Genomic DNA, 144,179 nt, shown 5'->3' with positions numbered 1-144,179 from the left:
GAAAAAAAGGCCATCCTTATCTGCGATTTGTCCTCCGAATTAATCAGACCAAGGGATTATTGGAAATGCCCAGGAGGACTCAATTTCCTTTCTGCCTCATTCATTTAAAGGAGCAATGTAGAGCAGAATGTAATTCAACACGTTCACGAATCAAATGCTCTGAACTGCAATGTCATTCTTATGAACGAACATCTGATTTGCAATGAAAGTTTTAAAACGGGATACAATTGAGGTAACTAAAAATAAAAATAGAATTGGAATGTTCTCCAAGCTCAAAAAACATTTAAATTAGTTTCAAATAACCATGATTGAATAGGCTTAGCAAACCAATAAAGTATTCATGCGTATCTGCAATAGTCTTACTTTGTTTTGTTTATTGTATGGCCATGCTTTAATGCAGTGGTATAAAGTACTTAAGTCAAAATATTTAAGTCGTTTTTTAGGGTATCTGTACTTTACTAGTGATATTATCAATGGAAATAAAATTTATCAACCCATGGAGGTCTGGATTTGGAGTCACACTCAAAATTAAAGTGGAAAACCACACTACAGGCTGATCCAACTTTGATGTAATGTCCTTAAAACAAGTTCAAATGAGGCTCAGTAGTGTGTGTGGCCTCCACGTGCCTGTATGACCTCCCTACAACCCCTGGGCATGCTCCTGATGAGGTGGCGGATGGTCTCCTGAGGGATCTCCTCCCAGACCTGGACTAAAGCATCCGCCAACTCCTGGACAGTCTGTGGTGCAACGTGGCGTTGGTGGATGGAGCGAGACATGATGTCCCAGATGTGCTCAATTGGATTCAGGTCTGGGGAACGGGCGGGCCAGTCCATAGCATCAATGCCTTCCTCTTGCAGGAACTGCTGACACACTCCAGCCACATGAGGTCTAGCATTGTCTTGCATTAGGAGGAACCCAGGGCCAACCGCACCAGCATATGGTCTCACAAGGGGTCTGAGGATCTCATCTCGGTACCTAATGGCAGTCAGGCTACCTCTGGTGAGCACATGGAGGGCTGTGCAGCCCCCCAAAGAAATGCCACCCCACACCATGACTGACCCACCTCCAAACCGGTCATGCTGGAAGATGTTGCAGGCAGCAGAACGTTCTCCACGGCGTCTCCAGACTGTCACATCTGTCACATGTGCTCAGTGTGAACCTGCTTTCATATGTGAAGTGGCCAGTGGCGAATTTGCCAATCTTTGTGTTCTCTGGCAAATGCCAAACGTCCTGCACAGTGTTGGGCTGCAAGCACAACCCCCACCTTTGGACGTCGGGCCCTCATACCACCCTCATGGAGTCTGTTTCTGACCGTTTGAGCAGACACATGCACATTTGTGGCCTGCTGGAGGTCATTTTGCAAGGCTCTGGCAGTACTCCTCCTGCTCCTCCTTGCACAAAGGCGGAGGTAGCAGTCCTGCTGCTGGGTTGTTGCCCTCCTACGGCCTCCTCCACATCTCCTGATGTACTGGCCTCTCTCCTGGTAGTGCCTCCATGCTCTGGACACTACGCTGACAGACACAGCAAACCTTCTTGCCACAGCTCGCATTGATGTGCCATCCTGGATGAGCTGCACTACCTGAGCCACTTGTGTGGGTTGTAGACTCCGTCTCATGCTACCACTAGAGTGAAAGCACCGCTAGCATTCAAATGTGACCAAAACATCAGCCAGGAAGCATAGGAACTGAGAAGTGGTCTGTGGTCACCACCTGCAGAACCACTCCTTTATTGGGGGTGTCTTGCTAATTGCCTATAATTTCCACCTGTTGTCTATTCCATTTACACAACAGCATGTGCAATGCATTGTCAATCAGTGTTGCTTCCTAAGTGGACAATTTGATTTCACAGAAGTGTGATTGACTTGGAGTTACATTGTGTTGTTTAAGTGTTCCCTTCATTTTTTGGAGCAGTGTATATTTAAAACCAAATACTTTTGGATTTTTACTCAAGTAGTATTTTACTGGTTGACTTTCACTTTTATGTGAGTCATTTTACATCAAAGTATCTTTACTTTTACTCAAGTATGACAATTATGTACTTCTTCCACCACTGCTTTTATGTACCCATAGGCACATTCAGTCCTCATTTGCAATTTATGTGTGTGTGTGTGTTGTTCTCCTAGCAGCCAAACCATGCTGACGTCACCATGTTTCGTCTCGTGCAGTGAGCACGCCCATCATGGCCCAAATTGGTCAGACTCTGCCAATCGAATATACCGTTGCATTTCAGCATGAGATAAGAGGATCAAAGAGACACTTGAGTCTTCTGCGCTGGTGTGTTATTTTATTCTGTATCCCTTTGAGAGGAAGCTATCTTGGCCCTGGGGCCCTCTTAATATTTTATGACTATGCAATGTAGCTTTTGACACTAAAATATTCTATAAATTAAGCATGAGTGACTGCATAATCAAATGGTTTTTAATTAATGCAGAAGGGCATGCCTCTTTGGGCTTGCAGTTAATTAAAGCGGCAATCAGCAGTAGAAACAATTACAAAGCAACCTCCCCACCCCTGTTTTGGTAAGAGATAAGGGATGGAGCTGGAGAAATGTAACCATTCTAAAAAAAAAATAGACAGCTATAGATGCAAGGACTGACCATCCATGATATAAAAATGATAGTTTTAACAATGTTTATTTACATTTACTTTGTTTACAAACATTGGACTAAAACAAACTTAGATTTTGGGTTCTGATGGGGTAGGACAGTTGAACTACGCTCATTTATAAGTTATAATCTTCAAGAATCAATGGGTCCCTATAATAATTTTTAAGTAAAAAAAAAAGTATGTAGCAGCTGCTGATTTCCCCTTTAAAGAATAAACACAAGACTTGGGCATAGTTTAGTGTGAGATAGCTTTCCGGAGCGTAAAGTGGAGCCCTGGGACAGGTGACCCTCATGATTTCATCACCTTCATTTATTTATAGTCATTTTATTTACTTCAAACAAGTCGACCTCTCACTGAGGTATTAGAGAGCAATAAAAACGTTTTTGCCAATGTAATACACACAATGTTCAGAGCTTCAAGGCATTTCACAAGTGTTACCATATGCAGCGCCGTTAATAACTCCCAAAAGCCATTCATCTTTCCACACTTGTTCTAAAAAAATATATTTGCCGAATGCTTACATTTGTTGATGTCAATTAAACACACTAGCTACTGCATTTAAGGTGCAGCATTGGTTCCAACTTGTCAGCAATAGAGACTTAACCTGTGACATGTCTGAAGCCAGTTCTACAGTGTATGCAGCCGCCTGACACGGTATGAATAAGTGATCATACAAATGCCAAGGAGCAGTGACACATGGCATAGGGAACTCAAGTGTTCTTGAATGAGTGTATATTGTATATTGATGAATGCTGGATTTAAGTGCCTTTGAACGGGGTATGGTAGTAGGTGACTGGCGCACCAGGTTGTGTCAAGAACTGCTGGGATTTTCACACTCAACAGTTTCCTGTGTGTTTCAAGAATTGCCCACCACCCAAAGGACATCCAGCCAACTAGACACAACTGTGGGAAGCATTAGAGTCAACATGGGCCAGCATCCCTGTGGAACGCTGTCGACACCTTGTATAGTCCATACCCTGACGAATTGAGTCTGTTCTGAGGGCAAAAGAGGGTCTGCAACTCAATATTAGGAAGGTGTTCTTAATGTTTTGTGCACTAAGTGTATACGGTAGAATGACACATCACTCCGGATACTTCACAAGGGCTATGTTAATCGAATTTTCATTTGAAGATTGCATTTCAGGGCCTCATGTCTTTCCCTCGACATTTCAAGTAAGACCATCTCACAAAATGTTTTATTTCTCTTTCATCATCATCCTCATAATATGCTATTTCAACTTTGCCTTACATTTTTTGACAAGCTGTGTCACTTATATAACCAAAGAGGGCAATGAAATATCTTTCAGAGTGTCAGCATATCAAAACCAAGTGACTAGGACTTTTAGGTTATGGTAATTTGGTACTGTATGTGTCTGGTCTCTCATGATGATGCAATGCTGTTTTGTTCCTGTGTCCTTTCACCCATAAATAAAATAACAAGCAATTACTTTGAAATAATGTCAGCCAGTCAGGCAGGTTACGCAATCCAACGTTTTAGGCAGACATTCCCTGAGCAACAAGAGCAACAAGCCTTTGTAAATCCTCAAAAAGCAATCCCATACCTGAGAGAAGAGTTACATCTCATCTAGCCCTGTTATGCTTATTCAGGGCATCACTTAAATAAGTAAAAGAGGAAATTATGTAACATCCAGAATTTCCTTAGTCTAAGAATTGTTGCTGTCACGTCTGCTCCCCCTCTCTGGTGCTCGAGGTCGCCAGCCTGCTCATCATTACGCACACCTGTCACCATCGTTCCTCGCACCAGCACTTCATTGGACTCACCTCGACTCCTATCACGTCATAAATTGCCTCCCCTATATCTGTCACTTCCTCAGTTTCATTCCCGTGTCTGCATTGATGTTGTTTTGTTTCTCTTGTCCAGACGCTGTTCTTGTTTAGTTTCATGTCTATTTATGATCAAATCCTCACCCTGTACTTGCTTCCCGTCTCCCTGTGTCTGAATCGTTACAGTTGCATACGTTTCATAAAGGAATAACTCTGGGCCTTCCCATTACTTCATGGGGGCTTGTATGACAATTGCAGAACAGTTGGCATTAATTAATAATAACACTGAGGAATGACAAAGAAAGCTGAAATATTTACCTTAAGATGTGACTCTGCAGATGGTTACATACATAAACTGTGTCACATTGTTTTAGAGCTGCACTATATGATGGCCAGAGCAGAATGGTATGTTGTAGCAATCCCTCTGATAGTATAGAGGCACAGTATGATAGCAGGTTACCACCGGGTACTCCACCCTGCATCTTAAATATCGCTGCCTTATGTACATACAGTGCCTTCGGAAAGTATTCAGACCCCTTGACTTTTTCCACATTTTGTTACATTTCAGCATTATTCTGAAGTGGTACCAGGTTTCCTCCAGACGTGATGCTTGGCATTCAGGCCAAAGAGTTCAATCTTGGTTTCATCAGACCAGAGAATATTGTTTATCATGGTCTAGATTCTTCATGTGCCTTTTGGCAAACTCCAAGCGGGCTGTCATGTGCCTTTTACTGAGAAATGGATACCGTCGGGCCACTCTACCATAAAGGCCTGATTGGTGGAGTGCTGCAGAAATGGCTGTCCTTCTGGAAGGTTCTCCCATCTCCACAGAGGAACTCTAAAGCTCTGTCAGAGTGACCATCGGGTTCTTGGTCACCTCCCTGACCAAGGCCATTCTCTCATGATTGTTCAGTTTGGCCTGGCGCAAGCTCTGCAAAGAGTGTTGGTGGTTCCAAACTTCTTCCATTTAAGAACGATGGAGGCCACTGTGTTCTTGGGGATCTTCAATACTGCAGAAATTTTGGGGTACTCTTCCCAAGATCTGTGCCTCGACACACTCGACACTGTTTCGGATCTCTACGGAGAATTCCTTCGACCTCTTGACTTGGTTTTTGCTCTGACATGCCCTGTCTATTGTGAGACCCTAGGCAGTCAGCTGTGTGCCTTTCCAAATCTTGTCCAATCAATTGCATTTTCCACAGGTGGACTCCAATGAAGTTGTAGAAACATCTCAAGGATGATCAATGGAAACAGGATGCACCTGAGCTCACTTTCGAGTTTTCATAGCAAAGGGTCGGAATACTTATGTAAATAAGTTATTTCTGCTTTTTATCTTAATACATTTGCACAAAAAAAGTACTTTGTCGTTATGGGTTATTATGTGTAAATTGCAGAGAAACATGTTTTATTTGATCAATTTCAGAATAAGGCTGTAACGTAACAAAATTTGGAAAAAGTCTGGTCACTTTAATAATGTGCATACTGTTTTATCCACTTTATATGTATTTTCTGTATTCTAGTCATGGCTTATCCTATATAACTTCTGCAATACACACATTTTCTATTCACATACTGCCAATTCTGTCTATACACACCATTCATATACATATATATTATTTATATTCTGGACTCAGGTCCTGAAGCTAATATCCTGCAATTCTATCAATTTTGCTGTGAAGTTTTGTACTGTGTATTTACAGTATATATTGTAGTCTCTACATAGCTCATTCCAATATTTCTACTAGTGCACATTGCATTTAAGTTACTCTGTTTACACAGCACATATTTATTTATACTGTATAATTAATTCTTGACATAGCTCACTCATATCTACTGCTGTACATATCATTCTTAGTATATCTTGTGTAATTAATCTAGTTTAGATACGTATAGATTGCATTTGGATTACTGTTACAATGCTATTTGGGTTGTTAATTGGATTCATTCAGACATTTCATTATTTTTTGTTGTTCTTTCTGTTTATTTGTTTTTCAAATTGACTATTTGTGTACCTGTTCGACATTTTACTGCATTGTTAGGAGCTAGTAACAAGCATTTCACTGCACCCGCTATAACGTGCAAAACTTTGTAAGCGACCAATATACTTTGATTTTACACACAACTGCATGGCCACGCACGACTCCAAATCCATCATCAAGTTTGCTGACGATACAACAATGGTAGGCCTGATCACCGCAGTGATGAGACAGGCTACAGGGAGGAGGTAAGACACCTGGCAGTGTGGTGCCAAGACAACAATCTCTTCCTTAATGTCAGTAAGACCAAGGAGACAATTGTAGACTACTTACAGTGGTTCCTCCTTCAAAAGTTGCGTCATACTGTGGCACACCCTATGTGCTGCCGCAGCATTCTGTGGCACATCATTTAATTGTCAACCATTCTTTCTGTTACTTCAAGTTAGTGCTAGTTTGACCACCAGAGGGCATCTTTGAGAAGCATTTGATAGTCTTCTATATTGGCATTACCAGAGATGGCACCCAGGAGACGGGGGCTCAATCCCTTTACAGGGAGGAAGGAGTAGGCTGTCCTTGTAAATAAGAATTAGCTCTTAACTGATTCCATATGTGTTATTTCACAGTTGTGATGTCTTCACTATTATTCTACAATGTGGAAAATTGTAAAAATATATAAAAATCCTGGAATGAGTAGGTGTGTCCAAACTGTTGACTGGCACTTGCTTAATTAATTTGATTAATATTATGCTGTGTCTATTCCATGAAAAACAAAACAAAACCTCTGGGTTTCTGTTAGGATGGAACAGAAAAGATGGCGCTGTACAACGTGACGCTCATAAATTCAGGGCATTGTCAGTTTGTAAATGCAGATCGTTTCGCTCTCACGTTGGTGACTGTAAATGTACTGCTGCAATCAATATATTTATGCTTTTTTGTCAATGTTTACTGACACAGGTCATATTCAACAGGTGTTGAGCGGTCGTAAATTCATCATTCTGCACTCTGGTACTCTGACGAGAGTGCTCTGAAATCGTTGTAGATAGCCAGAGTGAAGTTACGAAAGCACCCGAATGTCCATTGAGAACGCACAACGATTATACCATTTAGGTAAGTTAAGAATGATGGGAATAATCAAGTCAATAAACATTGGGTAGCTAGATAGCCTATAGTTAATATACTGTCAAGTTTGATGTATAACTACTAACGTTAGGTAGATAGCTAACATACCGGTACATACTGCTGTAATGATATGCTATGTGGTTCGTAAGGAGAGCGTAGTTAACAAGATGATTATCTTTCATTTGCTAATTGTTAATGTGTGAAAGTTACATATTTAAAAAATATATTTTTGAATTTCGCACGCTGCCTTTTCAGCGGAATGTTCCTCTGACGGAACCCCTGCACTAGAAAGGTTAATACATTGTAAGGCTGCATGATGTGACTCTAATGATGATTTTAAAAAGTTGCTTGAAAGGCATGAGCTCTGCTTAGTTTTTTGTGCAGGCTGGACACTTCATCAGTCTCTCATTCACAACTTGACAAGCACTTGATAATGTCTAAAATTTCCTGGCGGCATCCCCTTTGTGTGGCTGTAATGCACCTCCCCCCAAAAACAATCCATGCCTTTTGCGGCTCGTGGCTGTTGTTCCCTTCTCCCTGCGTGCTGCATGCTCCCGATCACCTCTGACTCACATGGCTCACCATCATGTGATCGGGTCTTTCTCACAAGCTTCAAGTGAAGACAGACATTTTGGGGACGCAATTGGGCGCATCCTTATCCTATTCTGAGGTGCATATTGAAGCTATTGGAAGAACTGTCCACATTTACTTTTCGTCAGCCAACAAGATGAGTAGGCCTAATGAACAGCAAAAGCACTAGCCTATGTCAATCTACTATCCTCCATAGAACAAAAGTTGACCTATTCTATTCTGTGCGAGAAATAAATATTCCAAACATAGTCTGGGACAGTTGTGGGATGCGATAGATCCCAAATTAATACAACCACTAGCATCACACAACAGTGCTGATGCAACAGATCAAAATGTGTTAAAATATTAGGCTATTTCTTCACATTATAAGCGGAGCAATGTGCACATGGCAGTAGGCTATCTGCGCGAATGTTCCATTAGTGAGAAAACACCATTATCAAAAGTGACCAAAAATGTGATTATGCGTGTAATGCTTTTATTACAAAGGCGCATTTTTATGGTGAAAATGATCTCAATTTGACCCCAATTTTTCTAAATCACACTCTGCGTATGTATGCCAGTTGGGATCTACACCCCTTGTATGTGCTTAATGTGCTTAATTTAAAGAAGTTATTTGTCCACTTTAGTTGTGCTTCAAACCTTATCAAAAATATAGGCCTATGGGCTAGGCTACATGATGTGTGCAACTTTTAGAAATGGTTGCAAAAAAAGGCATAATTTCTTGCCTTGTGCTGGGCGTCATTCACAAGTGATAATGTATAATTCACAAGTGATAGGCTAATGTTGTCACCTATCAGACTATTTTTTATGTAATCTTGTCTTTACATGTACTAAATAGTATGTGTGAATTTTGTTTTGATTTTGAATGGACCGTTATCATGCACCTGTCTTGAAACAGGGGCAGGGGAAAAATACATGTCATCTATGCACTTAAATAGCGAATGGAGGACATTTTTCCCATTGTTCATTTTCATGCCAGCCAGGTAGGCTATACACCTGTTGTAAAGATAAGCAATGTGCTTAATATATGGCAAGTTGATACATAAATATGGTAGGCCTACCCTATAGAAAGCTGATAGAACCTCCTCTTTTTAGTAGAGGCCATCACTCCATTTTTTCACGCAATTGCATAGCCTATAGAAATGTTGTGCAACAGGAGCTCATGGGCTCTCATGAAGTGTTTGATTAGATTTTCAATTACATTTGCATTGATGTCAGAGTGATCACATGGACAATAGAGTGCTGAGTAACAGGCAGTTTGCACGTTTGGTAGGCTACTAATGACCATCAGCAGCATCAGAGCTTGTTTCTACAAGCCTAGTTACCGTGAGTAATGGTCACATGGAATTTGACTGCCTTCATGACTCGTGACTGCCGGTGTGGCGGTAATACGGTCACTGCAACAGCCCTACTTGCAGGTTCCTTCTGGGCAATGCAACAACAATAAGAAATAATACAAGATAAGAATACGGACATAAAGTAAATGGCAGTAGAACATATTTTTTTAGCACAAGTATAATACAAGAAGGTACCATTTAGTCCAATATTGGGGAAGTGGGGGAGGGGCGCAAGTGTATACATTTAGCAGTATAGTAAGAGTCTGGAAGTAGCAGTTGTGATGTGTGTAGCATGAATGTACATTATGTATACAACAGTATGTGGACCCCTTTCAAATGAGTGGATTCAGCTATTTCAGCCACACCAGTTGCTGACAAGTGTATAAAATCGAGCACACAGTCGTGCAATCTCCATAGACAAACATTGGCAGTAGAATGGCCTTACTGAAGAGCTCCCATCATAGGATGCTACCTTTCCAAAAGTTAGTTACAAAAATGTCTGCCCTGCTAGAGCTGCCCCGGTCAACTGTAAGTGCGGTTGTTGTGAAGTTGAAAGGTGTAGGAGCAAAACCGTCTCAGCCGCGAAGTGGTAGGCCACACAAGCTCACAGAAAGGGAGTGCCAAGTGCTGAAGCACGTAGAGCGTAAAAATCGTCTGTCCTCGGTTGCAACACTCACTACCGAGTTCCAAACTGCCTCTGGAAGCAACATCAGCACAAGAACTGTTCATCAGGAGATTCATGAAATGTGTTTCCATGGCCGAGCAGCCGACGCAAGCCTAAGATCACCATGAGCAATGCCAAGCATCAGCTAGAGTGGTGTAAAGCTCTCCACAATTGGACACGCGTTTTCTGGCGTGATGAATCACGCTTCACCATCTGGCAGTCCGAAATTGATAAATGAACATTTGGAGAGACCACAAATTCACACGGCTGTGGTATTGTCACTTGTATAGCTCTTTACCTGCTTTAAAGAGTGAAAATACTCAAGCCTTTATCCATAACCCTAACCCCTGAAAAAGTGATGTTGACTTCAATGGGACATCCAGGTAATTAAAGCTAAAACGTTTTGTGCACTCTCACTAGATAGAAGTGTGTGTTTCAGTGCAAGGTTTTCTGAAGAAAATAGACAAAGACAGCAATCAGCAAATCTCAATCAGATGAGACACATCTGGTCTCATTCATTTATAGGTGTTACTTAGATTGAGATTGATTTCCATATATGTTATTGCTCACGTGCTGTTGCTTTTAAACACACTGCAAACAAAAAGCGGTAAATACCTCATTCGAATTGAATGTTCATTCGTAAAATGTGGCCACTCGTTTTATTGTGTTGATATCTTTGTAAGAGTTATGCACACTTCACGTTAATATTGTCTTACCCTATGCCCTCCATTCCCGAACATGAAGCCGCCGGACTCTAGCAGGAAGGACTGGAGAAAAGTGTTGCCTTTTAAGGTATGATGTCATCGTATTGAATACAATTAAGATCACTCAAGTCCATATTTAGAGTGACTGACATAAATTGGAGCAGGAACAGGCTTAGTCTACACTCAGTTGGAACAACGGATATGTAATGCATTTGTCAACAACGGTTGTGCCAAGTAATGCGTATCACAATGGCCGAGAGGTGCGCACACACACGCAGTGTAACCAACATCCGTTGTTAAACTTGAGGAATGACTAAAGCCCTAGAGGTTTTTGTAACTTCACATGAACAAGTATGTCAACATAGATCTGAATGTTCGATATCCTTTTAACTGTACTCTGTTTGATAGTATGTTGATGCCAAAGCTAATCATTGAATGATCTACCACAAGGACTCTGTCAAGCTTGACAAACTTCTGTGTCATACTAACACGCACACACCAGGGATTGCCAGGGCGAGCTCATATTGTGCTTTTTGCGACTGAACGCAGCAAAAAAAGAAACCGCATGGCAACATGATCACACAGTTCACTCTCCACTTCTCAGTCACATGCTCGCTCGCTCGCTCGCTCGCTCGCTCACTCACGCACTCACTCACATAGTTTCGCTTTATGATTATTCTAATTTAAGGTAATTGGGCCTCTATTTCAGGAAAGGAACGACATGCATGACCTTCTGTCTCTCCTCTCTGCTGAAACAGATGTGGCCCCGGCAGCGCAGTCCCAGCTCTAACAGTGGTCCTCCCTATAGGCTGCTCTGCTCCTCTCTTCTTGGCACCAGCTCCTGCCACAACAAAAGAGGATTCCTCTGAAGAGCTCCTGCTGGATACAGGTAATTCAAATGACATCACACACACTTATGTGTGCAGGGACTAACTCCTTCTGTCTCACATACACACACACAAGCACACACTTGATTTAGGTTAGTGTATAGTAAAGGCTGTGTTGTAAAATAATATTGCCTCTCTTTCAGATCTGCCAAGCACACCTCTGCCAGCCATCCCACCACTGCCCTTGACAGCTTCTCCACTGGGCCCATCATGATATGAGGTTGCCGCTTCATCTTGGACCACGCTGATGGACAGAGCCCATTAGAGCTGCCAGTGATGTCCTACTGCCCAAGCACCACGGGGCGGAAGAGACCCTGAAGTGGTTGGATCTGCTTTTCTCTTAACACCAGCCCAGAGAAGCTCCTAAAGACTCACAGCTGTGGCATTATGTTACTGCAGAGAGTGAAACGGTCAGTGTCCCAGGCATGTTCCCTGGCATCTGCACTCACAGCAGAAAGCCTCACCAATTCAAGTATGCCATTTGAGGATTTTGCTGCCGCTGCCTTCTTTCAATGGGAGCTGGGGGCCTCGAAGCAGAGGGAGGTAGTGAGGAAGGAGCAAACTGAGGAAAGAGGAAATCTTCAGAGCAGCATCCCTCTGGCCGTCTGTACAGGTTCTGCCACCAGCCGCTGAAACGAGGCCCCAACAGCCCTCACACACATACCAGCTTTCCTTGAGCGGCAGAAATATCTACCGCCTAGCCAAAATGTTTTCCCCATACCTGGCACAGGGCATTGGCTGGAGCTTCAACAGTCTGCTTTTTATGAGACTGAAAAGTAGAGATGGATGGTGGAGAAGGGGGGGTTGACTCTACAGACACATACACACAGACAAAGAAATAAATAGGAGCTGAAAATCTATTTCCATTGATGCAAGTGGTTTGGACTCTTGTTCGATTTGTGTTTAATTTACAGGTACTTTCCATTATTTTCCATTAGTGTACTTTTTTAAATTTTTAATTAAAAATATTTTTTACCTTTATTTAACTAGGCAAGTCAGTTAAGACCAAATTCTTATTTTCAATGACGGCCTAGGAACAGTGGGTTAACTGCCTGTTCAGGGGTTGTACAGTGCTGTATATCACTGTATATATTATTGTTAATTGCTATTTTGTGTATCTGTTGCACAAAGAGCAACACGTTTTTCTAATCGCAGTGAATATGTCTTGTATTATTAACCAATTTCTTTAGTTAGTGTGTGAATAAGTTTGTTATACAAAGGATTGTGCTCCAACGCTATCATAAACATGACTGTGATTTAATTAAAGTCCACCACAAAGCAATCTTCTCAATGAGTTTTTTAATGTTGCCTTTATTTTTTTCGATTGTGCTCTAACACTCTTTCATTAAATTAATCCTCAACGTAAAGAAATCTTCTTTTGATTTTCTTGTATTGTCTTTATATGCATTACAATGGCAAATGCAACGTCCTCCAAATGCAAGACGTCCTCCAGCAATGTCTGAACTTTTACTTTTGAATATCAATATCCCAGGGACACACACCAAAGGGAACAAAATACATGTTTAACAAAATTGTGGTTTTAGACAACTTTTTAAGCATTCAAGGTGTTGGTCTGATGGGAATATTTGATGTATTCTTGCTTGAGGAACAATAGAGGAACAATTGAGAACAAAAGAGGAAAGCCCCCCACTTGTGCCATGTCGTGACTTAGCTGGACCAGCTATTGAGATGTGCCTCTTGTTAAGTAAATCTGGTGTTACATGAGGTGAAAAGGAGACGAGTGCCATGTTAAGAAAATAAAAAGCTATGTATTTACATTCACATATCAAACTGTTTACACTAAACAGACCTACAATAAATATCTATGTTTGTTGCATGAAGAAATGAAGAAATCGGTGTTGATCATGAAGCATGTAACTGCTGAGGTAGGATATTGAAAGTGGAACATTCCATTTTGTCACATTCTGACCCTAGTTATTGTGTTAATTGTTTGTTTTAGTTGGTCAGGACGTGAGTTGGGTGGGCATTCTATGTTTTGTGTGTCTAGGTTGTTTTTCTGTGTTCGGCCTAGTATGGTTCTCAATCAGAGGCAGGTGTCATTAGTTGTCTCTGATTGAGAATCATACTTAGGTAGCCTGGGTTTCACTGTTTGTTTGTGGGTGATTGTTTCCGTGTCTGTGTTTTACACCACACGGTACTGTTTTCGGTTTTGGTTATTCACGTTACGTTTATTCTTTTTGTATGGAGTGTTCAGTTTATGTGTTTAAATAAACAACCATGGACACTTACCACGCCGCATTTTGGTCCTCCGATCCTTCTCGCCTCTCCTCTTCAGACGAAGAGGAGGAAAGCCATTACACATTTTATGTGTTTATCTTCAGATGTTTTATTTTTTATCTCACAGGAAATAGATGCCTTGCTCTGAAGAGGCATTCAGTTAATCACAGTGCGTCCCCTCCACTTCTGTAAAAAAATTTGGTCTGAGGGAATAAACGTTATTATAATAAAGAATTGAAGATAAATTCTATAAATTGATTAAACTTTATTAAAACTTGCCATGCAATCATTGTTTTAAATACAGTGTACCAACTTCTGAGGGAATAAACTCATATGTTTATTTTAACAAACAGAGTACACTATTATCATATGATTCATGTTTTAAGTACAGTGTAACAAGTATTGTAAATAAGCATGTGTGCCAGCGTGGGATCGAACCATGGCAAATAAATTGGCAAATAAAGGTGTGGTTCAGGTATGAATCTCTGTGAGACATTCTTGTTCATTCATATACAATACCAGGTGTCATATACAGTACAATAGCAAACTCCATTCTTTGAGTGATACTGTGTCTGCATGTACATATTACAATTATACACTTCAACAGTGTTTACCACTCCTGCTCCTGGGACATCAATGATTGCACATTGTAACTATGCAGTAGACTAGAAACATGATTTAAGTAAAGGCTGATTTGTAATTCATATATACAGAAAAAAAACGATGCCGTATTTAACTCCCTTCATCTGCATTCTTCTGAGGACATAGGATAGTATTTCAATGATATACATAATTTCAACCAGTGGAGAATGTGAAACACTTTATTGAAAGAAGTTCATTATCCAGGTGATATACATACATAATACATGCATTATAATTATGATAATTGTAATATTATATTATAAATACAAGTTCAATCTGTACTTCAATGCACATATGGTGTGCATTATAAAACGAGGAAGAAAGACGAGGTGGGGAGAGAGGTGTAGAAGACAGAGAGGGAAAGAGGTAAGAGGCAGACAGAATATGATTAGTGAATTACAGTGCTACCCTAATATTCTTTCAGTTCATCACAATTACAGTGTCTCTAGCGGTGTCTCCTAACCAGCCTCGGGCCCTCAGTTGGCCCGAAGGTTATCTTAAGAATGGGTGAGGAGGCGATGACGGGACTGGCTTCCTCTCTCACATCAAAACATACCTGCAGACGAGAGACAGATGGATAGAGAGAGAGCATGATTAAGCCTTGTTTTTTTTATTCTAACAGTCAGTCATCATAATCATCTGGACGTGAAATGCAAAACTGACCTTGGATCATTAACTCTGGGACTACTACATCTCCATCTGTGTTTCAATGTAAAGCATCGCTTTAACCTCTCTAGGGGCTGTGAGACGCTACTGTCCCACCTGGCCAACATCCTGTGAAATTGCAGAGCGCCAAATTCAAAAACAGAAATACTCATTATAAAAATTTATGAAACATACAAGTGTTATACATCTTTTTAAAGTTGAACTTCTTGTTAATCCAACCACGGTATCAGATTTCAAAAAGACTTTACGGCGAAAGCAAACCATGCCTTTAGCTCAGAACAGCCCCCAGCAGACAAATCATTACAAACAGTAACCAGCCAAGTAGACGAGTAACAAAAATAGCGATAAAACGAATCACTTACCTTTGATGATCTTCATATGTTTACACTCACAAAACTCCCAGTTACCCAATAAATGTTTGTTTTGTTCGATCAAGTAACTCTTTATATCCAAAAACCTCTGTTTTGTTAGCGGGTTTTGTTCAGTAATCCACAAGCTCAAACGCAGCCCCCCAAAAAATCCAAATAGTATTTGTAAAGTTTGTAGAAACATGCCAAACGATGTTTATAATTAATCCTCAGGTTGTTTTTAGCCTAAATAATCGATAATATTTCAACCGGACAATAACGTCGTCAATATAAAAGGTAAACAAGAAAGGCGTGCTCTCGGTCGCGCGCATGAAAAACCTCTGGGACACTGTAGGGTCCACTCATTTAAACAATTTCTAAAGACTGTTGACATCTAGTGGAAGCCATAAGAAGTGCAATTTGAGTCCTAATTCAATGGATACTGTAATGGCATTCAACAAAAAAAATCCCACTTCCTGGATGGATTTTTCTCAGGTTTTTGCCTGCCAAATCAGTTCTGTTATACTCACAGACATTATTTTAACACTTTTGGAACCTTTTCTATCTATCTATCTATCTATCTATCTATCTATCTATCTATCTATCTATCTATCTATCTATCTATCTATCTATCTATCTATCTATCTATCTATCTATCTATCTATCTATCTATGTTTTCTATCTAAGTCGACCAATTATATGCATATCCTAGCTTCTGGGCCTGAGTAGCAGCCAGTTTACTTTGGGCACGCTTTTTATCCAGAGGTGAAAATAGTGCCCCCTACCCTAGTGATGTTAATAATACTTCCTGTTGACCTGAACAAGTGACCTCTCACCTATGACCATGCTGTGCCCTCTGTGTCAGCCAGCTGATATAACCTAGAGGATTTAGGGAGAAGGATGAAGTGAAGGAGAGAGACCGTTATGTGTGTGTGTGTGTGTGTGTGTGTGTGTGTGTGTGTGTGTGTGTGTGTGTGTGTGTGTGTGTGTGTGTGTGTGTGTGTGTGTGTGTGGTCTCACCTGGTGTCCACACTAAGTGGCTACAGAGTATGTTGAAAAACAGACACATGAGGACAACCAGTAGAATATAATGTCATTATTAGACATAAATACCACTTGAAGCTTGATGATGACTTGATAATTTGAATCAGCTGTGTAGTGCTAAGGCAAAAACAAAAATATGCACAGGTGTTTGGAGCATTCCGATACGCCACAGCTGGTGAGGTGTCAATATGTCCAACAAGACGGGCAGAGAGAAAGAGAGAAAAATAACATAGAACAGTTTAATTATCTCTGGTTATGGACACTTTTGCCAGCAATAAATCTTCCACGTCCTATTCCTCGGACATTGAACATCTGGCAATATCTACATTTTCGACCCCTTGATCTGCTCCCACTCTGAAAGTAAAGAAAATAGCTTATTTTTTGTAGATATGAAAACAATAACTGAGATATGACCGTTCAATCTAAAGCAGCAGATGTCATTTCAGGATACGTCAATACAGCACAGAACGCTTAACACCAGACTGGTATTGTGGTTGTTCATTAGGTGATGGGAAATATGCAATATGTATACAAAATAATATAGTTACCTGTTGTATCTTGACAAAAAGCATAAGTGAAATGTTTAACCTATTAACCTGCTTCATTATTTATGTGTTACCAGTTGATGAAGAACAACTCCAATGTCATACATCATTGAAAATGTGTCTACAAACAAGTAAGAATAAAAAAGTTAAAATAACTTGTTCGATTTGATGGAGACATTATACATCTTAGTATCAATTTATGATTTGTCTCAATGTGGATGAGAGACAGGGGAGCAGGAACAGAGTATTTTCGCCGAGCAATGCAATGAAGCTGGATCATTCTGGTAATGATACCTCCACCATCTACATGCTGGAAAGACTCCCTAAGTCTTCGCCATTGTACGCAATGGCCCAATGCTCTGAGACTTCCTTTGACCATTCTAAAGCCCACATGGGGCATCCTTGCCTTAATGGTGCTGACTTTCTGGTCTAACTCTTCATCTGACATATCAGAATAGCATTCCCTGACAGACATATTGTGTTCTTTCATCCTTCTGTAAAAAAGCTAACCGTTACACTGTCATTAAATATGAATATATTGACGATGAAACAAATAGGACATGGACTGCTTGTGAGTTGCCATTAAAGAAAGTTAGATTAATTCTACTGAAAATGGAGAGTACATGCGTTTGTAGCTAAATGCTTTTGGTTAGCTTGAGAATAATAATTGCATGATTTATCATTCTAAGGTATGCATGGGGGCTAATAGTTGAACAATAGACTATTCAACCTTTACTAAAGAATTGTCTAATAGCTGAGCTAGGTGTGAAAACCCTCCATCCTATCACAGACCAGATTTGCCCTAAAGACCAAGGGGGAGTTAGAGCACTGATTATGCTTTTGGGTCCCAATGCACTACTGTGTCTCTAACTGACAATGAATGGACAACATTCACAAAATAATAAACTGACAATTGTGCACAACTTTAAATTAAACAAGCAGGGACCAGGTTTCGAGGCAAGGATATGCATATTCTTGGTATCATTTGAATGGAAACATTCTGAAGTTTGTGGAAATTTTAATTGAATGTAGGAGAATATAACACAGTAGATCTGGTGGAAGAAAAGAGAAAGAAAGAGCATACATTTTCTGTTTTTATTGTTGTAGCATCATCTTTCACATTAACTAGAATAGCCACACAGTCAGATAGGATGCTGGAGATAATTTTGATGGATAACACAAGAGGGCAACTGTAGGTGTGCAAAGTTTCAGACTGATAACTTCAGGAATGGGTGAGTTGCCCAAATGTAGTTAAGGTTTTGCCTGCTACAAGATATGTTATACTCACACACATGATTCAAACAGTTTTAGAAACTTCAGAGTGTTTTCTATCCAACTATACTGATAATATGAATATCTTATATTCCTGGCATGAGTAGCAGGAAGTTGAAATTGGGCACGCTATTTATCCAAAAGTGAAAATGCTGCCCCCTATACCTTAAGAAGTTAATGCAACCGCTGTGTCAGATTTCATAAAAAACTTTACGGAAAAAGCTAAATCTGAGAATGGCGCTCAAAACCCAAAACAGCCAGAGGAATATCCGCCATTTTGGAATCAACAAAGTTAGAAACTACACCATAATTATTCACTTCCTTTGATGATCTTCATCAGAAGGCACTCCCAGGAATCCCAGTTTGACAATAAATGACTGATTTGTTCCATAAAGTTCCATCATTTATGTCCAAATAGCCACTTGTTGTTAGCGTGTTCAGCCCAGTAATCCATCTTCATGAAGCACAGGCACCTTATCCAGACAAAAACTCGAAAAGTTCTGTTACAGTCCTTTAGAAACATGTCAAACGATGTATGGAATCAATCATTAGGATATTTTTTACATAAAACATCAATAATGTTCCAACCGGAGAATTCCTTTGTCTTCAGAGAAGCACTGAAATGAGAGGTAAATCTGTCAGGAGCACGCATCAGGAGACCAAGGCTTTCTGCCAGACCACTGACTCAAAGAGGTCTCATGAGCCCCTCCTTTATAGTAGAATCCTCATTCAAGTTTCAAAAGACGGTCTAGTGGAAGCCCTAGGAAGTGCAACCTCATCCATATCTCAATGTGTATTCGGTAGGCCAAGCTTTGAAAAACTACAAACCTCAGATGTCCCACTTCCTGGTGGATCCTGGTCAGATTTTTGTCTGCCATATGAGTTCTGTTATACTCACAGACATCATTCAAACTTTTTTAGAAACTTCAGAGTGTTTTCTATCCAAAACTATTAATAATATGCATATATTAACATCTGGGACAGAGTAGGAGGCAGTTCACTCTGGGCATGCTATTCATCCAAAAGTGAAAATGCTGCCCCCTATCCCAAAAAGGTTAAAAATCAAAACATTTAGCCCAAAGTTTGTAGAACAATTAAAGTTAAGTTAATAACTCCAAATTAAGCATATAGGAGTACCTATTTCTTTGTTAACCGCTCATTACAGAATAGCTGTATGTGCGCACTCCCTCAGATTGTTTGGAGAAAATATCCTTTCTATTTTATTCCGCTTTGTTCAATTGTATTTTTCATACTTTAAAATAATGCAACGGAATTATAACTAAATATTGTCTGCTAAATTAACTAGTGTAGCCCACAGCCATATGGCATCGACAAATCAGAGTATGCTCTTCTGTTCTTCTGAAATAGACTACATTTTCTTCATATCATGTTTCTTTAGACCTGTCTAAAATAAATAATGGATTTATTGTGAAAGTGTAGGCAATATTTCATGGACTTACTAGACTTTTTAAAATGTAGATGTTCCAAAGGTCTGCAGCAGTGGCTTGTAGGCTGTGTGGATGCCAGGAGATGCTTAATGTGTTTATGTTAGTTAACGGTCAATTAACAGACTGCCAAAAAACTAGATTGGCTAGTGACAGACATACTCGGCCCTCTGATTGAACCAGCAAACTGTCAATTAACACTGGTCAGGTGAACTAGTGCAGTGAGAAGGTTTTGGGGGGTTGCCAGTGTGAAACTGAATGGGAAAAATATATGGTTTTCATACATATTTTAATAGGCCATATATAGCCTACCATTTGTATTTTATATGTATACCTTTCCTTATTCTGATTTACTAGGCCTATGGCATTGGACCAAATACTTGTTTGAAAAACATCAAATCTGCTTCAGAACCAAAAAAAGTTGCAATCTGCTCATTTTAACATTTTTGATAGGTCTAGTTTGGCTAAGTGATAATTATATACCTCAGTGGTGGTACTGGCTATATTCCTAAAGATAGCTGTAACATCGCACTACCTTCAATACTTATGGGATAAAGATGTAACATATTCTGGCAAATTAATAACATTTGTGAGGAAGAAAATGTCTACAGACAGATCATGCTTTCTTTCCATCCGACCCTGCAACCTCTGCTGCGTACAGGTAGGCCATATGATCCTGCTTGCTCTGGACTGCAGAGACATGACAATGTGACATGATATCATGACCCTAGTTAATATTGACTGCTAACATGAATGACTTTCTGCTCAAAATGCAGGTGTAAAATGTAGTTTATTTCTTGACGTGACTTGAGACTTGGACCTTGAGACTAGAGACTCGCTTGTAACTCGAATAAGGGTGACTTGGTGTCACCTCTGCTGTTTTACACCTGCTGTATTCTGTGATGTGACAAATAAATGTTGAAACTTGAAACTACATCCTCCCTCCCCAACATTGCAGCTTGGAAATTGGTTACACTAGTGATTCTAAACAGTACATGGCCAACTGGGTACATATCCTGCGGGGTGTGAAACTCTCCATATTAAAAATCTTAACACCAGGAACCGAGTAGTTACAGTACATTAAATATTGCAGATACTATGATGTTTGATTTAACGATCTGCAATTTGCAATATAAGCCTAATATTCAATTTTTATTTTTGTTAGAAATGGATCTTCATGTATATAATGTCAACATTTTCACAACACAGTGAATCAGAAACACTGTTACCACAGACAATGGTGACCTCCCACGTAAAAGTGAGCCAGGTAAGGCTATTTATCAGATAATATTGCCTCAGTGAGGGTCCCCTGGCTCCTCCCTAACATGGCATATTGGGTTTCCACCAGTGACAGAGAGTGGGGAGGCCTCCTAACTGATAGCACTATCCATCTTAGTGAGATCCCAATACTCTAATCTGCAGAGGACTTCTGAGCCATAATGAAAGCCTCACTTCTCACAGCACAGGATGCTGCCCAATGTATTTATCAGAGGTGATGCCACTACAGTCTTGGGAGAAAATGATGGATAGAACAATCTCTTTATAATGTAGCATTCTCATCCTGTACGTTTACCAGATCATCTTAACATCATGTACCATGGGTTTTGCGACTCTTGGACATGATGTTAGTATTTCAGAGTTACAGTAGATAATGCATGAATTATAACAATAGAGTGGGTGGGAAAATGTATAAAATGTCCCTGCACCTGGTTCTCTAAATATATTCTTCATTACCTAAAAACCCAAATGTGCACGGTTGCGGAACAGACTTTTAAGTACCTCAGTGTTAGGTCGACTCAATCTTAGTCACCGCTTAATTGGCACAGTCTGACGACGTGATGTTGGGACCCTGAGATCCTTATGTCAGCAGACATTGGATAGGTCCATTATGTGCAGGTTTTCCTTTCATCCAATGACTTCCATTAACCAGATGTCAATTACATTGTCACGACGTGACAATAGTACCAATGTTAACAGCCGGAGTGAAATGGATCCAACCCACTTCTACCAACATTCACTGGTGTCCATACCAGTATCCTACACTCAGTAGTGAACAGTTGTCAACCGGCACTACAATTGAACCAGAAAAGTTATGTTGCTAGAGTTTAAACTTTTTAAAAATCAAATCATATGTTATTGGTCACATACACATGTTTAGCAGATGTTAGCAGATGTTAGCAGATGTTAGCAGATGTTAAGTTATGTCTAGGGTTGGGGTGAATTTAGGTCACAGCGAAGGTGACATCACTGCAGGTAGCTGCGAACAAATGTACATCAACTACTCTACATATGCACAGTATGTCCCGAGATGTTGAAAAGGACTGCTACCACATGATTAATGTAGTGGGTAAACCCCTCACAATAATTAGTACGTTTTTCACGGTAAGGTGTTACATCTGTTGTATTTGGAGCATGTGACAAATAAAATATGATTTGATTTTGATAATTACAGAGTTTTATTCTAAAGACAGAGATTTTAGTTTGACCTTTAGTTTGGGTTTCAGATTACCTCTGACTTGCTCCAAAACTAAAGCATCCACAAGAGCATTTCTCCTTGGAGAGGTTACATGGCTAACTACAAAAGAGCTTCCACTAACGCTCCGTTACAGTCTCATTATCTCTTTTAATTGCTAAAATGGAATGGGAACTAAACTAAACCTTGGTTCTGAGATCACACCCTCTCAGTACCTTCTTTCGATGTGGTGTCCAAGCCTATTAGACAACAGTGACATAAAAACGAGGTCATATATTCACTATGGGAATTTCAAATCTGTGGGATTCCTTTGTTGGAGAGCGAGGGCAGAGAAGGGAATAGTCCTAGTCACAGTGACGATCATTAAAAAGCTCAACCAAAACCATGGCCTTTCTGCTCTTTGCTTCTTGACAAATGTTCTGAATAAATAGATCTGAAATTACTTTGCACTTTCAAAAGATAACACATCTTTACATACTTTAGGGCCATTTTGTGAATATAATGAGAAGTACAAGTGGCTCAAGTAGCTGCAAAGAAAATATAGTATCCTCTAGAGAGAAGACCGGTTTGACTTAGTTGCTTTAGGCGGTTTCCTCTCAGCCACTATACTGGAGGTTTGCTAGATGTTGCAGTTTGGTACCTACTGTAGTTGTATGGTTCGAGTGAAGTCCATTTTAACGAGAGCCTAGTCAGGTCTTACAGAAGAGGATCCAAAGATAAAAAGGTCACACCGCTCGTACTGTAGTACACAACGGAAACACTACATCATTGCAAGGATGCGTCATTGGATTGGAGAGGGGGAAAGATACTATTTTCTGCTTTGGAAACTTCTGTCTATTGTATAATATAATTCATTAAAATATATAATTTCAAAGGATTTTCTGAAACTTTGGGCATGCCCGCCAGTTTGTCTGTGGAAAAGTGAGGAGAGAAGGCCTACGGCTCACTTAACTTTATTTAGTCAGCCATGGAAAGGGAGGAACAGATTTGAAATGTAAAAAAGATTCTCACAAAAAGATTCATCGTAGTGCTTTGCCAACATATAATGATCAGTCTTTCCATTTTAAAAAGAAGGCCATGGTGTGATTGATATATTTTCAAAGCTGCCTGCTGCTGAGAGCAGATCTTGTCCATAGGGCTCTATGTTCATTGCCTTGTAGCACAACCATGAAGAGCACAAAACTTTACATCAGATGCCTATCTGTCATTTGAAAATTATACATTATTGTCTGACATTGAATATTTTTGAACAGTTAGTTCTGACCAATCGACCGTGGGCGAAATGAGTCCTTTTTTGTCAAATGCCTGGTATTCCTATTCCAGAGAAGTGGATTTGTATTAAGGGGCTCCAAACAATCCTGGAAGTTTAACAGCAACTGAATTCTTGAACTGCACTTGATTCCCCTCTGGAACCCTGGTGAAATGACTTTAATTAATCAGTAGTGTACTGAATGCACAGGTAAACCAAGCAGCCCCTGCATCCATCCAGAACCGACATTAAGTGGTCCAGAGAGAATCACAGCTTGGAGGTCCTGTAGGTAGGGTAATGTGGGGTAACTAGCCCCCTGGGTTAACTGCCACCCCGTGTAATTGTCACAGAAAGCACTATGTCACACATTTTTTCCCCAACACTTTTCCTGGCTGCCACTACCCTTGCTCTGCCACTAATAAACCCAGCATCATTGCAGTTCTTGACACAAACGCCTGGCACCTACTACCATACCCCGTTAAAAGGCACTTACCCCAGTACTTATGACAAACGCATCCATTAAATAACTGTCACAGGAAGGCTAAAAAGATCATCAAGGACAACAACCACCCGAGCCACTGCCTGTTCACCCCACTATCATCCAGAAGGCAAGGTCAGTACAGGTGCATCAAAACGGGGACCGAGAGACTGAAAAAACAGCTTCTATCTCAAGACTGTTAAATAGCCATCACTAGCTGGCTACCACACGGTTACTCAATACTGCACCTTAGAGGCTGCTGCCCTATATTCATAGATTTGAAATCACTGGCCACTTTAATAATGGAACACTAGTCATTTTTTCCATTACTCATCCCATATGTATGAACTGCATTCTATTCTACTGTATCTGACATTGCTCATCCAAATATTTCTACATTCTTAACTCCATTCCTTTACTTTAAATTGTGTGTATTTTTAGACATTACTTGTTAGATATTACTGCACTGTTGGAGCTAAAAACACAAGCATTTTGCTACACCCGCAATAACATCTGCTAAACATGTGTATGTGACCAATAACATATGATTTGATTTTTAAAAAGTTTAAACTCTAGCAATTCATTTCCCGTCATAGTTTTTGTTTGCCTAATCATGACCACATGTCACATTTTTACCAAACTTTGCTGTTTTGTGTCATCAACTGGACACTGTTCTAAAGGGGGGGCTAGTTACACCACATTATCCTACTGTGCAGTATAGGCAGTAAGCAACATCCATCAGATATACAATAAACAGCTTTGATAAGTGGTAACAAGCCAACAATCCGAGTATGAATGATCCAAGAGGACTCAGCGACACCACTTCTCAGAGGCAAATGAGAGGCACCTTCACTCTATCCCAGCAGCAGCACTGCACAGCGCAGGGCTTGGCTGGTGATGGAGTGATTGAGCATGCCAGTGTTAATGTTTCTGGTTGTTTACACTGCCTGGCCAAGCGTATCCAGCAAAGGCTCCCTCCCTCCTCATCGCCCTTCCCAGACATTGATAAGGCATTAAGCCATTGGAAAGTAACAGCACCGCCAAAGACATGACAGCCCCCTTGGGCACACTCATTGCGAGCAACCATAGAACTCAGTGTGACTTCAGATTACCAGGAATTGCATGTCTTTCTCAGAGACAGAGTCCCCCCCAACTTCCCCCTAAATCCCCCCACCCTCCTCTGATACCACCCCATCCGTGGCCTCCCATGAGACACTATCCAACGTTTTCTCATCAGCTCCTTAAGACCGCAGGCACAAAGGCAGAGTCAACCCTCTCCAAAGACTGCTGTGTCAACCTGGATGCTTTGTCTGAAATAATTAGGTTTCATTAGCATCCAGGAGCCCAGTGCCATACGTTACCTGCTTAGCTAGGGTTGCGGATAATTGGGGGATTGTAGCGTGAGAGTGCTTCAACTCCCCTGACACCGTCCCAGGATGTCGACATCTTAGAAGTCGTGTTTCCCAGGCCGTCTCGCTTACGCAAGCAACCTCCTTTTTCCTTTCCCACTCTCTCTCTCACTCTCAGTGCCATGTCAGTCACAACAAAGAGCCCTGATCCAGGTTCCATCTCACCGTAGTAGCGTAGTGGTACACAAAGTTTCCCTTTTACTCCCAGCACGATTCTGAGATGTTTCAACACCCTTTGCCTCGGTGTGGAAAAATAACTAGGTTTTTTACTTCTAATGTGGAACTCTACTAGACACTGACTCATTTTGCAGGTTTCATATGGGAGAATATACATTAAAGTATTAATTAAGTGATGCGTTGTTCATGCTCTTGGTTTAAATAATTTAGTCACAGAAATAGTGTAGTACAAAAGTGTAATACAAATTTGGATCACATCGTTGTAAGAGTGCATCTTGATTTTGTCTGTAACACAGAATTAGAAAAGTGTTGAATAATGTATAATTCATATGAAGTTCAAATGTTCAAGGAGCCTGGGAGTTTTCAGCTGTTAAACAAAATATAATTAAACTGGGTAGCTGGGTTATGTGGATCATACCCACACTGTGAGATTGAAGGTGTTAGAGAGTGTGAAAGGTGATGATGACTATCCGTTGGAACGTGGAGGGGAATTGATACCTAGCTAAATCAATGTATTAACGCCTTCTCTTCTCTCCATGATCCTTGTGTTCACTGAAGTGCAGTTGTCAGCCATTTTGTCTCCCATCAGATTAACATCTGTCTCTTCTCTCTACCCATTTTTAACCAGTCAACATGCCACCCAGCTGAGAAGACAGATGCATTTGTGTTTTTATCCTTTTGTGCATTACGTACATTATCTTGCATACAGGCAATGTGTTTATTCTCAAGTATGTAAAAAGTGACCATTATCAACTCATGAAAAGACAAACACCATACAACATGCATTGTGATCCACTCATGCCTGCCACTGTCATTGCTGCCATATTTTCCAAGTGTCATGCAGCTTACCACTACAGGAGGCTCTGTCATATATCAAAGCCTCTGTGATATACTCCTCTCCATTTCAAAAGGCACAATACATTTGCTTCCACATACACTACATGACCAAAAGTATGTGGACACCTGCTCATCGAATATTTCATTCATGGGCATTAATATGGCGTTGGTCCCCCCCTTTGCTGCTATAACAGCCTCCACTCTGCTGGGATGGCTTTCCACTAGAAGAAATGCTAGGTTGTTTACTTGACCCAACTGCTGGGTTGCAACTTAATTGTTTTCTTTAACAATTGCTGGGTTATTGATGCTGTGTTATTGAGATATGACCTAGTGGGTCAGATCAGAAGGCTGGAGGCGTAGTTAAGTAGGTGCGTGGCTATCAGATATTTGTATCCACCCATTAGGGTAAATGTCATTCCTGTTCATCTGTTCTGTTGTATAGTTCACATGTTGAAGTCGAACATTGACATTTTTGTCATTTCAATGAGGCTTACAGAAGTGGATGAGTTTCCTAAAAGCCTATGTAAATCCCATTGTTGGGCTACAATAAGGTGCTGTGCATTATTGTAGCATATAATAAATCATCTTTATATTATTGAAGAATGTGTCAAATGAAAAAATAAGCCCGCCACAGGAGTTGCTTGTGCGCGATGGGACAAGAACTTCCCTGCCGGCCAAACCCTCCCCTAACCCGGACGACGCTGAGCCAATTGTGCGCCGCCCCATGGGTCTCCCGGTCACGGCTGGCTGCGACAGAGCCTGGACTCTAATCAGGATAACTAGTGGCACAGCTAGCACTGCACCACTCGGGAAGACCAATTTGGTTATCTTGTCTTGCTTGTAAATTTCTGTTTTACTATCTCACAAAATAAATGCTATCTCTTTGACTAGACGTTTAGTCAGTGAATGAGGCCATCCAATGGTAACCAAATACTGTTTCTGCCGTACATGCCTTCAAGCTAGTCATAAAACACCAAAAGTATGCGTTACCTAAGGCAATATTTGAGGGGTTCTATGCAGTGCCCTTAAATATTCCCTTAGGTAAGGGCAAATTATTCCTTAAGGTAAACCCTTAGGAAACACTTAACCCTTTTATGCAAACGGGCTCTGGTCCAAGAGAGGGACACTTCATTGAGTAATATTAATCAATAAATTAAATGTATTTATGAAGCCCTTTTAACATTAGACGATGTCACAAAGTGCTATGCAGAAACCCAGCCTAAAACCCCAAACAGCAAGCAATGCAGATGTAGAAGCACTGATCTAATAGATCTAATAATAGATCTAGAGCACTGATCAAACAGTCATTCACGGTGGAAAACCTCTCAGTATGGGTGGCATGGAAGAGAGCAGCAGCTGCATACCACCATCACAGAGTGATAAAATAAACATTACAGGGACCTGTCACGTTTTATCAGTGGACATTTGAAGCTATCACACAGAATTCATAATCCACGCATGTCTCTGAACTATGAATCTTCATGTTTGAACATTCAGTGTTATTACATTCTCTACATGACCAAAAGTATGTGGACACCTGCTCGTCAAACATCTCATAAAAAAATCATGTGCATTAATATGGAGTTGGTTCCCCCTTTGCTGCAATAACAGCCTCCACTCTTCTGGGAAGACTTTCCTCTAGATGTTGGAACATTGCTGTGGGGACTTGCTCCCATTCAGTCACGAGCATTATTATCGGGCACTGATGGTGAATTGTCTAAAATGTCATTGCATGCTGTAACGTTAAGATTTCCCTTCACTGGAACTAAGGGGCCTAGCCCGAACCATGAAAAACAGCCCCAGACCATTATTCCCCCTACACCAAACTTTACAGTGGACACTATGCACTGGGGCAGGTAGCGTTCTCCTGTCTTCCGCCAAATCCAGATTTGTCCGTTGTATTGTCAGATGGTGAAGCGTGATTCATCTCTTGAAAAATGAAAGGTGGCATCCTATGATGGTGCCACGTTGAAAGTTACTGAGCCCTTCAGTAAGGCCATTCTACTGACAATGTTTGTCTATGGAGATTGCATGGCTGTATGCTCAATTTTATACACGTGTCAGCAACGGATGAAGGGGTGTCCACATATGTTTGTGTACATAGTGTAAGGATTCATTGACACCGAAATGGAATAATTTTTTGTCCTACTATGATTCAACCTATTTGCAGAGCTGTTTACGATTGGAATTTCAATTAGATATAGATATTCAGTTAGTCAAGTGCATGTTTGTTCATGATGTGCGTGCATGTTAGTTCAAAATGTGTATTTATGTTTATTTTGTGTGTGTGCGTGCGCGCATGTGTACTGCATATGTCCATATATAGACACTCCTTACCTTCCTTTGTTTATCAACAAGTGGTGATGCTTGGCAGTGGGCCAAGCTCAGGGCCGTTCGCCTGCATTTACTCACTGACGGACACTGATAGCTATTAAGCCCCCTCACAGACTAGTGCTTATTCCCCTGTGAGCAAATAGAGGGTGGTGATGGACAGCTTCCCATTAGACTTCCTCTACTCCTGCATGTTATTTGGCTGGGATGTGTTTGGATGGGAGTCAGAGTGCACTCTCTCTGGGAGGAATGAGATTCCTATAATTTTACAGACGCTTACAACGGATATGTTGTTGAGCATATTTACAGTCATGTTAGCATACTATAGTGTCCCATTCAGCACGGTTTACAGTCAGTGTGTACGCTAAGTGGGTTGAATATATGTACAGTAGGTGTCAAAAGTGAGTGTTCAAACTTGGTCAGCACATTCACAAAATCCCTTAATTGTCTCATATAATTTTTACTCCCCCGTGGAAATCAATTAAAAACATCCCCATCAAAATCTGTCCGTTTTAGCTAGAGATATGCATGGGCTGCTTCTCAATCCAACACAACCGCCGATATCGCCCTTCAACATCTGTGTTGAAAGCGATGTTTGTCAGACCATGAGGCATCCCGAAAATCGATCTTCTCACAAAAACGTCTGTAGCGTCCGAATGGCTTCTCGAAAGATGAGACTCTCACGAACACATGTTCTCCGTTTTGCTCTAGGACGACCACAGGCCTCACAAGACTCGTCTGAAGTCGGTACAGCCTCTTCTGCCAACTTCAGCGTCCGAACCGTTTGGGCTGCTCACTAATATGACACCTCTATGGAAAGCTGACTCCATTTCACTCTAGAACGCAAAACAAGACTTGTCTGAAGATCCCCGGGACCAGTTAAAAAATTAATGGAAGTATTCTGAAATATAAATGCATCAGGCAATAATTTATATTATTTCGTGAGTTACAATACACTTAAGGAAATCAGTCAATTGAAATAAATTCAATAGGCCCTAACTTATGGAGTTCAGAAAACTGGGCAGGGGAGCAGCCATGGGTGGGTCTAGGAGAACATAGTCCCAACCACTTGGGTGCCAGTCCCAGCCAATAAGATTATGTTTTTCTCCACAAAAGAGCTTTGTTACAGACAGAAACATTCCACACTTCCATCAGCTGTCCGGGTGGCTGGACTCAGACGATCCTGCAGGTGAAGAAGCTGGATGTGGAGGTTCTGGGCTGGCGTGGTTACATGTGGTCTGTGTTTGTGAGGCCGATTGTATGTACTGCCAAATTCTCTAAAACGACGTTGGAAGTGGCTTATGGTAGAGAAAATTATGTTAATTTATCTGGGAACAGCTCTGGTGGACATTCCTACAGTCACCATGCCAATTGCACTCTCCCTCAAAACTTGAGACATCTGTGGCATTGTGTTGTGTGACAAAACTGCACATTTTAGAGTGGACTTTTATTGTCCCCAGTAACAGGGGATACCTGTGTAATGATCATGCAGTTTAATCAGCTTCTTGATATGCCACACCTGTCAGGTGGATGGATTATCTTGGCAAATGAGAAATGCTCACTAATAGGGTTGTAAACAAATGTGTGCACTCAATTTGAGAGAAATAAGCTTTTTGTGTGTATGAAAGATTTCTGGATCTTTTATTTCAGCTCATGAAACGTGGGACCAACACTTTACATGTTGCATTCATATTTTTGTTCAGTATATATACGGAGATAGTTTAGTGCTGTCATACCCTGATCTGTGTCACCTGTCTTTGTGATTGTCTCCACTCCCCTCCAGGTGTCGCCCATCTTCCCCATTATCCCATGTGTAATTATACCTGTTTTATACCTGTGTATTTATACCTGTTATGGGAATGGCCATAAATGTATGAGACATACTCCACATAATCTGTGAGCATCTGCAATCAACGCATTGTGGAATACACTTCAACTCCACTCGGAAACAAAGCCATGTCTTGTTATTCCAAAACTCCATGTAAAAGATGAAAACTTAAAGGGACAAGAGCAGTATGAGACACAAACGACACACACACTAGCATCCCTTTAAAACAGCCTTTGAAGCAGAGGGAGAAGAGTGAGATTGTGAAGCCACCACGAGTGAATGCTTACTCAAAAGGCACAGCAGATTGCTCCATAACAGAGCTAAATAAATGAGGGCTGGCAGTACTTCTTGGGAGCTGGGAGAAGAGCATTAGTATCACACCCTGATCTGTTTCACCTGTCTTTGTGATTGTCTCCACCCTCCATCCAGGTGTCACCCATCTTCCCCATTATCCCCTGTGTATTTATATCTGTGTTCTTTGTTTGTCTGTTGCCAGTTCGTCTGGTTTGTCAAGCCAGTCAGTGTTTTTGTGTCGGCTACTGCTTTTCCTAGCTACCCCAACCCCGGCAAACAGCTCCGCATCCCACACAGCTACTTGCCCAAGCCTCCCCAGCTTCTCTTCACCCAAATCCAGATAGCAAATGTTCTGCAAAACTTGGACCCGTACAAATCAGCTGGGCTAGACAACCTGGAACCTCTCTTTCTAAAATTATCCGCCACCATTTTTGCAACCCCTATTACCAGTCTGTTCAACCTCTCTTTCGTATCGTCCGAGATCTCCAAAGATTGGAAAGCTGCCGCGGTCATCCCCCTCTTCAAAAGGGGTGACTCTCTAGACTCAAACTGTTGTAGACCTATATCCATCCTTCCCTGCATTTCTAAAGCCTTTAAAAGCCAAGTTAATAAACCAACCATTTCGAATCCCACCGTACCTTCTCCGCTATGCAATCCAGGTTTCTGAGCTGGTCACGGGTGCACCTCAGCCACGCTCAAGGTAGTAAACGGTATCATAAACGCCATCGATAAAAGACAGTACTGTGCAGCCGTCTTCATCGACCTGGCCAAGGCTTTCGACTCTGTCAATGTATTCTTATTGGAAGACTCAGCAGCCTTGGATTCTCAAATGGCTGCCTCACCTGGTTCACCAACTACTTCTCAGGCAGAGTTCAGTGTGTCAAATCAAAGGGCCTGTTTTCCGGACCTCTGGCAGTCTCTATGGGGGTGCCATAGTGTTCAATTCTCGGGCCGACTCTTTTCTCTGTATATATCAACGATGTCGCTCTTGCTGCGGATGATTCCCTGATCCACCTCTACGCAGATGACACCATTCTGTATACATCTGGCCCTTCTTTGGACACTGGGTTAACAAACATCCAAACAAGCTTCAATGCCATTCAACACTCCTTCCGGGGCCTCCAACTGCTCTTAAATGCTAGTAAAACTAATTGCATGCTTCTCAACCATTCGCTGCCCGCACCCACCCGCCCGACTTGCATCACTACTCTGGACGGTTCTGACTTAGAATATGTGGACAACTAGAAATACCTAGGGGTCTCTGGTTAGACTGTAAACTCTCCTTCCAGACTCATATTAAACATCTCCAATCCAAAATGTAATCTAGAATTGGATTCCACACTGTATATATACTTTATTTTTGTTCTATTGTGTTATTGACTGTACGCTTGTTTATTCCATGTGTAACTGTGTTGTTGTTTGTGTCGCACTGCTTTGCTTTATCTTGGCCAGGTCGCAGTTGTAAATGACAACTTGTTCTCAACTAGCCTGGTTAAATAAAGGTGAAATAAAAAATACATCTAAAAAATGTCTCCCTTTTCTCGTCCTTCTGGCTTTTGACCCTTGCCTGCCCTGACCCTGTACCCACCCGCCTGAACACTCTACCTGACCCTGAGCCTGCCTGCCGTCCTATACCTTTGCCCCACCTTTAGATTACCGACCTCTGTCTGACCTGACCCTGAGCCTGCCTTGCCGTCCTGTACCTTTGCCCCACCTCTAGATTATCGACCTCTGCCTGACCTGACCTTGAGCCTGTCTGCTGTCCTGTACCTTTGTCCCTGTTGCTGTAATAAACATTGTTACTTCGACACGGTTCTGCATCTGGGTCTTATTTTGATACCCAATAAGTGCCTGAAATAAGGGGATAAATACATGGCAGAAAAAATAATGATAATAGTTTCCTGATCTTTGTCATATCTTTCAGGTATAGGACAGACAGAACAAACTTCCTTTTGATTTATTTGTTGACTATCTGTTGTTCCATGTAGTTGTATGAATTGCCTTTGATCCTTGAACTTGTGCTTTCTTGAGTGATTGGAAATCTTTCGGTGTGCATTCTCCATTGTCTCTGACTGTCCGGTACGAACCAGAGGCTTTTAAAAAATAGTTTTTGAACATATTTTCAAACAGTTCTCCTCAAAGTATTAGCTAAAGAATTTTGGAATTGGATTAGGATTTTTGTCATGCTTGTGCTTCTCTTCGTGACATTCACACACATCTACGTCTTGCGACACGAAATGTGTCAACAGCAGGTTATGTATAGGACACGTTGTTACCTCCATGTGTCTCATTATCAGCTTTAATTTCCACATAAGTAAATTTAGACTCTACTGCCACACATTCCCTATGTGATTATGCAAAGTCATCTGTCGTCATCTGTCTCCAGAAGATATACAGAGCCATGTGCACACAACCCAAATGTTGCCCAGAAACCTTAATTGAACCACCATGGCACTGAATAGACCTGGGCCAGTGTTCCCAAAAGCATCTTAAGGCTTTAAGTTCATTAAAACCTTTGAACTCAATGGTTCTAATGATTAACTTAGCCTTAATATGCCTTTGGTTAACTCTGCCCTGCATCTTTGAGGAGTACCATACTGTGCATCATGCTGGTTACGAGTCATGATCCTAAGGTCATTCAAAACAGTGGCTACAGATAAGATGTAGGGGAGATGTACAGGCAAACCTTGCGAAGTTCTCCATTCAACAAAGTCGTCTGATCGTGATTTAAAGGGGCAGTAAAGTCTAAAACGTCTATTACTTGCTTTATAAGGATATTTCCACACTATGAGGTTGAAATAACTCTTTGGTGTTGTGAAAATTATGATAATGCCCTTTTGTGTTAGAACAGTTTTTTTTAAATGGCTGCAATATTTGCACGTTCAGGTGGGTTGGTGTTTTTGGCCACCGCATAATGTCACCCGGCGGTCTGATTGTAATAGACCAATGACAGTTCATCTTTGATTTCCATATCCCCTACCATTGTCCCACCCGGTCAAATTGTTGACATACACTGGAGAGACAGCTAGTTATGTATGGTCAAAAGCAAGTGAGATTGTGTAGATAGATCGCTATCAACAAAATGTCACAGTATGGTGCAGAGCATACCATCACCACATCATTGAAAGCCATGTCGATTATTATATTTTCTACACAAAAGATCATACACAATTATTGCCTGGTGATATTCTATTCACTTCCCAATATCTTTATCTGAATCATTTCAGTCGCTTCAAACCATACTTCCTTCAGATAAATATAAATATAAAAGTACACTTTGGCTGTTGATTGGGTTACCACTTACCAATATCTATTTTTTATGTCACCACATTCTATAATCAAAAGGTAAAGTGTTAGAGGGTGATAGACTACACTGGCTGCAGCACCACTCTGTTCCTAAGACCCAGATAGACACAGCACCAATTGTCAAAGCTCCTATAGGCCAGATACCTGTAATGACTACCAATGTCTTCTATTGGTCATACAGCCAATTACAGATAGACGAGTAGCCACTGTCCATTGACAATTCCTTCTAAGTCTGGCAAAGGGCATGCTTTAGCCACTACTTGGACTGAAAAAGAGTATTATACATATGCAGGATCCTAATTTGATCACTCTTTTGTTGCTGATAATATTCTCATAGTGTATTTGAGGTTTAAAAGGGCTTCTAAAGTTGATTTCCACTTCAAAGTGTCAGACTTGATTTGCCCTAATGAGAAATGTATTAACCCCTACAAAAAATGTCCATTAATTATAATCCACATAATAATTCACATTTGTTGTTGCTGCAGAATTATTTTCATTGTGTCGTAAACTGTCTCAAATGAAGGTCCTACATCTGTAGAGACCCAAGACTGTTCTGCTATGTGGACAAAAGTTCTATATATTACTTTTTTCATAGAGTGTAGTGGTTGAACCATGCCATATAACCGATTAGTAGGAACTGTCAATGCGTAGGGACTATGGCTCTCTATGTGATTGACTGTATGATTATTTTAAAACGCATGTGTAGTGTGTGTAGGGGCAGTGGTCACCAACCATCCTCCTGGAGCTCTATTCTCCGGTAGATTTTCACTCTAACCATCACATTTCACAACACAGCTAAGTGTAATTGTGTGCGTGCAATAAGTGTGGAATACTAACTCTCCTACCCACAGGGTGAGATTCTAGTTGTTTATAGTAAAGTCAGTGTTGAGGAAAGCTAGTGATGACAATGTAAATAAAGACACTGCTTTTGTTCTACTATATATGACTACTCTTTTTCTGTTATATACCTCCTATCTGATTATGTTTAGCTAAAACCCTCTTACTTTCAATAACTATAACTTGAAAATATACTTACATGCCATTGCAGTCTGGCGTCTTTATTGAGCAGTAAACATTCAATAGTGTTTACTCATTAGAAAGAAATGCCAAAAAGTTATAATCTCCAGCACCATCACAAAGTGTATTTCGTTAAAAAAAATGTAAATGTACTTTTTGATGATACTAAAGACGATACCTTACTGCCCCCATTCTGATGTGGTGAATGTGAAATGTGGGTGTCAAAGCAAGTCACGACTCCCTCACTGAGGAAGAACTTTTCAAACATATGTTCACAAATCAAGACAATATTGTGCCGTATTATTTCAATGAGTTAGTTACATAATCGTCTGCGTAAAAAGATTGGAGCTATGAGAAACTGGCAGCAATGTGTTTTTCTGTTCTCCCCCTGTATGTGCCAAACCAAGCGCCTCCCAATTAAGGCTTAGCGATGAAAGCCAATTATGTAATCACAAAGGGGAGCTAGTCAAGATAATTATACTGTACATATCCATATCATTCACTTTTACTTTTACTTCAATGGCAAACATTGACTTTCATTTCAATTATTGTGACTGTAGATGATCCATTAATTGCATTTAACTTTCCTAGGATCATTGTGGATTTTAGTACGCACACATCCATATCTACATGCACCCTTGACTGCCTGTGACTACTATGTGTGTCTGTGCTTATCAAGTATTCATTGACAGAACATAAACCTACAGTTCATAGAGGGTTGTAGAGTGTTGTTTAAATGGCATAGGAGTCCTTTAGTGTGGCACTCAGGAGACTACCATCTTGCCTGGGGGGAAAAACGGATGACCATATAGGCCAATGCGTTATACGATACTACCTCCTTTGTTGCCACCTCATACGTCCCCTGGCGCACAAGGACTGTGAGTATGAGTTCTCTCCTCGTATGTTATAAATGATTCACTGTTGATCCAATTGACAAAAGTTGAGGTATATTTGTGTTATGTGAAAAGCATTCAATCCGCGCCACATTTCGGTGACACGTCTTTGAGGAAAAGACAACAGGCGCTTTCTCACTAACACTACTGTACATGAAAGAACATTCCATATTGTCAAAGTAGCACGGGTTCAACGTAGATTATGGAATTGTTTTGTTTTACAGACGCATACACTTTATGGTTCCGTAGAGATTTGTCCTTCTTAAACTTTACGGCGTTGGTAATAATATAAGTTAACTGTTACTTTGAATGAGATCCATTTTTCTTTCTGCTCTGATCAGGTGTCACCTCATGCTCCATCTCTTCATGCAGTGATAATCGTATGAAAATGTGGGACTTATTAAGAATGTTATTTTTCACTATTGAGGCAGAAGACAAATTAAGGCCTAGTGATAATCGGAGACACCTACATAGCTACATAGGTGATGTTGTGTAACTAGGGTAACTGTGTTGGAGCTGTCCAATTGGTGAGCAGCTGCTCTTGGTCATTGTGGCGAAGCCACATCCGTCCCACTCACATTAGAAGTTTAGAACGAGAAAGTGTAGGCTATTTAGAAACGATGGCCAAATTGGAAATCATTCAACAAAATAATGAGGATTTCTATCAGCCTAATCAAGGTTTTGATTACATCTCACATTCCAGTGTTGGAACTTGTAAACAAGGCTGCATGGGATTTTCTTCTCTTAATGTGAATCCGATTGAAGCGGATATGATTGAATAGAGCCCAGGATCTCTCTTTCGTCCTTCATATGGCTTGATCTGCTGATTTTCATATCTGTGTTCTTATATCCAGAAAATGTCCGATGTGGGGGAAGTAGACATCATTTGATTACTTACTCTTCAGTATATATCATAAACTGCCATTGAAAACATGTATGAACGGTATAGTCTTGGCAGTGATCACAACAGACCAAGCAGACTTTTCCTTAACCTCTTAAGTATATGAATGCAAAATATATATTATATTTAGTTGTGTTTATTGTGCTATGCGTGAATTGTTGTGTCTTCATAAAAGTTATTAGGCTCTGCAAACAGCTGCTCGATCCTCTATCTGAAAACTGGACCACATTACCAGTGTCTGTTGTACTTTGCCAGTGCACAAAGTCAATTGCTTGTGATATTGAGATGCCATAGCTGAGTGCACCGTTGGCCCCTGCATTGATGTCCTGTTTGCTAACACGCCTGCCCCTAGCAAAGGATGTGTAAATAATGCCATCTATTTTACCCAAGTGAAACTTTTAGATGGGTCAGCAGCAGCAACAGCAGCAGAAGCTGGCAGCGCACATCGTTAACGGCCCCCAACTTTGATCTCCTGGACGGAATTGAACTTCCCCCTCGCCTCTCACCCAACGGATATTCCCATCTGCAGGGTGGAGCAGGCAGAGCAGGCCGCCCATCACTTCTACTAAAGCTAGCTACAGCCTCGCTCTCATCTGGCAGCAGGCCAAGACAGGTGCGCCGTCAGTCCTAGGGCCACTGTCTCCTCAGATCTCCCTCAGATGTCTCCCCTCCCCTCCGCCCTTCACTAACACCCTTCCAGGGTTCTACAGCAAGATTAAAGAGGTGCACTCAGAAGTTAGAAGCCCCTAACAGAACATTGACATACAAATATAGAACGCAAAAGTAAAGTTTTTCTGGGGAACTTTTTTCTAGATATTTTTTGAGGGGGCAGAATCTCTGGCGACCCCACCCCAAATTTAACGTCACAACCTTAAAATGTGTACATTTAGATTTTAACATCAACAAATAACCTTCAATGAATTGCATTTTAATTTATCTTATCAGCATTAAGAGAACCAATAAATACATGAACTCAATAACATATTATTTTTCAAATTATCTTTCTCAAATCAAATGGATTTATATAGCCCTTTTTACATCAGCCAATGTCACAAAGTGCTATACAGAATTTCTTTATTTAACTAGGCAAGTCAGTTAAGAACAAATTCTTATTTTCAATGACAGCCTAGGAACAGTGGGTTAACTGCCTGTTCAGGGGGAGAACAACAGATTTGTACCTTGTCAGCTCGGGGAAAGCAACCATTCTGGTTGCTAGTCTAACTCTCTAACCACTAGGCTACCCTGCCACCCTCAAAACTGTGTATATTATACAATACAATCTGTACTTTTGTCCCTGCCCCCCGCATTTTCCTTTCAGTTTGTGGACCCCACTGTATTTCCCTGACTTTGAATACCACAGATGTGACACATGAGCCAGTGAATAAAACTTAACAACATTGTACTCTCAATGTGTAAACCATCCTAACAGACATTTGTGACTATTCTCACAAAACCAATTTGTTATTCAACATGCAATCCCCACTGCAGGAATCTATTAACCAGCATGTTAAGCCAGTAAGATGTTTTGTTTTCTCTCAACATTATTAAGAGCAGCACGCGTCCTGGCGGATCATCCAAAAGGCCTTTGACCTTGGCTAATTATCATTATTTTAACAACACTGTGCTCGACACCAGCAGAATTTTTAACCACATCACTACCTCAGCAGCACATAGAGCAGGAACAGGAGTAGGTCTAGCAAGGGTATTGATAGTAAGCCACAGACAGGATAAGCCAGTCCCACAGGGTCACCAGGGCTGAAGGTGAATACACTTTACCTTCACAAGACATCTCAAATCCCAGATTGTGGTAAGGCATAACGGGTTTGATAAAATAATAAATGGTATCAGGAAGGGATCTTTTTTTAAATGAGTTCAGTGCATTCCACAGAGTTAAATGAAATGACACTGAGGAAGATGCAGTATGTGACAGGAAAATTGATGAGAGCTCCAAAGAGTTCATGAGATTTAAGACAGATTTAATACTGTCAGTTCCATCACATTAGACAACAAACCTTTTGTAAACATCTCTGACTTAATTACCACCAATTAGTCATGGTCAACTGAAAAATGAGAGTGAAAAAAACTGCTTAATCTTAACATGGGAGAGGTAGCCTAGATTTGAAATATAGGATTGCCTTGATCATTAGTTTGTATTTCAGACATGGCAGATGGCTCAGATACCATAGTGAAGAGCAGCCTTGGTTAAATAGCTCTCTGAATGGTTCAACTGCAGAGCCAGGATGTTCTCTAATCAAATCAAATCTAATTGTATTTGTCACACCGGTGGTCACAAGTCATGACCACAGTCAAATTCCATATGACCATTTAGTCACTGTCATTAGCAGCCTACCAATCTTGCTATCTGCCTGTTACAAAGCACTCTATTGTCCCTCTAATTACGATGACAACAATGTAAATATAATCGAAAATCAAATTAAACACTACATGAGAGCCCATGAGAGCTATGCAATTGTTTTGAGAAAACAGTTTTGATGGCCTCTATTAAAAAGAGGAGGATCCCATCAGCTTACTATATTCTTACAATTTTTATTTCTCAACTTTCCTAATATTAAGCACATTGCTTCACTTTACAACAGGTGTATAGCATACCTGGCTGCCATGAAAATAAACCACGGGAAAAGCGTCCTCCATTCGCTATTTAAGTGCATATTTGACATATATTTCTTCCCCTGCCCCGAGATGGGCGCCTGATAATGGTCCATTCTAAATCAAAACTAATTTCACACATCTATTATTTAGTATATGTAAAGATTAAATTAAGAATAGTCTGATACAGTAGGTGACAATATTAGCCTATCACATGTGAAGGATGCCCAGCGTGTGCAGCAAGACAAGAAACAGCACATGCCTTTTTTTGTGACTTTTTCAAAGTCCTTGAAAGTAGCAGCTCTACCCTTTAGCTCAGTGCGGATGTTGCCTGTAATCCATGGCTTCTGGTTGGGGTTTGTACGTACAGTCGCTGTGGGGACGACGTCGTCAATGCACTTATTGATGAAGCCAGTGACTGATGTGGTGTACTTCTCAATGCCATCGGAAGAATCCCTGAACATATTCCAGGTTTGCGAGCAAAATTGTCCGGTAGTTTAGCATCTGCTTCATATGTCTATTTTTTTATTGACCGAGTCACTGGTGCTTCCTGCTTTAATTTTCGCTTGTAAGCAGAAATCAGGAGGATAGAATTATGGTCAGATTTGCCAAATAGAGGGTGAGGGAGAGCTTTGTACTCGTCTCTGTGTGGAGTAAAAGTGGTTTAGAGTTTTGTATATGTGTGTCAAACATGTTTGTTTTTCTTTTAATCTTGTCGTCATTACCAGGGTCTACATTTTGTTATGAACCCAAGTCCTTTTGAAAAACTAGCCAAAGTACTACAACATTTTGGACAGTACATCGTTTCATGCGTTTCCTAGAATTTGACATGAGAAGATAAATAGGGTGGCAAATACAGTGGTCATTGTCAGTGTGCATGGGTTCACCGAGCCAAACTTTTCTCAGCTCCACCATTTACATCACATCAATGAAGTTGAGCGGAGATGACTGTGGGCGGACTGAACCTCCTACCACATGGAGTCGCTGTTAGTCCATACTTGTAAATGTTTTAAACCCTTGCCTTGTGCCCACTGTATGTTTGTCCTCTGTAGCTTGCGTGCCTTTCTTTGTTTGCTGAAATACATACTTTTTAATACAACTTTTGTCAAAAACAACCACCAACTGTTTCCTCGTGTCGTCTGACAGCGACTCAATGTAGTCAGAGTTACACTCTGCCCAGAGTCGTCGCAACCCAACTCCAATGTGCTATACATATCGTGGAGTTAAGAAACCCAGCCTGGGTTCTCCATGCAGGATCAGTCTGTCCCACACACTAAAAACAAATGGTTCTATATAATGCCAAATAAGGGTTATTTGGCTTTCAACTATAGTGGATCTCTTTTGGTGCTGAATATAACCTATTTTTGAAGGTTCCATAAGAACCATGCTCATACAGCTCAAATTGGAACCTTTGTGGTGCTATAAAGAACACTTTCCTGGCTCTTTTCCTGAGCGATTAGGTTTAAGTGCCTTGGCTTGGTGATTCAAACCAGCGACCTTTCAGTTACTGGCCCAACACTCTTTACTGCTTGGCTACCTATAAATAAAAAAATAGGTCCTATATACCACAAAAAAGGGTTCCACTGCATAGCATAATGGTTACAACCCTTTTTCGGGCTATATAGAACCCTTTTTATGGTTCTTTATAGAACCTTTAGGGACAATGGTTTTATAAAGAACCTTTTCAATCTTGCGTATGCTTAAATGTGTGGGTCATACAGATAAACCACATGAATTTCAGATGTGATCATGGGATCTCATGTGAAGTTAATGTGAAAAAAAATGTAATAACATGAAACTACAAATGTGAAAATATCATCTTGTGAAATAAATGTGACAAAAGGCACATGTCAAAATGCAATTCCACACGTGAGAGCTCGATTTTCACGTGAAAAACGTTCAAATGGAAAAGTGCAAATTCGATTTTCACATTGAATGTTTTTCACCTCGTGAAAAGTTGGTGTTAACATGTGAACTCTAAATGTAATACATGTGAACATATGGTTTCACATATGAACAAATTTCAGCTCAATATGTGCAAACAGCTGCAGTATTTCACATGTGAAAATGCAATTACCATGAAAAATGCAATGTTCACATGTGAAACTACAAATGACACGTACATTTCAAGGGAATTCAATTCTATGGGGGTTTTTAAAGTAAGTGGTATGATGTTCAGCTAATATTGTGTAAAAAAAAAATCTTTAATAAATGACAATATGATTACATTTGACAGGATCGCTTAGTACCGACTTTTTAATAACATGACCCCACCTGGGATTTGAAATGACAACATCTGGATTTGGAGTATGCTGAGCTTATGCTGAGCTTTCTGCTGCACTGCAAAGTCTGCAGCATTCCTCTACACATTCATTACCAATAATATGTCTCTGCACTCTGTCATCTGCACTTCTATTTTAGTTATCACTTCATCTGACTATTCTCTGATCGGTGATCTAAATGAATTATTTCAGCAATATGAGGGGTTTTCTGTATAGTTGTTTAATGTTGGTGGGCATATTATTCTATGTTAATGTTACTCCTGAAACACTATGATAAATATGAGAGAATTTCTTGAGTGTATTTCTAACAAAGCTGAGGTTTACATTAATTAAGTCCAAAGTGTATGCATAGGTGGTGAATTCAGTCATTGACACAGACATGCTGGTGAGGCAGGAATATCAGAACACTGTGAATCAAGGTTGTCAGTTAAAATCCCTTTTGAGGACATGTTGAATAGTAATTACTCTATAAATAATACACAGTCAAATTTGTACATTGAAAACACTACAGGCACTGTTTGTGTGTGTATCCTAAAAACTCATTGTTGTTTGCAGGGCACCAGCTGTGAAATCTTGTGAAAAATATTCACAAGTGAAAATTTGAATCCACATGTGAAAGGCTATGTGATCACATGTGAAACTTCATGTGAAATATCATTGTGTGAAATGTTCCAAAGATACATGGTTTCATATAATGTCACATGTGGAATTTCACGTGAAATAAAATGATCATGTGCAAATCGTGACAGTTTTGCATGTGAAATCATGAGTTTTTTCCTTAAGGGCAGTTCTTTGTAGATCCTTCTTAAGAACCATACAGGTTTTTGTTTTTACTCTGGTTACTCTGTTTTTTTACTCTAGAAGACCATACTTTAGTCTTTCACAAGACACCACTATTTATAATATGTGATTTCATAACACAAAGGACTAGATGACAGGAATGACAGACTCACTCACGGTTGCACAAAAAGAGCTGTGTACAAACCACTCCCCAAAATATACCTCTACCTATACATTTTAATTATCGCTTACAGTTGCAAATAACCCTTTTGTGAACGGCAAAGAACCATGGAAGGGCTCAAAGGGTTCTGTGGGTCATTATGGTTCGCCCTTCCCAAAGAACCCTGGGGGAACCCTCTTTTCTGTGCAGAGGAATGGAAGTGACTGGGCAGACAGGCAGCGTCTAATACAGTAGGCAGGGGGTGAATGGCCTGCCGGTCCTCCATACATCCCTCCCTCCCTGGACCTGATTGTTATATAAGCCCTGCTCTCCAGATGTCTCCCCGCTCTTCTGTCTTTGTCAAGTCAGATTGCAGGACGGCTAATTCCTGGAAGATTTAAATAAATGTAGTGTGCTCCCGGGTGTGCTGTGTCTGGACTGTGTGTGTGTGTGTGTGTGGGGGGAGTGAATAGTAAGGAGGTCAAGGATTCTCACATGGGTATCCTCTCTCCTCTCTCAGGTCCCATTTGGCTTGAAGTTATTGTCATAGAGTGAGGGTTATCATAAGCTGTCATAATAATTTACATGCAGCCATAAATGTCATGGTCAATCACTCGTGCATTGCATGAGTGAGTGTCAGAGTGTCATATCAGAGCAGGGACTCTTGACATCTGGTAAAGGTCAGAGGGACTGATGCTATTTATTCTCACTTCACTCTACATGTCAACAGTTCCTGTACAGTACATTGGCTGCTGGCTTTTTGGAGATGATTATAGGCCCAGTGCAGTCTTAAAAATGTATGTTCCTGTGCTTTATATATATTTGTTACCAAGTAATTATTTGATATTGAGATAAAAATGGCTGCATTGGACCTTTAATGCATTCATCACTGAGTGATGAGATTCTGTTAGATAGGCTATCGACACAAATGTAAAGATGCTGATCCTGTATTGCAACTCATAAGTTCCTCATTAGGACCATGAAATACATGTAAGATATATAACTGGATGGATACATGGACACATAGGATGACATGTGAGTAGATTATAAATATAGACATGTCTCTGTACCTTGAGTTTATCTATGCAGTAGATGGAAATGTCAAACATATAATGAAATTCAAGGCTGCCCAGTTGTTGCGGTCAACTATATCGCAAGCATGGTTCAGTTTATTATATCATCGTTATTCAGTTTGTTGCACTTTTTCAGAGTGAAATGAGGTGCATTGAAGTCCGAGGCAAAATGAGGCAGTGACCGTTCACAACCCTGACCTTCCAGCACAGATGTTGCTTTCACATTACATTTCTGTCTCCTTTGGACCAATGGACACCACAGCTGCTGTGCGTTCTATGATGTCATCATGAAATGGCTGTATGTAGAATCCCAGTAAGCTATAATGTAGGCTACTCTCAGACAACACAACAACAAGTATTTTGTTGCTTGGTGAGCCACAAGTGGACATGAGAAAACACATTTTTCTATTATTTGTTAGCTAGCTCCCAGCTATGTTCCAGATAGGAAGATGGCTTGTATCATGACGTTTTAGATTGTGAGCATAGCTATAATAAACAGTAAGTAGGTATAGACAAGAAAACATTAATCAAAGCAGTGCTACGCCACCTATAAAAATAGAACTACAGAAATCAAATAAAGCAAACCACACATACTGAAAAGAAGAAAGGATGAAGGCCTAATTATTTTTGCAGACTCAGTGATAACTCTCGCCTGAAAAATACAACTTTGTTTTTAAAAGCCTGCACCACACACAAAAACGTCAAGTACATGTTTTATCTTTGTAACCTTGTTTGTGGGTTTGAGATTTCATCTTGTCTGCGAGCCTGTGTGAGGTGAAGGAGCACTCAGACCTGTCTGATGTGTTTGTGATCTTATTTGGGAGCTGTGAAAGAAGGTCTGCCATGACACCACTATGATGGAAAGCTTATTGGAGCGCTACAGCACTCCTCTCTGTTCCTACCATGAGCCTCAGCTGCAGACACTGTCTGCTGGACCCTTGGGGATTGACTGACAGACAGAGGGAGCAAGGAGCACATTTTAATCTTCCCTGTATTGTCCTACACTTTTGTCTGGTCCACTTAACCTCTCTCTCTGAATCTAAAAGGAATGGATTTTTGGGACTATGATAACATTTCATTCAGTCTGCAAGGTCATTTCAACAAGGTTGTCGTTTGGTCATGTATGGAAAAAATTATATTGGTTAAAAAAATAATTGATGTACTCTTAGCTGACTTTAAAAAGTTTGACGGTAGGTGTTGGTTGGTTCTTTATGCAATGTCATTTGGTTTGACGAACACAACAAATAAACACAACAAATGCCAACATTGAGCAGAAAAAAATATGATTTTTCAACTTAGCACCATGGAGCTACAGACAAACACAATTAACACAATTCCTCCTTTTAAAAGCAACGCTTGCAAAGTTACAAGTACTTCATATCAATTTTCCATTGTGGTTGTTTAAAACCTCTACAGGATCGGTGGGTCCCTCGTGGGATGGTTGAGCTAACGTAGTCTAATGCGATTAGCATGAGGTTGTAAGTAACAAGAACATTTCCCAGAAAGCTTAAATTCTTGTTAATCTAACTGCACTGTCCAATTTACAGTAGCTATGACAGTAAAATAATACCATGATTTTGTTTGAGGAGAGTGCACAGTTATGAACTTGAAAACATATTAATAAACCAACTCGGCACATTTGGGCAGTCTTCATACAACATTTTGAACAGAAATGCAATAGTTCATTGTTTCAGTCTAAAACTTTAATCTTTTACCAGATCTAATATGTTATATTCTCCTACATTAATTTCACATTTCCTCAAACTTGAAAGTGTTTCCTTTCAGATGGTATCAAGAAAATGCATATCCTTGGTTCAGGTCCTGAGCTAGAGACAGTTTGATTTGGGTATGTCATGTTAGCAGAAATTTTTTAAAAGGGGCGGGTCCTTAAGAGGATTAACAGGTCAACATTCACACGGCCACAGGGCCAGACGGTTTACCAGGACGTGTACTTTGAGCATGAGCTGATCAACTGTCAAGTGTCTTCACTGACATTTTCAACCTCTCCCTGTCTGTGTCTGTAATACCAACATGTTTCAAGCAGACGACCATAGTCCCTGTGCCCAAGAACAATATGGTAACCTGCCTAAATGACTACCGACCCGTAGCACTCAGGTCTGTAGCAATGAGGTGCTTTGAAAGGCTGGTCATGGTTCACATCAACACCATTATCCCAGAAATCATAGACCCACTCCAATTTGCATACCGCCCCAACAGATCCACAGATGATACAATCTCTACTGCACTCCACACTGCCTTTTCCCACCTGGGAAAAAGGAACACCTATGAGGGAATGCTATTCATTGACTACAGCTCAGCATTCAACACCATAGTGTCCTCAAAGCTCATCACTAAGCTAAGGAACATGGGACGAAACACCTACCTCTACAACTAGATCCTGGACTTTCACAATGGGCCACCCCCCGGTGGTCATGGTAGGTAACACCACATCCGCCACGCTGATCCTCAACACTGGGGCCCCTCAGGGGTGCGTGCTCAGTCCCCTCCTGTACTCCCTGTTCACTCATGACTGCATGGCCAGGCACAACTCCAACACCATCATTTAGTTTGCTGATGACACAACAGTGGTAGGCCTGATCACCGACAACGATGAGACAGCCTATAGGGAGGAGGTCAGAGACCTGGACGTGTGGTGGCAGGACAACAACCTCTCCCTCAACGTAATTAAGACAAGGGAGATGATTGTGGACAACAAGAAAATGAGGACCGAGCACACCCCCATTCTCATCTACGGGCTGTAGTGAAGCAGGTTGAGATCTGTCCACATCACCAACAAACTAACATGGTCCAAGCACACCAAGAAAGTCGTGAAGAGGGCACGACAAAACCTATTCCTCCTCGGGAGACTGAACAGATTTGGCAATGGTCTTCAGATCAATGGTCTTCAGATCCTCAAAAGTTTTTACAGGCCAAGTTTATCTAAAGTTCCATGTATAACAGTTGTATTTTCATCAACATTTATGATGAGCATTTCTGTAAATTCATGTGGTTCTCTGCAAAATCACCAGATGTTTTTGGAACTACTGAACATAACACGTCAATGTATACTGAGATTTTTTTATATAAATATGAATTTTATAGAACAAAACATACATGTATTGTGTAACATGAAGTCTTATGAGTGTCATCTGATGAAGATCATCAAAGGTTAGTGATTCATTTATCTCTATTTCTGCTTTTTGTGATTAACAAGAAGTGTATCTTTACAATGGTGTGAAATACTTGTATGTTTGAGGAATTTTAATTATGAGATTTCTGTTATTTGAATTTGGCGCCCTGCACTTTCACTGGCTGTTGTCATATAGATCCCATTAGCGGGATCTCAGCCATAAGAAGTTTAAATAACTTTACCTAGATGTACATTTTACCTTAATTACCTCGACTAACCGGTGCCCCCGCACATTGACTCTGTACAGGTACCCCCTGTATATAGCCTCGCTATTGTTATTTTACTGCTGCTCTTTGATTATTTGTTACTTTTACAACTGCATTGTTGGTTAAGGGCTTGTAAGTAAGCATTTCACTGTAAGGTCTACACCTGTTGTATTTGGCGCATGCGACAAATATAATTCGATTTCATTTGATATTGATGCATACACAAGTCAAGTAAAAATAACCATAACATGCGTGTGATGCGCACACACGCGCGCACCCACACATACTTACCCATGCACACAAACACAACACAAAATCCACACACAGACACACACAAACACACCTCTCTGGGAGACTATCTGGACCCTGTAGAAGTGACTCAGCTGTCAGCTGGGTGACTCAGAGGTCCTGGGGGCAGCAGACGGGCAGTGGAGGAGACATAAAAGCACCCGACCATGGACCCTAGCCTCGGGGCAGAGTTCCAGTCCAGCACAAGCAGACAGAGATGGCGTTGGAGCAACAGAGCCCATGGCCCTTGTTTTCACGTGGTACAAGGAAGCAGCAAGGGAAACATCCACAGTGGCCAATTCTGTGGACGTGCATTTTCAAAGCAGTGGTTTATCCTCAAGTGGACAGTGGGTGGGGATTTAGTGTATGTCTCTGGGGGCTTTCCTCTGTCTCTGCAGTTATGGGCTTGAGATAACCAAAGCCAAGACCCTGCGTTGTCCAGAGGCAGCATGATCCTGTGATGAACTGGGTGTGAGCATGCTGTCTGTGGACCAGAAAGCCCACCATAATCAGGCCTGGACCTGTCAGTTCTGCTGACAGAGAGTGAGGGGCAGCTGGCGGGGGTGGCTTTGTTGGAGGTGGGGGAGTGAATGATAGGAGAGGGAGCCCCCCTAGGCTTTAGAGTCATGTGTCACCTGCACTTCAGATGGCAGTGGTGGAAAAAAAAACATATTAACAGTTCTGATGAAACTCAGAGCTCAGATGTAATGTGAACCTGGAGTCCGGACATTTCTGGATTCCTTTTTTTTGCTCATGATCAAATCACAGACACAGATTATCTAAGGATCTCCAATCGAGGAGTATGTCTCTGCTATATGTGAGGTTGTGAGTCATACCCTTTTATGTATGTATGTATGCCTATCAGCCAAAAACGAATGCAACTTGCTGACACTTGCTGTCACACTGTCAGATATGATTGGGATCACACAGCTTTAATCCTTTCTTCAGAATGAATCAAATGAACATCACATTTCATGAAGGTTTGACACTTCAAGTGAGAAATTATATGACGTTTTGGGTTGATGACATGGTTTAAAACTTTCATGAATTTCACAACTTTTCAAAAGTAACAAGGCCTTCAAACTACTAGCTGATAACACTCTTGGAAAGAAGGGTTCCAAAGGGTTCTTCAGCTGTCCCCATAGGAGAACCCTTTTTGGTTCCAGGTAGAACCCTTTTTAGTTCCAGGTAGAACTCTTTTGGGTTCCATGTGTAAAGGGTACCTGGAACCAAAAAGTGTTCTTCAAAGAATTGTACTATGGGGAAAGAGCTGAAGAATACTTTTAGGTTCTAGATAGCACCTTTTTTCTAAGAGTGTACAGTGCTCAAGTAGACGAAAGGGAGTGTGAAATACAGTACCTTCGGAAAGTATTCAAACCCCTTGACTTTTGCCACATTTTGTTACGTTATTCTAAAATGTATTAAATATTTTTTTATCAGTAATAATACACACAATACCCCATAATGACAAAGTGAAAACAGGTTTTTAGACATTTTTGCAAATGTATTATAAATAAAAAACAGAAATACCTTATTAACATAAGTATTCAGAACCTTTGCTATGAGACTTGAAATTGAGTTCAGGTGCATCCTATTTCCATTGGTCATCCTAAAGATGTTTCCAGAACTTCTTTGGAGTCCATCTGTGGTAAATTCAATTGATTGGACATGATTTGGAAAGGCACACAAATGCCTGTTCTTGGGGTGCTTTAATGCTGCAGGATTTTTTTGGTACCCTTCCCCAGATCTGTCCCTCGACACAATCCTGTCTTGGAGCTCTATGGAGAATTCCTTCGTACTCAGGGCTTGGTTTTTGCTCTGACATGCGCTGTCAACTGTGGGGCCTAATATAGGACACAGTGGCCTCCATCATTCTTAAATGGAAGAAGTTTGGAACCACCAGGACTCTTCCAAGAGCTGGCCGCCTTGCCAAACTGAGCAATCGGGCCAGAAGGGCCTTGGTCAGGGAGGTGACCAAGAAACTGATTGTCCCTCTGACAGAGTTCGTCTGTAGAGATTAGTGAACCTTCCAGAAGGACAACCATCTCTGCAGCACTCTACCAATCAGCGGCAAGGACTAGGAGACTAGTCAGCATCAAGGAAAAGAGCAAAGTACAAAGAGTTCCTTGATGAAAACCTGCTCCACAGCGCTCAGGACCTCAGACTGGGCCGAAGATTCACCTTCCAACAGGACAACGACCCTACTAGGGATGTTCTTTATTTTGCATTTTTCAACATTGTAGAATAACAGTGAAAACATCAAAACTATGAATGGTAAAAACCAATAAGTGTTCAACATGCTTTTCATCCGGACGTGAAAATGCTGCCCCCTAACCCAATAAAGTTAAGGAGCTGCAAAGCTCCACAGCGGAGATTGGAGTATCTGTCCATAAGACCACTTTCAGCCGTACACTCCACAGAGCTGAGCTTTACGGAAGAGTGACCAGGAAAAAAGCCATTGCTTAAAGAAAAAAATAAGCAAATACGTTTGGTGTTTGCCAAAAGGCATGTGGGAGACTCCCCATATGGAATAAGGTTCTCTGGTCAGATGAGACAAAAATTGAGCTTTTTGTCCATCAAGGAAAACGCTATGTCTGGTGTAATATCTGAAAATGTAGCTAGCTAGACTATCCTACCCGTAAACATTATGGATTGATGCGTCTCCTGTCACGGATGCCATGGTTGCCCTTAGTTTGAAGATGTAATCTGGAGACAGGTGTTTCTCCATCTCCTTAGCTATCATACTCGAATTCCACTGATTTCAAAATTCGGTCCTCTGAAAGTGGAGAGCAATACTTAATGCAGTTTTTCTACGTGATAAAACATTTTTTAAATGCCTTATACAGGATTACCTACACATACTGAGCAGTTCAAATAGACAGAAGCGTGCTATAGACCAATTCAAACTAATCTCTCGGCATGTCCAGCCTACTCATTATCTCAGCCAATCATGGCTAGAGGGAAGGTTGCCAACTTCTTCTGTGGCTAAACCAACTTGGCTCGTAACTTAACAATTGTATTCGTATTTGCAGATGGCATACACGTTTGTCTTTAAGGCACATGAAAGCTCATATGTTCGAGATGGCATTTCTGCCCAAAAAAAACACTTTAAAAAAAAAAGTTTATGTTCAAATGGCTCTCGTGTGAAGTAGTGACCCACGACATACCCCTACTTTCCTAAAACGGGTCACAAATTAGCAAACATTTAGAAAAAACAGGATTTTTTGGTCATTATGGTGTATTGTTTGTAGATTGATGAGGGGGAAAACTATTTTATATTTTAGAATAAGGCTGTAACATAATGTGGAAACAGTAAAGGGGTCTGAATACTTCCGAAGCCTTTGTATCTTTTGGAAAGGTCTAAGAAAATGCAGTAATGAAACATTTATATCTTCATCAAGCTTGAAAATGTTAAATACAGTACATTATTTTGTTTGTTACACATCAGAATAGTTATTGCGGTGAAATATGAAAATATATTTATTTCGGAGGACATAGTCTAGAATAACCTTTACCCTTTACTCTGGCTATTGAATGCCAGAATGACATAAACCTAGCAACATGCTGAGGACACAGCCCCAGTTAGGCCCATAAGCCTTTTGTTGGTATGCTAATAAATTGCAATAACTAGACCTTCTGTAACTAGAACTTCTGTTAACACATTTAAATGTGTTAACCCTCGCAAGGCTGCCGGCCCAGACGGCATCCCTAGCCGCATCCTGAGAGCATGCGCAGACCGGCTGGCTGGTGTGTTTACGGACATATTCAATCAATGCCTATCCCAGTCTGCTGTTCCCACATACTTCAAGAGGGCCACCATTGTTCCTGTTCCCAAGAAAGCTAAGGTAACTGAGCTAAATGACTATCGCCCCGTAGCACTCACTTCCGTCATCATGAAGTGCTTTGAGAGACTAGTCAAGGATCATATCACCTCCACTCTACCTGACACCCTAGACCCACTCCAATTTGCTTACCACCCCAATAGGTCCACAGATGACGCAATCGCAATCACACTGCACACTGCCCTAACCCATCTGGACGAGGAATACCTATGTAAGAATGCTGTTCATCAACTACAACTCAGCATTTAACACCATAGTACCCTCCAAACTTGTCATTAAGCTCGAGACCCTGGGTCTCAACCCCGCTCTGTGCAATTGGGTCCTGGACTTTCTGACGGGCCGCACCCAGGTGGTGAGGGTAGGAAACAACATCTCCACCCGGTTGATCCTCAACACTGGGGCCCCACAAGGGTGTGTTCTCAGCCCTCTCCTGTACTCCCTGTTCACCCATGACTGCGTGGCCATGCACGCCTCCAACTCATTCATCATGTTTGCAGACGGCACTACAGTGGTAGGCTTGATTACTAACAACAACGAGACAGCCTACAGGGAGGAGGTGAGGGCCCTCAGAGTGTGGTGTCAGGAAAATAACCTCACACTCAACGTCAACAAAACAAAGGGATTGATCGTGGACTTGAGAAAACAGCAGAGGAAGCACCCCCCTATCCACATCGACGGGAGTGGAGAAGGTGGAAAGTGGTGGAGAAGGTGGAAAGTGTTAAGTTCCTCGGCGTACACATCACGGACAAACTGAAATGGTCCACCTACACAGACAGCGTGAGGAAGAAGGTGCAACAGCCCCTCTTCAACCTCAGGAGGCTGAAGAAATTTGGCTTGTCACCAAAAACACTCACAAACTTTACAGATGCACAATCGAGAGCATCCTGTCGGGGTGTATCACCGCCTGGTACGGCAGCTGCTCCGGCCACAACCGCAAGGCTCTCCAGAGGGTAGTGAAGTCTGCACAACTCATCACCAGCGGCAAACTACCTGCCCTCCAGGACACCTACAGCACCCAATGTCACAGGGAGGCCAAAAAGATCATCAAGGACAACAACCACCCGAGCCACTGCCTGTTCACCCCACTATCATCCAGAAGGCGAGGTCAGTACAGGTGCATCAAAGCTGGGACCGAGAGACTAAAAAACAGCTTCTATCTCAAGGCCATCAGAATGTTAAACAGCCATCACTAACATTGAGTGGCTGCTCCCAACATACTGACTCAAATCTCTAGCCACTTTAATAATTAATAATTGGATGTAATAAAAGTATCACTCGTCACTTTAAACAATGCCACTTTATATAATGTTTACATACCCTACATTACTCATCTCATATGTATATACTGTACTCTTTACCATCTACTGCATCTTGCCTGTGCCGTTCGGCCATCGCTCCTCCATATATTTATATGTACATATTCTTATTCATTTCTTTACACTTGTGTGTATATGGTAGTTGTGAAATTGTTAGACTGCATGGTTGGAACTAGAAGCACAAGCATTTCGCTACACTCGCATTAACATCTGCTAACCATGTGTATGTGAGCAATAACATTTGATATGACAAAATACGTGCATGAATACATTAGCGGATCTCCTCAGCCTGTGTGATATGGCTGCTTACAGGATCCAGACTGCATAGATTAGAACCTACAGTAGGTTAACAATGCAGCCCTGTCTGATGTCGCTGTGGTGCCAGTAACTAGGGGTTGGATTAAAATCCGTATAGTTGATGTTTCGAGGAAGGTCCAAGCTAAAATGTAAAGGTAATTTCTGATTGAGCTGAGGTATGCAGCATTTATCATGAATGCAGTCTCCACTACTGCGGGAACATTGCCCTTAATTATCAATTGCGCAATAAAGTGGATCGTTAGCACTACGAATTGAATAGAGCCCTATGTTTACTCTCCACTCCCGGGTGCATGGGCAGTAAACACAGGCCTTTGCCGTTTCACTGTGCTGCAGATTTGATTTCCCCTTTGACGTGGAGCCCGGGCGGGTGCTACAGGGGTGTAAAGCGCTCTGTCACTCCTGGCCTCACGCCCCATCAATCCTGCCAAAGCTCATTGCCATATTTCATCTGGAACCCAACATGTGAAACGGTTGGTAATGGTGTCTGCCTGCCTTAACCAACTTTGATTATCTTAAATAGTCACCCAACGCTGAGCATGAAATGATGTGCTGCCCAGACCAGGTTTGGAGAGTCTTATTTCATTAGTTATAAATAACAATAAGACAGACACAACTGGAAGTGCTTGCTCTCACAGGAAAGAAGACAGAAACAGTGCAGTGATCTTCCCACCTGGGTCATATTCACTAGCAACCAAATAGAAAATGTTTACCGAAACAAGGAGGAACTATGAACTTGTCCACTAAGAAACTCTAGTTTTCATTGGAAAACGTTTTGGTAGTGTGCAGTAATTAACATTACCCTGACTGCATGTAATGTCCTGTAATAACATTACCTCTTTAGCATTGACTGATCCAGAGCTTGTGTTCTGTAACTTCTAACTTCTCCAGGTTCAGTCATAGTGAGGAAGCCACTGCTGGCAGTCTGGCAGATTATGGATTAAAACATTTGCATAATAAGCAGCCATAGAGAATGATAGAGGCCTCTAGTGTCCTAAAGCCTGTGTTAGCATAGGCAGCGCCATTGAGAGCTTCCACCATTTTTATGTAGTCAACTGGATGGGACTTCCAACTTCGTTGGCTGATCCCTCCTGGTAACCCTGTTCTAGTCATGTCCAACCAGTTTATCAGCAGGGATCATCCAATCCTGAAAAAGAAAATGGACTACTTCAAAATGGAGATAGCCTTAATGCCGCTGCCCATGTTGTCATGGACGCTATAAGGGCACAGATACAAAGATGAGTCTTCTATCTATCTCTATGTAAGCAGCATATCAGAAGAATGGATGGAACTTCAGATCTGAAGAAAATGAAACACCGCTTTATATTATTTATTCCCTGTGATGTAGCTTTCACAAAGTGTCAAAGTAAAACCAATGCTCATACCAAAGAACTGTAAAAGTGTGCGGTACCAGAATAGACATTTCATATGTATTTGACATATGGTTTCATTCATTCATTTTCAACATGTGAACTGAATCTGATGATGCCTGTTCAACACCTTTCATGGCTTGGGGATATAGGTTGCAATGAAGTCAAACACACACCTCCCATATTTAAACACTTTTTTCCCCATGTCACATAAAATTCACAGACTGTTCTTTTTTTGCATAGTAAACATAGCAGGTAGACTCCCTTTACAGGTTGATGCTTCTTGTTTAAAGAATAAGATATCCATGCACTGTATGGACAATATTGCCTACATCTTTCTATGGGAGTGTTGATGGCATCTGGTCTGTAGTTTTGATGAGACATGGATGTTAGTTATTTGGACATAGTAGTGCACTTGTCAGTCAGCTGCCACCATAGTAGCATGATATAAATATACACAAGACCAACCCACCATGAAATCGTATCCAAAGTTTATCACAGCTATTTGCCTTTGAATTATATAATAATTCAAATGTGCATGTTTGGCATCCAAACAGTAAGTCCAATGAGGTAGAAAGTCTGCCTCTCTGCAACTCCCAAGTGTCTCTCCGTGAGGGGTGGCAGCTGATGCTTGCTAGGCAGTGTTGTCAGTCCCCTCCATGGTCTCTTTCCATCCTGTTCTTTTTGAGGACACATTTTTCATAAAATGTTAAATTGGATAAATTATGAACTTCCCCAAAAGCAAGATGGAATAACATAAGTTTGAGATGCTTACATACAAACAGGTGTATATGCGGTTGACAGCTACCTAATTGGGGCGACAAGTAGCCTAGTGGTTAGAGCGTTGGACTAGTAACTGAAATATTGCAAGATTGAATCCCCGAGTTGACATGGTAAAAAAAATCTGTCGTTCTGCCCCTCAACAAGACAGTTAACCCACCATTGAAAGGCCATCATTGAAAATAAGAGTTTGTTCTTAACTGACTTGCCTAGTTAAATAAAGGTTTAAAAAAAGCCATGAATTCCACATCCTATTTTTCACTCCAAAGTTTAATTGGATCTTATTTTTATTATTTTGCTCAATGTGACAAACTTTGGATTGGCCAAGTCATTCAGCAGGGGAAAGCAGCATCGACTGTTTTCTGACTATCACCCTAAGAGTAAACATTCAAGTTCAAAACAAATCACCAGCTGATGTCAACAATATTAACTGCATCAAAGATGTTTTTACAAGTTCAGCCAATATAGTATGGCACCACTGGAGCTAATTAGGGTTAAGTGCCTTGTTCAAGGGCACATTGAAAGATTTTTCACCTTGTCAGGTAATCAAACCAGCAAAGTGTTGGTTACTGGCACCAACGCTCAAACCACTAGGCTAACTGCTGCCCTTAATCGCAACACATACTGCACAGTATGGTACTAATCATAATCACATGAACAAATAACAATGAGCAAACACTTTGGGAAAACATTTGGAAACTGCAATGAAAGTGGAAAGTTAAATAGCTCACGGATCTCAGAGTTAGTTTTGTTCAGTTAAGGTTTGTTTAACTTCTGTGGCCCTTGAGTGCTTTAGGAGACTGGGAAAATTCTGTTCACAGGTGAGAAGGCATCATGCCTGGCTCTCATGGTATATGAGCAGAAGACTCTACCATCTGGATTCGGGTGAGGTGGGTCTATAAATAGAAAAGCACTAACGCTCTCTCCCTTCAAGTGTCTTCACCTACTGTGCACTATGTCTTCTGGAGGAAACGATCTATTATCATGTGTTTATCATAATGTACGATCACTGCCTATGGCATGGTGGCTAGAGTGGCTGGTGCGTCCTACCATTAAACTGATGTTGTTTTCGTGAACATAATCACCAGAGGTTCAATTAGTATGTAAAAAATGAAAGGCTTAATAACTGTAGAGCGCCACAGGTTTCCTCTTTGAACTTCCAAATGTGTTTGCTTTCAAAAATAGACATTTAGAGGGAAATTAAGGGCATCTTGTGGACTTTGATCTTATACCTAAATGGGTTCTCAGGCAGTTACAAAGTTTCATAATATTTTATTAATTTTTATTTAACCTTTATTTAACTAGGCAAGTCAGTTAAGAACTAATTCTTATTTACAATGACAGCCTACCCCGGCCAAACCCTAACTCGGATGATGCTGGGCCAAATGTGCGCCATCCTATGGGACTGCCATTTTAGAATAAGGCTGTAACTTAACAAAATCTGGAAAAAGTCAAAGGGTCTGAATACTTTCCGAATGCACCGTAGGGGAGAGTTGTGTAAGTTGATTCAGCATCACTCCGTCAGGGGAAATATAGTATTATTTCAAACAAAGATATCTACATATTGTGGCAGATGGTATGGAAAGGTGAGGGGAGTGGTGATTGAAGAAAATTGAAATTGAAATTGAAAATCTTGCAGCCCGCTGGCTTCACCCCCGAGCCTTATATGGACTTCCTGCCCCATCGAGGCAAGCCAGTGGTTCGTTATGCCATTGAGTGCATGGGGATAAAAGAGGAAGCAGGCTGCACAAAGAGGGAGAGGACCGAGAGGGAAACAAGTGTTATGGAGAGTGTGAGAAGCGAGATAATTATCTGTACATTTACCCGTTGTGAGCTGGTTGCTGGATTCCCACCGTGTGCAAATATCCCTAATAAATTTCCCATTTGCATTCTAGTTGTGCTTCTTGTGCGTGTTTGGATATTGAGCTTGGTGATGTGGAAACCCCACACCCTTGTGCCTGCTACAATATATTTCACGATGTTGTGTATCCCTGGAAATAATCAGAATTCATGTAAACAGCAAAATTGTGAAAACATGGCTTTCCCCAGGGTAAATTGAGCCTCGGGACTGAGTAAGTAAAGCAGCCTACACATTTCTGGACTGAATTAAATGTTACCACTACATTTTTAAAAGCAAACACATTTCAACACAATCACATTCACTTTTTTGTCTTGTAATCATTTTAAGTTTAACACCAAACAAAACATTATACTTTTTAAACAATTTTAACATAGGCCAGGCCCTGTTGCTTCACAGATTTTAAGTAGCAGACACATCTCAACATCAACTGTTCAGAAAAGACTGCGTGAAACAGGCCATCATGGTCAAAAAGCTGCAAAGAAAGCACTACGAAAGAACAACAATAATAAGAAGAGTTGCATGGGCCAAGAAACACGAGAAATGAACATTAGACCGATGGAAATCTGTCCCTCTCCTTTCCAAATTAGAGATTTTTAGTTCCAACCACCGTGTGTTAGTGAGAAGGCTGAGTAGGTGAACGGATGATCTCCACATGTGTAGTTACCACCCACATGGAGGAGGAGGTGTGATGGTGGGAGGGGGGTGCTTTGCTGGTGACACTGTCAGTGATTTATTTAGAACTCAAGGCACACTTAACTAGCATGGCTACCACAGCACACTGCAGCGATACGCCATCCCATCCAATAGTGGGACTATCATTTGTTATTCAACAGGACAATGACCCCAAAAAACTCCAGGCTGTGTAAGGGCTATTTGACAAAGAAGGAGAGTGATGGAGTACTGCATCAGATGACCTGACCTCCACAATCACCCAACCTCAACCCAACTGAGATGGTATAGGATGTGTCAGACCGCAGAGTAAAGGAAAAGCAGCCAACAAGTGCTCAGCATATGTGGGAACTACTTCAAGACTGTTGGAAAAGCATTCCTCATGAAGCTGGTTGAGAGAATGCCAAGAGTGTGCAAAGCTGTCATCAACAGTTGCTACTCATTACTACGTGATTCCATATGTGATATTTCACAGTTTCTTCACTAGTATTCGACAATGTAGATAAAAAAGTAAAAAACCCTTGAATGAGTAGGTGTGTTCAAACTTTTGACTGGTACTATATATATACTATATATATATATATAACTATTTTTTCCAACAATTGTTTACAGACAGATTATTTCACTGTATCACAATTCCAGTGGGTCAGAAGTTTACATACACTAAGTTGACTGTGCCTTTAACAAGTGTGGGAAATTCCAGAAAATTATGTCATGGCTTTAGAAGCTTCTGATAGGCTAATTGACATCATTTGAGTCAATTGGAGGTGTACCTGTGGATGTATTTCAAGGCCAACCTTCAAACTCAGTGCCTCTTTGCTGGACCTCGTGGGAAAATCAAAAGAAATCAGCCAAGACCTCAGAAAAATCTCTATAATCTGGATCATTCTTGGGAGCAATTTCCAAATGCCTGAAGGTACCACATTCATCTGTACAAACAATAGTATGAAAGTATGAACACCATGGGACCATGCAGCTGTCATACCGCTCAGGAGGGAGATGCGTTCTGTCTCCTAGAGATGAACGTACTTTGATGCAAAAAGTGCAAATCAATGCCAGAACAACAGCACAGGACCTCGCGAAGATGCTGGAGGAAACAGGTACAAAAGTATCTATATCCACAGTAAAACGAGTCCTTTATCGACAAAACCTGGGCCGCTCAGCAGGGAAGAAGCATCTGCTCTAAAACTGCCATGAAAATGCCAGACTACGGTTTGTAACTGCACATGGGCACAAAGGTTGTACTTTTTGGAGAAATGTTCTCCAGTCTGATGAAACAAAAATAGAACTGTTTGGCCGTAATTACCATCGTTATCTTTGGAGGAAAAAGGGGAAGGCTTGCAAGCCGAAGAACACCATACCAACCGTGAAGGATGGGGGTGGCAGCATTATGTTGTGGGGGTGCTTTGCTGCAAGAGTTACTGGTGCACTTCACAAAACAGATGGCATCATGAGGGAGGAAAATTATGTGGATATATTGGAACAACATCTCAAGACATCAGTCAGGAAGTTAAAGCTTGGTCGCAAATGAGTCTTCCAAATGGACAATGACCCCAAGCATACTTCCAAAGTTGTGTCAAAATGGCTTAAGGACAACAAAGTCAAGGTATTGGAGTGGCCATCACAAAGCCCTGACCTCATCCTATAGAAAAGTTGTGGGCAGAACTGAAAAAGCGTGTGCGAGCAAGGAGGCCTACAAACCTGACTCAGTTACACCAGCTCTGTCAGGAGGAATGGGCCAAAATTCACCCAACTTATTGTGGGAAGCATGTGGAAGGCTACCCAACATGTTTGACCCATGTTAAACAATTTAAAGGCAATGCTACCAAATACTAAGTGAGTGTATGTAAACTTCTGACCCACTGGGAATGTGATGAAAGAAATAAAAGCTGAATTAAATCATTCTCCCTTCTATTATTCTGACATTTCACATTCTTAAAATATAGTGGTGATCCTAACTGACCTAAAACAGGGAATTTCTACAAGGATTAAATGTCAGGGATTGTGAAAAACGGAGTTTAAATATATTTGGCTAAGGTATATGTAATTTTCTGACTTCACCTGTATATACGTATATATATATATATATATATATATATATATATATATATATATACAGTGCCTTGCGAAAGTATTCGGCCCCCTTGAACTTTGCGACCTTTTGCCACATTTCAGGCTTCAAACATAAAGATATAAAACTGTATTTTTTTGTGAAGAATCAACAACAAGTGGGACACAATCATGAAGTGGAACGACATTTAACTTTTTTAACAAAACAAAAACTGAAAAATTGTGCGTGCAAAATTATTCAGCCCCTTTACTTTCAGTGCAGCAAACTCTCTCCAGAAGTTCAGTGAGGATCTCTGAATGATCCAATGTTGACCTAAATGACTAATGATGATAAATACAATCCACCTGTGTATTATCAAGTCTCCGTATAAATGCACCTGCACTGTGATAGTCTCAGAGGTCCATTAAAAGCGCAGAGAGCATCATGAAGAACAAGGACAAGAACAAGTATATATATATACAGTGTATATACTCTACCGTTCAAAAGTTTGGGGTCACTTAAAAATATCCTTGTTTTTGAAAGAAAAGCACTTTTTTGTGTATTAAAATAACATCAAATTGAACAGAAATACAGTGTAGACATTCTTAATTTTGTAAATGACAATTGTAGCAGGAAACGGCTGATTTTTTTCATGGACTATCTACATAGGAGTACAGAGGCCCATTAACAGCAACCATCACTCCTGTGTTCCAATGGCATGTTTTGTTAGCTAATCCAAGTTCATAATTTTAAAAGGATAATTGATCATTAGAAAACCCTTTTGCAATTATGTTAGCACAGCTGAAAACCATTGTCCTGATTAAAGAAGCAATAAAACTGGCCTTCTTTAGACTAGTTGAGTATCTGGAGCATCAACATTTGTGGGTTCGATTACAGGCTCAAATTGGCCAGAAATATTTTTTTATTCTGAAACATGTCAGTCTATTCTTGTTCTGAGAAATGAATCCTATTCCATGTGAGAAATTGCCAAGAAACTGAAGATCTCGTACAATGCTGTGTACTACTCCCTTCACAGAACAGCGCAAACTGGCCCTAACCAGAATAGAAAGAAGAGTGGGAGGCCCCGGTGCACAACTGAGCAAGAGGACAAATACATTAGAGTGTCTAGTTTGCGAAACAGACACCTTACAAGTCGTCAACTGGCAGCTTCATGAAATAGTACATGCAAAACACCAGTCTCAATGTCAAAAGTGAATAGGCAACTCCGGATGCTGGCCTTCTAGGCAGAGTTCCTCTGTCCAGTGTTTGTGTTCTTTTGCCCATCCAGTCTGAGATATGTATTTTTCTTTGCAATTCTGCCTAGAAGGCCAGCATCCCGGAGTCGCCTCTTCAATTTTGACGTTGACACTGGTGTTTTGCGGGTGCTATTTAACGAAGTTTTCATGCAAAGTTATCCTGGACCAGAAGTCATTTTTTGGGCATGTGAGCTGAAAGTGGTAGCAAATGCTGCTACTTGGACACTAGAATTGAACATTATGAAACAAAACGAATCATTGTTGAACTAGGACTCCTTGCACTACATTCTGATGAAAGATCATCAAAGGTAAGGGAATATTTATGTTGTAATTTTGTATTTCTGTTGACTCCAACATGGCGAAGAAATATTGTTATGTCTGAGCGCCGTCTCAGATTATTGCAATGTTAGGCTTTTTCCGTAACGTTTAAAAAAAAATGTGACACAGCGGTTGCATTAAGAACCGGTGTATCTTTAATTATATGTAGAACATGTATCTTTAGTCAAAGTTTATGATGAGTATTTCTGTTATCTGGCGTAGCTTTCTATAATTCCTCCGGATATTTTGGAGGATTTTCTGAACATGGCGTCAATGTAAACCGAGATTTATGGATATAAAATGCATATTATCGAACAAAACATAAATGTACTGTGTAACATGTCATATGACTGTCAACTGATGAAGATTTTCAAGAGGTTAGTGATTGATTTTTTTAAAATCCTGCCTTTGTGATTTGTATCTTTTGCTGGAAAAAATGGCTACGCTTTGGTTTGGTGGTGGTCTAACATAAATATACGTTGTGTTTTCGCCGTAAAACATTTTAAAAATCTGACACGCTGGGTAGATGAACAAGGTGTTTATCTTTAATTTGAGGTATTGGACTTGTTAATGTGTGGAGGTTAAATATTTCTAAAGAATATTTTTGCATTCCCTGCGCCACCTTTTCAGCTGAACGGGGGGTGGAGTTCCCCTTAAGCAGGTTTTAACTAACTTAACTGTTTTATGACTGCTGCGGTCAATATTCTTTATTTGAGGATTAATATTATTATTATTTTTTGCTGTGTTACAAACTGTCATATTATTACAATGTTAATGTGTTGGCTACTCTTGTGCACCATGCACAATAGCTTGTTGAAAGTATGGTGTTAGCTATTGAAATTAGTGCATTTCCTCTTGAACGCTGTTGTGTTATGGTTTGTTTAGCAATTATTTCTAATGATTGTGTGCTTGGGAGTTGGTGGGAGTTTCAGGTGATAAGTGAGTCCACTTTGCTTGATTTAGTTGGGTGGCACCAGCTTGTTTCTGCATGGAGAGCTCACATCTCTGTTTTTTAAGCGGTGTGGTCAGGATTTATGCTCTTATCTATTTATGCTCAGTTGTGGGGGTTTGGAGTCAGACACATGCTCTGCTGTACAATAGACAGTTTAGTTTGAGTCGGGTCTCTCTCCGTCCTCCCTGTCCCCCTCCCCCTCACTCTCTCTCTTGTGGTGATCTGGAGCAGTGCTCACAATAGTCTCCTACTTCTATTTTCTATTAGTTCTATTACTTCTGTTTTCTTATAACTTTGCAAAAAGGGAATGGGAACCATTTTAAATAAGGAGCATGGCACTCGATCACCCTTGGCTTGCATGCCTGCTCCGGTCCATGTCAAACACGTCTTTCAGACTTGGTTAATTGTTTACGGCAAATATTTCAATATAGCAGGCAGGAGTGAGTACACAATCATTTGATTGTGTTGTTGTATTGGGTGTATCTACCAACGGCCTGTATAGGTCTGGAAAGATCCGTTGTTTTGTTATTTTTTTGTTTTACTCTGCATGCAAACACGCTGGATGATTCTGTGCAGTATTTAGTTTTTATGTATTATTTCTTACATTATGTGACCAATAAAATTTGATTTGACGATTCAGAATCCATTGAAGAGCTTGAACAATTCATCGACGAGAGATAGTTACGAGCTCAAAGAAACAAGGGACTGGTTTCGGAGAATTCAAGCACTGTTAAAGACAACAAATCCAATCAACAAAATAAACCAAAGCCAAGTTGGCCAAGCGGTATCAATGATGGCATCAAACCATCCCCAAGCACGTGGGCGCGTGTGGAGAGTGGGGAGAGGTTTACTGATATAGATTTTGACTTGTTGAAATCCATCAATGAAAAAACCTGCCAAACTTGATATCTAACATGGTTCAAGCTTTTATGTCAACTCAACTGAAACTGCTCACAGATGTCGTGCGTTATGTCACTTTCTCCAGAGTCCACAGAATGGGTAAGGCATTTGGGCTATTATTGCATGTTTTGAACATTTTAAGCAAAAGGAAGTTGTCACGACTTCCGCCGAAGTTGGTCCCTCTCCTTGTTCGTTCGGAGGTCGACATCACCGGCTTTCTAGTCACCACCGATCCATGTTTCATTTTTGTTTTGTTTTGTCTTCATTATACTCACCTGGTTTCCATTCCATAATCAGTGTTCCTTATTTAACCCTCTGGCTTCCCCTGTTGTTTTGTGCTTGATTGTTTTTGTCAAGTTGTTCCGTGTACGTGATCTGGATTGTTTATGTTTATCTTTGTTGGATTATTGTTGAATTTGAGTAAATATCATGGCTTTATTCATACCTGTGTCCTGCGCCTGACTCCGCCTTATTCCATTCACCTAGAACACTGACAGAAGTGGTGAAGAGCAGGGGCAGAAAACTCAGAAACACTGATTTTTGAATGAATGATCACTTCCCCACGGAGATCAATGAAAGGAGAAAAAAACTGTATCCCATCATGAAAGAAAAGCATTGCCTGAACCAACGAGTCTCCTTGGTGATGGATCAAATGTACACCAACGGACAACTGTATCGGGACTCTAGAGCAACCCCCTGGTTATTTTCATCTAACTGTATCGGGACTCTAGAGCAACCCCCTGGCTATTTTCATCTAACTGTATCGGGACTCTAGAGCAACCCCCTGGCTATTTTAATCCAGTTTTCAAATCTGAGTTTGTTTGTTGCAGTGTATCATGACAACTTCAACTATAACGAATACATCATCTACAGTGGGACAAAAAAAGTATTTAGTCAGCCACCAATTGTGCAAGTTCTCCCACTTAAAAAGATGAGAGAGGCCTGTAATTTTCATCATAGGTACAGTTCAACTATGACAGACAAAATAAGAAAAAGAAAATCCACAAAATCACATTGTAGGATTTCTAATGAATGTATTTACAAATTAGACTATAAGTTAACATCCTCATGTATTTTGTTAGGAAGGCTACATACATTGACCTGAGCTATATGCAGCCCTTTTCTTGTCAAGTGAAGATAAATACAGAAGGGACAGGAATAGGAATGGTGGGGGTGTAGCACTGTGCATTCAGAATCATATACCTTTTAAGAGGAGGGATGACCTTAATGTATGTCAATAGATGCACTATGGGCTCAAGTATATCTAACTCACCAGGCACCCATATTGGTAGGATGTGTGTATAGACCTCCTAGTTCTAGTCTAAGATGTCCTATCTGGATGACTTATGCACTGGATTTGACCAGGCCACAGATAGTAACAGAGATATATTTATTGAGGGTGATTTTTATATCAATTGGAAGGATCCTAATGATTCAAATAGAACTACTTTAATGAGATATGACGAGAGCTGTGGTTTGAAACAAATGGTTAATGACGGTACTAGATCATCAACTAAGTCAGGTCACCGTTCGGAAAATACAAAACAAGTAAGAGATAAGAGTAACAAATAATTGAAGAGTAGCAGTAAATAACAATAGCGTGGCTATGTGCAGGGGGTAACGGTACAGAGTCAATGTGCGGGGGCACCGGTGTCGAGGTAATATGTACGTGTAGCTAGAGTTATTAAAGTGACTATGCATAGATAATAACAGAGAGTAGCAGCAGTGTAGAAGTGTGTGTGGGGGGGGAGCAATGCAAAAAGTCTGGGTAGCCATTTGATTAGCTGTTGAGGAGTTGTATGGCTTGGGGGTAGAAGCTGTTTAGAAGCCTCTTGGACCTAGACTTGGCGCTCCGGTACCGCTTGCTGTACGATAGCAAAGAGAACAGTCTATGACTAGGGTGGCTGGAGTCTTTGATTTTTAGGGCCTTCTTCTGACACCGCCTGGTATAGAGGTCCTGGATGGCAGGAAGCTTGGCCCCGGGGATGTACTGGGTTGTACGCACTACCCTCTGTAGTGCCTTGTGGTCGGAGGCAGAGCAGTTGCCATACCAGGCAGTGATGCAACCGGTCACGATGCTCTCGATGATGCAGCTGTAAAACCCTTTTGAGGATCTGAAGACCATTGCCAAATCTTTTCAGTCTCCTGAGGAGGAATAGGTTTGTCATGCCCTCTTCACGACTGTCTTGGTGTGCTTGAACCACGTTAATATTGTGACCATAACCATGAACACCAAGGTCCCAAAGAAATAAACAAGGATTTTGGTCAAGCGACATTTTAAAACATTTAATCATGAGCTATTTCAAAATGATTTGGCTGCTGTACCCTGGGAGCTGATTTATCTAGAGAATGATTTAAATCATACCAAATGTTTTATTGATTTGCTCACTGAGGTAATGGACCATCATGCCCCAGCAAGAAAGAGTACAGTTGGTGCTCGTCCATCTCCATGGATTGATGATCTACTGGGTAAGGTATTTTCTCAAAGAAATTTGACAAAAGTCTCAGCAGCCAAATCTGAACTAGAAAATGATGAACAGAAAAATAGAACACTACGTAATTATGCAGTTCAATTAAATCGTAAGAAAAAAACATTATTTTACAAAAATGCTTTTATTGATTGTGTAACGATCTTCTTCGGGAGAAAGAGAGGAGGACCAAAGCGCAGCGTGGTAAGTGTTCATAATTTTAATTAAAGAAAGTACTGAATACTGAATCAATACAAAAAGAAATTGAGCGAACGAAACGAAACAGTCCTGTCTGATGACATACACACGTAACACAAAGACAGAAAATAAACTCCCTAAAACCCAGGTGGAAAAAGGCTACCTAAGTATGATTCTCAGAGACAACTAATGACACCTGCCTCTGAGAACCATACTAGGCCAAACACAAAAACCAACATAGAAAAACAAACAGACTGCCCATCCCAACTCACACCCTGACCATACAAAGACAAAACAAAGGAACTAAGGTCAGAACGTGACAGATTGTAAAAAAAAAAAATCTAAAAAGGTATGGAATACAGTTGAGGGCTTACTTGGTACATCTATCTCACCATGCCCATCTAATGTGGAGGTTGACAGGAGAACAATAACAAAACCTGCTGATATTGGCAATAATCTTGCTGATTTTTCTTACAAAGAAAATGTATTTACTGAGCAATAATGTAAACACCCATTCTTCCCAACAAACTACTGTCCAATGGATTGATGATCACATCATGAGCAAAAAAAGATGCTCTTTTAGTCTACAAATGGTGTTAGCAGAGGTGTTAAACCTATTGAATTTCTTAACCAATTGTACTGTAAATCTACAGATGTATGATTTTATGGCCAATTTTTTACTTCGCTATTATGCTCCCAAGATTGGAGCTCCACTGAAATACATATTTAATTGGTCACTGGAAAACGGGACATTTCCAAATGTATGGAAGCATGCTAAACTGTGTCCAATCCCGAAAGACAGTAAAGAACCCATTATTCCTGCCAATAGTTGACCAATTAGTCTACTCCCTTCACTCAGCAAGATATTGGAGGGTATCGTGAGTAAACTAATATGTGCGTACATGGAAAAGAATGATCTGATCACAGCATACTTATCACAAAAACCATTCCACCACACTGCATTGATTGACATGACTGACCAGTGGCTCAATGCTAGCGATAATGGCAGGTTTGTGGGTGTACTATTGTTTTTGATTTTAGTGAAGCATTTGATTTAGTGGAACATGAAATCCTTTTGACAAAAGTATTGAACTATGGGTTTAGAAAGTAGCATTGAATTGGGTACAGTCATATCTAACTGACAGGAAACAGTCCACCTATTATCAATGGGTCGTTTTCTTCCCCTCGTGCTATAACCTGTAGAATAGCGCAGGGCAGCTGCTCTACAAGTATATCTGGGAAATATCAGGGAGTGGGTTTGCCGGAACAAACTTGTTTTGAACACAAAGACAACCAAGGTTATGTTGGTCTGTTCCACCAGGAAAAGGCCAACACAGCATGGGATACAAACTGAGGAAGTGGCAGAAAGTAAACTACTAGGGGTGCAGCTAGACAACTTTTAAATGCATGCATGACCAGAAGGATAGCTAAATATTTACCAGGAAATATTCTTAAGCAAACAGCCCAAGCATTAATTGGGAGTCAGGTGAACTAATGTTCTGTGGTCTGGGTAAATGCATCAGCAAGTGAAATTAGGAGGCTGCAGATTGCACAGAACAAAGCAGCAAGGATTATTTTCAGGTGTAGATGTCATGCACAATGCTCTTGGTTGGTCATCAATCAACAAGATAATTGGAAAAGAAACATGATTATTTTATTTCACAATGTACAACGTTTAAAAAAGACATTCAGTAAATACTTTGAATAGATTGTCCACCATCAATTATTCAAACAGACAAGAGAAATAGGCTAAATAACATTTTGATTCACATAAATAAAGAAAATGAATAATTTATCTGAGCAAACCAGAAACCTTTCAATATGTACTTTAGAACCAAGGACTGTGGTAGATTAATAAGGAATCAATATATATTTTCAAACTGTTAAGAGTATTTATCTGGTCAATATGTGAAAATGTGATCGTATTATAAATTGTATTTAATTGCTTGAGGACTCTTGGAAGATCAGTCCAAATGAGGACTAAAATGTAATTAAATCAAACATGTAGGCTTGTTGCACTAGCAAACAACAAAGGGCGTGGCCCCACCGGTGCTGGATCATGGTGAGCTCTTTTCTCCTCGATGGCTCGTATACGTAGCTGTCAATGGTCCTGAAACTATTGGTTTTTGTGCTCAGTTTTATTAGGCACAATCTTGTGTTTACTAATTTACACACCACTATCATTTCTCTTTCTTTCTCTCTCTCTCTTTCTCTCTCTCTCTCTCTCTCTCTCTCTCATACACACCCATTGTAATACCTATGAAATGTGTGTGCTGTTCACAGCAGGCTTTCAAATATTTTACCAAATCTGGTCCTTTGCTTAGACTGCTCATCACTTTAGGAATTGTATTTTATTGTTAGTCTGCATGGATGCATGCAATTCTTTATTATTTCCTTTTTATTTTATTTGAGTCATTTAGTAGACAATCTTATCCAAAGCATCTTACAATTAGTGCATTCATTTTAAGATTGCTAGATGAGACAACAACACATCTGAATCGTTTCATGTCAATTTTCCCTCAAACAAAGTTTTTATCAGCAAAGTCAGTGCTAGTGGGAAAGGGTGATTTCCCCCCCAATTCTGGGAGGGATCTACTCAAAACAACTTCTGTCTAAGGGACTTTTTCCTGGACATAGATTAAGCAACATCTTTGACTAAAACATGCTCAATGGAGCTATCAACCATGTTTAATTTAATCTATACATCTAAATGCTGTGTTATTGACTCTCCAGGCCCATATAGTATTTTATAGGTAGCCTGTAGGATCAGAGACATTTATTTTTTGGACAAACTTCTTTCAAGTTCAGCATGTCTTATATTTCACATGACTAGAATCCCTCTTTTGTTATGTCCCTGGAATGACTTTGCTCTCCAACCACCTAGCTTATGTAGGTTAGTTAACCTCTATGCTTGTCTTGCCAAGCCTATGGAAAGCTACAATCACGGTGAAAAGCAAGTCCTATAGGGGTGAGTTTATGACAACATTCCAGGGATATGCACACTTCAATCAACGTACTGTAAGAGTGAAATGTAACTCCGGCAGCATAATAAATCCTGGATATTGCCTCACCTTGCCATGGACCAGATAGCAGAATGTTTGGCACCAAGATGATAATAATGTTAATTAAAAAATGAGTGGCTGTGTTGCATTATTAATGGTGGACCCTTGTAGTTCCAGTTTTTCTTCAGAAGAGCTTGTACCTCTGCAGATGAAAGGCTACCTTTGATAGTGCGTTGTGTAATAACCAGGGGGATTCGCTGCCATCTCTGGCCCAGCAGCTGCGACTCAACCCAGGGGATGAGGTGCCAAAGCAGAGGTCTCCCTGCACCAGCCAGCCTAGCACGCTGCTGCCCTGAAACACATCAAACACTGGGCTCCTGCTAATGCTCCCATTACATCACTGAACAGTCAACCACACCTCAACTCGCAAACCAAAAAAATGGTTCACATGCCTCCAAATATGCATCTTGTTTTGTTCAGGAACAGCACCAACCACTTTATCGCAGTTCAATAAGGATTTTAACCTGTTCTCACAAGTATTCTATGGTCTATACAGCGTGAGAAATTAGCAGCAAATGTTAGTTTGTCATGTTTGATGTATGGTCACATTTGTTTTGTTATAGCATGACATTCCACAGAATAACACAAGTCATTAATGTGACAAACAAGACACATTGATAATGCAATCATTTTATTGCAAAATTCCACAACTGTGTGCAATTCCCTTATGAAAAGGATTTTTTCAGTACATTTAGTATATTATGCAGACCCTAACAATAATTAATCAGTGTCCCTTTTGTACAATACTCAATAAATATACAGAGATGGCAAACAACTAAGATATGAATGGAATTCATAATAGATGTATTTTGTTTTTGGAACCCAGGTACCCAGTACTGCAATTATGGTGTGGTATACTGTATACAGTAACAGTTGAAAGTTTGGACACACGTATCACTCCAGGGTTTTTCTTAATCTTTACTATTTTCTACATTGTAGAATAATAGTGAAGACATCACAACTATGAAATAACACATATGGAATCATGTAGTAACAAAATAACTGTTAAACTATTAGATTTTTTTTTAATTGAGATTTTTCAAAGTAGCCACCCTTTGGCACACTCTTGGCATTCTCTCAACCAGCTTCACCTGGAATGCTTTTCCAACAGTCTTGAAGGAGTTCCCACATATGCTGAGCACTTGTTGGCTGCTTTTCCTTCACTCTGTGGTCTGTCTCATCCCAAACCATCTCAATTGAGTTGAGGTCAGGTGATTGTGGAGGCCAGGTCATCTGATGCAGCACTCCATCCCTCTCCTTCTTTGTCAAATAGCCCTTAAGCAGCCTGGAGGTGTGTTTTGGGTCATTGTCCTGTTGAAAAACAAATGATAGTCCCACTAAGCGCAAACCAGATGGGATGGCGTATCTCTGCAGAACGCTGTGGTAGCCATGCTGGTTAAGTGTGCCTTGAATTCTAAATAAATCACTGATATTGTCACCAGCAAAGCACCCCCACACCATCAAATCCTCTCCTCCATGCTTCATGTTGGGAACAACACATGCAGAGATCATCCGTTCACCTTCTCTGCATCTCACAAAGACATGGTGGTTGGAATCAAAACTTTGGATTTATTAGAACAAAGGACAGATTTCTGCCAGTCTAATGTCCATTGCTCGGGTTTCTTGGCCTAAGCAAATCTCTTCTTATTATTGGTGTCCTTTAGTAGTGGTTTCTTTGCAGCAATTCGACCATGAAGGCCTGATTCACGCAATCTCCTCTGAACAGTTGAGATGTCTCTTTTACTTGAACGCTGTGAAGCATTTATTTGGGCTGCAATTTCTGAGGCTGGTAACTCTAATGAAATCCTCTGCAGCAGAGGTAACTCTGGGTCTTCCTTTCCTGTGGCGGTCCACATGAGAGCCAGATTCATCATAGAGCTTGATGGTTTTTGCGACTGCTCTTGAAGAAACATTCACAGTTCATGAAATGTTCCGGAATGACTGACCTTCATGTTTTAAAGTAATGATGGACTGTCATTTTTCTTTGCTCATTTGAATTGTTCTTGCTATAATATGGACTTGGTATTTTACCAAATAGGGCTATCTTCTGTATATCACCCCTACCTTGTCACAATACAACTGAATGGCTCAAACAAATTAAGAAGGAAAAAAATTCCACAAATGAACTTTTAACAAGGCACACCTGTTAATTGAAATGCATTCCAGGTTACCTCGTGAAGCTGGTTGAGAGAATGGCAAGTGTGCAAAGCTGTCATCAAGGCAAAGGATGCCTACTTTGAAGAATCTCAAATATAACATATATATATATTTTTTTGTTTATACATGATTCCATATGTGTTATTTCATAGTTTTGATGTCTTCTCTATTATTCTACAATGTAGAAAATAGTGGGGGGAAAAAACTGGAATGAGTAGCTGTGTCCAAACTTTTGACTGATATATTTTTTTTCTCCAGTCTGACAAAGTATATAACTATAGAAATTATTTACATGTGCTCTTCACATAGGTCTTATTTGTAGTTTCCCCAAAATAAAATATCTCTGTCTTCTTTTATCTTTGAATGCTCTGTCCTCCTCTAACCTAAATTGGGTCATGAGATGGTCGAATAGATGGAGGCCAAATTAAAATAAGCTGAGCAATACCACATTAACTAAATGTTAAATATATTCATATTTGTGATTGACCTATACATCGTGTGCACACTATCTTTTATGATTATCTCCTTCAAAGTACCAGGAGAATTCCAAAACCTTTAACTATGTGTAATACTGTATGTACCATACCATATGTGTGTAAACTAACATAAGAAAATAAAGAAATCACAAAAATACAATATAATGTTTTGTGTGTATAGTAAAGCAACATTTAAATAGTTGATATAAATAATCAAATTTAGTATGCCAGCACCGTTCAATATGACTGGTTGGTCATTGGGTATTTATAAACCACATACATACACTTGATACCTCAGTAACTACTTTCTCACAGTTAAAAACATCTCTACTTTCTGAATGTGGTCGTTCAGCCTTTCTTTCAAACAAACAAAAAAAGATGCTAACTCATTCTCTTTATCAAAGGTTATACTTGAATGGATGAAAGTGTGTCTCTGAGACAGAGGCATTAAGATAAAGCTAATGCACAGTTTGGTCCTTGTGCTTTGATATTTGTTCATAAGCTATAGACCATGAGATAATGTTCCGTATGGCTCAGTTAGTAGAGCATTGCACTTGCAACACCAGGGGTTGTGGGTTCAATTCCCACAGGGGACCAGTACAGAAAGTGTACACACTCACTACTGCAAGTTGATCTGAATAACAGCGTCTGTGAAATGTAATAATGGTAATGAAGGTATACAAATAATGTCTCGTGTATGTATGTGTTAATAGTAAATTATATCTGTTAAATATTATTTCTCAAAGAACACAAAACGCATTTCTCCCATTTCGCACATATTTCGCAAAATAACAGTTCATTTTGACTAAGAGATCATTGAACACTATGGGTTTCTGAATGGATGTATCACATTTGTGTCAAAGTTTGGCACTTAAAGTTGTTCTTCCACACCCTTACATTCCTCTCCATTTCAACTGAAGTAAACTATCAAGTGGCCAAAAAATCCATTCCTTTCTGTTCAAGTGAGAAAAAAAACACACACACCCTTAAGACAAAACCTTGTACTGAGTGATAGCTTCGCAACAGGTACAAAATAGAGGACCACTAGTGAATGCACAAGGGGAAGAGCTTCAAAATCCACTCACTTTCCACTTCATTCAATTGACAATGGGTAGTACAGTTGTTGCTAAGAAACTTTACAATTTAATGCAGAAACTCTGACGGTCACTTTAGACTAGAGTAGCACGTCTTTTCAGTACCTCAGGGAGTAGCTAATATCACAGTTGAATGTCTGAAAAGATATTGTCAATTGAGACTGTAATAAGTAACTTCGCCACCTACCTTTTTAGTCATACCATTCAGTGAACAGACTATAACTGGTCTTTAGAGCCTATGTAGACCACAACATAGAAAATACAACAACAACAAGATAAATTCATTATAGAACGAAATTATGTCTCTATGATATTGTTGACAAAGGACATTCTCCATCTCTGTTTCGTTGAGGGCTTTCTAAATAGGGAAACACGGCGATTTCCTTGAAAAATACCCTACAACACTTAAAACTCTACTCTGGACCTCAAAGCCAGTTTTTTAATTGTTCCCCTCTAATCAAGGACTTATTTAGACCTGGGACACCAAGTGGGTGCTATTAATTATCAGGTAGATCAGAAAACCAGCAGGCTCCGGACCTCGTAGAATACACCTGCCCTACAATATCCCACACAGTCCAGCATAATGCAATGATAATAATGATACCAATGAAAGGGGATACATGAAGAAAATGAAACATATCATTGCCCCTTTCAAAAATTGAAGGGTTTGATAAGTGTTTGTTTCCTTTTGTGATCTACTATGTACACAATATCATGTGATTTACAATATGTACAGTAAAATGACTTATTCATTTCGATCAGGGTTTCCCAAACTTGGTCCCGGGTCCTCCCAGGGGGGCAAGTTTTGTTTTTTGCCCGAGCACTGCACAGCCGATTCATATAATCAAAGCTTGATGATGAGTTATTTAAATCAGCTGTGTAGTGCTAGGGCAGAAAACAAAACGTGCCCCCATGGGAGGCCCCAGGACCGTGTTTGGGAAACCCTGGTCTAGATTAAAGCACTGCTTTAACATCCTCTGGCTGCCTTTAGCTAAGGTACTCTTTTGGAACAGGTTGGCCATGATTTGGGTATACAAGTACCCCATAAGTTGCATTGTAAGCGTTCCATTAGCATATGATGTGAAGCACAAATAGTTTGAGTACTTATGTTGACATTCACAATGTGCCACACTATAAATGAGTGATGATGTATTGACACATTAATGATTTAATGATCCATTGTAAACACAGAAAAGCAAAACAAAAAAAACAAAAAAATTCCTGAACTTCTCCCAGATCTTTCAATACATTTTCAGCGTCAGATCATTGTAATTTCCACAGTGTTTCTCTTCAAAGAGAGTAAGGCTTATGCATCTGGTCTGGTCACAAGCAGATGCTTTCTTCTCCATGGAGCCGTCGTGTTCATCAATATTCCTCAAGTTAAATGGTTTGTTTTTGCCTTAAGTCCCTCTAAACCACCCATGGAGACAGATGGAATGGATCCTGTTTTAATGCAGTGACTAAGTAATGCAGTTCAGTCTTATGACAAATGGGAGTTTGTTTTCTGTCACTGAGAGTTTTGGCATGTTGATGGGTGTACGCATTCAGAACTACAGCCGCTTCCATTGTAGACACTCAACGTGCCAGCTGAATGAAGTAAAACACTGCTTGATGTGTTTGCATGAAATTCACTTCCACCAAGTGGTTGTGGGGGAGAGAAAGGGAGCAGAATATGTTTTGATGTAAGAAAATATGTTTTGATGTAAGAAAACCATACATTTGTTTTTGATGCCTATTTCTTATCTACACACTTCCCAAAGGAGCCAGCACAGCCATACTTGTGTGTCAATTGAAGATAGCCATCAATAGCAAAGTGTTTGAAAGGGAAGAGTTTCTCAGAGCAGTCTACAAGTTAATAAAAGTTGATATAACAACGTTTTCCCTGTAAGGTCTGGATTGATCCTCTTGTAATACATACTGGTAGAGATTAACGTTAATTTATAAGACAAAATCGGACTTTGTCTCATTTTCTACTTTTCCTAAGAAGTAAGACGAAATCCAGATGGATAATCAGCAGTGTTCTTTTTTTTGTATCCATAGCCAACAATAGAAGACCTTAAAGGGGCTATCCACAGTTTAAACAATAACAAACAGATACCCCACCTCTGTCTTTGTAAAAAGCTGAGGGATGGGCCTGAAGAAATGTAACCACTCTTAAATTTACAGACAGGGTTATTGATGCAAGGACTGACCATCCATGAAATCTAAATGATGGATTTAAACATATTTTGAGGCTAAACAGTGTTTGTTTACATTTACAATGTTCACAAACATTGGAGTAAAACGAGCTTATATGCTGGGTTGGGATGGGGTAGGACAGTTGAAGTAAGCTCATGAGGCCTTTATAACTTCAAGTATCAATGAGAATATCATTAATTTATATGTCGGTAAATGGATGTAACAACTGTGGATTGCCCCTTTAAAACATGTGTTGATTTTGGGCCTGAAAGGTGCATGCAATAAATTAAAACCACTACATAATAATAAAATATATACAGTGTCTGTACAGTTGACCATTGACCATAAACAGTATTTTCTAGCGCTCCTGACCACACATTCAAAAAATGCATGTTTAACTGTGTAAAAGTAAAGTTTCACAGTTAGATGAAAGAAACCTAGCTATCAAATTATCATTGAAAATCATACTTACTGTTCAACCTACATAGCTATTAAAGTGCTTGAGATTTAGCTTATTTTGTATTTTGGATGGATGGAATACAGCAATAAGTAAATGCATATTTTTAAAAGATGGGGAAAATAAGCTGATGTCAAATCTTCCGTCTGTCTTCTACGGCGCATGCGTGACTTGTTAATGCAAGAAATCGGGAACATGCCTTAATACTTTTTCAGTTTGAATGAAGTTTGTTTACCGTGAAAATGTTTACTGTGATCTAATATACTGACTAAGGGCAGATACAAAAAACAACAACATTGAAGCGGCCCTGACTGCGATTACCTTCTACGTAAACCAATTATCTGATCAAGGGGAATCTGGAAAATGTAGTCCTGCAGAATCACTACGGTGAACTTAGGTTCTTGCCTTACCCAAAGCACAGTCGTAGTCCCCACTATCGGACTCCAGATCCCTGCATGCCTAATGGTTTTGCTACAACTTTTGCTTCAACCATATAAAGAAATTATGAGAAATATGAATTAACAAACATAGAATAATCAAACAGAAACAAAAGGAAAAGGAAAACATTTCAGTGGGTCCCCTTCTGAAAAAATGGTCTAGTTGGAGCAGAACATATATTCTAAGTCTGGCTACACGCTGGATCTAGAGATAGAGATATGAGATCCAGTAAACCAGGTTAAAGAGACCGAAAGCGGTGGGGAAACCGATGCGAGCGTACGAGTCTATCTTGGCGACACGGATATGCAACCGCCCGTGCCGCCAGGCCCCGGAGCGGCAGTCCTCGAAACAGCAGAAGAAGCTGGTGCAGTCCTTGCCGTCTAGGCACTCGTAGCCATACTCCTCATCCCGCTCCTGCATGTGGGTGGCGTTGTTCATCTGGATGGCGGTGGCTGAGCGAGGGCGTATGTCCACCGTAGGTGTCTGCTTATAACAGAGAGAGCACAGTTAGCGACTGGAGTCTAAGAGGCAGCACAGGGGACCTAATTTAGTCTCTCTTTATGTTAGTATACAAAATGTAATTTGCACCTTCACTTGCCGATGGGATCTTTTTAAGCATGTCAGAAAATACATGTTTACATATCAGTGGCACCTGCATTTAATTAGAGTGGCTTAAAGATGACAATGGACTATTCCCATTGGAACACGTAATGCAAATTACACCTTAGGGTAAAGAAGTTTAGCTTCTGTCAGAAACATTGTGTAGTTTCGCTTTGTTTAGCAGAAAGATGATGCTAGTGCTGGGCAACCCATTATAAGCTCTGCTGTTGCACATCATGGGAAAACACGAGGAGTATCGTGGTTATCATTAGTCCCAAAGCTAAACCATAGTCCCTTTTCGCATTACGATTCACTCAAATTACATCAGTCCTGCACTATTTGAAGTGAATATTAGGAAGGCTTCATAAAGCAATTAAATAGGCTTCGTAAGCACTACATAAATGGGTCACAAATCATCTCTAACCGTATTTCATGCAAATGTGAACAAATATCTGTACGGTTACGTCACACACGTATGCCACATTATGAATCTTTATAGAGCATGACATTTGTTAATAGATTATTTGTGAAGCATCTATGTAGTGCTTATGAAGTCTATATGAAGGCTTTATGAAGACTTCATGAGATGCACTTCAAATAAAGCGGGACCAATTCTTGTTCTGTACGTGGATGCCCTTGTATGGATTTCAGAGGGAGGAAATGGGAATTTATTGTAAATCGCATGATAAGAAAGACTCCTGAGCAGGGACTCACTGTTCCTCCATCCTCCATTTCCTGTCCCTAAATGGGTTAAATCAACTTCCATTTAAGCCTGCTCACCACTTCAGGGCACAGCGTTTTATTTCGGATGATTCCTAAAATAGGTCAGTGACATCAGCGGGTCCTTTGCTCCATCAGTCAAAAGAGGCACAATTAGCATTCAAACAGGGCATTTTCATGGGCTTTTATCGCAAAACAACACGCCACCTTTAAAAAATAAAAAAAACCTCTCATGATCAACTTTAAGAATGAGCTTTCTCTGACTCAGTGTCATATTTTCTGTATGAGTCACTTAGAAATATAATGACGTAGTTACATGTATTGCCCCGCTTAAAATAAACTGAATGGAATCGCTACTAACTGAACGGAGACCAAAGCCTCTTTCAAAAGCCTTTTTGCTCTTCATGAGCCTTTACTGAAGCTATATTTACAATGTGATGCCGTGCCAGTACTATGTTTAGGTAATCATACTGCTTTCCGAATGTTTGGTCTTTATAAAAATGAATCATATGTGTGTCAAGTACCACTTCTCAAATGCCATAAGCATTGGGGTAAATTGTTTTTAAGGCGTGTGTCATCATAAAAGCTCAAAACACTGATTTGACTTTAACTCGCTCCCTGCAGCTCAAATCTGCCCAGCACTAGAACACAAGGGTTATTGTCGTCCCTTTGAAAACGATACATGGCTGGTTCCACAATATTGCTTGATTGATTGACAGCCGCCGGGGGATTTTGCAGCAGGGAGCAGCATCAGGTCATGTGACCCGGTTCCCAAAGTGGGGTTGCACGGGAGAAGGAAGGGTGTGGTAGGAGCTAGCTCAAGCAGTGTAACGAACACAGATACTGCAGCGTGGCCGGGGTTTGCAAAACAAAACAGTGGCATTGCAGCTTTAACCGGATGAAAGTAGACAACCTCTAGGGAGGAATGATTGAAGGAAACACAGGCCTCTGCTCTGGATCCGTACCACTTTAATCTAAGCTTAGTGTCAGCTGTAGTACATTTTTGTTGTTGATTGTTTGTCCATAGCTATAGAAAATGCCCTTCCTATAAATGGCTGGTTCAAATGTTGACTTACAGTATTCTCTGACTAATGGTATTTAAATTCAGTCAAATGACCCCATTAAGAAATGTTCTTTCATACCATAGATTAAGGGTGATTCAGGTTTTGAAAGCACACCATCTTCTTTACTTGAGTGTTAAATATAGCTCTTCAGTAGCACCCTCTGCACTGTGAGTGTATGAAGATTACTGGGGCTGAATCTACTCTGCTGCGTGTGTAGCCGTTAAGATGATCACTACTAATGAGGCCTAGCACAGTGTAGGGGTTGTCTACTTCAGTCTGTTAAGGCTCTGCTGACTCTAGAGGAAGCGTCAGGTTAAAAGCCCCACAAATACACGGGTAGGTTAAATGATAGCGGAGAAAAAGATGCCACCGGTTTACAGTCAAAATTGCACAGTGTGAGGCAGAAAGAAATGGGAAAAAAAGCCAGAATGAAACCATTGCGTGCCATCTTTTTACTAGCGACGTGTGTGGACTGGTTGAAAGAGCGTAATATTGTCACTACACAAGTACGTCTGGCTGCCTCCTCACTTTCCTGTGAGCACTTTGTGTGATGGTATTGCGGAAGAGATTCTGAGGTAAAGGTAAGGAAAGGGTATCTAAAACAGACAAGTAGCAGTGCAATGCGCTAGCTGGGGCCAGAAAGAGGCAAAATGCAGCAGACACATGCAGTCAATAGTTGAAACTGAAGGCAATATACCTTTGAGGAAAAGAGCCGGAGGAGCTTTTGTCCCAACAGGAAACAGAGAATATGTGGAATTAAAAGAGAACAACACAAAAAAGAACACATGTAATAAACAAAAACATAGAGAACATCAAAAGAACATCAAAAGTAGAAAGAGAACAGTATACTGTAGAGACACACACATACAGGAGGAGGAAGGTGCATGACAGGACACATCACACTGGAGACCAGGTTGATCTCCAGCCAAATCTACCTTTAGAGATGTGCTATATCCATGATAAAAACAAACTTGACATCAATGGTTTAGGGGTGATATTGATCCTAGTAAGGCTCAAAGCTGACCCGTTACACCAAAACAAGACAATGTCATTTTTTTTGTACAGTTAATGGCATTTGTATCTAAATAAAACACATTGAATATGGATTTGTAGTGCTTTATACTCTTTCTCCAGCTAACTTAAAATACCTTAGATTACCTAATCAGTTCCAGTGCGCATACATTTAGTAGATTGATTATAAATTACCTGTTGTTGTTCTCATGCATAATGCAGATATCTGAACAAATACCATCATAACATGAAATAGGACATTATTATGTTTTATTTTTCATAAAATGGTTAGAAATCAAATGTATTTGTCACATACACATGGTTAGCAGATGTTAATGCAAGAGTAGCGACCATGCAGTAATATAACCTAAAAATTTCACAACAACTACCTGATACACACAAGTGTAAAGGAATGAATACGAATATGTACATAAAAATATATAAATGAGTGATGGCAGAACGGCATAGGCAAGATGCAGTAGATGGTATAGAGTACAGTATATACATATGAGATGAGTAATGTAGGGTATGAGAACATTGTATAAAGTGGCTCGTGATACATTTAATTACATCAAGATGGCAAGATGCAGTAGATGGTATAGCGTACAGTATATACATATGAGATGAGTAATGTAGGGTATGTAAACATGATATAATATGAAGTGGCTAGTGATAAATTGATTACATCAATTTTTCCATTATTAAAGTGGCTGGAGTTGAGTCAGTATGTTGGCAGCAACCACTCAATGTTAGTGATGGCTGTTTAACAGTTTGATGGCCTTGAGATAGAAGCTGTTTTTCAGTCTCTCGTTCCCCACTTTGATGCACCTGTACTGACCTCGCCTTCTGGATGATAGCGGGTTGAACAGGCAGTGGCTCGGGTGGTTGTTGTCCTTGGCCTTCCCGTGACATTGGGTGCTGTAGGTGTCCTGGAGGGCAGGTAGTTTGCCCCCGGTGATGCGTTGTGCAGACCTCACTACCCTCTGGAGAGCATTCCGGTTATGGGTGGAGCAGCTGCCGTACCAGGCGGTGATACAGCCAGACAGGATGCTCTCGATTGTGCATCTGTAAAACTTTAAGTGTTTTTGGTGACGAGCCAAATTCCTTCAGCCTCCTGAGGTTGAAGAGGCATTGCTGCGCCGTCTTCACCACGCTGTCTGTGTGGGTGGACCATTTCAGTTTGTCCATGATGTGTACACTGAGGAACTTAAAACTCTCAACCCTCTTCACTAATGTCCCATCAATGAAGATAGGGGGCTGCTCCATCTGCTGTTTCCTGAAGTCCACGATCATGTCCTTTGTTTTGTTGACATTGAGTGTGAGGTTATTTTCCTGACACCACACTCCGAGGGCCCTCACCTCCTCCCTGTAGGCTGTCTCGTCGTTGTTGGTAATCAAGCCTACCACTGTACTGTCATCTGCAAACTTGATGATTGAGTTGGAGGCGTGCATGGCCATGCAGTTGTGGGTGAACAGGGAGTACAGGGCTGAGAAAGCACCCTTGTGGGGACCCAGTGTTGAGGATCAGCGGGGTGGAGATGTTGTTACTTACCCTCACAACCTGGGGGCGGCCAGGCAGGAAGTCCAGGACCCAGTTGCACAGGGCGGGGTCGAGACCCAGGGTCTCGAGCTTAATAACGAGTTTGGAGGGTACTATGGTGTTACATGCTGAGCTGTAATCGATGAACAGCATTCTTACATAGGTATTCCTCTTGTCCAGATGGGTTAGGGCAGTGTGCAGTGTGATGGCGATTGCGTCGTCTGTGCACCTATTGGGGCGGTAAGCAAATTGGAGTGGGTCTAGGGTGTCAGGTAGGGTGGAGGTGATATGGTCCTTGACTAGTCTCTCAAAGCACTTCATGATGGCGAAAGTGAGTGCTACAGGGCGGTAGTCATTTAGCTCAGTTACCTTAGCTTTCTTAGGAACTGGAACAATGGTGGCCCTCTTGAAACATGTGGGGACAGCAGATTGAATATGTTTGTAAACACACCAGCCAGCTGGTCTGCGCATGCTCTGAGGACGCGTCCTGGGATGCCGTCTCGGCCTGCAGCCGTGCGAAGGTTAACATTAAATGTTAAATGTAAATGTTTTACTCACGTTGGCTACAAGTGAAGGAGAGCTCGCAGGTTTTGGTAGCGGGCCGTGTCAGTGGCACTGTATTGTTCTCAAAGTGAGCAAAAAAGTTGTTTAGTCTGTCTGGGAGCAAGGCACCGTGATTCGCGACGGGGCTGGTTTTTCTTCTGTAGTCCGTGATTGATGGTAGAACCTGCCATATACAGTGCCTTGCGAAAGTATTCGGCCCCCTTGAACTTTGTGACCTATTGCCACATTTCAGGCTTCAAACATAAAGATATAAAACTGTATTTTTTTGTGAAGAATCAACAACAAGTGGGACACAATCATGAAGTGGAACGGCATTTATTGGATATTTCAAACTTTTTTAACAAATCAAAAACTGAAAAATTGGGCGTGCAAAATTATTCAGCCCCCTTAAGTTAATACTTTGTAGCGCCACCTTTTGCTGCGATTACAGCTGTAAGTTGCTTGGGGTATGTCTCTATCAGTTTTGCACATCGAGAGACTGAATTTTTTCCCATTCCTCCTTGCAAAACAGCTCAAGCTCAGTGAGGTTGGGTGGAGAGCATTTGTGAACAGCAGTTTTCAGTTCTTTCCACAGATTCTCGATTGGATTCAGGTCTGGACTTTGACTTGGCCATTCTAACACCTGGATATGTTTATTTTTGAACCATTCCATTGTAGATTTTGCTTTATGTTTTGGATCATTGTCTTGTTGGAAGACAAATCTCCGTCCCAGTCTCAGGTCTTTTGCAGACTCCATCAGGTTTTCTTCCAGAATGGTCCTGTATTTGGCTCCATCCATCTTCCCATCAATTTTAACCATCTTCCCTGTCCCTGCTGAAGAAAAGCAGGCCCAAACCATGATGCTGCCACCACCATGTTTGACAGTGGGGATGCTGTGTTCAGGGTGATGAGCTGTGTTGCTTTTACGCCAAACATAACGTTTTGCATTGTTGCCAAAAAGTTCAATTTAGTTTCATCTGACCAGAGCACCTTCTTCCACATGTTTGGTGTGTCTCCCAGGTGGCTTGTGGCAAACTTTAAACGACACTTTTTATGGATATCTTTAAGAAATGGCTTTCTTCTTGCCACTCTTCCATAAAGGCCAGATTTGTGCAATATACGACTGATTGTTGTCCTATGGACAGAGTCTCCCACCTCAGCTGTAGATCTCTGCAGTTCATCCAGAGTGATCATGGGCCTCTTGGCTGCATCTCTGATCAGTCTTCTCCTTGTATGAGCAGAAAGTTTAGAGGGACGGCCAGGTCTTGGTAGATTTGCCGTGGTCTGATACTCCTTCCATTTCAATATTATCGCTTGCACAGTGCTCCTTGGGATGTTTAAAGCTTGGGAAATCTTTTTATATCCAAATCCGGCTTTAAACTTCTTCACAACAGTATCTCGGACCTGCCTGGTGTGTTCCTTGTTCTTCATGATGCTCTCTGCGCTTTTAACGGACCTCTGAGACTATCACAGTGCAGGTGCATTTATACGGAGACTTGATTACACACAGGTGGATTGTATTTATCATCATTAGTCATTTAGGTCAACATTGGATCATTCAGAGATCCTCACTGAAGTTCTGGAGAGAGTTTGCTGCACGGAAAGTAAAGGGGCTGAATAATTTTGCACGCCCAATTTTTCAGTTTTTGATTTGTTAAAAAAGTTTGAAATATCCAATATATGTCGTTCCACTTCATGATTGTGTCCCACTTGTTGTTGATTCTTCACAAAAAAATACAGTTTTATATCTTTATGTTTGAAGCCTGAAATGTGGCAAAAGGTCGCAAAGTTTAAGGGGGCCGAATACTTTCACAAGGCACTGTACATCGCGGAAGTTAGAATAACAGTGGTCTAGGGTTTGGCCAGGCCTGGTAGCACAATCGATATGCTGATAGAATATGGGGAGCCTTGTTTTCAAATTAGCTTTGTTAAAATCCCCGGCTACAATAAATGCAGTCTCAGGATATGTGGTTTACAGTTACAGTCTCGGATGTCTCTCTGGAATGCTACCCTTGCTCGGATTTTGTCTACCTTGTTGTCAAGAGACTGGACATTGGCGAGTAGTATGCAGAGCCTGACCAGAAGACCGCTCCGTCTGCCCCTTCTACGGCGTCGTTGTTTTGGGTCGCCAGCTGGGATCCGATCCATTGTCCTGGGTGGTAGGCCAAACAGAGGATCCGCTTCGGGAAAGTCGTATTCCTGGTCGTACTTTTGGTGAGTTGACGTTGCTCTTATATCCAATAGTTCCTCCCGACTGTATGTAATAAAACCTAAGATTACCTGGGGTAACAATGTAACACATAAAAAACAAAATACTGCATAGTTTCCTAGGAACTCGAAGCGAGGCGGCCATCTCTGTCGGCGCCGGAAGTAGCACACATCACCCTCACTGAGTGACCCTTACACCCAAAGCCTATGAGAAATTAAAGGATGTTATTTCCTCGATTTCCTGTTTTATTCTTAACTATTCATGAAGATCAAAAGGAGCTCAGTCAAAGGCTTCTGCGACATATCTTGGCAGACCATGTGAAGAACCTCAGTGAGAACAACCTCGGTGAGAACATCCAGATCATTACTCATTCATCCTGCACACATTTATATCCAAAAGCAAATCTTAGTTACAAAGAAGCTGAAACAGCAGCATCCCACAGCCTGTTAAGTACCTTGCTAGCTAACTCAGGTGCTTTCACTTTAGCTACCATGATGTTGTGGGGATTTGAAGCCCATAAGAAAATGTCTGGTCATGTGACAAAGGTCTAAATTACAACTGCACAGCTGTGGTGTGGATTAAGTACAGGTTCAATCTATCCCGTGCCTCTCACGCAGACTGCATGGCACTCACAATGACTTCTCCCTTAAGGGAACCTAGTAGTAGTTGGCTATACATTACAGTAATACAGTGAGAGTGATTGGTCAAGCTTTCAGAGGCTGGAAATGAGGTTAGAACTCTGTGAAAACACTCTAAGCTCAAATGTTCAATTCTTTGAGGAGAAATGTATACATATAATATAAGTTCCCTGAGAGAAAATCTGACAATTTTGTATTTACCACTTGTGGGCCTACTTTGTTTTGGATATACAACACTCACCGGGTTTTTATTTTTCTTGTCCTTTTTTGTGCTTGGCTTCCTGTTGCTCACAAAGTAGTGCAGTGTTCCATACTCTATCAGAGCGGCGAAAACAAAGATGAAGCACACGGACACAAAGAGGTCCATGGCCGTCACGTAGGATACCTTAGGCAGCGACTTCCTGGCTATGGTACTCAGCGTAGTCATGGTCAGCACAGTGGTAATGCCTGTCAATGGACAAGAGGGTCAAGATGAGGGTAAAGAGAGGTTATAGCAGCAAAGGGTAACATATACCATTTGTGACCGATTTAAGAAGCTACAATTGAGCAGTTGGCGTACAGGCGTACAGTTGAAGTCGGAAGTTTAGATACACTTTGGTTGGAGTCAGTTTTTCAACCATCCACAAATTTCTTGTTAACAAACTGTAGTTTTGGCAAGTCGGTTAGGACATCTACTTTGTGCATGACACAAGTCATTCTTCCAACAATTGTTTACAGACAGATTATTTCACTTATATTTCAATGTATCACAATTACAGTGAGAATTAGTATTTACATACACTAAGTTGACTGTGCCTTTAAACAACTTGTAAAATTCCAGAAAATGATATCATGGCTTTAGAAGCTTCTGATTGCTAATTGACATCATTTGAGTCATTTGGAGGCGTACCTGTGGATGTATTGCTTGACATTATGGGAAAATCAAAAGAAATCATCCAAGACCTCAGAAAAAGAATTGTAGACCTCCACAAGTCTGGTTCATTCTTGTGAGCAATTTCCAAATGCCTGAAGGTACCACGTTCATCTGTACAAACAATAGTATGAAAGTATAAACACCATGAGACCACGCAGCTATCATACCGCTCAGGAAGGAGACGCATTCTATCTCCTAGAGATTAACATACTTTGGTGCAAAAGTGCAAATCAATCCGAGAACAACAACAAAGGACCTTGTGAAGATGCTGGAGGAAACAGGTACAAAAGTATCTATATCCACAGTTAAACAAGTCCTATATCGACATAACCTGAAAGGCTGCTCAGCAAGGAAGAAGCCACTGCACCAAAACCGCCATAAAAATGCCAGACTATGGTTTGCAACTGCACATGGGGACGAAGATTGTACTTTTTGGAGAAATGTCCTCTGGTCTGATGAAACAAAAATATAACTGTTTGGCCATAATGACCATCGTTATGCTTGGAGGAAAAAGGGGGAGGATTGCAAGCCGAAGAACACCATACCACTTGTGAAAGCACGGGGTGGCAGCATCATGTTGTGGGGGTGCTTTGGGGTGCAGGAGGGACTGGTGCACTTCACAAAACAGATGGCACCATGAGGGAGGAGAATTATGTGGATATATTGAAGTAATATCTCAAGACATCAGTCAGGAAGGTAAAGCTTGGTTGCAAATGGGTCTTCCAAATGTAAAATGACTCCAAGCAAAATGGCTTAAGGACAACAAAGTCAAGGTATTGGATTGGCCATCACAAAGCCCTGACCTCAATCCTATAGAAAATGTGTGGGCAGAACTGAAAAAGCATGTGCAAGCAAGGAAGCCTACAAACCTGACTCAGTTACACCAGCTCTGTCAGGAGGAATGGGCCAAAATTCACCCAATTTATTGTGGCAAGCTTGTAAAAGTCTACCCAAAATGTTTGACCCAAGTTAAACAATTTAAAGGCAATGCTACCAAATATTAATTGAGTGTATGTAAACTTCCGACCCACTGGGAATGTGATGAAAGAAATAAAAGCTGAAATAAATAATTCTCTCTAGTATTATTCTGACATTTTACATTCTTAAAATAAATCGGTGATCCTAACTGACCTAAGACAGGGAATTTTTACTAGGATTAAACATCAGGAATTGTGAAAAACTGAGTTTAAATGTATTTGGCTAAGGTGTATGTAAACTTCCGACTTCAACTGTGTCACACGTCACAATTTCACAGGAGAATAATTTTTTTTAAATGTTATTATTATCATTTTTTTTTAAGTATGCATTTTTTTTGGCAGAAATCAAATTGTTTTGGTCACATACACATTAGCAGATGTTATCGCGAGTGTAGCGAAATGCTTGTGCTTCTAGTTCCGACAGTGTAGCAATATCTAACATGTAATCTAACAATTCCACAACAACTACTTAATACACACAAATCTAAGTAAAGGAATGGAATATGAATATATACATATAAATATATAAATAGCAATGACCGAGCGGCATAGGCAAGATGCAATAGATGGTATAAAATACAGAGATGAGTAATGCAAGATATGTAAACAGTATTAAAGTGGCATTGTTGAAGTGACTAGTGATCCATTATTAAAGTGGCCAATGATTTCAAGTCTGTACATAGGCAGCAGCCTCTCTTGTGTTTGTGATGGCTGTTTAACAGTTTGAATGCCTTGAGATAGAGAAATGCCTTCTTAAACATGTGAACTCCCATGTGCCTTATTAACAAACGTGTATGCCATTTGTAAATACGAATACAATTGTTAAATTACAAGCCTAGTTGGTTTAGCCACGGAAAAAGTCAGTAACCTTCCCGCCAGCCATTATTGAATGAGATAACGGGGGGCTTGACATGCCGAGTGATAGGTTTGGATTAGTCTGCCATGCAGCTCGCGTCTGTCTAACATGAACTGCTTAGTATGTGTAGATAATCCTTGCTACCACTGCTTTTTTTAAAGATATAATGTTAGCCATGGTGGTGTTGCTACTACTCTCAACAAAATTACTGTACTTAATTTAGCAGGCACTATCGTCAAAGATGGGGAAAAGGAGAAATTTGTGATAGACTACTTTTCGCACACGGTCAGTGTAAACTGGAGTGACTTGACACAAAGGGCCAAACAAGCTGTAGCTAGCTACAATTTAAACAGAAAAGACACAGGACGTCTTATTTAAAGTGGTTCCAGTCTGCCATAAAGTTTTCAGATATTATAAATTCATAATTTTGTCAGGCAGTCGTTTTTTTTGCAAGTTAAATCGTACTGTTCGCTAGCTTAAAAAAATGCTTGCTGTCTCGCAAGCTAATGTTATGCTTATAATCTGAGTAGTAATTGTATTAGTATCTCAGAAAACCATTTACATTGCTAGTTATAGCTTAATGTTAGCTAACTAACATTGAACCTACTTGATTAGCTTTAGCTACCTGCAGAATCATCCTACAGCATTTCATGCATGGTGGCTAGCTATGACATTCAGTTTGTACTGTAGCTATGGGGTTGGGATTATGGTTTATGCTAAATAATGAAGTTAGCTAGCTAGCTGTGACCAACCACCTAATCGAGGTGGTCGGTCACATTTTTAGTGATGTTGGTCACATTTTTAGGGATGTTGGTCACATTTTTAGGGATGTTGGATTTGGGGATTTTGTGCAGTGGAGGCATTAAACAATGTAGGAGATGTAGAAGAATAACATGAAAAGTTGTGAGAGAGTATGCCTTTGTTTATTGAGGATTTATCTACTACTCAATGGTCTCAGAGATGTGAGAAAAAAAGATACAAAAACTCTAAATAAACTTTCTGTACAAAAATGTATTCTCATAGGAGATTATTAGAATGGAAGAATCTCAGACTGGTTGAACAAAATAAAATATGCATGATATACAGTGGGGATGGTTGAACAATTTTAGCACTCTGTAAATGAATAGAGCTTGCTATTTTATCCTTATGGGTTTAAAATGCATTACATACTTCATTCCAGCAGGTTATACCAAAGTGCTTTATCTGGACACATAATCCATATCATACTTATACCCCAAATAAAAAGGAACCCAATGAAACAATATAATTTAGTATAGTGATCAGAAAAAAATATTCTGGAAAGGGTTAGAGTACTGGATTACACAAAACTAAAGGATTATGAAATGCACTGTCTGTTTAATTGCAACCAATTGACACAGTATGACGTGTAGTCTCCCATAACGGATGGCATAGGGACCAGCTGTTTTGGTTCGCTTGATCCACAACATATCCATGCTTTCGAATTCAGCCAATATGTTCATACCATGCCTTACCACCAGACATCTGGTGCATGTAAGAGACATGATGATGTTGAGGGAGATACTTCATCGGGGGAAACCCTTTAACGAAGCACACAGATAGCACAGATATGTGTTTATCGTGTACATCTTCCAACATCCCTGCCTCAAACACACACTCCAGCTCTTCAACAAGTCACTCTAATATATCATGAGGGCATTAGGCTAATCTGGTTGTTATTTATCTATTTTTTATTCAAAACGAGTGACATCATCATGCCTCAAGATTAATGTTGTAATATCCATAGGGGTGCCTGGAGTGATTGTGATATTTGGTTGGATGGCACTGAAGGATTAAGAATTATGTCACAGCCATTAATCCTTCCAGCTAGCTAACCAACATTTACCTCCCTGTTATCTTTGGGAAGGAAATTAAGCTATTTGACTCCATTTACATTTTGGCAGGCAACTCAATTTGTCATGATATTAGTCAAATGTTATGAAGATTATTTAAAAAAATATATATATATATATAAGATATAGACACTGGCAGTACATTTAATAATAAATCAACCTCTCACAGTAGTAGAGTATAACATTGTTTCTAAAAGTCAAAAAGCTCTTCTATGATAAGAAGTGGATGTCCGTGTGTCACGCCCTGGCCTTAGTTATCTTTGTTTTCTTTATTATTTTAGTTAGGTCAGGGTGTGACATGGGGGATTTATGTGTTTTGGCTGGTTTATGGGGTTTTGTATGTTTATGGTGTGTTCCCTAGTCTAGGTGTTTATGGACGTCTATGGTTGCCTAGATTGGTTCTCAATTAGAGGCAGGTGTTTATCGTTGTCTCTGATTGGGAACCATATTTAGGCAGCCATGTTCTTTGGATATTTTGTGGGTGATTGTCTTCTGTCTTTGTGTCATTGCACCAGATAGGACTGTTTTGGTTTTTACATTTGTTATTTTGTAGTGTTCACGTTTATTGTCCTTATTAAATATGTTGAACACCTACCACGCTGCATTTTGGTCAGAAGAAAACCGTTACACCGTGAACTGGATTGATTTACATTCAGCAATACTTTCAAAGATCCTGGTGTGAGTGCTTGTGGTCAGGGTCGAGAGGCTTGGAGGTGCACAAGCAGCTGACTAAGGAATATGTAACTAAAAGACGACGTTCTCTGAAGATGGCCACCCTTTCAGAGACAGGGGCAGGTTCAATAGCTCACACATTCTCCTCACACATCCCCCCCCCTTTTGCTTTAAGCAAAGTTTGGCCCCTGCATTTTTACGTAGAGGCTGCATCTCCCCTGAGCCTTGCATAAAACATATGCGTTCGGCTGGGCTCATAGAATCAAGATGGACTAGTTACTGAAGCAGCTTCCCTCTCTGGGCGCTGAAGGTCGGTCTGGACCACAACAAGTCCTATTTTATGAGAGACCGAGATTAATTAGGGACCACACTGCTAATGAACTCTACTGATAAAGGTGCAAAAACCTATGTTTGTGTTGGGGCTAGGTTGGCTGATTGTGAATCTGATGAGATTAAATACAAGAGAGATGCAGAATTATCACTCTTTTATTCTCTCTGTTTATTTATCATGAATTCGATTGATGAGATTTGTATTGCTTTGTTGTTACCTAAGGATGTTCTAGCAGGTACAGCATCCTTGTTGATCCAAAAAGAGACCCAGGAGAGGACAACGATGAGGGTGCAGGGGATATAGGTCTGAATGGTGAAGTAACCCATCCTCCTGCTCAGGTCGAAGAAGACTGTCAGAACAACGTAGTCTCCTAAAGACGAGAGACGACAAGAGAGAAAGCGAACATTGAATCACCATATGGAAATTACACTGAACTAAAATATAAACGCAACAAGTGTTGGTCCCATGTTTCAAGAACTGAAATATAACGTCCCAGACATTTTCCATACACACAAAAAGCTTCTTTCTCTCAAATGGTATGCACAAATGTGTTTTCATCCCTATTGGAGAGCATTTGTCCTTTGCCAATGTGTATGGGGGAGGGGGGGTGTATGTGCTGCTGAGGAGTATTTATGTCTGTAATAAAGCCGGGCTCCCCATTGGGTGGGCCTGGCTGCCAAGTGGTTGGGCCTATGCCTTCCCAGGCCCACCCATGGCTGCACCTCTACCCAGTCATGTGAAATTCATAGATTAGGGCCTAATGAATTATTTTCAATTGACTGATTTCCCTATATGAACTGTAGCTCAGTGAAGTCTTAGAAATTGTTACATTTGCATGTATTCTTTTGTTCAGTAAACATAATATGCAGGAAGGCAATGCAGTCAATACAACTTGAATTACCATAGGGAAATACTTAAATGCCATACAGTCAACACATAAACAGTAGACAGGAGTAGGTAAATATGTGGGATTTTAGTATTGCGTATACTGGAAATCCGATTTGCACATAACATCACAACATCCATCCTGAAGACTACATCTCCCCTTATCACAGGGTATCTCTGCCTCCTACACCTTCCGGGATCTGCTCTATTCTGTCTGCTATATGGAGTTACAAAGTTCGTGAGAGTGCCAAGCAGCTCACCCTGTGTCACGCCCTGGTCAAAGTATTTTGTGTTTATCTTTATGTATTTGGTCAGGCCAGGGTGTGGCATGGGGTTTTTGTATTGTGGTGTGTTTGTCTTGGGGTTTTGGTGGTGGTATTGGGATTGTAGCTTAGTGGGTTGTCTAGCAAGGTCTATGGCTGTCTGGAGTGGTTCTCAATCAGAGGCAGGTGCTTATCGTTGTCTCTGATTGGGAACCATATTTAGGCAGCCATATTCTTTGAGTTTGTCGTGGGTGATTGTCCTTAGTGTCTTACTTGTACTCTCTGTTAGTTTGCACTAGATAGGCTGTTTTCGGTTTTCATTACGTTTATTGTTTTGTAGTGTTTAGTCGTGTTTAGTGTTTAGTCGTGTTTACGTTTTGTTTAATAAATATGGATCGCAATCGACACGCTGCAGTTTGGTCCGACTCTCCTTCATCACCACTAGAAAACCGTTACAGAATCACCCACCACCAACGGACCAAGCAGCGTGTTAACAGGCAGGAACCACAGGAGAGGCAACAGAGGCAGCAGCAGCAGGAGCAGCAGCAGCTGCAGTGGGAGAGGCTGCACCACCTGGAGAAATGGACATGGGAGGAAGAACTGGACGGTAAAGGACCCTGGGCTCAGCCTGGAGAATATCGCCGCCCCAAGGAAGAACTGGAGGCGGCGAAAGCTGAGAGGCGCAGATATGAGGAGGCAGCACGGCGTAGCGGATGGAAGCCTGAGAATCAGCCCCAAAAATTTCTTGGGGGGCTCAGGGAGAGTGTGGCAGAGTCAGGAGTCAGACCTGAGCCAACTCTCCCTGTTTATCGTGAGGAGCCAAGGAGGAGACCAGAACCAGAGACTGTGAAGGAGTTAATGGGGAAATTGGAGGAGAGAGAAATGAGGGAGTTGCTGTGTTGGTGCTTTTTGCATGGAATTCGCCCGACGGAACGTGTTGGGGATTTGATGGCACCTGGGTTAGCGCTCCATACTCGTCCTGAGGTGCGTGTTAGTCGGCTGGTGAAGTTGGTGCCAGCCTCACGCACCAGGCCTCCTGTGCACATCCCTAGCCTTGCACATCCTGTGCCAACACTGCTCTCAAGATCTCCAGTACGCCTTCACGGTCTAGCCCATCCTGTGCCACCTCCACACTCCAGTCCTCCGGTAGCAGCTCCCCGCTCCAGGCTTCCTGTGCGTGTCCTCGATCCAGTACCACCAGTTCCAGCACCATGCACCAGGCCTTCAGTGTGCCTCGCCTGTTCAGCGCAGCCAGCGCTTTTCTCCTCTCCTGCGCTGCTGGAGTCTCCCGCCTGTTTAGCGCAGCCAGAGCCTTTCTCCTCTACAGCGCTGCCGGATCCTCCCGCCTGTTCAGCGCAGCCAGAGCTGCCAGCCTGCATGGAGCAGCCAGAGCTGTCAGTCCGCATAGAGCAGCCAGAGCTGTCAGTCTGCATGGAGCAGCCAGAGCTGTCAGTCTGCATGGAGCAGCCAGATATGTCAGTCTGCATGGAGCAGCCAGAGATGTCAGTCTGCATGGAGCAGCCAGAGATGTCAGTCTGCATGGAGCAGCCAGAGCTGTCAGTCTGCATGGAGCAGCCAGAGCTGCCAGTCTGCATGAAGCAGCCAGTCTGCATGGAGCAGCCAGAGCTGTCAGTCTGCATGGAGCAGCCAGAGCTGCCAGTCTGCATGGAGCAGCCAGAGCTGCCAGTCTGCATGAAGCAGCCAGAGCTGTCAGTCTGCATGGAGCAGCCAGAGCTGCCAGTCTGCATGGAGCTGCCAGTCTGCAAGGAGCAGCCAGAGCTGTCAGTCTACATGAAGCAGCCCGAGCTGCCAGTCTGCATGAAGCAGCCAGTCTACATGGAGCAGCCAGAGCTGTCAGTCTGCATGGAACAGTCAGAGCTGCCAGTCTGCATGAAGCAGCCAGAGCTGTCAGTCTGCATGGAACAGTCAGAGCTGTCAGTCTACATGAAGCAGCCCAAGCTGCCAGTCTGTATGAAGCAGTCAGTCTACATGGAGCAGCCAGAGCTGTCAGTCCGCATGGAGCAGCCAGAGCTTTCAGTCTACATGAAGCAGCCCGAGCTGCCAGTCTGCATGAAGCAGCCAGTCTACATGGAGCAGCCAGAGATGTCAGTCTGCATGAAGCAGCCAGAGCTGTCAGTCTGCATAGAGCAGCCAGTCTGCATGGAGCTGCCAGTCTGCATGGAGCTGCCAGTCTGCATGGAGCTGTCAGTCTGCAAGGAGCTGTCAGTCTGCACGGAGCTGTCAGTCTGCACGGAGCTGTCAGTCTGTAAGGAGCTGCCAGTCTGCAAGGAGCTGCCAGTCAGCACGGAGCCGCCAGAGCGGTCAGTCTGTAAGAAGCCGCCAGAGCTGTCAGCCTATATGGAGCAGCTAGTGCCGCCAGTCTGCCCAGCGCCGCCAGTGCCCCCAGTCTGCCCAGCACCGCCAGTCTGCCCAGCGCCGCCAGTCTGCCCAGCGCCGCCAGTCTGCCCAGCGCCGCCAGTCTGCCCAGCGCCGCCAGATCTGCCAGTCAGCCAGACTCTTCCAGATCTGCCAGTCAGCCAGACTCTTCCAGATCTGCCAGTCAGCCAGACTCTTCCAGATCTGCCAGTCAGCCAGACTCTTCCAGATCTGCCAGTCAACCAGACTCTTCCAGATCTGCCAGTCAACCAGACTCTTCCAGATCTGCCAGTCAACCAGACTCTTCCAGATCTGCCAGTCAACCAGACTCTTCCAGATCTGCCAGTCAACCAGACTCTTCCAGATCTGCCAGTCAGCCAGGATCTGCCAGTCAGCCAGGATCTGCCAGTCAGCCAGGATCTGCTGAAACCACCAGCCAGCCAGGAGCTGGTAGATCTATCTACCTGCCTGAGCTTCCTCTCACTCCTGAGCTTCCTCTCACTCCTGAGCTTCCTCTCACTCCTGAGCTTCCTCTCACTCCTGAGCTTCCTCTCACTCCTGAGCTTCCTCTCACTCCTGAGCTTTCTCTCACTCCCGAGCTTCCCCTCAGTCCCGAGCTGCCTCGGTCCCGAGCTGTCCTTCAGTCCCGATCTGCTCCTCAGTCCAGTGGGGTTCTGGGTGGGGACTACTAGGCCATGGTCGGCGGCGAGGGTGGACTATCCAGGGACGAAGGGAGAGGGGACTAAGACATTAAAGGAGTGGGGTCCACGTCCCGCGCCGGAGCCGCCACCATGGACAGACGCCCACCCGGACCCTCCCTATTGTTTTGAGGTGCGTTCGGGAGTCCGCACCTTAGGGGGGTTCTGTCACGCCCTGGTCAAAGTATTTTGTGTTTATCTTTATGTATTTGGTCAGGCCAGGGTGTGGCATGGGGTTTTTGTATTGTGGTGTGTTTGTCTTGGGGTTTTGGTGGTGGTATTGGGATTGTAGCTTAGTGGGTTGTCTAGCAAGGTCTATGGCTGTCTGGAGTGGTTCTCAATCAGAGGCAGGTGCTTATCGTTGTCTCTGATTGGGAACCATATTTAGGCAGCCATATTCTTTGAGTTTGTCGTGGGTGATTGTCCTTAGTGTCTTACTTGTACTCTCTGTTAGTTTGCACTAGATAGGCTGTTTTCGGTTTTCATTACGTTTATTGTTTTGTAGTGTTTAGTCGTGTTTACGTTTTGTTTAATAAATATGGATCGCAATCGACACGCTGCAGTTTGGTCCGACTCTCCTTCATCACCACTAGAAAACCGTTACACCCTGCATGTGTAGGTTTACAAAGAGCTCACCGTATGTTGTACACTAATTGATTAACATCACGATGTAAGCTGTGTCAGAAACCCTCCTGTCCCCTACTATAGTTTTGTGCTCGTAAGCCTGTGAGGCATCGAGCATACTCTCCTAGCCCCTTTTCTGCTCGGCGAGTGGGGCAGCGCTGCTTCTCGAATGGAATGAGAACAGCTGGCTTTATTAATAAAGCACCAAGCAATTTGGCAACCTGGTAATTTATCTCACAAGTTTAAAAAAAAAGAAACACACGTTGTCTGCCATTTCTGCAAAACACCAACATCTGTGTGTGCACACAGCAGGACTTTGTGATCAATCCCAGGTTACACCTTTCCTCACCTCCACACTGATGGCATCATTAGATAGCCGAGTACAGCGGTAGAGAGGGAGAAAGAGCACCATTACCGCTCATATCTCCATGCTATTTTCTGCCGACGAGGCAGTTGGCAGGAGGAGAGAGACATGAAGGATGATCTGAGGGGTCTGTGGTCCACTATTTGTTTTTTATTAACATTACATAAGTTAAGGCCTGGAAGTTGCACAGAGAGCCCCTGGCAGCTGAGAAACTGCCAGTTAATACATTTATTGAGCTTGGTCAGCAGTGGCCTAGCCACATTGCATTACCCTCCACTATTTATAATGATGGGCTTCGCCAACGGACTCAAATACTACCTTAGTGCAAGACACCCCCGCTGCACAACAGTACAGAACATCTCTGGCAGTGTTTCCTACAGTCATTACAGAGAACAGTGCTCTCCTGATAGAGACTTGAGGTGAGGATATCGACAACCTCCTCCATTAGGGATCAAGGCGAATGTATCAGTAGCAATTCAAAAATGCCTTCCTGTTGTCATGAAACACTCAGCTTTCTTGTTTATCACCTTGTTAATTTGTGTAGCTCAGAACTCCATTATCTCTCACCACGGCAAACATTATTATTCCTTCAATGGACAACACAAGAGTGGAGCTAGCAAATGAATGAGAGGTAAAATGGAGATACGATAGCTAGATATACAGTTGAAGCCGGAAGTTTACATACACTTAGGTTGGAGTCATTAAAACCTGTTTTCAAACACTCCACAGATTTCTTGTTAAGAAACTATACTTTTGGCAAGTCGGTTAGGACATCTACTTTGTGCATGACACAAATAATTTTTCCAACAATTTACGGACTGATTATTTCACTTCTAATTCACTGTATCACAAATCCAGTGGGTCAGAAGTTTACATACACTAAGATGACTGTGCCTTTAAACAGCTTGGAAAATTCCAGAAAACTATGTCATGGCATTAGAAGCTTCTGATCATTTGAGTCAATTGGAGGAGTACCTGTGGATGTGTTTCAAGGATACCTTCAAACTCAGTGCCTCTTTGCTTGACATCATGGGAAAATCTAAATAAATCAGCCAAGACCTCCGAAAAAGAATTGTAGACTTCTACAAGTCTGGTTCATCCTTGGGAGCAATTTCCAAATTCCTGAAGGTACCAGATTCATCTGTACAAACAATAGTACGAAAGTATAAACACCATGGGACCACGCAGCTATCATACCGCTCAGGAAGGAGATGCGTTCTGTCTCCTAGAGATGAAGGTACTTTGGTGCGAAAAGTGCAAATTAATCCCAGAACAAAATCAAAATACCTTGTGAAGATGCTGGAGGAAACAGGTACAAAAGTATCTATATCCACAGTAAAACGAGTCCTGTATCGACATAACCTGAAAGGCCGCTCAGCAAGGAAGAAGCCACTGCACAAAAACCGCCATAAAAAAGCCAGACTACGGTTTGCAACTGCACATGGGGACAAAGATTGTGCATTTTTGAGAAATGTCCTCTGGTCTGATGAAACAAAAATATAACTGTTTGGCCATAATGACCATCGTTATGTTTGAAGGAAAAGGGGGAGGCTTGCAAGCCGAAGAACGCCATCCCAACCGTGAAGCACGGGGTGGCAGCATAATTTTGTTGGGGTGCTTTGCTGCAGGAGGGACTAGTGCAAAAGATAGATGACATCATGAGAGGGGAAAATTATGTGGATATATTGAAGCAACATCTCAAGACATCAATCAGGAAGTTAAAGCTTGGTTGCAAATGGCTCTTCCAAATGGACAATGACCCCAAGCAAACTTCCAAAGCTGTGGCAAAATGGCTTAAGGACAACAAAGTCAAGGTATTGGAGTGGCCGTCACAAAGCCCTGACCTCAATCCTATAGAGAATTTGTGGGCAGAACTGAAAAAGCGTGTACGAGCAAGGAGGCCTACAAACCTGACTCAGTTACACCAGCTCTGTCAGGAGGAATGGGCCAAAATCTACCCAATTTATTGTCGGAGGCTTGTGGACAGCTACCCAAAACGTTTGACCCAAGTTAAACAATACTACCAAATATTAATTGAGTGTATGTAAACTTCTGACCCACTGGGAATGTGATGAAAGAAATTAAAGCTGAAATAAATAATTCTCTCTACTATTATTCTGAAATGTCACATTAGAAAAGTGGTGATCCTAACTGACCTAAGACAGGGAATTTTTACTAGGATTAAATGTCAGGAATTGTGAAAAACTGAGTTTAAATGTATTTGGCAAAGGTGTATGTAAACGTCCAACTTTAACTGTATCTGGTTAATCCCATTTATGCATTGCAGGAGTGCAGTAGACATTGTGATGAACAAAGTACATAGGGTGTAACGTTTGATTCACACACCACTGATCAACACAACCCAATCATGTTTTGATGGGGCTGCGCACGGCACGGCAGCAGTGACACATCACACATTATCATGGCCCACGGCTCACCATTCCTGGCTCTCCTCTTTTCTTTTTTCTGTGTCTCAGTAAAAGCCCTAAAAATAGCCCTCCCAAATTATTTAGTGAAATGTAATATTGTGTCCTTGGCATGTGCTGCATAGGTCTCCCTCTCTCTCTCTCCCTCCACAGAATCTACAAAGCTTCTGTGAGGGAAGTTGCCGGCTCATCCCAATGCATTTCTCAGTGCACTCCAGGACATCAAAGGGCCCTGTCTGCTTCTCCCTAATGACAGCCTAGCGTGTGCACACGAATGTCCGCACACACACACACGCACACACACATACACACACACACACACACACACCTCAAAGCTCCTCTCTTTCTGTCAGAAGATCTGATCTGTCAGCCCACAAGATAATGGAACAAATGGCGTAGGTGTAGAAATGCCTGTCCTCCTTTAATCTTCACACCGTGGGAATGCATGAAGCAACGCTTCCTTCTCACAGGCAGGCAACTCTTCTGGTGGGATTATACCTAATATATTTATAATATTTCTTTTACTTCTCTGTGACGCATGAAAATGCAAGGCCCTTATCCAGGAACATTAAAGATGGTTGGAAATCGGCTCAATGGTTTTGGTTGGGTGATGCCAATGAAGATGAAGCCTCTTCCATGTGCAGGTTGAGATACCGTAGATCTTGGATTCATTTAGCCTATGTGGGTTAAAATATTTCTCCCTCGTCTAGTGGTTAGCCTAACTGGTGGGCTATTGGTTGGAGATTTTCTGTTTTGTTCTATTCAAATAGACCTCTTGCTCTTCTATAAAACAGAAACATTTTGAAAAAATTATAATGCTGTGAAAAATCCACCATATTGCCTAAACAATGACTCAAAATTGAACTCATTGTTTATATTGAGATATTGCTTTCTGTGTTTGTATTAGTATAGCTGCACATTTTCCTGATGCAGGCAATTTAGTAAGAAACCTCACAGATGTAATCGTCTTCTCCTGTAAAGATTTATGGAATGCAATAATGTTTTGGCAAGGAAGATCATTCAGAGCACACTGTTAAAACCTCTGGGACTGCTAGATAGAATTAAACACACAACACAGGCCTCGCTCTGCTCGTACTCCTACCATCCCAGATCCCACTGCAACAAGATTACTGTGGTAAAAAAGAACTTAAATTTCCTATTGTAGATGGAAAGAAATATTGTCTTCGGATGGGCGGAGGAAATGCTGAAACATCAGTCCCTGGAATGTTGCTGGCTGTATATTGCCGGGGCGACTGCTTTCAGGAGATGGGATATGGTAATCCCAGCTTGGGTTGCTGACTAGTAGAAAAGCTGCTGCCACAGGAGAATCTCTCTCACCCCCTATAAATTGGCAAGATGGAGACAGGCAGGCTTGGACCTGCGGCACATGTTGGCCGTCCCACGGTCAGAGGCATCTGGTGACAGGATGGCATGATGTCTTGCTAGGGCCTCAGCCTCGCTGTCAAGGGTCGGCTATGAGAGGAGACGGTATGCATAACCACAGAGCACAGTCTATGAGAAAGGATGGTAAGCATGACTGTGGGCTCAGCCACACTATAAGAGGGGATGTTGAGCAGCACAATACACTGGGGAGTGGAGACACAGCCGTTACAGTGTCTGTCTAGGGTCTTTATTAATGCCTATGTGCGGAGGATTATACAGCATGTCTTAGTCAGGGAATAGTGTGCCCGCTGTTCAAAGAGATTACCACCATGGTCTCAGGTCCAGGATCGGACTACCACATCTGGGGTTTACGTAACCACCCAGATCAGAATTTTAACTCCCAGTCCAGTCAGTCCCCACTCCCCATATCTAATACATTTATTTCCTTATCTTCCTCCGCTTGCTACCCATTTGAACTGGTTTAGGGGAGACTTATCCCCTTCACAGAACAATCAGACCGCTGATGAGCAAACTCTAATCCCAGATGTGCTAGGAAAAATAAGATAATCTGCAATTCAAAAAGACAAGATCTAATTAGGGAAGGCAAGCCATTGCGGTGGTTGGCGGTAGACCTGGCGCTTCGCCAGTAAAGAGATGCACCCTTATAGCTTAGAGGTATGCAGCACACAGTGCAATTAGGGCAGGCTTTCCAAACCCAAAACAGAAGGCATGGGGTCTGTTCAATCAGACTCATACTGTACTGCACATGCTGTCATTTTCTAGTTGTCATAGCAATATTTTCTCTACACACGGATCCATCCTCACAAAGTAATACATTTAGAGGGGTTTTTCGAGGAGCTCCTACAAGCTGAGAATATTTCACATTTCATTTGGACATGGGAAAGGTGCAAAATAGCTTACACGACAGCTCAGCTGTAGTCGTGGAATTATATCGCAGAGATTCACGTTGAATGTACCTGGTACCACTATCTTAGAGAAAGGTCATCCTCTCATTGCCTGCAGTCTAAGTGATCTGACATCTAATGTATAGTCTCGGACATGTGACGAAGAGATGACATACTATATCTCAGTACTACGGAGCACACTTTCTTTTGTAGTAAACTATTTTAAAAAATGATGTCATAAACAAATCAGCGAGCCACAAGTTATAGTGAGACCAGCAAGTCACCTCTCGCCTCATAATTTCCTTGTTTATTAGCTTGGAGAGCCATGAGGGCTAGAGTGAGTAGGGAGCCATAGGCTCCTGTGTCGTGTCCATAGGGGGCACTAAGGCACGTGACCCCCTCAGATTTTCCAAAGATTTTCTATGGGGTTGAGATCTGGAGACTGGCTAGGCCACTCCAGAACCTTGAAATGCTTCTTACGAAGCCACTCCTTCGTTGCCCGGGCGGTGTGTTTGGGATCATTGTTATGCTGAAAGACCCAGCCACGTTTCATCTTCAATGCCCTTGCTGATGGAAGGAGGTTTTCACTCAAAATCTCACGATACATGGCCCCATTCATTCTTTCCTTTACACGGATCAGTCGTCCTCGTCCCTTTTCAGAAAAACAGCCCCAAATCATGATGTTTCCACCCCCATGCTTCACAGTAGGTATGGTGTTCTTTGGATGCAACTCAGCATTATTTGTCCTCAAAACACGACGAGTTGAGTTTTTACCAAAAAGTTATATTTTGGTTCCATCTGACCATATGACATTCTCCCAATCTTCTTCTGGATCATCCAAATGCTCTCTAGCAAACTTCAGACAGGCCTGGACATGTACTGGCTTCAGCAGGGGGACACATCTGACACTGCAGGATTTGAGTCCCTGGTGGCGTAGTGTGTTACTGATGGTAGGCTTTGTTACTTTGGTTCCAGCTCTCTGCAGGTCATTCACTAGGTCCCCCCGTGTGGTTCTGGGATTTTTGCTCACCGTTCTTGTGATCATTTTGACTCCACGGGGTGAGATCTTGCGTGGAGCCCCAGATCGAGGGAGATTATCAGTGGTCTTGTATGTCTTCCATTTCCTAATAATTGCTCCCACAGTTGATTTCTTCAAACCAAGCTGCTTACCTATTGCAGATTAAGTCTTCCCAGCCTGGTGCAGGTCTACAATTTTGTTTCTGGTGTCCTTTGACAGCTCTTTGGTCTTGGCCATAGTGGAGTTTGGAGTGTGACTGTTTGAGGTTGTGGACAGGTGTATTTTATACTGATAACAAGTTCAAACAGGTGCCATTAATACAGGTAACGTGTGGAGGACAGAGGAGCCTCTTAAAGAAGAAGTTACAGGTCTGTGAGAGCCAGAAATCTTGCTTGTTTGTAGGTGACCAAATACTTGTTTTCCACCCTAATTTGCAAATAAATTCATTAAAATGTGATTTTCTGGATTTTTTTTTCTAATTTTGTCTGTCATAGTTGAAGTGTACCTATGATGAAAATTACAGGCCTCTCTCATCTTTTTAAGTGGGAGAACTTGCAAAATTGGTGGCTGACTAAATACTTTTTGCCCCACTGTATTTGGCGCTCTTATATGTTTTGTTAATATACTGATAGAATAATAATGTTTTAAAATACCAACTATTTTCACAAACATATGGAAATAATTGAATTATCTAGAATAAACCAATGCACATTTATTTGACAATAGGGGGAAGATAAAACAATTGTGTGATTGTTGATACACCACATGACCAAAAGTATGTGGACACATGCTTGTCAAACATCTCATTCCCCAAAAATTTGCATTAATATGGAGTTGGTCCCCCCTTCACTGCTATAACAGCCTCCAATCTTCTGGGAAAGCTTTCCACTAGATGTTGGAACATTACTGCGGGGGCTAGCTTCCATTCAGCCACATATAGAGAGGTCGTGCATTGATGTTGGGAGATTAGGCCTGGCTTGCAGTCGGCGTTCAAATTCATCCCAAAAGTGTTCGATGGGATTGAGGTCAGGGCTCTGTGCAGGCCAATCATGTTCTTCCACACCGATCTCGACAAACAATTTCTGTATGGGCCTCGCTTTGTGCACAGGGGCATTATCATGCTGAAACAAGAAATGGACTTCCCCAAAGTTGGAAGCACAGAATGGTCTAGAATGTCATTGTATGCTGTAGCATTCAGATTTCCCTTCACTGGAAATAAGGGGCCTAGTGTCACGCCCTGACCTTAGAGATCCTTATTTATTCTCTATGTTTGGTTAGGTCAGGGTGTGACTCGGGTGGGCGAATCTATGTTTTCTATTTCTTTGTTGTTTTTGCCTAGTGTGGTTCCCAATCAGGGGCAGCTGTCTCTCGTTGTCTCTGATTGGGGATCATATATAAGTTGTGATTTTCCATTTGGGTTTTGTGGAGAGTTATTTTCTGATAAGCTGTTTTGTTGCCTGACAGAACTGTGCACTTTTGTTTTTTCTACTTTGTTATTTTGTTGCGGTGTTCAGTTTATTACAAATCATGAACGCCAACCACGCTGCACCTTGATCTCCTTCTTCAACCCACGAGAGTCGATACACCTAGCCCGAACTATGGAAAACAGCCCCAGACCAATATTCCTCCTCCACCAAACTTTACACGTGGCACTATGAATTGGGGCAGGTAGCAATCTCCTGGCATCCACCAAACCCAGATTAATCTGTCGGACTGCCAGATGGTGAAGAGTGATTCATCACTCCAGAGAACGCTTGGCATTGCGCATGTTGATTTTAGGCTTGTGTGCGGCTGCTTGGCCATGGAAACACATGAAGCTCCCGAAGAACAGTTATTGTGCTGAAGTTGCTTCTAGAGGCAGTTAGGAACTCGGTAGTGAGTGTTGCAACCGAGGACAGATGATTTTTATGGGCTACGCGCTTCAGCACTCAACTGTCCCGTTCTGTGAGCTTGTGTGGCCTACCTCTTCGCGGCTGAGCCGTTGCTGCACATAGAAGTTTCCACTTCACAATCACAGCACTTACAGTTGACCATGGCAGCTCTAGAAGAGCAGAAATTTGACGGACAGACTTGTTGGAAAGGTGGCATCCTATGACAGTGCCACTTTGAAAATCACTGAGCTCAGTAAGGCCATTCTACTGCCAATGTTTGTCTATGGAGAGTGCATAGTTGTGTGCTCAATTTGGCTGTCAGCAACGGGTGTGGCTGAAATAGCTGAATCTACTCATTTGAAGGGGTGTTCACATACTTTTGTTTATATAGTGTATGTGGATTTTTCATATCGGCTTTCTTTTCTGAGTGGCAACATTACATCTAGTCAAACATCAAAAATGTTCTATCCAAACAAAGGGGAACATTCACTGTAAGCAGACCATTTTCTCTTCTCTCTTGTCATGTAGTTGTCTTGTCAGTGCGCTTAATCCCCATCAATATATCAACTTTGATAAACACATGGGTCAAAACTTTTGGTAACACTTTATTTGAAGATTAGCGGCATAACATGTTATTAAAGTTGACAACTTTTCATAACCTGTCTAAACATTGTCATAAGACTGTCATGAAACATATTCCGACCTGTTCGGACATATATTGCAACATTTTATGGCTGGTTCTGACGCCAACATCTAAACCAACAAAACCTAACAAACTACGCAAACCACACCATTCCAGCATAGCCTACTTGTAAAATAGAATGCTATGTAACATTTTCTGAAATTGGCCATTTTATGACCATGTCACACACATTGATGTCAAACATGTGCTTACCCCAATGCTCTGTTGCTGATGACTGGAATGAATGCAGGGGCAGGACAACGTGTGTTATGACTGACATTTGGGGGATGCACTGTGTATACAGTTTGGTCAAATATTATTGCCAACCTTGAGCAAAAAAGACTGTATAAATAAATAATAAATACCATAGCACTGCTTGGAATTTAATAAATGGCATTGGCACTTAGATTGGAAACGGCGCTATGGTCAGATGACATGAAAATAGAGCCAGTAGTGGGTTTGGCATTGACAACCAGAAGCATTTGCAGAAAAGTGCCTCATACCTTTTGAAAAAGTTGGTGGTGGATCTTTGACGTTATGGGGCTATTTGTCTTCCACTTGTTAAGGTCAATGCGATGGCATCATGAACTTTATCAAGTACCAGGATATTTTAGCCCAAAACCTGGTTGCCAGGATGTTGACACGGTCGGAGGCCGAGCAGTTGCCATACCAGGTGGTGATGCAGCTGGTCAGGATGCTCTCGGTGGTGGAGATGTAGAACTTTTTGAGGGGAACCAATGCCAAATCTTTTTAGTCTCCTGAGGGGGAATAGATGTTGTCGTTCCCTCTTCACGCCTGTCTTGGTCTGTTAAGACCACGATAGTTTGTTGGTGATGTGGGCACCAAGGAACTTGAAACTCTCGACCCGCTCCTCTACAGCCCGGTCGATATTAATGGGGGCCTGTTCGGACCACCTTTTCCTGTAGTCCACGATCAGCTCCTTTGTCTTGCTCACATTGAGGGAGAGGTTGTTGTCGTCTCTGACCTCCACCCTATAAGCTGCCTCATCGTTGTCAGTGATCAGGCCTACCACTGTTGTGTCATCAGCAAAATTAATGTTGTTGTTGGAGTTGTGCTTGACCACGCAGTCGTGGGTGTCACAGGGAGTACAGGAGGGGACAGGGAGTACTAAGCACGCACCCCTGCGGGGCCCCAGTGTTGAGGATCAGTGTGGCAGATGTGTTGTTGCATACCCTTACCACCTGGGGGCGGCCCGTCAGGAAGTCCAGGATCCAGTTGCAAAGGGAGGTGTCATATAGCGAGGATCGCTAACCTGCCCCTTTCAAATGGGAAAGCAAGTCCACTTGTTTTGACTCCTGAGCCCTCTTACATGTCTGGGCCATGCATTCCGATGCCTCATGACCGCGATCCCACTTCTGACACCAGTGTAGCGAACGTCGGGGCAGGGAAGTGATCCCGGGTCACTGGCTTGACGGGCAAACATTCCTGTGCATCGCACCAATAGGGTTAACCCACTTGGTGGGAATTGCAACGTGGCCCATATGGTGAGGACCGCTACAATATATACAGATAACTGCCAAAATATAGGAAACACCAACATGAAGTGTCTTAATAGGGCATTGGGCCACCACGAACTGCCAGAGCCGCCAGAATGCGCCTTATCAATGCGACTTGGCATAGATTCTACAAGTGTCTGGAACTCTATTGGACGGATGCGACACCATTCTTCCACAAGGAATTCTGTACTTTGAGATTTTGTTGATGGTGGTGGAAAACACTGTCTCAGGCGCTGCTCCAGAATCTTCCATAAGTGTTCAATTGGGTTGAGATATGGTGACTGAGACACACACACACACACACACACACACACACGGAAAGAGATAGAACGAGAAGTCCATTGAAAAAAAGACAACTCTTCAATTTCAAAATCTAGAGATAACTTGTTAATCTAACTGTGAGTTGTCATGTCATTTCGAAGCCTATATTAGATGTTTGACAGAGTGAAAAACTTGTCAGACATTCCCATTCATATGAGCGTAGCCAAGCTAGCTAGCTAAGTCAACGCAAACAAAATGGCGTTTTAGCTCTTACATCGTTTTATTTTACAAATGATGGCTCATATTATGTGTATTTACATGTGTATATATGAACCACACTAAATATATCTATTTTAGAAAGTTACTTTTCATGAAATGTTTATCTAACGGTGCACTGCTAAGGTTAGCTAGCTACCATTTCGCCCTAGGTTATGTTGTTGTTAGCTGTCCATGGGTTTTTGATACATTTAATACATAGGTGTCTTTTACAATTTGTTTGTACAATTATCACTGTATAAATAAAGTTAATTAGATGTACTGTTGTTGCCTATACAATGCATGGGTGTATATTTAGCTAGCATGTGGTATTGGACACCTCCATCTTTAGTGATTAACAAACACTAGCTAGCTAGCTAAATTAATAGTTGAGAGCTAAAGTAGCTATATGTCATGAAGACATTCAGAAAAACACTTTTTTTTGTATTTAAGAATGTGTGCATGTGTTTGCTATTGTTATCTAGTCTTAGCTTTCAGTGTATATTTCTTTAGTGGTAACACTCCATTATTGTAATTTCTGTTCTTTACTTAGCTAGCTATTTCTTTGAGAAAGTAGCTAGTTGTGTCTGCATCCAGGGGTGGAGGTGAAGACCTTGAGGGAGAATGCTAGAAACAAACTTTGAATCTAACCTCCTGTGAGTGACCTCAACGACAGAAGACCTGTTCCAGCCCACTCACATAGAATTACATTAGTTCAATAATCAATGTAATGATTGATCATTATTCTTTGTTGTCGTGATCTGAGATATCATGGATCTAGTAGCTTTCCCTATGTGCATTTACTTTGTTTTTTAACTAATCAGGATGCTGAAGACTATATGATCCAAGAGGACCTTTATCAATATGCGTTGAAGGTCTTTGTGGTCAACAAATGGACGAGGGATCAAAATCCAGAGCATTTGGAGATCTGCATCCAAGGAGCCAAGGTCTTGAACACTCTTTCTGAAGCAGTATAGTTATTTTATGACTGGGTTTGATGCTTTCAATCATTCAACATTTCGTTTTTTGATACATTATTCTGTTCTCTTTTAGACAAGCCACATGGAAAAATTAAAGATGCGAAGATAGTCGCGTCAATTATAGGGATTGGATGAAGCTCAGTGTTAAATTAAAATCTTCCTTTCACCACATCTAAACCCATATGACACCAATCTCGATGAAAAATCCTAATCAACTAGATTGGATGTACACAACACACTCCTCATGAGCCGCTCAGTCGTTACCAAAAACCACATACCGTATTTGTTAACAGGGTCATTAGCAATTGATTTCACAGGGTCATTAGCAATTGAGTATTTCTTGCGCTTACCCAGCTCAAATTCTAGACTTCAGATTAAATCGAGACTATAGCATCCATAAAGTGACCATTGGACAAAAGAAATGGCAGATTTACTAAGTTTGTAGGTGCAACATTTTTATTAATTTTTTGCTCTCACATGCTCATTTCTGTCTGTTAAGAACAAACTATGTGCTACCTTTTTGTAGCATTTCTGAAAATGCTAATATCTCTTTTACCCGAAACTCTAACACAGGGTTGGTTGCTCGGCAACAACACAGCTGCTAGCACAACGCTGCCACTGCTAGTCATAAGAAGTGTATGTGAACAAACCTAGGCTACTGTTAATAGCTGGCTCTATGGTGGTATTCAAGCTTAGGTGAATCAATAAAGGCAAACAGATATTTTGATTAACTAGGTAGCTAATTTTACGTAGCTAACCTTAACTTGATTGTACAAAGCCTAGCAGATAGTTTATGTACCTCGCTAACAGTAGTCAGTTGAACGCTTGCTAGCTAACACACAGGCAAATAAAGGTAACTAGCCAATGAAGGGTTTTTGTTTTGATTAGCTAGCTAATGGAACGTTATACCAGTCAGATGAGAGCTAACATTGTGTAAACTGCTGATCTAGACACGTGTGTGTAATTGGAGCACAAACAAATATGTACAAATAAACTTGTGAACGTCATTGGCTGCTATGATAGCCAATTAACTTTAGCTAGCTAAGTAACCTTATCCATTATAGGATTGGAACATTAGCTAATGTGTCTGGCCAGTGTATGCACCACAATAGATTATACTTTCTTACACAAAGCATTAAGTTTAAAACCACCAGACTTTGGGAAGCTGCCATGCTACTCACGTTCATTTGCATTGCACAGACCAAGCTATGCACGGTAAGATGAGGTAGCCAGATTTCAGACAGGTCAAACACTGCAGTTAGCTACGCTACATTTCCTCGAAGAACAACCAAGACCACTCAAACCATAGTCAAGAAAGTAAATAGTTTTGTTAAGAAACGGTAAGCTAGTTATGAACCACATAGTAAACGGCTGAACCCCAATTGCACACGTAAACAGGACCTCAGTTGTGCAGACTTGACTGACAGCATCACTATTTCAAACGTGTAGAATAAATTCCAGCTCCAACATAAACTCTTTCTTCTGCTCTCTAGTCATTCTTATAATCCAAACGTGTGACTGGTCAACACAGTGTCAAATTACTGTTCACTGTGTTCACAGAAAATCTGAAGTCACCATGCACAAGTAAAAAGTAGTCAGGGGCCTGCACAAAGTGCACCAGTGTAAAACAACAACATCAAAATCACTGCATGCGCAACATGCTGTGTTGCAGCCTGATCCCATAGACTAGACGTAGCATAGTAAATGTAAATCCGGGACACTGAAATTAGTAGTTATATTACCTTTGGTATGGTTACTTAAGACAGAAGGCTACTTAAGGTAAAAACAATGTTGGTTGGTTGGGAGGAAGGAAGGGTGGGCATATAACACGAAAGTCTAGTAACCCAAAGGTTCAGTTTTCCAATCTCATTATGGAAGACTTGATCCTTTTAGCTAATTGCAACTACTTACTACTTTTTAGCTACTTTGCCACTAGCTACTGTAGTTGGTGAAAGCTGTGTGCTGGAAAACCTTGGTAGAGCATGGGTGGAATAGGCATTGTGGTGTTCAAGTGAATTTCCTTTCTTTCTCCACTTCAGACCAATGACTATTCTCACTTAAAACATCGATTTTAGTTTTGAATAAAGTTTACACAGGGAAACAACTGCCATTTGTAAACGTTGTTATTTAATTGAAATCATTACATGTTTTATTTTTATGCTGTAACATTTTTTTTATTTTTTATTTTTTTTAACCTTTATTTTACTAGGCAAGTCAGTTAAGAACAAATTCTTATTTTCAATGACAGCCTAGGAACAGTGGGTTAACTGCCTGTTCAAGGGCAGAACGACAGATTTTGTACCTTGTCAGCTTGGGGATTTGAACTTGCAACCTTTCAGTTACTAGTCCAATGCTCTAACTACTAGGCTACACTGCTGTAAACACCTGTTTAATAGTCATGCTGTTAACATTATGTCAATTTATGTCAGTGTAGATTCAGGACTGTGCTATAGAAAGGCAATAAAGTGTTATGACCATAACCATACTGTGCAACATTACCTGGACTAGCTAAATACACTTTATGCCACTGTCATGAAGCATTATAACCTTCATGTGTGACTTTACTTGAACTAAGTATATACACTTTATGACACTGTCATGAAGCATTATGACCACCCTGTGTCACTTTAATTGGACTAAGTAAATACACTTTATGACACTGTTAAGAAGCATTATGACCACCCTGTGTCACTTTAATTGGACTAAGTAAATACACTTTATGACACTGTTAAGAAGCATTATGACCACCCTGTGTCACTTTAATTGGACTAAGTAAATACACTTTATGACACTGTTAAGAAGCATTATGACCACCCCGTGTCACTTTAATTGGACTAAGTAAATACACGTTATTATATAACAAACATACTGTTTACATGTAGGCTATGGTATAATGGAATGACTTGCCTTGTAGGGTAGCCAGTATAGGTCTAATAGGTCTAAATGTATTCGTCATGACAGTGTTATGACAATATTAGGAGTGATTATGACAAGTTATGTCAGCTGTTGTGACATATTATGACATGGTTTTAGACTGTTATAACATGTTATGATGCTTCAAATAAAGTGTTATCAAACTTTTATATCTACAATTTCTGATGACAGCCCCGATTCTTTTGTGACATCGTTTCACACTTTTCCCAATAGTAAAGTCCAGGAGAAAAGGTGATTTGCACAGGTAATAGTATGAATATTGTCAGTTTCTATTTTGAATGCAACCGTGAATTGAAAATTAGCTGACAAATATGCTGAAAAATATTAACGCAACATGTAAAGTGTTGGTGCCATGTTTCATGAGCTGAAACAAAACATTCCAGAAATATTCCATTTTTCTCATATTTTGTGCCTGTTAGTGAGCATTTTTCATTGCCAAGATAATCCATCCACCTGATAAGTGTGGCATATCAAGAAGCTGATTAAACAGCATGATCATTACACAGGTACACCTTGTGCTGGGGACAATAAAAGGACACTCTAAAAAGTGCAGTTTTGTCACACAACACAATGCCACAGAAGTCTCAGGTTTTGAGGGAGCGTGCAAATGGCCTGCTGACTGCAGGAATGTCCATCAGAGCTGTTGCCAGAGAATTTAATGTTTATTTCTCTTCCATAAGCTGCTTCCAACGTTGTTTCAGAGAATTTGTCAGTATGTCCAAATGGCCTCACAACCTCAGACCATGTGTAACCACGCCAGCCCAAGACCTACACATCTGGCTTCTTCACCTGCAGAATCGTCTGAGACCAGCCACCTCAACAGCTGATGAAACTGAGGAGCATTTCTGTCCTTTTGTAGGGAAAGACTCATTCTCATTGGCTGGGCCTGGCTCCCCATGGCTGCTCCCCTCACCAGTCATTATGGCCTAATTAATTTATTTCAGTAAAATCGTTGAAATTGTTTCATGTTCCGTTTTATATTTCTTTCATTATTCACTTCTGAATCAGCCAAATGATGGCTTAGAGAGGTGTAATCTCAGGTTTGTGTGGCATGAGCCTTGCTACATGAAGTGATATTAAAGTGTGTGCTGACTGGGCTAGTCTAACCCTCTGATGGTCCCCAGTGCAGCTCTCCCAGCTAAGATAATGATATGCAAGGATGTGGCAGCCTTGCCTTGCAGACTGCACCAGAAGACACTGGGGAGCGGGCCAACCAGCAGCTCCCTAACAGCCGGGCCTGTTTATACACTATACCCATCTCGCCTCGCAGCCTCCATCTCGCGCCAGCAACAAACAACTGTCACGCAGCCTCAAAATGTCCCACACTCACAAATGATTTCTTTCTGCTCAATGTATTCCTGTGTCCTAGTTTACTTCTCTGACTCGCGCCGAGGCAGGATGCTGCGGTTACACTTCAGAAAATGAGGGAGAGAATCAGTGGAAAGTCAAAACTGTTCGGAATTTCAAATTTCAATTTGTCTGTTTCTCTCTAGCCCCCCGCTCCCTGTTCCACTCTCTCTCTATTTCACTATTCACTTTACTCGCTGTTTCACAATATCCCCCTCTCTGGCGCTACAAGAGCTCCTAATATGCAGGTGTAAGTCAATAGTGAGGAAAACAAAGCGGTTATTTTCCCAATTCAATCTCTGCTTTGGCTTATCAGGAGCATCAATGTCCAGGTGTTAATTATAGGCTTATTAGACTGTCACAAGCTGGATGTATAGGTAGGTATTTTAGTCAGCAGAGAGGATTGTGTCTGAATCACAGCCTCAGTCTCCACTCCCACTCATCTACTCTTCTCATCACTGGCATCACCCAGGAGGAAGACAGACGTTCAGAGACCTGCTCCTTTTGGAGCACAGCTGTTCCGCCTTGGTAAATTGATTATGCAGTACATTCGGAAAGTATTCAGAACTATTCCCTTTTTCACTTTATTTGGAATGGCAAGCCAGACAAAATAAAACATGCTTATTTATATAATGAATATGAGTATTAGGATCCCCATTAGCTTTTGCAAAAGCAGCAGCAACTCTTCCTGGGGTTCACATAAAACATGAAACATGACATAATACAGAACATTAATAGACAAGAACAGAACTACAATTTAAAAAAAATACATACAGTGCCTTCGGAGAGTATTCAGACCCCTTGACTTTTTCTACATTTTGTTATGTTACAGCCTTATTCTAAAATGGGTTCAATAAAACATTTACTCAGCAATCTACATGTCACGCCCTGACCTTAATATTCTTTGTTTTCTTTATTATTTTGGTTAGGTCAGGGTGTGACGAGGGTGCTATGTGTTTTTGTCCTGTCTAGGGTTTTTGTATGTTTATGGGGTTGTTTCTAGTTTAGGTGTTTTTATGTCTATGGTTGCCTAGATTGGTTCTCAATCAGAGGAAGCTGTTTATCGTTGTCTCTGATTGGGGACCATTTTTAGGTAGCCATATTCCCTGGGTATATTGTGGGTTATTGTCTATGTATAGTTGCCTGTGTCTGCACTCGGTTTATTATAGCTTCACGTTCGTTTTGTTGTTTTTGTAAGTTAAGTTTGTTAAGTGTTCTTCCTTTTCATTAAAGAAAAATGTATTCTAATCACGCTGAGCTTTGGTCTCCTCTTTACGACGAACGTGACACTACACACCATACCCCATGATGACGAAGTGAAAAAAGGCATTTAGAATTTTTTGCAAATTTATTGCAAATTTTTTAAATATCTTATTTACATATGTATTCAGACCTTTTGTTATGAGACTCAAAATGGAGCTCAGGTGCATCCTGTTTCCATTGATCATCCTAGAGAGTCCACCTGTGGTAAATTAAATTGATTGGACATGATTTGGAAAGCAGACACCTGTCTATATAAGGTCCCAATGTTGACAGTGCATGTCAGAGCAAAAACCAAGTCATAAGGTCGAAGGAATTGTCGGTAGAGCACCGAGACAGGATTGTGTTGAGGAACAAACCTGGGAATAGGTACCAAAACATTTCTGCAGCATTGAAGGTCCCCAAGAACACAGTGGCCTCCATCATTCTTAAATTGAAGAAGTTTGGAACCACCAAGACTCTTCCTAGAGCTGGCCGAATGGCCAAACTGAGCAATCAGGGGAGAAGGGCCCTGGTCAGGGAGGGGACCAAGAACCTGATGGCTCTAGAATTCCTCTGGGGATATGGGAGAATCTTCCAGAAGGACAATCATGTCTGCAGCATTCCACCAATCAGGCCTTTATGGTAGACTGGCCTGACAGAAGCCACTCCTCAGTAAAAGGCATGACAGCCGACTTGGAGTGTGCCAAAAGGCACCTAAAGGACTCTCAGACCATGAGAAACAAGATTCTCTGGTCTGATGAAATCAAGATTGAAATAGTTGGCCTGAATGCCAAGCGTCACGTCTGGAGGAAACCTGGCACCACCCCTACGGTGAAGCATGGTGGTTGCAGCATCATGCTGTGGGGATGTTTTTCAGCGGCAGGGACTGGGAGACTAGTCAGGATCGAGAGGAAAGAATAACAGAGCTAAGTACAGAGAGACCCTTGATGAAAAGCTGCTCCAAAGCGCTCAGAACCTCAGACTGGGGCGAAGGTTCACCTTCCAACAGGACAATGACCCTAAGCACACAGACAAGACAATGCATGCGTGGCTTCGGGACAAGTCTCTGAATGTCCTTGCGTGAACCGGATCGAAAATCTCTGGAGAGACCTGAAAATAGCTGTGCAGCGATGCTCCCCATCCAACCTGACAGTCGTTGAGAAGATCTGCAGAGAAGAATGTTAAATCCCCAAGCACAGGTGTGCCAAGCTTGTAGCGTTATACCCAAGAAGACTCGATGCTGTAATCACTGCTAAAGCTGCTTCAACAAAGTAATGAGTAAAAGGTCTGAATACCCATGAAAATGTGATATTTCATTTTTTTTGCAAACATAAAAAAAACTGTTTTTGCTTTGTCATTATGGGGTATTGTGTGTAGATTGATGAGGTAAAAAAATGATTTAATCCATTTTAGAATAAGGCTGTAATGTAACAAAATGTGGAAAAAGGGAAGGGGTCTGAATACTTTCCAATGCACTGCATACAGTGTGTATCCTTCCTTACCCTTTTAACACAAGGCTACATGAGTCCTGGACTTTCTGACGGGCCGCCCCCAGGTGGTGAAGGTAGGAAACAACGTCTCCACTTCACTGACCCTCAACACTGGGGCCCCACAAGGGTGTGTGCTCAGCCCTCTCCTGTACTCCCTGTTCACCCATGACTGTGTGGCCATGCACGCCTCCAACTCAATCACCAAGTATGCAGATGACACAACAGTAGTGGGCCTAAACACCAACAACGACGAGACAGCCTACAGGAAGCAGGTGAGGGCACATGGAGTGTGGTGTCAGGAAAAAAAACTCTCACTCAACATCAACAAAACAAAGGAGATGATCATAGACTTCAGGAAACAGCAGAGGGAGCACCCCCCTATCCACATCGAAGGGACAGCAGTGGAGAAGGTGGAAAGTCAGTACAGGTGCAGGCCGGGTACAGGCGAGGTCAGTACAGGTGCATCAAAGCTGGGACCGAGAGATAGAAGCTGTTTTTCAATCTCAAGGCCATCAGACTGCTAAACAGCAATCACTAACTCAGAGAGGCTGCTGCCTACATTGAGACCCAATCACCCAATCACTGGTCACTTTAATAAATGTATCACTAGTTACTATAAACAATGCCACTTTAAATATTGCCACTTTAATAATGTTTACATATCTTACATTACTCATATCACATACGTATATGTATACGCATACGTATATACAGTATTTTATACCATCTATTGCAGCTTGCTTATGCTGCTCGGCCATCACTCATCCATATACTTATATGTACATATTCTCATTCACCCCTTTAGATTTGTGTGTACTAGGTAGTTGTTGGGGAATTGTTAGATTGCTTGTTAGATATTACTGCACTGTCGGAACTAAAAGCACAAGCATTTCGCTATACTCACATTAACATCTGCTAACCATGTGTATGTGACCAATAACATTTGATTTGATGTGATTTTTTTATCAGATTAAAGGCAAATAAATATGCTAATAAATAGATAAATATGATAAATAGATAAATGTGCTAAGCACATTAGTGCCATCGCTGAGTAAATGTTTTTATCTGGAAAGGATAACCTGAAATAGTGTAGATGTACTGTAAGTATAGTTTATGCACTTGTGTTCCACGTGGAAATATCTGTCCATAAAATATCAGGAATATGTTCTTTTATTTCTACTTCATTCATTCCACTTCCCTGTGAAAGGGCAACTTTGAGCTTTCACTTCTTCTTGGTCATCTTCTTTAACAGCCTGGCACCTTCTCTCCTTAATCTGCTTTTGATTACTCCTATCGAACCTGGTGCAAGACCATTACCACAGTGCCCCTGGGATGATTCCCAAACCTCTCCCCACCACAGTCACTATATTTCCACAAGGTTTGTCTCTACACCCTAAGTGGGGATTGCCTCAGAAAATATCCCGTGTTGGTATTTGGGTTTTGTTTGTTTCTTTGCCCGGGCCCCCGTTGCAGGACTGAAGGGCTAAAGAGGGGAGAGAACAATGACGCATTAACCAGGCGGGCGGGCGGCATTATGCCCTGTGTGCTGTGCTTGTCCCTCGTCCCTCACCCTTCGACCCGACCACTTCCTTTCATCCACAATGCCTCCGGATTTCATCTGCAAACTGTGGGGCTCCATAATCGGAGGAGGATGATGATGTGTCCCGAGGCTTTTTTGACTCCAGCTAAATCACACAGACTGACGCACACTGACAACAGAGCTGCACGCCACAGCATCTAAAAGGTCACTCTAAGAATAGCACTCGCCCCAAAAAAACCACACACACAAATACATAACAAATTAACCATCAGCTACGCTGTTTAAAACCATACTATGATTCATCTTAAAGAGATAGAGGGGGGAATGTGGAATATGAAAATTGAAACATGCCGAATGCGGCTGATTCTTTTTACGGTTGAGAGTATAGCTCCAACCCGGGCTCTGTTTAAACAACGGTTTTCCAATTCATCTATTCAGCTATTTGCCTGCACATCCTAATCCTGTTATTTGCATATCTTAGTCCTGTGACCTCCGACCTGTACACGCTAATCATTTTATAGATAACTCATAGCACAGTGGTATAACACATGTCTCAAACCCATTCACTTTTTTCCTACCGCAAACTTGAATCGATGTTTAAATGGGCAATAGACATCCATCCAGACCCTTTACCTGTATGAGCCTTGTGTATCACTACTCATATAAACCAGGTAAATCCATGGGCACACTCATATAGAGGTTTACCCTAGTATTCTTACAGACCAGGTGTACACTTGCATGTCCAACCCAATATTGATACAAAAAATATACAAAAAAACAGGTCAACTGTGACATGTCATCCTCAATTGTCATAAAAATAGGAGTACTCCTGCATTTCAGCCCCAATATTCATACAAATCAGGTCTACACCTGTATTTCAGCTCCAAGTTACTTACCTACAAAGTCTGCGCCTGTGCTTGAACTCAATCTACAATCTACATATCTCAGCCCCAAAAACCCATACGAACCAGGTTTACACCTGTGGCTATTCAGCAAGATCTAACATTGTGCAAAAGACACTAAAGAAACCTATTGACATTAAATATGTGGTTAGTCATTACCCAAGATCAGTTTATGGGTCTATACATGGCCAATTCCCCCTCAAATAACAAAATATGGCATTTTACAGTCAAAACCACTGATTTAAACAAATGTAAAGGCAAATGGATAATGGTACAATCATCTGTAACATCATCTTGATCAAGTATATCCATAACCCAGCTTAAAAAAAAATGAATAATCTGCTATGATTAAATATACTGTATATCCATAACCCAGCTTCAAAAAAATGTATCATCTGCTATGATTAAATATACTGTATATAATAAATTAGAGCCACTGTATTTTCCCATTGGCAACAATTATATTTTCATATCCCACAAGCAGCATGGATTCAATCTATTGAACATGAAGGCCCGTATGTAAACTAGACCCTTTAAACATTGTATTTACAAAGAAAATATTTTTTAAATGTCAACAATGTATTTGTTTTTTAAGCTGTTGAATAGTGACTTGCGGTGCCAAATTAGTCTGTAAAAGTGCAGCTTTTTGATTGTGATAACCTTAATAATGCATAGTATAGGACTTATTTGTTGATAAGTACAACTTTATCTTCTCTAGAGCCTGTAAAGTACAACAAAACATGTTCTCTCACTACGGTGACCAATGGGACTAAATGGGTCAGAAAACAACAACGTCTGACACAACTTGTTCCCAAACAACTTTCTCTTCCTGCTCACCCTCCGCCCCCACCTCTCCATCATTGATCTCTGAAACAGCCTGTTTAGCAGCACTGGACCCCCGGCTTAACCCGGTGACTAAAAGGTTGAGTTTGCATTAAGGTTACCCAAGTATGGAGGCAGACACTGCAATGACTTACAGACAAATCCTCTAGTGTGTTGTCTGGTTCTCACTCTCGGACTGCTTGCCCATGTAAAGCTAGTTCCTTAGTTGTCAGCAGCAATGGACAACAGCAGGGGGCTAGATCAGGACACTGTCTGAGGAGGACGTAGGGATCCGTAGGTAGACTGGTGGCCCTCGAGGGGCCTTGATGTGATGTGACATAGTGAAGGTCTAAGTTTGTTGACATTGCCAGAGGATGAACACCAAATCAAAGCGGACACAGCCTCCTTATATAGCAAACCTTAGTAAGAAACAAACATCTTGTTTCTCTGTGTCCTTGTGCTCCCCCTAACTGACCTATTTTACAACCGGTATAGAACTCAAAAATCACGCTAATCAAGTGACTCTAATGCCTTTATGTGCTTATGGCCAAACTTAAAATAAAACTCCAGCTATGTGCACTGAATGTACAATATACCTAATGCCCTACCAGTAGTCAACATTTCCCATATCAGCACAAATGGAACAGTAGTTAAAATACAGAGTGCAAGGGCATGATCCCTCCTCTGCTACCTCCTGAATACATTTTCACCAGATGGTGTGTTCCAGAATCTTAAACAAAGGCAAACTCCACAATGGACTACACCATTACAACAGGGGCATTCACTTTCCCTTGTTATGTAACAGAACACCTATTTTGTTTATCTAACCAATATGTCAAAAGAATAGACAAATACATTCCACTTAGTCCTCCCCCACACAGCATCTATCGCTTGAAAGTAAAATCAGTCTGATTATAGTATACTATTTCCAATCAATGTAATTACCTCTCAGTTGCATCGACAGTGAGTGACTTTCCAAGACATTGTATAGTACCTCTTCTCTTTGTTCACTGACTTCAGAGAAAGTGTTATCCCAGGGATCCGAGGCTAGCATGTGAATATAAAAGGCAACAGCTGTCGGAGCAGCTGCGCATAGTAGATATAGAGCGCTGCTTTGTAATTTATTATTTGTTTTTAATCTACGAAAATGAGGTGTGCCAGGTTGTCACACTGCATGCAGACACTGACAGGTCTAAATGACTGTGGCTGCCCATTCAGTTTATCTCCTCCATACACAGCTTGACACTTCCAACAGTTCAGGTCACATTTCACTATCTATACATGCAATAGTTGACATGATATACAGGCTACTTAAAAGAGTACCTCAAACATAACTTCCTGATAACGGCTATACGCCGAAAGGAGTTGGATCTGTTGTCATCAAAGACATTCTGTTCATCTTTCACAATACTAGTTAGGACCACGACACAGAGTTTTTGAGAAATGAATAGGCCATCTGACATCTGTACACTCTTCGAAAAAATGGTTCCAAAAGGGTTCTTCGGCTGTCCCCATAGGAGAACCCCTTTTTCGAGCCAAAAAGGGTTATTCAAAAGGCTATCCTATGGGGACAGCAGAAGAACCGTTTTAGGTTTCTAAGAGTGTAGCCTAACAATCATATGTGTAATTAAAATGGTACTTTATGTCCCCTTTGCAGTAAATGGAAAACTAACCGGAAGTGTCTTAGAGCATAGCAACATGTGTACCTTTCGGTACAACAACAATTGCCTTCTAAATACACAGAGATGTAATCTGAAGAAAATGTAAGACCTAATTGCTCTACTAAAGCATGTCTGATACAATCACGTCTGTTTCTTTAGGCCAGGGAGATAGTCCTAAACAGATGAAATATAGATCCATTCTGCGTGATCAATATCCATTTAAACGAAACAGCTAAATAAATGGAGTATCTTTTTTTAAGATCTTTCTTAATTTGCATTCCCTCCCCCCAGAAGCCAAAAAGACTCTTGCCATGTTTCATGATAATTGTAACAGATTGTGTTTCCTCTGATTATCACTTCTTCTTCTGTAGCTGCCATTTAGGGGAAATAACTGCTAAAATGGCATTATATCTTCATGACTGTCACTATTTAGGTTTGGCCTTTTAGAGGAAACTTGTCAGCCATTTTGTGTGGGCCAAAGGTAAAGCTCCCTGTCAGGCTGTACACCAAAGAATATCACAGTGACTACCCAACCAATCCACGCATTTCTATACAAGCCTCTTAACACACCGCCACATATATCAAGCATTCAACAACTAAAAACAGCATCTGATAAACTTTAGCTGCTGAGGAGCCATTTTCCTCAGGTTAATTCATTTCCTGCTTTGTTTCTAGCGGAATGCGCCAACAGACAATGTGTGCATGCAAAATGTCCTGTGTGGCTCAGTAGGTAGAGCGTGGCACTTGCCAAGCCAACGTTGTGGGTTTGATTCCCATGGGGGATCAATACAAACAGAATATGAATATATATGCACTCACTGCTGAGTCGCTCTGGATAAGATCGTCTCCTAAAATAATGCGTATGCTTTCCTCTGTTACTAGGCACAGAGTATTTTAATTCACCAGGGTGCCCATATCATGCACACTGCATGCGCCAGAAAGGGGGGCTCCTTGAGTAAACCACAGCACATTCAGAACAGGGAAGCTCAGAGAGACAGAGTGACAGAGATAGAGAAAAAGAACGAGACCATTACCTGACACGGTCCTGACGATCTCGGAGGTGTTCCTCAGGCCAACAAAGGAGAACTGGTAGAGCCTCCAGGAGCGGATGTCTCCCACCTCCACGGAGCTCCTCTTCCACTTGTACACTATCTCCTCTCTGGGGTAACCATCTGAACGGGGGGGGGGGTGGGTTGACCGTTAGCTCTGGACATTACTACCTGGTGGTCTATGACTGAATTCATCCCATGTTAAAATGTGTTGCACAGGTGATGTGTTACACTATGTACTTCTGTAGCACTCCAATGGTTATTAGGTTTAAGGCCACTGTAATGTAAAGTGGACAATGAATATTCAGTAACATCATACGGTGCAATCCTAAATAGTGACTGGACACTAATAGCGACTGACCTTGAGTCAAGTCTTTGTTGATTTCTGTCCAGAGAAGAAAACAACAATGCATAGGGCTACATCATGCTAAATGGGGTATTTTAATGCACCTCAAACTTTCCCAAGTGCAAGCTGTAGTGGGTTTTTACATTTTTAAACACATAGGTTTGAAGGTTGTAGTCTTTATCTGCTGTCCACATTAAGGCCATTCTATCCTTCCAAAGATGCTTCCATGGCTATGCTTTCAGGATACATTACAAAATGGTTGCAGTGAATGTGGCACTCTTTCTCAGTGCGTGCTGAAAAAAATATATGCTGCATCGTGTGCTGCAACTGAGGGGAGCTAATGCACTTCAAACTGATTTCAGCCATTGGAATCATCCGTGGCTTTCATCAATTTTAAATGTGTTTTTCTCTTCTGTTTTTAGGGCTTCAACTCTCATTTCTCTTTCTTGTTGCCCTGGAGCTATTTAGGAACCTCTCTCTCTCTCTCTCTCTCTCTCCCAACACCGTCCCATGGTGCATCTGTAGCTCACTTACAGGCTCATTACCACGAACCCCATCCCCACCAGCTCCTCATGAGGAACACTGATTTCTCTGGCTGTGGTCTCTCTCACCAACCCTGCCTGCCTGGCTACTGTATAGCGGTGTAAAGTACTTAGGTAAAAATACTTTAAAGTACTACTTAAGCTGTTTTTTTGAGTATCTGTACTTTACTATTCATATTTTTGACAACTTTTACTTTTACTTCACTACATCCCTAAAGAAAATGATGTACTTTTTACTCCATACATTTTCCCTGACACCCAAAAGTACTCGTTACATTTTGAATGCTTAGCACCACAGGGAAATGTTCCAATTCACAGACTTATCAAGAGAACATCCCTGGTCATCCCCACTGCCTCTGATCTGGCGGAATCACTAAAGACAAATGCTTCATTTGCAAATGATGTCCGAGTGTTGGAGTGTGCCCTTGGCTATACATAAATGTAAAAAACAAGAAAATTGTGTCGTCTGGTTGACTTGATATAAGGAATAAGAAATGATTTATACTTTTACTTTTGATACTTAAGTATATTTAAAACCAAATACTTTTACACTTTTACTCAAGCAGTATTTTACTGGGTGACTTTTACTTGAGTCATTTTCTATTAAGGTATCTTTACTTTTACTCAAGTACAACAATTGAATAATTTTTCCACCACTGCTACTGTACTGGATCTAAACTTCTACTGTTTGGAGGTCAATGTGAAAACGTAAACGTCGCGTCTCCCTTCTCAAAATGTACTGCTGTCTCTTTCCTTTCCCCCTATCTCACAATAGTAAAAAAGGGGGGAAAAAAACATGGGAGCATTATGTCCACTGTGCTGATGTCTTCATCAGCATGGCATGGTGCTTGTTCTTGGCTGCCACTGCTGTTGCAGTTGGAAGCGGGCATGTGGACGCCATGCAGAGAGATATATAGAGTGTGTGTGAGCAAGAGAGAGAGAGTCAGCGAGACGGTGGGGTAGTGGAGAGCATATGGCCAGACTCACAGCTTGAAAACTCCAGGGGACAGGAGTGCTCATCCATTGGAAAGTTGTTCAGTTTAAGCTGGCACTCGGCATCAATAGTCAACCTGCAAACAGAAAGACACACCACTTACTGTGCTGGTTGGGGTTGTCAACAAAGCGTCTAACATACCTCTGTTTTGTAACAAATCCTGACAAAATGGGCAATAATGACATTACTCATCCATCCACTTTTGTCATGTATCATTCTATTCAGCATTAGGACGATACAATTAGCCATTGGTGAGGTTGGAGTTCCCTAACGAATTAATGAACTGTGGTTGCATTCTGGGAGAACATCAATCACAGATGGGTTGAGGAGTACAGTCCAGCATAATTCCTCCACTAATTAGACAGTATGAGAGAGAGAGTTATCTAGCTAGATAGTAGATACCGTTCATCCTAGACCACTGCATTCTCTAGACTAGACCACATCAGTACTGCCAGGCTGAAGCTACTCTCCTTCCTTAACCGGGGGCACCAAATTAGGATAATTAACGTGGTCCAAAGCTCAACCAGTGCCGATAGAGAACTACCGCCTGTCAGATACAGTCAACTGGAAACAGTCTCTGTTCCCTCATTTGTGTCAGGGTCATCCATTGGTGATTCTTCATTGGAAATCTCACCGCAGTGTGTAGAGTATCCGTCCATCGTTCCAGATCCGAAGCATGCGATTGGGCGTGGTGATCCAGTGGGCGTCGGCCTTCTTGGAGTTGCGAAAGAAGGTGTCGGGGATCCAGATCTTGCCCACCATGTTGCTGTTGAGACGCAGGACCTTCATGGTACTGTTGAACTTCAATCTCCGGTCATACCACGTCTGGGCAAAAAAGATGTCGATGGTGTACTCCTGCGGAGAAAAAAAACAACACAGGCTCGATTCAATCAAATCGGCATTGCGGTATTACGCAGTAGCTATTTCTCCTAAGGCCAAATGAGATCAGAGAATGTTTTTGCTACTGTATCAACCTGCTACTACTACAATGTAGACAACCCTCACAGGTAGATGTATCCCATTTCAGAATAAGAACTACGTGCACAGGCAGTAGTTCATAAACTATTGGGCTTTGTGCCAAAAGACACAAAGCCCATCACTATGGCAGTTTTGAATGAATTCCATCCACAGTCATCCTTTATATACATGTTAAAGTCTGTGTTGAAATAAAAACATTACCATTGAGCACCCTGGGATCCTTAACTAGATCCGAGTGCCCTGAGACCCTGAACAGGAACGAGAGTCATCCAGAACTGTTACTACAAATCACTCTCCAGGTTCCACCAAAACCGTTTATTCTGAGGGCAGTTTTACAACGACATTGGCGCGTAATGCTGCCTGCCATATGTTGGAAGAGCACTTTCTCTAAGAAAAATGGCTTCCTTTCAGGCCATGAATCCTTTGTCCTGATGAAATAGTGGTGCTGAACTGGACCATCTCAACCTGAAATTGAAATGTTTAACAGGGCAAAGAATGGCTTCCCTGGGGCGGCAGGTAGCTTAGCGAGCCAGCAACTGGAGGCTTGCCAGTTCGAATTCTGAGTCTGACAGGAAAAAATCTGTTGGGAAGTGAGCTGGCAAACAGAGGGTATCACATCCTAGAAGTCATTGCCTGCGTTTGTGCCCTTGAGTAAGGCGCCTAACCCCCCACAATAACAGCTCCCTGGGTGCCCAGTGTGGCAGCCCACTGGATCTCTCCAAAACCTATGTGTGTCTTTCGGAGGGGTTGGTTTAAAAGTGAAAGTCACATTTCGGTTGGATCTTGTGTGCAATTGACAAATAAAGTGATCTTAACTTTCCATTGTAAAGCAGTAACATTATCTAGCCTCATAACCTCCCTGAAAAGTGTTTTCTGCAGTGATCACTGTCTCCCATTCAACAGGGCTGGGATATACAGGTAACTTCCTCCGCTTCTCACAACTCCTCCAGTCCTTCTCTCTCCTCTTCCCCTCATTCTCGTCCTCCTGGCTTGGGGCCACCACAAGCTGCCAGGACAGCATCAATGCGCCCTGGCATAGACTCTACACGTGTCTGGAAATCTATTGGAGGGATGCGACACCATTCTTCAATGAGAAATTCCATAATTTTATGTTTTGTTGATGGTTGTGGAAAAAGTCTGTCTCAGATGCACCCCGGAATCTCAATTGGGTTGAGATCTGGTGACCGAGACACACACATACACACCCTTGAACACCCCTATGCTCCTTTGAGACCCCTCTTTCAAAGTCACTGAGAAATCTTCATGATCCTAAGCATGATGGGATGTTAATTGCCTAATTAACTCAGGAACCATACCTGTGTGGAAGCACCTGCTTTCAATATACATCGAATCCCTCATTTACACAAGTGTTTCCTTTATTTTGTCAGTGACATCCATACAGTGCCTTCAGAAAGTATTCATACCCCTTGACTTATTCAAAAAATTTTTTTTGATACAGCCTGAATTCAAAATGGATTTAATGGATTTAATGGATTTATTTCTGCTATCACCCATCTACACACAAAATCCCATAATATCCCATACATTTTGCAAATTTAAAATATCTATAGAAATATCTAATGTGCATACAGGACCAGTCAAAAGTTTGGACACACCTACTTATTCAAGGGTTTTTCTTTATATTTTACATTGTAGACAAATAGTGAAGACATCAAAACTATGAAATAACACATATGGAATCATGTAGTAAGCAAAAGTGTTAAACTAATAAAAAACAATTTTATAATTGAGATTCTTCAAAGTAGACACCCTTTGCCTTGATGACAGGTTTGCACACATGTGGCATTCTCTCATTCAGCTTCAAGAGGAATGCTTTTCCAACAGTCTTGAAGAAGTTCCTACATATGCTGAGCACCTGTTGGCTAATTTTCCTTCACTCTGCGATCCAACTCATCCCAAATCATCTCAATTGGGTTAAGGTCGGGTGATTGTGGAGGCTAGGTCATCTGATGCAGCACTCCATCCTTCTTGGTCAGATTGCCCTTACACAGCCTGGAGGTGTGGTTTTTGTCATTGTCCTGTTGAAAAATAAATGATAGTCCCACTAAGTGCAAACCAGATGTGATGGCGTATCGCTGCAGAATGATGAGGTAGCCATGCTGGTTAAGTGTGCCTCGAATTCTAAATAAATCACAGTGTCACCAGCAAAGCACCCCCACACCATCACACCTCATCCATGCTTCACGGTGGGAACCACACATGCTGAGATCATCTGTTCACCTACTCTGTGTCTGACAAAGACACGGCAGCTAGAAACAAAAAATCTCAAATTTGTACTCATCAGACAAAAGGACATATTTCCACCGGCCGAATGTCCATTGCTTGTGTTTCTTGGCCTAAACAAGTCTATTCTTCTTATTGGTGTCCTTTAGTAGTGGTTTCTTTGCAGATTTTCAAGCATGAAGAACTGATTCACACTGATTCTCCTCTGAACAGTTGATTTTGAAATGTGTCTGTTACTTACTTGAACTCTGTGAAGCATTTATTTGAGCTGCAAACTGAGGTGCAATTAACTCTAATGAACTTATCCTCTGCAGCAGGGTCTGGGTATTCCTTTCCTGTGGTGGTCCTCATGAGAGCCAGCTACATCATAGCACTTGATGGTTTTGGCAAGTGCACTTGAAGAAAATGTAAAGGTTCTTGAAAGGTTCTGTATTGACTGACCTTCATGTCTTAAAGTAATGATGGACTGTCATTTCTCTTTGCTTATTTGAGCTGTTCTTGCCATAATCTGGACTTGGTCTTTTACCAAATAAGGCTATCTTCTGTATACCACCCCTACCTTGTCACAATACTACTGATTGGCTCAAACGCATTAAGAAGGAAATAAATTACACAAATTAACTTAACAAGGCACGCCTGTTAATTGAAATGCTTTCTAGGTGAGTACCTCATGAAGCTGGTTGAGAGAATGCCAAGAGTGTGCAAAGCTATCACCAAGGCAGAGGGTGGCTTCTTTGAAGAATCTCAAATATAAAATATATTTTTGATTTGTTTAAGACTTTTTTTGGTTACTGCAGGATTCCATATGTGTTATTTCGTAGTTTTGATGTCTTCACTATTATTCTACAATGTACATAGTAAAAATAAAGAAAACGCTGTATTAAGTAGGTGTGTCCAAACTTTTGACTGGTACTGTAAGTATTCACACCCCTGTGTCAATACTTTTTTAGAAGCACCTTTGGCAACAATTACAGCTGTGTTTCTTTCTGGGTAAGTCTCTAAGAGCTTTCCACACCTGGATTTTGAAACATTTGCCCGTTATTCTTTTCAAAATTCTCCAAGCAATGCCATATTGGTTGTTGATCATTGCTAGACAACCAATTTCAGGCAGATTTAAGTCAAAACTGTAACTCGGCCACTCAGGAACATTCACTGTCTTCTGAGTAAGAAACTCCAGTGTTGATTTGGCCTAGTGTTTTAGATTGTTGTCCTGCTGAAAGGTGAATTCATCTCCCAGTGTCTGGTGGAAAGTAGACTGTACCAGTTTTCCTCTAGGATTCTTTTTGCCTGTGCTTAGCTCCATTCAATTGATTTTTTTTTTCTCCCTGGAATACACCCCAGTCCTTAACAATTATAAGCATACCCATAACATGATGCAGCCACAACTATACTTGAAAATATGGAGTGGTTGTAACGACTTCCGCCGAAGTTGGCTCCCCTGCCTGTTCGGGCGGTGCACGGCGGCCGTCGTCACCGTCCTACTAGCCGTTACCGATCCCTTTTTCTTTTGTCTATGTTGATTGCTTGTGTCAGCACAGTTCTCATTAGCTTCACGGTCGTTATTTCGTTTATTGTTTTTGTATAGTGTGTTTCAATGTTCAGTGTTTTCTTTATTAAAATTCATGATGAACACATACCACGCCGCATTTTGGTCCTCCGATCCTTCTCGCCTCTCCTCTTCAGATGAAAAGGAGGACGTCCGTGACAGTGGTACTCAGTAATGTATTGTATTGGATGTGCCCCAAACATAACACGTTTTTATTCAGGACTAAAAGTTCATTGCTTTGCCACATTTTTTGTGATATTACTTTAGTGCCTTGTTGCAAACAGGATGCATGCATGTTTTAGAATTTTTTTTATTCTGTACAGGCTTCCATCTTTTCACTCTGAAATTTAGGTTAGTATTGTAGAGTTACTACAATGTTGTTGATCCATCCTCAATTTTCTCCTAGCACAGCCATTAAACTCTGTAACTGTTTTAAAGTCACCTTTGGCCTCGTGGTCAAGTCCCTCAGAGGGTATCTTCCTCTCTGGCAACTGGGTTAGGAAAGATGACTGTATCTTTGTAGTGACTGGGTGTACTGATACACAATCCAAAGTATAATTTATAACTTCCTCATGCTCAAAGGGATATTCAATGTCTGCTTTTTTTTAACCCATCTACCAACAGGAGCTCTTCTTTGAGAGGCATTGGAAAACTTCCCTGGTCTTTGTGGTTGAATCTGTGTTTGAAATTCACTGCTCGACTGAGGGACCTTACAGATAATTGTATAAGTACTCAGGAGTAAAAATAGCTGTACAGAGATGAGGTAGTCATTCAAAAATCATGTTGAGCACTATTATTGCACACAGAGTCCATGCAACATATTACGTGACTTGTTAAGCTATTTTTACTCCTGAATACTTATTGACTCAAGACATTTCAGCTTTTCATTTTTAGTTAATTTGTAAAAAAAATAAAAAATAACTCTAAAATCACAATTCCACTATGACTTTTTGGAGTATTGTGTATAAGCCTGTGACAAAATAAAATCTAAATTTGATCAATTTTAAATTCATACACAGCAAAATGTGGATAAAGTCAAGGGGTGTGAAAACTTTCTGAAGGTACTGTATATGAAGGGTATTCAATAGAGCACTGAAGAAAGGGGGGGAGCAGTGTGTGTGTGTGTGTGTGTGTGTGTGTGTGTGTGTGTGTGTGTGTGTGTGTGTGTGTGTGTGTGTGTGTGTGTGTTTGAGTGAGAGAGAGAGAGAGAGAGAGAGAGAGAGAGAGAGATGAGATTGAGAGCGTGAGAGGAGAGAGAGAAAGGCAGAAAAAGAGGGAAAGCGAAAGAGAGAATATAGAGATGGGCAGAGAGGGGGTATCTTATTTGATTAATATTTGACAGTTCATTATGTTTTATGGAACGGTAGAGCCCTGAGGTTCAAAAGTGATGTGCGGGTAGAGAAAAATCTGGGGACTTGTGTGAGAGGGCATAGAGGCATTACATTTTCTACAAAGCTTAGCCCAACAATAAAGCCCAAATCCACACCAAAGAGTCATAAACGAGATAAAAAGCAACTCTGTTACCCAGAACACACGTATGCCAATTCAATAGGCTATATAAAAAATATATAAATCAACAGACAGCCCAAAGCCAATGACATGGCTCTCATGCCTTTTCATTTGGGCCTTGCCAAGAGGGAGCTCAAATTTGCTCCCTTTCCCACCTCTGTCTCTCAACACAGTAGGGGGGTCCATCCAATTCCACCCCAGCCTGATCTATGTCTCAGAGCTAATGGTCTTTCACAGTCTAAAAAACAAGTATAATCAAACAGTCAGGATATTGAGGCCTACTGTACATGAAGCCTCAGAAATCAATCCAGTCCATCCTGCATTGCTGATCCTGTACATCAGTATAACATTTACATCACATACTTTGTAGCATTTATTTTTTTTAAGAATAAGCTACTTTATTTAGCAAAGAAGCATTCTATACACAACAATTGTTGTTGTAAAATATACATCAATATATAAATACGTGTTCATAAATAATACTCTACATTTGGAATGAAAACATAGACTATATATACAAAAGTATGTGGACCCCTTTCAAATTCACATATTTCATCCACACCCATTGCTGACAGGTGTATAACATCGAGCAGACAGCAATGCAATCTCCATCGACAAACATTGGCAGTAGACTATTCTGTGGTTCCAAATTTGTGGCAACCGTTTGGGTAAGGCCCTTTCCTGTCTCAGCATGACAATGCCCCCGTGAACAAAGCAAGGTCCATAGAGAAAGGGTTTGTTGAGATTGGTGTGGAAGAACTTGACTGGCCTGCAAAGAGCCCTGACCTCAAACTCATCGAACACCTTTGGGATGAATTGGAACGCCGACTGCGAGCCAGGCCTAATCGCCCAACATCAGTGCCCGACTTCACTAATGCTCTTGTGGCTGATTGGAAGCAAGTCCCTGCAGCAATGTGCCAACATCTATTGGAAAGCCTGCCCAGTAGAGTAGCGGCTGTTATAGCAGCAAATGGGGGACCAAAACCGTATTAATGCCCATGATTTTGGAAAGAGATGTTTGACAAACAAGTGTCCACATACTTTTGGTAATGTGGTGTATTATGCATAACCTCTACGTTACCTGTTCGGCTGACATGTTTCTTTCTTGAAAATATTTGTTTTAACTACTGATAGTTATTAGGTCAAATACTGTAGGCTGTCTGTCTCATAAAGGGAAAACACACCGCTTCTGGTGCTGCTTGCTGGCTGTCAATCAAATGGCAAGGGGCTTGCCCAGATTCCGTATGACACTTAGGTTGGAAAAACGTCTGCCTACAGCTTAAAAAATATGTCCGTCTCATATCAAACAAGGGATTCCATGGCTAAGGTAAAACAGTAATTAAAAGAATGTATTATTCATGTACATGAACTATACATTGACACATTAAACCCAAAACTAGATGTATAACCTGGAAGCAGTCTTTATTGTCGCGGGAGATTTTAACCAAGCAAATTTAAAACAAATGTTTCCAAAGTATCACCAACTGTATCCTGCCCTTTGAGAGGAAACAATGTGCTGGACCATGTGTACGCAAACATGCGTGATGTGTACAAAGCCATCCCACGCCCCCACTTTGGCCAATCAGGTCACGTCTCTCTGTTCCTATTCCCCGCCTACAAGCAGCAACTCAAGTATTAGTCACCAACACGAAGAATAGTGAGATGCTGGACGGAGAATGCTGCAGGACTGTTTTGAGAATACTAATTGTAAGATTCATCCAGCCAGGACTCATCTATCAACATTGAGGAATATACAGTACATAATCAGTACATAATCAGGCTTCATTAGGGAATGTGTTGATGATGTTGTACTCGCAATAATCCGGACATACCCCAACCAAAAACCCTGGATGAACAGAGAAATCCGTACCATGCTGAGAGCCCGAAAGGCAGCATTCAATGTCAGCAGAACGAACCCTGATGACTCGCTGGCACGCGAAATGTACAAGGCAACCAGGTACGAGCTCAACAAATCCATTAGAGATGCAAAAAAACAATACAAACTCAAACTTGAATCGATGTCCGACAAGTCAGACTCACGACGCATGTGGCAAGGACTACAGGCTATCATGGATTACAAAGGCAAATCCGGCTGTGTGGTGCCCATCAAAGCTTTCCCTGCCAGATACGTTTATCACATTCTATGCTCGCTTTGAGGCAGACAATATTGAGCAATCCAGGAAGACTCTCGCTGCTCTGGACAACAAGGTGCTTTCGCTCTCAAAATAGTAAATATTCACAAAGCCTCCAGCCCAGATGGTATCCTTTGCCACGTCTTCAAAGTGTGTGATGACCAGCTGGCGTCTTCTCGGACATCTTAAACCTGCCCCTGTCCCAGTGCTCAAGAAAACCAAGGTGACATGCCTAAATGACTATCGCCCCGTCGCACTTATCGCTGTCACCATAAAGTGTTTTGATAGGCTGGTCATGGCCCACATCAGGGCCAGCATGCCAGGCACACTGGACCCACTCCAATTTGCCCACTGCTCCAACAGATCCATGGAAGATGCCATTTCCATTGCTATTCACACAGCCCTAACACATCTGGAGAAGACAAACACCTATGTGAGAATGCTGTTCAATGACTACAGTTCGGCATGTAACACTAGTCTTCCGTCTAAGCTCCACACCAAGCTCTGACCCCTGGGTCTGGACACTGCAACTGGATCTTCCTGATGGGCAGACAACAGGCTGTGAGGCTGGGCAACAACACCTCCTCCACACTAACACCCCAGGGGTGTGTCCTCAGCCCTCTGCTGTACTCCCTGTTCACCCATGACTGTGTGGCTTTGCACAATGCTAACTCCATCATCAAGGTTGCTGACGACAACATAGTTGTAGGTCTGATAACCAATAACGACGAGTCAGCCTATAGGGAGGAGGTAAGTGAACTGGCTTTTGGTGCCAGGACAACAACCTCTCCTTCAACATCAGCTAAACAAAGGAGTTGATTGTTGACATCAGGAAGCAGAGGAGGGAACACGCCCCGATCCACATCAACGGGACTGCAGTAGAGAGAGTCAGCAGTTTTAAGTTCCTCTGCACCCACTTAACATGGACCAACAACACCACCACTTTTGTCAAGAGGGCAAAGGCGTGGAAAGTCATGTATACTGAGACTTTGTCAATTCTTTACAAAATCATCTTTATTTAATATTGATTAATTATTGCAATAATGTAGCTGGTCGACCACACACTCCAAAGTGTGTGTTGCAGAGAGCTTAAACTTTACAGAGGAATCCGGGTTCTTATATAGCTGACACTAAGAATGCTTAGTCATGGCTGGTTCCACCCCTCGTATGCAGATTATGAGGCATCATATGCCACTTTGGGTTCATCTCGTGCTTATCTGCACATGGTGTTGTTTTAACCCCATCCGGTTTAGTTTCCCAAATACAAGAATGAATAGGAACAATGAGGGATTGTTCTACTCCTAGGCTATCGCAATCTCGGTTATACCCACCACATCTTGTCTATGGAATGCAGGCTGTAACTCAATTGTCAGCTCAAGCCCCCAGAGGCCCAACTCTGTCAGATAGACACAGGTGAGAGAGTACTCGTCGTAGCTATTCAATGCATTATAACATAATCTTGTCATTTTTCTCTCATAGCGCAACAGCGCCTCTACTTCCTAAGACAGCTGAAGAAATTTGGCATGCCGCCCCTGGTCCTCTCCAAATACTACAACTGCACCATGGAGAGCGTCCTGACCGGTTGCATCACGGTCTGGTATGGGCGGTGAAGATGGTCCTGTACATCACTGGGGCTGTGTTCTAACCCATTCAGGACATCTACTCGAAACAGTGTGTTGGGAAGTCCCCCAACATCATCAAAGACCCGACACTCCCCAGCCATGAGCTCTTCACTCCCTTACCACCAATCAGACGATATTGGAGCATGACGTCTGATACCAACAGGCTGAGAGACAGTTTCTTTCTACAAGCCATCAGACTGCTAAACACTTGAACTGGACTGACCACCTGCACCTTAGCACACATGCACACACATGCACTCACATGCACTCACTCACGCACACACCCACACACACATACTGTATATACAGTACATGCATGTTACACACACATCACAACTACTGCCACCAGACTCTTATTTACTATTACTAATACTGTAGAATTTAAACCTTTTTCATCCAATCCCCCCTTCCCTGACACGTGTAAATATTGGACTATAAATGTTGTCTTCCTGTAATTATACTTGTGCTAAAATGTCTATTCTATTCTACTAGCCATTTACTTTATGTTGATATTCTTATTTTCTTATTTATTATTGTTGTTGCATTGTCGAGAAGGAACCTGGAAGAAAGCATTCATATGACAACAAAAGCATTGAAACTATCTTAGTACAGGACATTTCAACTGACGACCCACCCAAGCAGGCCTTGCTCCAAACGGACGATCCTAAGAGCTCTGGCAGAGTGAGTAGTCCTAGTGCATACCATACTATTCACCATTATGTTCATGCTTTGAGACACCCCTGCATCATCAGTCGACCCATAATCCTCTTCTCTTTAGAAAAGCTTGCATCCTCACCACAATTTCCTCAACAACAGCCATGTGATTTAATGTGAACGTACCTACAGCACTGATTACCTCTAAATGTACAGTAATCAATGTGGTCTTTACACATGCATGTGCATGCACACACATAGGCACGCTCACATGCAGACAAACGCACAACGCACACATACACAGGCTCAAGGTGATTAACAGGAGATCAAGACATTGACTGTCTCTTAACCCTGTGATGAGAGTAAAAGAGCCACACTTGTGTTAAGACTTTCTGTGGTTTGGTGCTCGCCGATGATGGAGATGAGAGATTGTTGTGCAGAATTACAATAAAATATGATCCTCAGCAGGGATTTCAGTTAGAATACAGGCTCTTCAAGCCATACCCATCCTGCCCTATTTTTACAGCCCAGCTGAATGCCTGTACTCCGTCTACAAATAGCAACAAATAGCTTATTCCGTCAAGTTTGTATGGGCCTACTCCATTTAATTCTATATGTTTATCCGACAACCATAGCCAAGGAAATGCAACAAAAGCCATGATATTACCTTGAGCAGGAATGAGAACATATTATCTCAAGTTTGGTGTATGCCACTCTCCATGTCATGACATGAAAGCAACACACGCACAACACAATTATGTCATTCATTACATAACGCAATTAATCAACATTACAACTTCAAATGTACCCATGACACCAAATGTATGGAACAAGTGCAATGATGAGACGATAAACAAAAACAATTCACCAGCTACCGAGATAAAATATTACTGTAGCATCAGAGTGCAATTTGAGAGAGAGGACAAGTATACTCACCATATTGATAGCATTTACTGGGCCGATACTGTTCACAAACATGTCCGTGTGGATCACGGTTGGTTTGACTGAAAGAAGAAAAAACAAGTGTAATGATGCACATTCGATGAACGATACGGGTATTCTATCTTTCTGTCTATCTTGTGGCCAAGGCTATATAGCTTGTGGTGCTGTAGCAGTTAGTGAGTGTGAAATTATGGTATGGTGTTAGCTGCCCATGGTGCTGAAAATAAACTTCACCATACCCTGAACTGAATGCTCTCTCTACCTACCTACCTACCTTCTCTCTCTCTCTCTCTCTCTCTCTCTCTCTCTCTCTCTCTCTCTCTCTCTCTCTCTCTCTCTCTCTCTCTCTCTTATATACACTGCTCAAAAAAATAAAGGGAACAACACAATGTAACTCCAATTCAATCACACTTCTGTAAAATCAAACTGTCCAGTGAGGAAGCAACACTGATTGACAATAGATGTCACATGCTGTTGTGCAAATGGAATAGACAACAGGTGGAAATTATAGGCAATTAGCAAGACCGCTACCTCCGCCTTTGTGCAAGGAGGAGCAGGAGGAACACTGCCAGAGCCCTGCAAAATGAACTCCAGCAGGCCACAAATGTGCATGTGTCTGCTCAAATGGTCAGAAACAGACTCCATGAGGGTGGTATGAGGGCCCGACGTCCACAGGGGGGGTTGTGCTTACAGCCCAACACCATGCAGGACGTTTGGCATTTGCCAGAGAACACCAAGATTGGCAAATTCGCCACTGGCGCCGTGTGCTCTTCACAGAAGTAAGCAGGTTCACACTGAGCACGTGACAGACGTGACAGAGTCTGGAGACGACGTGGAGAACGTTCTGCTGCCTACAACATCCTCCAGCATGACCGGTTTGGCGGTGGGTCAGTCATGGTGTGGGGTGGCATTTCTTTGGGGGGGCCGCACTCCATGCGCTCGCCAGAGGTAGCCTGACTGCCATTAGGTACCGAGATGAGATCCTCAGACCCCTTGTGAGACCATGTGCTGGTGCGGTTGGCCCTGGGTTCCTCCTAATGCAAGACAATGCTAGACCTCATGTGACTGGAGTGTGTCAGCAGTTCCTGCAAGAGGAAGGCATTGATGCTATGGACTGGCCCGCCCGTTCCCCAGACCTGAATCCAATTGAGCACATCTGGGACATCATGTCTCGCTCCATCCACCACAGACTGTCCAGGAGTTGGCGGATGCTTTAGTCCAGGTCTGGGAGGAGATCCCTCAGGAGACCATCCGCCACCTCATCAGGAGCATGCCCAGGCGTTGTAGGGAGGTCATACAGGCACGTGGAGGCCACACACACTACTGAGCCTCATTTTGACTTGTTTTAAGGACATTACATCAAAGTTGGATCAGCCTGTAGTGTGGTTTTCCACTTTAATTTTGAGTGTGACTTCAAATCCAGACCTTCATGGGTTGATGAATTTGATTTCCATTCATTATTTTTGTGTGATTTTGTTGTCAGCACGTTAAAAAGTATTTAACAAGAATATTTCATTCATTCAGATCTAGGATGTGTTATTTTAGTGTTCCCTTTATTTTTTGAGCAGTGGATATATATATATAAATATAGAGAGAGAGAGTCTTTGAAAAACACTCAAAATATGGTGGCACACTAAATTAAATAAAGACATTCCCCACCACTTCTGAGAATGATAACATTAATGCGGTTATATAAACAAACTTCTACATCCTGGGAATACTCATCAAAGGTGCAATGACGTGTAAAGCCTGAAGCAAAACAATAAATGAAGCAAACTATCAGTACGTCCATTTGGATGTCCGATTTCATTTCACTCCAGGATGGCTCCATATTATATCTTGTTTATACCTGCACTCTATGAACCACACCATTTATTTTCACCCATAACGACAATCCAGCCTGAGCCCTTGTGATATCATAAATCGAGGAAAGGAAAATGTCTTCCCCCATCCACCTCCCTTGTTTGCGCTATTGCTATACATAGACTGCAGCAGCATTAAAATTGAATGAGCTGCAAAATGGACTTCAAAAGAACTGTGGCAAAATCTGCAATGAATCCAAATCCCAGTTTTCAGTGCTTGGAGGAGAAAAAGCGCTCTTGGTTGTTGTTAGCTAATTATAACCCACTGTATCTGTGCAGTGGTTTAAAGTACTTAAAGGGATACTTTGGGATTTTGGCAATGAAGCCCTTTATCTACTTCCCCAGAGTCAGATGAACTGGTGGAGACCATTTTTATGTCTCCGTGTGCAGTTTGAAGGAAGTTGCTGACTAGCGCTAGAGGAATGACTAACTAGCGTTAGCACAATGACTGGAAGTCTATGGGTATGTGCTAGCATTCCAACCGCCTCTGATCTGGCGGACACACTAAACACACAGGCTTTGTTGTAAAATTTCCCCTGGCTATCCGTAAATAAAACAAAAACAAGAAAATTGTGCCGTCTGGTTTGCTTAACATAAGGAATTTGAAATTATTTATACTTTTACTTTTGATACGGGTATTATTTTAAATCAAATAATTGTTTACTTTTACTCAAGTAGTATTTTAATGGTGACTTTCACTTGAGTCATTTTCTATTAAGGTATCTTCACTTACTTCAGTACTTCAGTTATGAAAATTGTACTGTATCTGTGTAACTCTGTATCTGTGTAACTCTGACAGTATGGGAGAACATGACAGGGTGCAAAATCAGATCATGTTTGATGGTAAGATGGTGGCGGCTGCCTCAGTACACTCTTCGGGGGAAAAAAGGTGCTATCTAGAACCTTTAAGGGCACCCTTTGTATAACCCTTTATGGTTCCAGGTAAAAACACTTTTGGGATCCATGTAGAACCCTTTCTACAGAGGTTTCTACATGGAACCCAAAAAGGTTATAACTTGAACTAAAAAGGGTTCTACATGGAACCAAAAAGGTTTCTTCTATGGGGACAGCCGAAGAAACCTTTTAGAACCCTTTTTTTCTAAGAGTTTAGATATACTGCAGCTACAGATGTAGGATCTTAATTGATCACTCTGTTGTTGCTGAGAATGGTCCTGCACCGCAAGAAATGCCGATGAGCTTAATGATATACACAAATTCACTGAACACCTGCACTAACGCATGGTTACATTAACATTATTGCACTTTTCTCGTAGCCTAATTTTGGTCAGCTAGTAGCCTAACCACTGATCATGCAACATTATGGACTAAACATTCAAATCCTGTCGCTGCAGAATCATTTTCCTGCGACGATACGGGTCAAATTAAGATCTTACACCCGTATATATGCATTCTCTGTCTGAACATGGGAGCTGAGCCCAGCTGCCAGTCAAAGTGAAGGGAGAGAAAGCTACTTCACTGGCTCTATACTTGGCCCACAGCAGTGCAGTGACGGACAATGCTAATAGGCCCATGATGCATTACCAGCCCGTCCAGGTTTCACAGCTGACGCTGCCTCTGCATAACAATGCTACATGAGTCATACTGTGGTGGGCCTATGGTCTGTAGTCTGAATAGGCTCATTGAAATGAGAGGGCTGTCTTTGACGATGCTATCAGTGATGATGGTGTCTGTTCTTCCCTCATAGCTTGTGTTGACGATGTTGATGAGAATGGAGATTGGTAACAGGGAGGGCGGCCATAGCAGCAGCAGCAGCCAATCAATGTGCGTTGATATGACACCTACCTCCTATATCTGGTCGCAGTTTGTTATCGTAGCCATCTAGTAGGCTGTTTAGGATGTTGGTGACATCGCTCTCGTACACTTTGGGAGTCAACACCCACGTTTTGTTTGTCACTTCATCATCGTCGTTTTCAGTCTGGATGGAGCTGAGGAGAGAAAATGGGAACAGAGGAAATATGAATAAATTATTTTTCCACCAGCACTATAAGCAGCGAGGTCAAATGAAAAGAGGGAAAATCAGCAACTTTCCACAACATCAGCACAGCAAAGACCACGACATCACGCTAGGCTAAGCTTGCTATGCGTTTAGGCTCCGTTCTTACAAATGTGCACTTCCCTCTGGTTGAAATCAAAGGACAAGCCAGAAACGGGATAAAAGGGCAGAACTCCTGCTGATTGCCACTGATCTCTATGTGTTGCCCTACATGAACGTCCTCACAAACTGACACCAGTCCCACAGCGCAGCTGGAACTGAGGATGACGGCAATGAATAGTGCCATAGTCCCCAAAAACACAGTTGTGAGAAGAAACTGGACGAGAGAACATTCCGTTACCAAAACCCTTTCATAAAACATTGAATAAATGCAAGGTACAAACATTTGATCTGTTGTTCCATTTCTGAGATTTTGTAAAGACAACCAAGAGTGCCCGTAGTCCCCAAAAACCCAGTTTGGGGAGAGATAATTCCGTTATCAAAACCCTTCCACAACCCTGAAGAAATGCAAGGTACAGACAGTGTTCCATTTGTGAGATTTTTTAAAAGGATTCTTTGGTTTTCTGCACTCTTTTCAGTGCTCAAGCAGAAGGGTCAGTCTTGTGACTTGGCTCACATCTGTAAAACGTCTCAATGCATTAAGATGTCTCAACAATCCTCATAAATGTTTGCTTCACTCAGACAAGAGTCAGCTAACTGAATTGCATGCAGAATAAAAATGTGTTTTGCAATGGGTCTGGGAAACTGAGGCTGGAGACATGCATAGGCTAATAATGGTGCATTGGAGTACACCACAGATGAGCTTGATCTAGAAGTGCTAACGGCAACAAACTGCCATGAAGTGTGTGATCAGCCTAACAAACACAGATTGTGGGTTCTGGGAGGTTGTTACTGCCAATGGCACAATACGATGGAATATGAAGGATATAGATTGTATCAAAACTCACAGCTCCAGAGCTCACCCCAACTCAGTAACCATGGAATCTGAGGGATATATAATAAAACAACCTTGAGAACAGCCAGCCACCGGAAGCCCTTTGAGCAGAGAGGCTTTTGAGCTTGGAAAAATGTTTCCATGGTGCAAAAACAAAAGACACACATCACATATCTCTCTAATGGCTTTTTCATGCACTTAGGTATGGTGCAGGATATCGTGTTTTGACTACCAGTCTTCCTCAGGCAGCGTTAAGTGCTCAATATTCCTATATGGTGTCACCCACCTCACATTAAAACGTCATAGATGGATTCAGGACGGCTTGGATATTTTTGGGCTATCTTGGACACTGTAAATGGATCTGATTTGAATCATAGAACTAGAATGTACGTTGAAATAGAATGAACATTTTAGTAATAATCTACTACAGAGTTGAGCCAATGGCGTTCAGGTGCTGTGGCTCGGTTTTAACAGAACTCTGTGCTGTCAATGGAAATCCTCCAGAAGTGGCTGGGTGAAAGAGAAATCTGTGCATGTACCTCAGACAGATTTGAAGTATCAGTGGTTCATTTATATATGTCCAAGCTAGAGTGTGATGCTGGAGTGCACTGGAGTGCACTAATGTTATTGTAGCTACCTCTATTGAGAAGGGCCTAGCTAACCACAAGAGGGCTGTTTCCTATTGTATACTCAAATGTTTAAATTGTCCTTTACGGTGGTTGCATCATGTGAAAACTGCTATCAGATGAAAAGAGAACTCAAATGTCAGCATGTGAAACACGGTCTTCGTGAAACCATTTAGGATGTATTTGAAAATGCAGGTTACTTGAGTACTGTTAAATATGCTGCCTGATTAAATGTTTATCAGAACCAATAATTAATCAAATATCAATATACATTTAAGACACCCAAATCAGTGACTAAACCATAATTTCAAATGTCACAAAAAAGGCGGTGGTAATTTCGATGTATACTTAAAATGGTCTCTTGAGCATAATATTATCATGTTGAAAAATCCCTGCTTCCCTGTTGATAGTATGTCACATTTCCGTAAGCTATCATTTCCCTGTGTTTGTGACTGTGGCTAATGCTGGCACGGCCCTCCGAACTCTCTTCCCATGCAGCCAACCACACACAAGACACTAGGCAATCACTAGTCACTAGTCACCATGATCTTACAATCATTACACCTAATGAAGACTCATTATGCTAGCTAGCAGAATCTTAATGAAATACAATAACACAAACTGCCTTAATGGAGGTCCTCATACCACTTTGCGTGTTATTGCTATAGTGAAGGTACTAGGATATCCCTGGTGGAACAAGGTGAAAATGCCTATGTTTGTTCATTTCATGGAGAGTGAGATTGCAGTTTAGCAGAGATTTTGTAAAATGGCTTCCCTCCCGGTGCCCTGTACTGAGGACACAGAGCTATTAGTGACAGATCAACTGACCTGTGGTGGCCTGCCCTGATTAGCTCACCTCTTGCAGCAGCGATATTCGTGGACTCAGATGATCCTAACTAAATGGAATCAGACAGATTAGAAACATGAGGATTTGTTTCCCAACAATAAAAAAAAATAAAAAAAGATGTTCTCAATGAGACTAACCTGGACAAATCAAGGTTAAATAACTAAATAAACAATGATGAAATAAAACCTAGGGCAGATTAGCCCAATTTGAGAGGCACAGGACGCTTGGTTTCATTTGTATCAACAGTTCAGATAAGAAAAAAGGACCAGAAGGCCTACACACAGGTTTGTGAGGGAACTTCTGATGAAGAGGAGTAGTAGGAAGGACCAGAGAACCAATGTGCACTGTGGTAAGTGTTCATAGCATTTAATGAAGTACTGGAACACTGAACAAAACAATAAATAACAAACGAACAGTCCCGTAAGGTGAATGACAAAAACACTAAACAGGAAATAATCACGCACAACTCAAAAGTGAAACCCAGGCTACCTAAGTATGGTTCTCAATCAGGGACAACGATTGACAGCTGCCTCTGATTGAGAACCATACCAGGCCAAACACAGAACTCCCAAATTATAGAAAAAGGAACATAGACTGCCCACCCCAACTCACGCCCTGACCAGACTAAAACAAAGACAAAACAAAGGAACTAAGGTCTGAACGTGACAACTAGCTAGCAGAAGATGGCAAATCCAAGACAAAATCCAATAACACACTGAAGCTCAGTCCCTCCAGGATTTCTCTGGGATTTTTTGTGATATTTGCGGGCAAAAATGTTTTTGCTGCAACAATTCTGACATTTTTGCATGGAAATATGCAATGGTTTTGTCCAATTTGTCGCAAAAAAATGCGTTGAAGGAAAACGTTTGTTGACGAGTCGCTTGATTGAACCATGTTCTGCTGTAAATGTGCGGCGATTGGTTGAAATTGCAAGCTTTATTTTTGTACTGCGATGATGGTTCAGTTTTTTGCGATAATATTGTGCCTAACGGATTTTTTTATGCGGAAATAGTACGGTGACGGGTCGAATGTGCAAACCCTCCCATAACATGCAGGGAATTCTGAAACAAAACAAAAGTGATAGCAGAATCCTGGAAGGCCTGAAAGCTGATAGGTTAAAACAGAACAGTTCAATTGAAAGATGGGACTACGTAGGCCTACTGTACCTCCCTACACATTAAGTGTCATGCAGGTGGGAATTTAAGGAAGTAGGTTATATAAATGCTTTTTCACAGTATTATCCTCAGTTTACCCACTACAGTAGGCTTATGCCCTATGCCCTTTGAAAATAAACTTGCTTTTTAGGATTAAGAATAGGCCCAGCGGCCCATATTCAGTGTCTTTCAGGATAATTGTAAAACACTACCCGCAGGCTAACACAGCAGTGACCATCCTGAGATACCTCACAGTCAGCGGTATCTTATGCACCAGGAAAATGAAGTGTCTAATGTAAAAGTATATATTAATCCCTATGGTCCTACTTCAGGATTATTGTAATACCGACTGGAAGGTCCTGGCTACATGTGTTATCAGTTCAACACTTAGACCCAAATCACAGTCGTATCCCAGAATCTAAAATTGTCCTCACATTTCCCCCATGGGTATCTGAGAGAACAAACTCTGAGTCATGGCGGAGAAGTAAAGTCCCCTCAGGTTTTACCTATACATTACATGACATGACATTACCTATATATTACATGACATTACCTATATATTACATTACCTATACATTACATTACATTACCTATATATGACATTACATTCTTCACATATAAATGCTTTCAACCAGGGAGAGAGAAGCTTAATCTCTTCATATTTTGTGAACAATTGTAAAAATGTGTTCCCAAAATAAGGCAGACATACCCAAAGCACATAAATAGATGTGCATGTCCAAACCTACAGGCCTTTCTATCTCCAATTCCTTCCATCAAAGAAAACAGAAAGAGCCAGCCACTTCATTGAAGTTTTGCCCTGTAGAGACATGAGACACCTGTAGGTCATTGTAACATAGACATTCTGAGGGATCACACTATAGATGCAGTTTGTCTGACATATGAGTTGTGTAATAGCAACAGATGCTATGATCAGGGCCAGTTTAACCCAATGGGCAACATGGGCTCCAACCCAGGGCAATGCTTCTGGCATGCGCATACAGTGACTTACTTGACTTAAGCCCTTGGTTCCTATAAGCCCGTTGACAAATGTCCTCCATATGTCATACTGTAGTTGTGTATTGTTGTCATCTTTAACAAAAGGCTATTCAACCTGTCCAACATACATCCAACATTGTTGACTATGTCAAGTGAGATGAAAGAGAGTATACAGCGAGAGGACACATTGAGAGGAGCGAATTAACAATAGATATTTTGACAGTAGCGCCATGCTGAGTTTTTGCTGTACTGGAGCTCTGACTTGACCATCTAGTTAGTACATGGTGTGGGTACAGTGTGATTGCCTGAAATGGTTGCATAATGTATCAAACACGACACATTTATTTGATAAGGCACACCAATGTGATACAGCTACACCTATTGTTTTCTATGCCTCTGGCCTAGGGCCCACCTTAATCCAGCACTGTCAGGGCATGGCTTAATAATCATATTGTGATAATCCACTCAACACAGATTACCTGACCTGTGATGATCTATTGGCCTTTTGAAATCAGAGACATCACAACACAAAATGCCTGGGTGGGGTGGGGTCCAAGGGAGGGCCACTAGGCTACAGGTAGTCTCTCATTGTGACACTACTTTGTGCTGGCAAGGCCTTGGCACTTCCTGGGTTTACAGATACTTCCTGGGGATTACATCAGAGGGCATGTGTTTCCCCTGGGTGCCGATGCTACCAACAGTGAACTATGGGTGGTCGTGGAGCATGGCCCAGTATACTGTAAACCAAATAGTTGGAGTGGAAGTTTGTTATTGTTATGAGTATCTTATTGTATGAGTATCTTATTATTATGAATATCTTATTGTTACTAACAGTGGTTTCATAGGTCATACACAGTATTGACATTCAAATAGCTAGTAAGGAAATTGTAGTAACAACTATACCCTTCAAATAAATGTGTCAAAATAAAATCCCTATGCCTTTTGTAGGGACAGGCCAAACCTTATGTTGTACCTAGCCTTGACAGCCAATACAGTGTTGCTCTTTCACAGGTGTCTATGTATGTATCATGTAAGTATTCCTCCTAGAATTTACTAACTAGAATGCATCTTTACGGTGTCTTTCTTTGATAAACATGAGCCGCAATCAAGGTGTTCATTACATGTCACGCATCTAATTAACATGCTCATGTGATCTGTGATATGACATAACCAAAGTACCCAGATGCATATACAGATCCTACTGTACATTTCGGAACTCTTAACCACAGAATCCTTTTAAATTAGGGTTGAATCACGTTAATAAAGGCCGAAATATGTGTGAATACAATTGCGCACACAGTGCAGACATTTTAATCTGGGCCAGAGAGCTCCATGGTCACATTTTCCACGATGGTGATTGAATGAACACTGATCTATCACCCTCCATTTCTCACCCTCAAGGAGCACACAAGACAGAAGCGATGTGAGCCCTTAAACCATCTGCTTCCTTCTCAAGTGTTCATATTCTCTTGGTGCAAATGGCTGCCTTTTCGTGACAAGTCAACTGAGCATTTTCTTTCCACAGATTCAGGAGTTGGCAGTGAATCAGTATAATATTCTCAAACGTTAAGACATCAGGGTGGTCGTAGTCACAGTCCATCACCTTAAAAACATGCTGGGAATGGTGATGCTTTGGATCTTGGAACATAAGGAACATACATCAATAGTCTATGCCTTCACCAGGTCTTCACATGTGCAATTAGGGTATACAGTACATGCAAAAAGTAGCTTACATTTACAATGGTTCAATATATAGGTATGGTATGCTATTTTATACATATTTGTTCATGGCAATGGCTTTAAGTATTATTCAGATCTGAATAGCATTGCCCAGTAGCCCACAGAACCGTGATTATATTCCTTCTACAGCGAATACACCAGTGGAAATAATGGACATCCTGCAGATCCTCCCCAAAAACGGCTCTCTTGGAATCACGTTAAACATTACAGTGAACTCGTATGGCGGGGCCAACACTACCTAACCAACCTGTTAACATATCATTACAATGTGTGAAAACAATGGTTGACACGTAGCCTAACTAAACGAGTTCTGGTTCTGTAACAAGCCCCTATAATAAGCGACAGTGTATGATCGTGTCTGAGAGAAAGCATAAGACGAAGATTCGAGAAAACATAACATATTGAAATAACTGGGCTGGGCTCTCATTCTAGGAAGCAAAAAAAAAACATATTCGCCCGGCCATACATGTATCTGGTGTCTGCATTTTAAGAAAAGCCTTACCTTGTAGGAAGATGAGCGAATAAAAACACCCAGAGAAATAGCTTCACAGGGAAGGAAGCATTCGCCATCGCTGTCGAGCATTTAGATGCTAAATTTGTAGGAGCCATTATCACCATCTTCTTTTCCTCTTTATTGCAGATGGACGGGTCCCCTTATTTACTGTCTATCCTCACGGTGATACATTACGCGAATAGCATAAGCGGCTCGCGTTAGCATTCGGTTTGGGAAAATGTAGACCTGCTGCAGTGTTGAGGAAAACGGTCACAAAACTGATTGAATCGAAGCAAGCTTGACCGATCATACGAAATAATAGTAAAAACTACATAAATACAACGGTTCCGGAATAGCCTAATATCCCAAATTTGAGAAATATATTGGATCGTCAGTCTGAATGCAGATTAACTCTGGGGTCAAAGAGGAACGGATGCACGTTGCTGCAGCACAGATCAACACATGCGTGGTTTCATCGCGCGGAAGCAGATATGTGGAGAGATGAACATACCCCTTAGCTTGCTACTATCCTTATTAAAATATGCACCCTAAATCGTTTTGGTTGCTATTTTGCTAGACTAGAAATGCCGCATAAAATGTTGAGAGAGAGTTGGTTTGGCAGGTTTGAGCGTCCGACAGACGTGTATTCAATTGGGTGCTACTAAATAGATCCAGCAAACAGCTGATATGGCGGTAAGAAGTATGCTATAGCTAAATATTTCACATAGTAAACAATGGTAACAATATGTATTTCACTGA

At 41.5% G+C, this 144,179-nt stretch overlaps 1 protein-coding gene across 2 annotated transcripts; it reads right to left on the bottom strand.

Moving 5' to 3' along the window:
* Positions 1-73,884: 73,884 nt before the first annotated feature.
* On the bottom strand, positions 73,885-143,944 carry LOC112258115 (gamma-aminobutyric acid receptor subunit gamma-2-like). 2 transcript variants are annotated; one of them, XM_042327060.1, is made up of 10 exons: positions 143,430-143,944; positions 136,420-136,562; positions 132,749-132,816; positions 121,762-121,982; positions 121,121-121,203; positions 119,231-119,368; positions 89,968-90,120; positions 84,372-84,577; positions 78,887-78,910; positions 73,885-76,291 (listed from the first exon to the last, which is right to left on the bottom strand). In XM_042327060.1, the coding sequence occupies exons 1-10, from the start codon at positions 143,543-143,545 to the stop codon at positions 76,010-76,012; spliced, it is 1,434 nt and encodes a 477-aa protein (XP_042182994.1). In that variant the 5' UTR covers positions 143,546-143,944; the 3' UTR covers positions 73,885-76,009. The 2 variants fall into 2 exon arrangements, with proteins under 2 accessions (XP_042182994.1, XP_024288009.1); XM_024432241.2 differs by having other exon boundaries at positions 73,885-76,288; positions 143,430-143,943.
* Positions 143,945-144,179: the final 235 nt, after the last annotated feature.

The sequence above is a fragment of the Oncorhynchus tshawytscha genome, linkage group LG09, assembly GCF_018296145.1.
Source record: "Oncorhynchus tshawytscha isolate Ot180627B linkage group LG09, Otsh_v2.0, whole genome shotgun sequence".
NCBI classification, from domain to species: Eukaryota; Metazoa; Chordata; class Actinopteri; order Salmoniformes; family Salmonidae; genus Oncorhynchus; species Oncorhynchus tshawytscha.
Note: the sequence above shows the minus strand (reverse complement) of the source record. Positions and strands in the feature narration are given on the sequence as shown.

Bases quoted from the DNA above. Each gene is read 5' to 3' on its own strand.
- LOC112258115 (XM_042327060.1), bottom strand. From the start codon at position 143,545: ATGGTGATAATGGCTCCTACAAATTTAGCATCTAAATGCTCGACAGCG. The intron at 136,563-143,429 runs GTAAGGCTTTTC...TTCTCTCCTCAG, and splicing joins TTCGCTCATCTTCCTACAAG to CTCCATCCAGACTGAAAACG. The intron at 121,204-121,761 runs GTGAGATTTCCA...TTCTGTTTGCAG, and splicing joins CGGATACTCTACACACTGCG to GTTGACTATTGATGCCGAGT.